The sequence below is a fragment of the Zosterops lateralis genome (genome assembly GCF_965231275.1).
Source record: "Zosterops lateralis genome assembly, chromosome: 5".
In the NCBI taxonomy this organism is placed as follows: domain Eukaryota; kingdom Metazoa; phylum Chordata; class Aves; order Passeriformes; family Zosteropidae; genus Zosterops; species Zosterops lateralis.
In genome coordinates this window covers 14,479,171-14,623,349 of record NC_139766.1, presented here as the reverse complement: position 1 = coordinate 14,623,349, position 144,179 = coordinate 14,479,171, and the positions used below count along the sequence as shown (strand labels likewise).

Genomic DNA, 144,179 nt, shown 5'->3' with positions numbered 1-144,179 from the left:
TGCAAGGCACTTTTCACCTTCCCTTTACTGCCCCTTGGCCAGTGCCTTTCTCCATGCCAGTGTCGAGTTGTACAGTCACACACTGATGGATCAGAGAGCTTGAAATTACCTCTACAAAATAAAACTGCAGATTAGTTTTTAATGTGATCATTTTATTAAACCAGCTGCTGATGAAACTGGGCAAATACTGCTGCCTGCACAAAAAAAGATGTCCATGTGGCAGAGAGGGGCTGTGAAATCACCTTCCCATTGTACCATGGATTTGAGTGCCCCTATGTTCATCATCCAGGTGCACCATTAGCTCTCCCATGCATTTATGGTACCTCTCTATCAATAATAATTGGTGTATAAGTGAACAGTGAGGTAATGGTGGGGTTTATCCTTTCTAGTGACAAAACAGAGGCTTCTTGAAAGAAGGATGGATTATGCAGCACCAAGGGTGAGGTTTTATTTTTTATTTTGTGTATTTGTTTAGGGTTGACAACAAATTATACTGGCAATTGAAATGCATGCATCTCTAACCTTACCATCAACATCTCGTATCAGCAAGCTCAGGTCCCCTGAAATATAGGAAAGCTGTTTCAGAGCCTTGGTCCCTGATGTCACCAAATATGCTGAAAATAACTATGCTCTCCACTGGAGAAATATAAACCTTTCTGTCAGTTCAGTTTGGAGATCGAGTGCCTGCTGCAGTCCTGGTGAGCTCCATTTGGGGCTTTTCCTTGCGGAAGGACAATGCTTACTTGTGGCTCCAGCTAAGCCATACACAAAGTGCAGCTCTTATCCAGCTTAACTAGCTGGTGGGAATATAGCTAAAGTAGAAAAAGCTCTACAACATATTTCAGAATTATTTGGACCCTTGCAAACCACAGGAATAGACCAAAATTGAGCCATATTTTTTAACACAGCTGCTTTGCTAATCACACAGCCAGACAGCACAGGCGCTGGCTGTACCTCTGTACATGTATTGAGGATGTAACTGGGAATGAATAACAGAGGAGTATCAAAGCTATCAGTCCTACTGTCAACTGGAGAACTCAGCCCTCCAATGATGTCTTTTTCTTTTCTAGATTTCATTGTAACATGTCACACATGCTGTGCAATGATTTATATGAGTCAACATACATTAAAATGAATTCATAAAGAGGAATACATGAAAGAAAAATGCTCTGTGATCATATCCATGATATTCCAGCATCAGTTCCAGTATATAAACTTGAAAATGTTAAAATTAAATAGTCATTCTCGCTTTGGTGCCCAAAGCAAGCAGAGATTTGGAATGTGAGTTTCCTTTCAGACAATGATAGGTTCACTCTGCTCCTTTTATATCAACAAGAACTAAGAATTGCTCAGTAATATAGTGCTTATTTAACTCTATTTATTCAGGATTTTTCAGGCTAAGTAAATAGGCAATATAAGGCCACTTTAAAAAAAAAATAAAACTTATGATAAAGCGTCTTTCAACTAATTTTGAACTTAGAACTCTACGTGGCCCTCAACGATCAGAAATATCCTCTTGGGGAAGCTCTAATCAAAGTTAAATGGTAGTCATTCACTCCCAGTAAGGTTCCACCCCCTTTTCTGGATCGGAGGAGGGCCTGGGGACAGAGACTGGCATAAAAGTGGAAAAGAGGAGCCAGCAGATATAACCATGAAGGGCCACTGAGCCCAGGGAGGCCCTGGAGGTTGTGCCCTTTCCACACCTTGCTGCCGACAGTGCTGGGTGGGATGGGACCACCAGAGAGGGGGCTGGAGGCTGTGAGAACTTGGTCCATTTCTTTATGAAGTTTTGGCACCAACAGCTCTGGAGTCAGCCACAGGATAGCCCCTCTCATGGGGGGAGGAAAAGACTGGCTAATCCACTGGCAAGTTGCTCCAGGTTGTTCCAAGTATGTGATGTCTAACCAGATCCCACAGACACCCAGTGATGGTAGAACACAGACCACCCCCATGTCACTCAGCCCTTGTTGCTGACTAGATTTAAAGAATTTATTTTTAACCTGAAATTCTCTGTTGCAATTTCTGCCTATTATTCCCTGTATGACCATATCTCTTTACAGCAGGGTCTCACCCCCTTAAGACCTGCAATTTGCTTGATCCAGTTTTGTTACTTTTCTGTTTTCAAAAATCAAAGATGTATTTGTTCTCAGCTATCAGTGGCTCATATATTTTCCTTCCCTCTTTTCCACTGGAAAAAAAAGAAAAACAAAAGGCAGAACAGCATGAAACCCTCAATATAGACAGAAGCATAAAGCAAAGGTTTCTTGTGTTTTGAAATAAACATATAAAAAAGGGACAAAATTCTGCATTAAAAAAAAATAGAAGGTTGGGAGGTTTTTTTCATTATAAAACATTTATGGTGGAGGGGCTTCATACAACAGCTTCAGATTTTTGCCCTGCAGTCATGCTTTGCAGACATACATTGGTTTGCCTTAGCCTGGAGCTAGAAGACAGAAGGATCCTCTTCACGTGCATCCCAGAAAGAAGAAAAGCAGCTGTGCCGTTTAACACATGCACAAAGCTTTACTGTTACAGACGTATTGTGAGCTTCATTCTTCTTGCACAAACAAAATACTGCCCAGTTGCCACCGTCACCTCGTGATGGATGTTCATACAGTTCTGTTGTATCTCCAGAATTGGGGAAGTTTTCCTTCCGAAAACAACAATAGGGTCAGTGTATAAGTGATAAGTACTCAAATTACAATTGGTTATTGTTTGCTATTATGATTATACACCACAGTGGCAACAACCCAAAACTGAATAATCCATCACAAGTGAACGCAAAGACAAGTAGATGCTTCCACAGTAAAGCATGTGGGGATGGTCTGTATTGAGGCACTCTATGAGACAGAGGAAAATTCTTCCATTCCTTCATAGTGGTCTCCCTTTCAAGAAGGAAGTATAATGGGCAAGGGAGGTAGGTGGTCTACTTTTCCAAGTAAGTTGTCCTGATTCTTTTCTTAAGATTTTTCCACTTGATCTCTTGAGGTAATAGGATTTTTCAAAGACATCGGTGATTAGAGGGCATGCTTCACAGATCTCATTTCTTCACTCCTCTCCTTTTCTCACCTTTCTCAAATTTTCTCAGCTTTTATTAGCTCTTTTCTTCAGGGAAAAAAAAAAAAAAAAAAAAAAAAAAAAAAAAAAAAAAAAAAAAAAAAGACAGATACTAGCAGCTCTAAAAGGAAAAGGAGTCCAATTACTTTTGTTTTCACTCAAGGGCATCAGATGTCCATCTGCACCATGTCTTCAGTTCTCAGGGACCAGGGGAGAGGAATGGTCTGGAGTCAGTGCAACATACCCATTGGACCAATCTTTGCTCTGTGCCTGCCCAACAGCTAGAGAGAGTATTTTGTCTTGGTTCAGCTGAGATCTAGCAAGGGTGAAAATACTAAAATATACTGACAAAAAACTTGCAGCCTATTCCAATACTCTGGCCAGAATCATCAAAAGTGACAGGTGAAGGTCCTGGCGCTGCTGTGCTCCCATTTGCCAGTAAGGGAGCCAGCCCAGCAGGGCTGAGGTCTCACTCAGCTGCTTTTGGGATTTTCCCAGCCTTCTCCTTCTGCAAAAGGCACACCTAGAAGGCAGCTCGATGACCTGTCTGATTGCAAAGTAAGGCCAAACTCTGGGTGCTACAGAAAGGGATGCCCACCCTCCACTCCAAGCATCAGACCCTGTGCTTCTGACCAAGTCACTCCGGAGTCTTTGGAGGCAAATCGTACAAATTTTTTCTAGAGATGCAGTTGCTGGGCTGCAACTTGGTTGAAAAAAAACCAAACCTGTTTTCCAGGCACAGAGAGTCCTATAACAGCCACTAGATGGCAACAGGTGCCTGCCAGGTAAGCGGCGGGCACGGTGCGCAAAGCAGGCACAGGCAGGATCCCGCTCTGGAGTGCCCAGAGCTTGGGGCAGGTGAGACAAGACCCATCAGTGCTCGAGAGAGGAGCTGGGCGTGGTCCTGGGGCCACCACTCCCGAGTATCCTGAGCCACCCATCCAGCAGCTCCTCCAGAGCTTCTGCTCTGCTCAGCACAGGCAGGATTCACCACTTTGAGCAGAAACACCTTTCTTCAACTCTGCAGCCATGAGAATGCTGTGTAGCATGCCATGCATACGTCCAGATCCACCAAGTATTTTGTTTCCAGATGCAATATTAAATTTCATATAACATGGGTTTATCTTTATAGGCACAACAGACTTCTTCAAGAACAGTGTTTTTAACATTTTTTTTCTCATTCAGATTGAGTTAGATTTGGTGGTTTAATAGAAGCCGTCCATTCCATTCTGTTTCCTTGCCTAGGTCCTGATTTCTCTCATTTTCCAGCCCCTTCTTCTGAGCACTTTTCTAGTCTAATTCCCACCATCCTGATTTCTCATTTGACCTGTCTTTCACTGCTCAATGTCCATTTGTTCCCATCTATGCACTTCAATTCTCTCATAGGATCCCTCTCAGACCACAGTTCTCCCTTACTTTCAGCTTTTCCTTTCCCTTTCCTTCATCAGGTTGTTGCACACCCTTGAATCGCATATAATGTGACTCCTCCCTTTGCCCTTGTGCTCCTTTTATTTATTAAAAAGTCCTTTCTTCAGTTCCATTCTTCCCCCTTCTCAGTCTTCTTGGCATGACCAAGAACTTTTGTGGATGAAAAAAGTACATGGATATACAGACATTGAAACAGGTTAGCCTTTACCTAGGGGGCCTTTACCTTATTTGTATTAGCTTCTACAAGTCAATACGATGAAAGAAGTTGTGCAAATATCAAGTAGAGCAGTCATAATCCCCCTTTCCCTAGCCATGCTTATTCCTCGTTCCTTTCAGTTAACTCTGATATGACTGGAATCACCTTTTGGGCTTCCAGGATGCAGAAAACAACAACTGGGACAGACTCAACATCAAAAAGCAGCTGAGCCAGAAGTTGGGAAAATAAAACCTGTTCTTCAAGGAAATTATTGAACACTCTCTGCCTCTTGGAGCAAATGCACAGGGCTGGGACACATGATAAATGATATGTACCTAAGTGAGCTGCAGCCAGTAACAACCTATCCATAAGTTGGTCTTATCGTGGGTGCCATATCAACACCTTCTGAAAAGCAGTTTATTAAATGCAAGAGTATGCACTGCAGTGCTCACAAGTACCACTACCACATACCATGTCCTTAAGGCTGGGGCTATTGGAACAAAGCAATGCACAGGCCCCTGCCATGACACTGATTTGTCTTTTCAGTTCCACAGCTGCTGGACTTGCCTCCTCCTCACTGAAGGGATCTCACTATTTCATTATCCAGGTGTTCTGACGCTTAAATATCTTCTGTAAAAGCAGCTGTTACCTTACACCAAAGCAGGTACCTGAGCTGCCCAGGCCTGCTTCTGAGGCCACCATGAAGAAAGCAGCCCCAGGAGCCGTAGTGGTGCACCTGGCTATATGCAGGCCAAGGAGAAAGGCATTTGGAGTTGGAAGGTGGAAGTTCTTCCATACCCTTCACAGACTGCAGGATGTTCCCTCTTCTCTCCAGCATGTTGCTGCTCTTCCAGACCCTGCCAACAGCTCATGGGGATTCAGGGTCAACATTCAGGTCTTATGCTTGCAGAGGTTTGTTACAGTCAAGTGTCAAGGAGACACTAAAATAGATAAACTAAACTCTGTGAAAGAAATATTACTGTACACGAAGGTCCTTTGCCTGCAGGAGATTTTTGTTCCCTGCATGACAACTATGGGTGAAGTCAGAGGTATGGATATCCATGACTGATCCATAGACATATATACCATCTGTGTTTGGAATGTTTAGTCAGCCAGACCAAATCATGACAACAGTACAAAGACCTTGGACTACAACAGCTTTGTTGCTTATTTTGCAGAAGACTATACTGCAAGCATCTTTTTGGAGCTATAAAGTACAACAATTCATTTTGCTGAGTTGCATTTTCTGATGAGGGAGCATATCTGGTGCAAAACAGTCTTTGAGAGAGAGATGTTGCACGAAGTGTACAGTGTGTGAAAGAAATATAGGCATATCTGAAGTCCTCCAGAGATATGAAAGGAGAGCTGATAGCAACATTTTTGACCAAAGCCTGTGTTTTAATGCTTCCTACAGGCAGCAGTTTACTATGGTCCTGTACAGGGTTGGAAACCTAACAGTACATGGATGAAAGCATGGGGTTGTTAATCAGCTCTCATAAAATACAGATGATGCTATAAAGCACCAGAAGGTCACACCACAGACTACCCTCCTTCCAAAGCAGGGAAAGCAGAAAGCTCTCATTCCAAAGCAGGGAAAGCAGAAAGCTCTCATTTGTCCTGCCAAAAATAACCTCATCCATAGTGCAGGATATCACAGTTTGCCATCTTGGAAATATTCCTTCCAGACAGGGCTCCTCTACTCTGTTTCACTTGCAGGCATATTTCTGCATGCTTTAGTTGTGAAAAATCTGGAGAAATAAAAGGATTTTCTTGGTTTTCCAAGGAATCCATAACTGATGTTTTGTCCACCTACATTTCTGTCCATCTCCCATCACAAGAATTTTCCACTGAGACACAGGAATCCTTTAGTACTGGATACTTTTCCAACCATCTCATTTACACTTGGTCATGTAATGGGCAGGATACAAACTGCTCTTATCATATTACACATTTTTATTTGTCATCTGTCATCTGCCTAAATATTTTTTTTTCTGTTAGGTCAATCCCAAAACATGTCTAGAATAAATTCTAGAAATTGCTACTTCTATGACAGGAAAATCCTGAGAATTTACCCAGGAGAAAACATAAAATTCAGAATATCTAAAATTAGGGAAGAAAAAAAAAAAAAAAAAAGAAAAAAAGAAAAAAAAAGCTAATGCAGAAAGAAATTCTGAGAAGACAGAATTTAGCATCATAAGGAAATAAGGAAAAGACAGGGTGGTTATTTGTAGCCATCCACAACCGACATGCTCAAAGTCTCTTTCCTTGAAGAAACACTGATAAAATATGAACAATGCCTGTATTGCCTGCAGACAATTTGTGTCATGTTTGATTTCTTGGTTCATAATTTTCAGGCAGCCAATTAAATCTGCAGGTGTACTGAACAAAACAGAGTCACTAATTTATTTGTGAAGTTTATGTAAGTATTCGTATTCTCACTGAGCAAGCCAAAAGAATTAGTGATTTAATGTAAAAGCTGTGTTCAGATGAAATGTACAGTCACTGTACATACAAAATCATTGCCAGTGGAAACAACTCACACAGTGAACCTGCTAATTGCCCTAACTTCATAAACTCAACCCTGGATCCAAGCTCTCCATGCTCAAACTGCTTGGCTTGGCTGTTCCACCCCAGGTTATTGGGCAAGGCCAACACTGTGAGCTTGCAAGGCAGCTGCAGGCATGGACCCCCATCCCCCAGCACACAGAGCTGGGGGCCTTCTCTCCACTAGAGGTGTCACAATGCTCTCAAAGAGGCAGGGGTCCCTTCAAAGAACAGAGTCTCATATGGAGCGAGACTTTTGGTCTAAACTGCTTGGCTTCCTTCTCTGCTGGGCAGCACAATGGGCACTCATGGGACCAGACCCATCACTCGATGCAGCTGCTGGTGCTCTTACACCTCTAATTGCCCTTCCAACACAGCAAGTCAATGACATAGGTCTGGGTACAAAATAGAACAGATATTCCACAATTCTCATCTCCACAACACACCATGTTTGAGACACTGGAGTCAGTACAGGAGCTCCTGAGCCAGGTCTGCTCCTCAAAGCAGCATCCCAACAGCCAGCACCGCATGCAGGACACTGCCCAAAACACACACAGAAATGCCACATCCTATCTCCACAGTTTAGGCTTCTTATTCAGTGGGAGGAGGATGTGAAACAAATGAGTCCTTTTATCTCAAATTCTGAAATTTTTGAGTAATCGATGATCAGTGTAAATTTATAACTGATAAGTCCCAAATGCTCCCAGATTTTCATCTTTGGTGGTTGTCTACTCCTGATATGAATAATAAAGACATGGAAACATTAATATAAAATGATTATTGACTTGCTATCAATAAAGAGGTGATTCTTAGACAAAGAGGTGAAATCACTTTTAGAAATGTGAGCAGTGCCAGTATCCTGAGAGGCTCACTTGATTTACCCAAGCAGCAGAAGCAATAAAAATATTTGAATGTTACTCCAATGCAGCCATTGATTTTGTTACCAAGTCAGTCCATCATATGTGAAAAGTAAGCTTAACTACTTCAAACAAAGAGTAGGAAAGGTTATTATTTCTATATAAGTGGCAGAGCTGTGGTAAAAGAAACCTGGACTTCATATGATGTTGTTCCAAATAAACATGAAATGATTAATCTGTGCTAGGAGTGTTCTTAAAAGCCTAGAGACTTGCACACAGCAAATGCATCTACTGTAATATGGTGAACAGTCATTAAAATGTTCTACTAAATAATAAGGAAAAGTTCAGAACAAGTAGATACACTGTATGGATGACTCACACATACATGATGTTTCTACTTCAATTTTTCTATCAGGGACTGCAAATAAAACAGATTAAAAGCTAAATATGGGGTCTACAAAAGTCTCCTAATGACTGTGAGAAGCACCTGGCCACTCGCATATGGTGATTTGCTTTTTGTTAGTAAAACAAGCTAATCTTATCCAGATTGTATTGCTATTCTACAGGTAACCACATCAGAAAATAAGAAATATATAACCATTTACTTCTTTAGTAGGAAACCCAGCATAGAAATAAGGAGACAGTCAAAGAGAAGATTTATTTCAAAAGCTGTTGGTGCCTGAAGGCAATTGTGGGACAGGACTCTCAGTGTGTACAGAACTTGTTGCCTCCTGGCACTAAGCATCAGACACAACCATGCAGCTTCACTCCTTCCTGAGAGCATGATGTGGTTAGACAGCCCCTACGTATTTTCCTTTCCAAGGTCTTGCACGGAGGAATAAGTCAGGAGAAACTTGCAGTGAAATGAAATGTTGGTAGGTTTATTTTCATGCTTGGTACTCTGCATGCCAAGCCTTTACTTGTTAGTGTAAAGATGAAGTAACAAGAGGGAGATTTGAGTTGGTTTTTCCAGAAACAGCATCTCTGAGCAATAAAACTGGGAGAAATTGTACCCCTGTATATATGCAATCAGCAAAATTCAAGCATTCCTTTCAGTTTGGTTGTAAACTCCTTAAGGAGTGTTTTTGTTTGAGCCTCCCAGCCCTAAAGGACATGGGTTTTTCCCCATATAAGGAATGAAGGGGACTGTAAAGAAGCTATTAAAACCTACTGAGCTAATTTGCTAAAATGTTGTCAGATTAGTGAGAATAAAGTTCTCATTGTCAGCATTATATTTGCACATAATCACTTGAATTCTAAAAATCAGTCAATTTTTTCTCTTAGTTGTAGAAAGTAAATCCTTCTCTCACTCAAATCCAGAAGCATCTTACAGCTGACATATCAGCAACAACACAAGATCCTGATGACAACTGCAAAAAGCAATTTGAAGACTGTGTTGCAGCAGTTACTTTTACAAGGTCCCACATGAGACACATGGAGAAATCTTGATAGTAATGTAGTTTAGAGATGTACAGCTGTCACCTACTGTGTAGTTACAGTTACATTTGTTGGAAATAAATTGTTATTTTTCAAGAAATAGAGTCAAAACCTGTTCAAAAGCCAATGACCTAAGACTTTTCTTCAAAACCAGAAAGTTGTACAGGATATGTTTGTGTGCCTTTGTTGCACAACCAGAGAGCAGCACAGCTGAAGAATCTTCCCCATTACTAACAAGGGATTCAAATTCCTTATGGAAGGAAGTACTGTTTGTACCACTGCCATCTTCCACCTAAGTCCCTGGAAGACCCAGCAGGAGACACAGAAAGGATTTGTATTGCTCTAAGTATATCGGGAGTTTGGGGAGACAGCTAGTGTCTAGGAAAAAAATCCCCTCTAATAAGGTATGGCAAAAGTAATACCCACCACCCTGCAGGCTCTGGGAGGTGCTGCCAAGAGGGCTACAGTGTGTGGTAGCCCCTGGCCATGGAACTCCTTGGCCTGCCTCAGAGCTGAGAAGAGCTTGGAAGGCAGAAGTGGTCTGTGCTAGCTTGGCTCTGCCCCAGAACCGGCACATGGAGATTACACCACTAATTATTTTCCCATACTGGGCAAATCCTACCCTGAAGGAAAAGTTATAACGTTTCCTTTTCCCAGTGCAATGCACTCCCACCCACGGGATCATCTGGGTCTTTTTATACAACGTTATATATTATGTAGAAACTCTGTGCTCTTTAAAAAAGGCTTTTTTAAGGTTTTGCAGCCACCTTTCCTTGTGCTTTCACATGTGATAAAAAGGCTTTCAGAAGTTGCCCATGAGCAGAACGAATCTTTCCCCATTTCATCACCCCACATGTCGCATGCAGCGCTTCTGGAGAGGGCTCCTCTCACCTGGCGAGCAGAGCGGCTCCGACGGCTTAGAGAAGCCTCCTCACCCCGCGGCCGGGCCAGCTCCCCGCCCGCCGTCCGGGGTTTGTCACCGAGCTCCGGGCAGCGGGGCTGTGCCTTGACACCCCTGTGTCCCCACGGCCCTGTCATCACCGCCGCGGCCCCGCCGCCACCCACCCCCCGCGGCCCCGACGGGCGGCCCGGCCCGGGCAGTGCGGGGAGCCGAGCCCAGCCCCAGGGCAGCCCCGGCCGGGCAGTGCGGGGAGCCGAGCCCAGCCCCAGGACAGCCCCGGCCGGGCAGTGCGGGGAGCCGAGCCCAGCCCTGAGGGCAGCCCCGGCCGGGCAGTGCGGCCGAGCCGCCTCTAGGTGGGGCAGCCCGGCCACCGGCAGCGCCGGGACATCGAGCCGGGCCCCGGGACAGGGAGCCGGGCCCTGGGACACCGAGCCGGGCCCTGGGACACCGAGCCGGGCCCCGGGACAGGGAGCCGGGCCCCGGGACAGGGAGCCGGGCCCTGGGACACCGAGCCGGGCCCCGGGACAGGGAGCCGGGCCCCGGGACAGGGAGCCGGGCCCTGGGACACCGAGCCGGGCCCCGGGACAGGGAGCCGGGCCCTGGGACACCGAGCCGGGCCCCGGGACAGGGAGCCGGGCCCTGGGACACCGAGCCGGGCCCCGGGACAGGGAGCCGGGCCCCGGGACAGGGAGCCGGGCCCTGGGACACCGAGCCGGGCCCCGGGACACCGAGCCGGGCCCCGGGACAGGGAGCCGGGCCCAGGACACAGAGCCAGGCCGGGGGTCTCCGGTGGCGCGGGGAGAGGCGGCCGTGCGGCGCGGCGGGTGCGGGCTTTCCCCCGCTGAAATGTAATGCACGTCTGTGAAACGGCGGATCCCTGTGTTATGGTGTATCACGGTGTATGTTAAGGCCTGTGGCCGCTTCCAGACGGCGCGGAATGGAAGGTGTGGAACCCTTGCCAAGGCTGGGGGCAAGGTGGGAGTCGTGCCCCCTCAGACATCCCCGTTTCGGGCGCTGCTCTGCCTCTCGACTGCGTCCATCAGATCCACTCCGAGCCTTTTTCGGAGAGGAAGGTTTGTGCCTGGTTTCCCCCTGGCTCGCTCGGAGGGCCCCGGTGCTCTCCGGTGCTGCCCCGGCGGAGTTCGGTGCACGGCCGGGCCGCCAGCCCTGCGCCAGGGCCGCCGCTCTCCCCCCGTCCCCCCGTCCCTCCCTCCCTCCCTCTGCCCGTCTCCTGGCGGGTTGGGGGCCGGGCGAGCCGGGACCACCCAGCTGGCCCCCGGGCCCGGCCCTGCCCGGCCTCCCTCCGCCGCCCCTCCGCGCCTTACCCCCGCTGCCGCCCGCTCGCCTCCCGGCCTCTTCCTCAGGCATTTCCTCCCCCAAACAGAGGTTTTCTGATCAGAAAAAGGGTGCAGAGATCGCCCGAGTAGACGGAAGAGAGAAAAAAAAATTAAGAAAGAAAAAGAGAAAAGGAGGGGTGGGGGGGGGGAAGAACTGAGTAAATTAGCAAAGAATTACAGCCACTGTAAACCTTATGCAGGTATGTTCAACAGCTTGGGCACGAAATTCGGTAAATCAGGGTTTTCCTGGGCTGGATCTCCCTGTGCCGGAGCCGGCGGGAGGCTGCCCCGGACAGGCTCGTCCTCCTCCCCGCCGCCCCGCACCGCCCGCCTCGCCTCGCTCCCGGCGCTCGGCCGCACCTGAGCACAGCCCGACAGAGGAGAGTCCCTGTCCGAGCTCCCCGTCCCCGCCGTGCCCCATCTCCCTGCCGGCCATCAGCCCAAAACACCACTCTCCCGACCCGCACCTCCAGCCTTTCCCCTTGGAAGAGCGGAGCCCTTCCTCCACTCCCGCTTCTGAGGCCACTCATCTCTTCCGACATCCCAAATTTTATCTCTTGGCCGTTAAAGAGCCTTTAAAACACTCGTAGAAGGCACCCGTCCTAGCCCCTACGTATCTTCTCGTAACCGGATTTCTCGCAGCTTCCCCACACGCTTCTTGTTTACCTGGAGCTCTTAAAAATTCCCCTTTGGATATTCTCGTAGTGTATCGTGGCACCGAAATCTATGGTGGCAAAGCGATGGCTTTCCTGGGGAAAACTTAGGTAAAAGGTGAGTCCAGGAAAAGTTACTGAAATAGTCTGAGTTTGTTCAGAAAGACAAAAGGAAAAGTTATTAAAATAGTCTGAGTTTGTTCAGAAGGATAAAGACAGTTCCCGCTTCGTCATGCAGAGCTGCTCTCCAGCTTCATGCAGCGTATGGAAGAGGGATTATTTATTTTATTGATTTATTTTGGGGGTAAAATTTATGATTGAAAACATTTAATTCGTGCCAGAGTCGTTGATAATCAATAATTGTCGCTTCGTATCTACAGCGAACAGAGGTTCATGTCTGTGGGATGGAGCAGGGAGGTGCTGGCGGTGGCCGCACGCCTGCCAGAAGCCCGGTGACACCCCGGGAATTCAGCTCATGGAGCAAAGCGGGTTTGCGGGTGTCTTTTTAAAATGCTTTATCTCCTTACGTTGCCGCATTCTCCCAGCACCGAACGCCCCCGTTCGTGAAGCACAGGCGTTTCATTTCTCGTGTACCTGCTTGATACCATTGCCCGGTATTTTTATTAGCTCCCAGAAAGCCAGTAATATTTGTAAAAGAGAAAAAAAGAGATGCTTGGGGGCATACCGTTGTTTTGGCAGGGAGTCGCATATATACAACTCACGTGCGTGTAAGTTTCCAGAGTCTTCCTGTGCAGGGCCGTTTTCTTTTAGGGAAAGCATCGTTTAGGGAAAAGAGTTCAATCTGCGAGAAATTGCTTTCCTAATACGGGCTTTATAAGCCCCATGAACAGAAGACCGTACGTAATATAAACCCGACCATGTTTTTAAACAAACGCAATGGTGAAAAACGCATTTTTCAAAACCGGCCGAGGCCGATTTGCGTTCACCCGACAGCGCGGGCGGCCGGGGGCTCGGGCGCTCACCCCGCCGCAGGTTCAGCCCGCACCGGCCCGGCCCTCGGCCCCCGGCAGCTCCAAACAGGCGGGTTCCGATGCTCTCCCCGGCGGCGCGGAGCCCTGCCCGCCACACCGCGGCGGTGGTCCCGGCCCCGCGACTTCTCCCGTCGGGACCGGACCTCTCCCCGGCGCCGGGCTGCAGCGCTCTGCTGAGAGAGAACACCCGAAACCCCACCGAACCGCGATCCCCCACTCTCCAGGTGGGAGCCGCCGCTTTCTGCCGCGGAGAGGGGCCGTCCCTTCGAGGGGCGCCCCGCGGGCCGCAAGGGGTTAAGAGGCGGCGCGCCCCGGCGCGCGCCCCGCGGAGCGGCATCGGCCCGCGGCGAGAGCCAATGGGCGGGCGGGGCGCGCGGGGGCCGCCCAATGGGAAGGCGCGGGGCCGGCGCTGTCAGGCGGCCGTGAGGGATGGCGGCGCCGCCGGCAGAAAAAGCGGAGGGCGGGCGGGGGCGGGACAGAGCGGGGCGGAGGCAGCGCCCGTGCCGCCAGGGACCCGCGGCGGCGCCCGGCGCAGCGCGGCGGCCCCGGTGGCCCCGGCCCTATGGGCGGGCGGGCCGGCTGTGGCGCAGAGAGGCTGCTCCCGCTGGCGCCCGCCCTCCCGGCGGCAGAGCAGGGCCCGGCACCGGCGCGGCGGCGGCCGGCGATGCGGTCGCCCAGCTGAAGGCGCGGCGCGGTCCGCTGCTCGTCCGCGGGGCTCGCCCGTCGCCGGGCCATGTCCGTCCGCGCCGGCAGCGCCCTGACGCCTTTTTCCATCCAAGCCATCCTCAACAAGAAGGAGGAGCGCGCCCGCCACGCGGCGGGGCGACCCCCGGCCCCGGGGGCAGCCGGCGGCTGGCGGCTCTGCGGCCCCGCCGAGGACCCGCCGCGCCCCGCGCCCGCCGCCCGCGCCCCGGCCCTGCGGCCGCCGGCGGGCTGGGACTCGGACTCGGCGCTCAGCGAGGACCCCGAGGGCGAGCGGCGCTCCGAGGAGGAGGGCCCCGGCGGCAGCGCCCGCCCCGCGGAGGGCACGGGCGGGGGGCGGCCGGCGGAGGAGGAGGCGCAGCCCGCGGAGGCGGCGGAGCGGGACACGGCCGCCCTCAGCGACAGCGAGATGTCCGCCGCCGTCTCAGGTAGGGGCGGCCCCGATGGGGCTCCTCCGCACGGCGCGGGCAGGGCGGGAGGGCCCGGCTGGGGACGGGAGGTGACCCTGGCTTTCCGCCCGCTCCCCTGGGTCGTGCCGAGGGAGAGAAAAAGCCCGAAACGCGTCCCGCGGGGCGAGGGAGGGCGGACCGGGGAGGGCCTTTGGCCAGGCTGAGCCCGCAGCCCGCCAGGGCGCCCGGCGCTTAAAGGAGAGCCAGAAGCCCCGGCTGGCGGCGGCGGCTGTCCCGGCGACGGGACGGGACGGGACGGGCAGCGGCTGGACGGGCTCTCCGCTCGTCCCGTCGCTGTGGACCGGCCGCGGGGAGCGCGCCTGGCTCCCTGTGCGCGGGTGCGGGCCCCGCCAGGAGCGGGGATGCGCTGTCCCGGTGCCTGCCGGCCCTGACCGCCGTGCTCTCGCCCTGCCCGCAGATCGCAGCCCTCCGGAGGAAGAGGATGGAGCGGGCAAGTGCGGGAATCTGCTGCCGGGGGAGGAGGAGGCGGCGGCGGCTCCGAAGCCGCGGAAGAAGCGCTCTCGCGCGGCCTTTTCCCACGCGCAGGTCTTCGAGCTGGAGCGGCGCTTCAACCACCAGCGCTACCTGTCGGGGCCCGAGCGGGCCGACCTGGCCGCCTCGCTGAAGCTCACCGAGACGCAGGTGAAGATCTGGTTTCAGAACCGGCGCTACAAGACCAAGCGGCGGCAGATGGCCGCAGACCTCCTGGCCGCCGCCCCCGCCGCCAAGAAGGTGGCCGTCAAGGTGCTGGTGCGCGACGACCAGAGACAGTACCACCCCGGCGAGGTGCTGCGGCCGCCCTCGCTGCTCTCCCTGCAGCCGTCCTACTACTACCCCTACTACTGCCTTCCCGGGTGGGCTCTGTCCACCTGCGCCGCAGCCGCCGGCACGCAGTGAGAGGCACACACACACACCCCCCCGGCCCCGGCACCCCCGCCGTACACACCGGCAGCCAGGAAAGCCATCTTCCCTCTGCCACCCCCTCATCCATCAATCCATCCGTTCAGCTTCTCAAGTCCAGAGCCCCAGCTGCAGCTCTCAGTGCCTCGGACAGTATTTATTATTATTTTATTGTTATTTTTATTAATAATATTTTTGGATGGCCCCTCACCCTCTCCTCTTTCAACGTAGGACTTCTTGGCCACCCCCACCCTGGTCCTCACCCCGTCCCCATCCCGCCAGCCGAGGACTCTCGATTCGGCACAACTCGTTCATGGTATCCATGTTGTCAGTGTATTGGGTGTAGACTTTTTGTTTGTTTGATTTATTTTGCTTCGGATTGCTAGAGACTCGATCTGGGTGTGGAGAAAAAGAGAGAAAACAAAGGACAGGGAAAAAAAGTACAACCCGCGAAACCGAATGCAGCTCAAAAGAGGAGATCAAGGACTCCCTCAGTGGATTGTAAGGAAGATTATTTTTGTCGTCTGAGTCCTTGGTCTTCCAACTTGTTGCAAACCGAGTGTGCCTTGTATGGTGCTGAATGTATGGAAGCCTCTTTCAGGTCCCCCTGCTCTTGTAGCCCATGTTCTTCCTGTACTCCATGATCCCTGGCAAAGGATAAATATGTCACAAAAGGGTGAGACTTATATCGAAACTCCTGACTTCTTGTTTTCCTTTTTTCCTGAGATCTTTCCGTGTTCGGGGAGGGAGGAGTTATGGATTTTTCGCACTTTCCAGATGTATTAAAGTTGTTGTTGTTATTTTTATATTCAATGTGAATATTTCTAGTCAGGCTTTTTAAGAAATCGATGTAACAGGAAACTTTAATACCATCAGTGCCTTTTACAATTCTTCTGCAGAGTTCTCCTCCAGGGGTGGGGATTTCTGATCTGCTCAGCAATGTAATTACAGTCTCTTTCTTCCAAGGTAACTCGTTGCTTCTTTTCCCCTTCTTTCCCCCCCCCCCTCCATTTCTCTTTTATGGCACTGTGCACTCAACTAGATTATTTACTACAAATGAATTGTGAATGTTTGTAAGCTACCCGCTGTACTTGTTTTGTTGTTATTTTTTTTAATTTATAAACTTTAGTTTAACACTTAGCTGTGCTGCTTGTGTCGTTCCTGAGAGCGGACACAGATTTCCCCAGTGATATTTTTTCCCCTGCAGACCTCAGGGGTAGCTCAGACCACATCTCTCCTTTTCCCCCCTGCACGGTGAGGAGGTTCTGGGCTGCCTGGCCCGGCTGCACCGCTCAGCGCTGAGGCCCGTTCCCTCCATGGGAGGCGGAGGGGACCCGGGAGCTCTGGCCGGGCGCCTTAATCACTTGTTTGGTAACGCCTGTCCCGGATGGAGCGATCCCCGTCTGCCGGAGGGCCGGGATCACCGGCTGAATTTACGGGTGCTGGGAGCGGTGAGGACGCGGTGCAGTCGGAGGAGCCACAGGGACTTTTTTCCTGCTTTTCCCCGTCGAAGGCGGCCCCATCGTGCAGGCTGCGGCCCCTCTGCCGCGGGCCGTGCCCGTTAAAACCTTGGCGGATCCTGGGGCAGTGCGTGGGTCGGTGGATTGTTTTCTCTGCTGGAGCCTGGCAGAGAGGCCGGGGGCGCGGGCTCAGGATTGGGCTGCAAGAGGCGATCTCGACGAAACCGCCCAGGCCGTCTGTATCCCGACACGGCCGCAACAGCCACTTGGGGCAGCCTCCCGCCTTGGACTGAATCTCCTCCACGCCTCTGCTGCGAGCCCGGGCCCTCAGCGCGGTGCTGGCGGCCCTTCCCCGCCGTCGGCTGCTCTCCTCGGGCGTCTCTGCCGAGGCCAGAGGGGAGGGCAGGCTGGCTCGGGGTGGGCGGCTCCCCTCGGGGGGCCGGGACCGGGCAGTGGCGCTCGGAGGGACCGGAGCCGTGGCGGCTGCAGTTGTTTCACGGTGCCAATGGAGCCCTGCCCGGACCGCGCTCACAGGGCGCCGCTTGCCCGGGCGCGCTGATCTTTCATCGCCGCCGGCTTCTTTCCCGCTGGTTCGCACGGGCTTTGGCTTCGGCTCCCGGACACGGAGTGGCTGACAGGGAGCCCCTCTGCCCCATCGCTTCCCGGACCCTGTGCTTGTAAGCCTCCCCAAGGTGCGGCCGGGCTGTTTCCCTGTCAGCCCCTCGCTCCGGCCCTCCCCTGCTGTCATTTCGCTTTCCCCAGGCTCGGGCACCCCGCGGGTTAGATGTCCCCGGGCTGGCACCTCCAGCAGCACTCGGCGGCAGCGGGGGCCCAGCACGGGCTGGGGACGAGCTCTCTGTCCCCAAAGCCGACAGCTGTCGTGACACCAGGGAAATGCTTTGGGTTTGGTTCTGCACTGCCGAGCGTGTCGGCAGTCCTGCAGATACGGGAGGACTGACATTTATTTGGCCCGATCCCGAAGCTTCTGTCTCTTTTCCTTTTTTTTTTTTTTTTTTTTTTTTTGGTAACTATTTCCTTCCGACATTTCCAACACTTTCCTTCCTGGAAAAATAAAACTTTTGGACGGCAAAATCTGGAGTCCCGTGCACTTAGGGGGGTAAAGAGGCGCCGCTGCTGCCCCGCAGTTTGCATTTTCCTGGGGCCATTTCTCTGCCTGCAGCCCTGTACAAGCGAGGCGCTGACTCCCATCTCAGGTACCATCGACGGTGCAGTTCACACCAGCACAGGTTTTGTCCCCGGCGGGAGCGGCTGTCGGCAAAGCCACCTGTGGCTGCTATCGGGCCCCCTCCCCTGTTCGAGGGAACCGACTATTTCTGAGCCAAATATTTTTTCCCTTTAGGTCGCCGTGTTGTATGATTTTGATTTGTACCTGCTAGCGGGTGTAGTGCTCGAGGGAACCTCCTGATATAAAAGGGAAGCGATGGTTATTAGAGATTTCTTTGGCTTCTAACACTGGATAAAAGACTAAGAATAACGTGTCAAACTATTTTCCTAGGAACTAGGTAAAACTAATGTGCATTTTACTCGAGATAGAAGTTGCTGGAAAAGCTGATCCGAGTAAAGTTGCCCGGAATTTTAGTATTGGTGTTTAATATCGAACATTTAAGAATCAACAGCGTCTTCTTTTGACATTGACAAAATCCAATATTTGAGAAACGTCAGTATTTGATATTGGAAAAAATTAATCGATAATTTAATGGATTTTTTTCTGGAACCTGAGGCGTTTCTATTCCTGTTCTTTATAATTTTGATTTTTGAAATATAAAGCAAACTCTATTCGTCCTTTATCTTTTCTTAATGGCAAAAGCCCCCGTAACACGCGTGTAACTCTGCCGAGGCCAAAGGGATTACTCTGTATTTTCGACGTTTAAGTCATCAGCAAAACCTGGGCTCTAACATTCTGTCTTCACACACGCTCAAACACACATTCAGCTCATCAGCACATACACGGCTGCTCCGTAAAAATAATCTCCCTAACGAGGTGTCCCAGTATCGTCCTCTCTCACAAACCCCCAGTCGCACAGGGGCCGTGGGAATCATTTTCCATCTGACCATGGGCAAGCTCTAGTCTTAAAAAAAGTCTTGCAAAGACAAGGGGGAGAGGGGGGGAAATACCGCAGCTCCAAGAAATTCGATTGTTGAAATGTAATGTAAATTGTGTATATCTTTGCATATGTCTCCACTGGCGCTTGTGTTTGTGTATTAAACAGTCGCAGAGGCGCAGCGTCCAGCTCTGCAGCCGGGAGGTTGCCTATATTTAGCTGCCTCCCGCTCGCTCGCGGGGCTATAAAACAGGAAAGCACGTTGATTTGCCCCCCGTCCGCACACGAACACACTCAGGTAGAAATCAGCGACACTTTCCCGGGAGGAGGAGGAGGAGAAGCGGCAGAAGATGCGGGGCTCGGGCAGCCCCCCCGGCAGTGCAGCACCTGCCCGGCCTCCCAGGGGCTCCCGGGAGCAGGGGCCAAAGGTGGCCCGGGGTTAAGGGCCTCTCCCCGGCAGGCCTTGGCAGGCTTTTTTCCGCTCCGCTTCCCCTGTCAGTGGGACGGCGAGGGCGGGCCGGGCCCGCGGGGAATCCCGGCCCCTTCCCCGCGGCTCTCCCGGGTCTGCGGCACCGAACCGCGGGGCGGCCGCTCCTCTGGGACGGCTCCCAGGACAAGGACGGGGTGCTCCTCCGGGCGGCCGAAAAGCCAGACCCCGCGGCCTCTGGAGATCGAGGGCTCTACCAGTAGCTCCCGAGGTGATGGGAAAAAGAAAGGGCAGGTCTTTTTGTCCCGGCCACATAATCGGGGACGTTACCTCCTTCAGCCTTTCCGAAAATGGCCAAGAAAGTGGACTGTTCCTTCGCGTTCCCCTCTGCTGCGGGGATTAACCGGGGGACAAGGTGAATCCCGGGAGCAAATGGCTCGTTTCCCAAGCGGGTGTCAGGGCGGTCAGTGCCGGGACACCGCACCCCGGGACAGGCAGCGCTCCCTCCCGCGGGAGCGAGCACAGAGGCCGGTGGGCCGGCAGGTTCTGCCCGGGAGCTCCGGCCCCGCTGCGGGATCCCCGCACCGCTCTGCGCCCGGGCAGCCGCCCCGACCCGCCCCGGGACAGGCAGCGCACCGCCGCCGGCCGGGCCTGCCCAGGGACCGCGGGACAGGGCGAACTCACCCGCAGGGGGGGCTTGCCATTTTCCTAGAACGTTAGAACGTGTTTAATATTTGTGATGTGGGTTTGGTTTTTTTTTTTTTTTTTTTTTTGTTGTTTTTTTTTTTTTGTTTTTTTTTTTGTTTTGTTTTGTTTTGTTTTGTTTTGTTTTGTTGTGTTTTGTTTTGTTTTTTTTAAGGTAGGGATGGAGCGGCGAGAGAGGGCGAGTTCACGGCCGGCCCGGCCCGGGAGGGGGTGTCGCGGTGACTGGGGCAGGCCACGGACGAGGGCTGCCCTCCTCCACCCACAGCCGCAGACACATCCCCGGCTCCCTCCTGGACAGATCCTACGGCCCACAGAGGAAAACCATGGCACAGCATGAGGGGTTTGGCTCCTCGGTCCGAGGCCCTTGGAGTGGCTGAAGGATCATCCCCGGCTCTTTCTCCGGTGTTTCCCCAGGCCTGTAGCCCCGTTCCGGAGCCGCTAGAAGTGTCTGGCCTCCCAAGTGATGCTGGCGATAGTCAGGGTGATCCTCGAAAAAAAATTAGAGTGGGGAGTGGCGGCTGCAGAGCTGCGGGTTCAGCCGTTTGGTGGTTCTCAGGTGCGCCTGTGGCTTCTTGCATAAAATCTGACTCGGTGGTAAAGAGGCCACGGCTTGGGCTCCCGAAGGTCACGGATGGCAGCCAGCAGCACATCCTCGGCTGGAACAAGCCAGCCAGGGGAGTCTCTCCCGCAGCAGTGGTTGGACGCTGGGAGAGACCGAAAGGGGCGCAGAAGGAGATCCGCAGAGACTCCCTGATGTCTACAGAGGGGGGCGAGTGGCCACCAGAGATGGTGAACGATGTCCTTCCCACCAGAACAGGGACACAGATAGTAATAATAATAATAATAATAATAACACTGATTAAAATGCTCGAAGGTAATTTAAACATTTTTTCTTTATTAAAAAAAAAAAAAAAAAAAAAAAAAAAAAGGAAAAAAGAAAAGCAGCATGGGAGCTGGGAAGGCCACACGCAGCCTTTTCATGCACGGCCGATTGACAAGTAAAACAGCGCGTCCACACCGAACAAGGATGGTAGAAAACCATAAAAGTGGTGGAAAGGAACGGCTCTGATTTCCGGCTTTCCGGGTCTGGAGGGTATCAGGCGCTGGCAGGGCCGCCGGGCGGAGGGGCGGAGGGGTGGCCGGGCCGGGCCAGAGCCGGGGCGAACACACGGGACAGGAGCCGCTGCTCGGGGCGGGGGCGCGGGTTACGGCGATGTTTCCTAAATCGCTCTGTGCGGAAAGCAAATCCTGCAAGCGGTGACGGCTCTGAAGAAGTCGGGCTGCTTCAGAGCCCGGCTCTGCCTGTCGGCTCCGGTGGTCTGAGTGCCCCGCTCGGCACCGCTGATCCGCTCTCCGTTAAAACCGCCCGGCGGAGAAACCCCGCTGCTCGTCCCCCGGCTCCGGGCAAATCCCTCTGCCCACGGCTCTGCGCCGCGCTTAAACCGGCCCGAGAAACGCTTTGTGTCGCAAAGGACTCGAGTGATAATTAGGGATGAAATGCGCGTGGAGAGGACTAATATTATTCTTGGCTTGTGCGGGAATAATACAGATTTGCAAACGGTACGAATAAAGCTGTGTGGCTGGAAGGGAAGGGAGGGAGGGCGGTTCTGTCGGCAGGGCTGGGGCTCTGCTGGCGGGGTTTGTGCCGGGCTCCTCCGCTCGGGGGGCGAAAGCGAGAGGCGGGTCGTGTTCGGGACGGCGGGGGGAGGGCGGGGTGAGCAGCACTGAAGGCGCCCCCGGGATACCACGGGGACATTTTTCTCCGTGTCGTGTGCGGATTTACCGAGGTGGTGGCATTGCCACTCTGTTCTGCATGGTGCCACAGTACTCCAAAATGACCACGTAAGACAAATAGTCTTTACTTGGTCTATTAATAATAATAATAATAGAAATGATAGCAATAGAAGATTCGCGGTTCTCTTTATTCAGTTAAGAATAAAAAATGGTGGTAAAGGGGGAACTTCTATGGACGTACTACACTTTCCCAGCGACCGAACAAGGAAAGAACACATGTGCTCATTCCCTGGTTATAAACCCCACTCTGCAGGGATGCCGACTATGATCTTCTGTGAAGGTTCTTTAATTTGTCTGAAATTTTACTAACTTCCCGGAAAAAAAAAAAAAAAAAAAAAAAAAAAAAAAAAAAAGTCTGTAAGAAGCAGACGGGTTTCCTCGGTCTTCGAGAAGAGATTTTGCGTTTTGCTGCGTGGATTCGCGGCCGCTGGGAAGTTGTGTTTAGATGTTCATGTCAGGGCAGGGCTCGTGGGAACACAATAACATAATTTTACTGACATACTACGAAAGATACTGAAATATCAACTTTGTTTTTGCGAACAAATTAGTTCACTAAAAAGGAACGGAAACGAGGGTGCAAAATAATAATAATAATAATAATAATCATAATCATCTATCTCAAGCCCTCTGTGTGGGGCGAACTTTAAAAGGAAAACCCCGACATTTTTATCTTGGAAAATAATATATGCAAGGTTTGCAACATGGAAACTACTTGTAAACCGACCTCGCCTGGAGAAGAATTCTGTTTTCAGCGGGGTGGCAAAGGCTCCGGTCAGGCGGGGGTGGGGGGAGTGGGCGGGGGGCGCTGAGGGCTGGAGGGCCCGGGGCAGCTGAACCCGCGCGGGACAGGGAGAGCGGGCCCGGACATCCCCCGCACCAAGGACAGGAGCAGCTGCAAGGGATGCAGCCTGTGCCTGGCAGAAGACATATTCCAGAAGCTCTCCCGTCTTTTCTCTCCTGCACCCCGGGAGGTGCCTGCTGCTGCTGGGGACAACCTCCCACCGCATCCCGCATCCCGCATCCCGCATCCCGCATCCCGCATCCCGCCCGGCTCTCTGCTTCTTGCCTCCCACTCCCCGCAAAACCCTCTCTAGCTGGTCGAGCGCCTGTCCCCCGTCCCCCCGCCATGAGCAGGGCCGTGCGGGCTCCCGGCAGAGCTCTCGCCGTGGGCAGTGGCGGACAGCGGGCGGGAGCTCCCGGCGGCCCGGCCCGGCACCGCAGCGGCCCCAGCGCCTCTGCCGGCCCTGCCCGCGCCCCGCGGGGCGGCTGCTCCCGGCCTCCCGCGGCCCGGCGGGGAGGCTCTTCTCAATGCCAGGCCTGTGTATTTGTAGTTTGATTTCGCACGTCAAGGATAATTTCTTCATACAACTTAATGGACACGGCTTGACATCCATAATGATCGCTAATCATTCAAATTATTTTTGCTAGCGCCCAGACATGTTCCAGTTGTTGTGATAGATCGCGTTTCACCCATAATGACGGACAATTACCATTTCTAATTCGCCGGCTTTTGACACCTAAATCCACCCACCATATGTGGCTGAAACGCGCCGGGCTCGGCGGCGAGGTCCTGATGACATTTGCAGGGAGCCCCTCTCCTCTGAGCGGGGCACCTGGGATGCCACCCACCCCCCGGGACCCCCGGGCCTCCCCAGGCCGCCGGGCCCGGCCTCTCGCCATCCGCGGCCGTGGTGTCCCTGAGGCGGCCGGGGGGACCGGGGCGGGTCCCGCATGGAGCAGCCGAGCCCTCCTCTCCTCTCCTCGCCCTTCGAGGCAGCCGGGCTGTGCTCGCCCCCGAGGGGCTTTACACACCTCAGGGGAGATGGAAAGCGGCTTGATCCGGGAGCCAGGGCCGTCCCTGCGGGCTGTTCCCTTCCCGCCGCTCTTATCACCATCGCGGCCAGGGAAACCCGCGTGTCTTTGTGCCTCGATCCTCCCCGACCCACGGCCGTGAGCTGTCCTCTGTGGGAGAGACAGCAGAGCCTCACGGGGGGGGGTTAGCTGCAAGGAGGGCGCGCAGTGCCTTTCCATTGCTTCCACCTCGTTTCCTGGGGTATTAACTCCGCAGTTCCCCTAGAGCACGATGTGAGGTTTCTCTGCGGGACCCGGTGCAGCCGATGGAGGCAGAATCGGCAGCTCCACGCCTCAGCCCCAGCCCCAGCGCCAGGAGCCCGGCACGGCCCGGCCGTCGGGGCACCCACACAGATCCACCTCTGTACTGGGCCCCGTTTGGCAAAAAGGAGGTGCGAGGATTCACCCTGCGTGATTTCTCTGAGGTTGTTTCGTTTTATTTGTTGCTTGTTTGTTGCGTTTGGTTTTGGTTTTGGTTTTGTTACTGTGAATAAACGAATGAAGCCGCCGTCGTTTGACTTTAATCCCCGCACGACGGAAGCGGCACCGCGATGTCGATGGCACAACGTTCCTGCCCAGGTGCTGCAAGGCAGAAACCCCACGTTTCTATAGAGCGGCAGGCATCGTCTGCTTCTTAAACCCTGGCTATTTCTGCTGCATTAACGTCTGAAGAGTGACATGAAACAATTCCTTCGTTAGGAATAACTGACTATGGACATCCCAGTCACAGCTGCAAGGACGGGCAGAGGGGGAGCAAGGGGGATGCTGAGGCTGTGTCACTGTGCCCCGCATTGCAGCGCTGCCTGCCGCAGCCCCGTGAGCAGTCAGAGGGACAGAGGAGCCCGGGCAGGGCCAGGCAGGCACCGTGTTTCCCGTGGGACAGGCAGGGGCTGGTGATTACCGGGGTGAGGATCACACATCGGAGCACGGCGGGGCATTACCCGGGCCTACCCCGGTGAGACGAGTCTCCAGGCTGTTCCTCCCGAGTGGTTCTACAAAACGCACTCACGAACTCGTTTCCCCGCTGGGCGCAGCGACTGCCGGCCGCGGCGGGCGGGACCGGGGCTCGGGCTGGGTGCGGGAGAGGGAAGGGTTCGGGCTGGGTGCGGGAGAGGGAAGGGTTCGGGCTGGGTGCGGGAGAGGGAAGGGCTCGGGCTGGGTGCGGGAGAGGGAAGGGCTCGGGCTGGGTGCGGGAGAGGGAACTGTCATCGTCCGGAGAGTGCTGAACCCGGCCCGGCCCCGCCGCACCTTCCACGGCCCCGCGAAGGGCAAACACACCCGCCCCGCTCTGGACGGCTGAGCTGCAGGAAATGGGCTCTCGCAGCCTTTTTCAACCGAGCAAGTGCGAGGATTTAGCCGTCCGTACACTTCAAAATAAAGACTAGAGGGATTGCCTGTCTGAGGTTTCTCGGCTGCCGAGGAGGTATTTTGATGAGGAGGTTTATTTCTAGTTAAACGTCCAAGGTATGTCTGAGGTGTTATTGCACTTTCCCCAAGAATTAAACGAAATACTTTCTCAGCACTCGAATTTGAGGCAAAGATGATGGAGAAAATAAATCACCAGCTCAATACCTACTAAAAACCAGAGTAAGTGCGTGTCAGCAGGTCCCGCCCGACTGCCGGGAGCGGGGCTTCTCTCCCGGGCTGGGCTGGGCCGGCCCTTCCTCCCTCAGGGGGGACACACACACCGCCCGGGACCCCGCAGTTCCGAGCCCGGGGGTCCCAGCTGTGTCACCCAAATGAACGGACCCGCGTCCCGCAGTGGGAGCGGGACAGGGGCTCAGGGGCTCGGTAGGACTAAGGAACTCATGAAGGGCACCCCAGTAAGAATCCATCAAATTCAGCAGGACAGTAATTGCTAATGACCTTCCCTCGCTTTGGACATACAGGTTTAATTAAAGGGTCTTTGAAAATACTTTCCCCTGAAGTTTCTGCCGGCGTCTGGACTCAGCTCCATTTCGGGCAGGTTCTGTCTAAGGCTTTTGCCGCTGTTTGGATCGCGTTTGCACCTTCTCCACTCTGACCTTCACACGCACACCCTCAGTGATTATAGTGAACTTCATAAAATCAGGAAAATCACCACGGCATTCAAGAACTAGTAAATAATTTTTTCCTATATGTTTTCGATATAGATTATCCTCTTATTATATGTATCAATCTAGAGACTGGTGATCTATAAATTTAGGGTGGAGGATGGGGAGGAAAAAGAGAGAAAAGAGAACCGATATATTCATTCTCTGCTAGGATAAGGAAAGAAAAGCAATGTTCCAGAGACAGAAGGTCCCTTTTCCTTGATAACCTTGTAAGATACACATTACTTTATGTCTTAACACACCACCTTAGACCTGGAGATCTCAGTGAATTGTGTGGAGCAAAACCTATTCTGCAGAGTGTACTGTATCTTTATTCCTTCTGCATAGTATTTTCTACGTATTGTTGGAACAGAAAGGTCTCGTCTCTTCCTACCGATTGTTCCACAGTGGTATCAAAAGACAGGACGAGGAGCTCAGCGCTGCTTGCTTGTCTCCTCTCTCAGGAGATGCCGCTGGACCGTCGCACAGTCCCCTGCTGGTAGTGGCGTCTGACACTGCCATCTTGTGTTCTACATTCCAGCCTTTATTTACGAAGCCAGTTTCAACGAAAACGTGTAGATGTGAACGTAAAAGGTGTAGCTGAGACAGTTAAACACATGGTCTTAAAGGGAGGTGCCAAGCGCCCGTTTTATTTAAAAGGCTAAATCTCAACATTTTAGCTTCTAGCTAAAGAGCAAAGTTTAAACATATTTGAGCCTGTGAGATCTTCATGAAGACGAGCAGGTTTCTGTCTCTGTCATGGTACAGCTCTCAAGTACTCTCAGGTCTCTCCAGTGTGACTTTTCTTCTAGTTACATTTACCATTCTCTAGGATGAAATTAGTACAATTTATTTATCTTGTGCAGACACAAACATGAAGGTCATGTCAACACTTCACTGCATGTTTCTACCTTTGCTACCAATGCTGTAACCTAAGACAAATCTCTGCAGACTCACCATGCAGCTTTGGTTTCATTAGCTAAAATTGTATGAAAGAGAAAAAGCTAAGGAAAATCATTCAAATGAGGCAAGACAAAGACATTTTACCCTGTCTTAATTTTTTAAACTGATAGACACAGACATCAGTCCAGAGAGGACAGATGCAGGGGAAGTGAAGTTGATATACAGGTTTTATACCCAGCAAGAAATGTCAAAACGTTTTGAGCAGATGAAAAGAAAAGAGTGAGATGGCAACAAAATGGGCATCTCTGGAAATACAGAAGTGCTGTCAAATTGTACCTTTATTTGTTGTTGGTTGTTTTTTGTTTGGTGTTGTGGTGTTTTTTTTTTTTTTGTTTTTTTTTTTTTTTTTTTTTTCCTACAGAGAAGGCCTAATGGCATGCCAAAGTTTATTTTATGTTTCCTGATTTTTTAATGTTATGACCTTGATTACTTAAACATTGTTTTCTTTCTTCTTTAAAATAAGTATAGATTGCAAATCACTGTAACCCTTCAAAAGTATTGAAATTATGTAAGAATGGTGTTATTAGAGTAAGTGATGAAAACTTTCTGGTCAGGACTTCAAGACATGTCAAATTAATAATGAGCAACTTAAGTAAGGTGCTGCAAATAATGTTAATTAAAAATGTCCATGCACAGTCCCTTTGAGGGCATGTGAATAAATATCTAAGAGTTTCTATTGGGGTCTCAGTTTATACTGAAAATGAGGAAGTCTTTATAATTCATAACTATTACAGAGTCTTTATGAATGCTCTCATATTTCCCACTGGAAACCATTAGATAATCTGTTTTTATTATATAGAGCCAAACATTTGACTTAATATTTTTGTTTTAGAACAGACCACAGAATCATGGGGATATATTAGCCATCCCATAATTTTAGGGGTGCCTTAAAGTCATGTACATTTATTCCTGTCTTTTTAAGAGAGTCTCTTTAAATTACAATCTTTGATCCTTGTTCTTCTAAAAATGTTACCCAAGATACATATAAAGCAGAAGTTTCCTACTCTGTGTTTTTTCATTAACCTTCCCACCCACTAACGCTGTGAATTTAAGAGTCCACATAATTGAGTCTGTAAATTAACAAAAAAAAAAAAATCCAGACAGCCAGAGCAACCAAGCTGTTGATGGCACATTGGCCTTAATGTTCTTATATTAGCACATTAAGCAAGCAGAAAGGGAGCTTTTCATTATGCCTAGGTTTGTTGGGTTTTATTTTTATTTATTTTTTTAATGGCAGCAAGATGCATTTTTTCTCTGACTTTCCTTCAAAGTCAAGATATTTTTGGAGCCAAAAATGAATTAAGAGAGATAGGAAACTGTGTGATGGATAGATTATTCTAAGTATCTGAGAAAGATTGTGAATAGGAAGCAATGGACTGCAAGAATAATGCAAACTCATTTTTAGTGTTCTAAACTAGGACTTATTCAGCATTTCAAACTGACAACTTGTAAACGTAAATTTCATTAAATGCAGAGCAATAAAATTTTGCAAGTTTCTGTCATTTTGAATTTTTGTGGTTCAAATTGAAGCCTCCAGACTTTTAAATCACAACTTGTAGGAGCACAGCTTTAAAGCATCCATTACTCTTAAATGTCTGCTTTTCAAAACCTCTAGTGCCCTTTGCTCACAAAATATCCTTTTCAGGATCCAGGTCTGCATGTCGTGTGTTAATGATAGGCTGACAGGCTCATGCCCTCTGTTATGTTTATAGTGTATATTGTATAAAGTTTTCTGCTCTTCATTCTCACTAGGGAGAAAATAAAACAGGATTAGCAGTGATATCACCCTTCAGACCAGCCAGATTTCTCCTTTGATCTCAAAAAAATTTCTTAGCATGTGCAGTGCAAGAGTCTGGCTCAAGGATCCTTGTTTTGCTCTTGAGACAGACATTGCCTGATCCAGTAAAATGAAAACATACTAACGCCTACCAGTTAGAGCTGAAACCTAGCAGGCAATATCTTGGAAAAGTTCTTGTATGACAGAGTGAGATCAGTGGAGAACTTTCATAATATTTTACTGGATAACAAAGCTTGAGTACAAGACACTTTTGCATAGGCAAAGGATTGCAGGAACTCAGCCAAACAGCTCAGAAATTTATGAGACGAATTTTTTTTCAGAAGATTACAACTGCCATTGAAGAACCAAAGTGAAGTGACAGAATTGCACAGCATCCAACAAGTTTGTGTTTGCCAGCAGGGATCTAAAATCCAGCCACTTCACTTGATGTGCTCCAGCAGTCACAGATACATACTGTCTGTGTCTGCACATTTGGCCATTTAAACGGAACACCAGCAACTCAAATATCACATTTCCTTTAAAAAACATGTATTCTAGTTACAAGTAAGAATAGAAAATCACTCCAAACACTTCAAGTTTTGTGGAATGATGAGAAGGATTAAAATGATACCACACCTAATTTAAAGTCTGAATCTCAATTCTCATAGCAGTTTAAATATTTTTATAGTATTTCATTAAATCTATGCAATAAGCTGAGTAAGCTCTCAATTCATTGAGTATATTGTCAAACTGAATATGAATTTGAGTGTGCTATTAACTGGCAAGAATTTTACCTAAGTAAAATTAGGTAAAAACAACAGAAACAGATCCATTAAAACCTGTTAAAATTATATATGGTAGAATTCTCAGGAAAGAGAAAATAATACCTAATCTTTCACTAGTAATAACTGAATGTTCTCAAAACCTTAATTGCAATGTTTCCTCTTGATCTACTTGAGTAGAATACTAGATATGCAAATTCTGTCACAGTTTCCTTTCAGTTGTTCCTGGTAGGCTTCTCCTAACTCTCGCTTCTTTAGTATTTTCTTTATTTATCACGTTGCTAATACATCTCTCTGGTTTGGCTCAATGTACATCTGAGATAATCATGCCATAAAGCACTTCATCTCCATCAGAAACACCTACAGTTTTGGCAGCAATAACAGAATTCCCCTCAAGATGTAAAGTTTCCTGGGAAGAAATTAGTTTGGAAGCACATAAGCTAACATTTAGGAAAAACACTTTGAGTGAGTCACGACTTTTGATAGCACATCAAAAGAAAATCAATACAATGTAGGGATTTGAAAACCAGTTATCCCAGAGATGCAATTCTGCTGGTCATGGTCTCTCATAGAAAATTGGAAGATAGTTCTGATCTAAGTTTGTCACGTGAAACAAGAAAGACAAATAGAAAAACTGCCAGAAATATTAGTTCTTTGTCATTCCAGCTGAGACACCTTAACACTGAGCTGTGAACTTTACTGTGCTAAAAGATGTAAATAGTGTCTAAAAAAGCATGTTTATTAGAGCTATGACAGGGCAGCTACCTGTTGTAGTTGAGATGAACACTGCACCCAAACTGCTTCTTTAAAAACCTCAGGGGGCTTCAAGTATCAGCACCACATTATGTAGAAGTCTTTCATACATTTTCCATATAGCAATCCTACGGGCAGCTCCCCACACCTCTGGCTCTTTCTCTCCTTCTTCTCTCTTCCTTCTGCAGCCCCAGCTCACTGCTTCCTGTCCCCAGCATGGCCACCTAATCCTGTCTGTCCCTCATACAGTGGCTTACGTTATCTGTCCCTTGCCTGACCTCCTATCCCTTCCTCCTCACAGCACTCCTCTAGCAAACCCCAACCAACTCTCTACTAACTCACTTTTTTATCACACCCAGCTGTGAGAGCAAGGCTGTTCCCACTCTTTGGTAATTAACACAGCTGCAATATATTGGAAGCAGGATTGCCTTTAGCACTATCTCTGTCTGTCTTCCTACAGGTACCCAGCTCCCAGCCAGGATGTCAACTCTCCAGTTTACTGGATGTCACAGCAGCTGGAGGGACTTGTGCCCAGCCTGATTGCTCACGTCATGGTTTAGGTTGCTGATGAAGATAAGCTTAGGTGAGGTTGTGGTGGGGGTGGGGTGCATGTTTATTGCTGCCAGTGGTGTTAGCAAACTATGGAGAGGGTGTGGGTGGTGACATCCTGAACTGCTGCATCTGTTGGCTCCTGAACACAGCACCCATTGCCACAGCAGACATGCCTATTGCCACAGATATGCCTTTTGGGCACAGAAGACATTTCAGAGTTGATCAGGATATTACATCACGCTATTCAGATGAGGATCATTTTCTGGCAAAGCATACTGGGGTAGTTGGTGCTTTGCCTTCATTTGTTGATGTGGCAATGAAGTGGCACAGCTGATGGTTGGCTGGATGGTTCATGGAGGAAACACTAGGCTTCATCCTCTGGAGTACTGTATCCTATATAGACTTTAACAACAGGAGTTGGAGGATACTAAATGACACTTCACAGATATTTCCAATTTTGGACTGGAATAGTTGTCTGCTCCAGAAAATCAATCTTGGGTGTCTGCAATCAGTGCAAACCTACCTTTCCCATGAAAGTTTCACAGGAAAGTGTGCATCCAATAACTCCAGATTGAGCTATACAAGTGACTGCATTGCTTGATCTTCACAGCAGCTAAAATCTGTAGTCAGGCATGAGGATCTCAGTTCACTAGGTGATGTTCACAGGTATAGCCAACAGATCATACTTGTTCCTTAAGAACTGCAAATCACAACATAGGGAAAAAAGGAAAAAAAAAAAAAAAGCCACAGTCATGGGAGATAATCAAAGAACAATTAGATGATTTTATACAATATGACAGACAACTGTACTGGATCATCAGTACTTTCCAGCTGCCAAGTACTTATAGATGAGGTTGCACAGTGAAGGAGCAGAGGAGTAGAGGCTCTACAGTGACCAGTATAATAAAATCTAGGAGTCTGGGGAACTAATTAGTTTTGAGCACTCTGAAAACATGGTTAGCATGTGCTACAGTGAACACAGAATGACACTGCAATGATTAAGACATCTGCAGTTTAATGGTGGAGATAAATGTGTATTTGGAGAGGTCAAAGTAGGAAATCCTGAGCTCTTTTCTTGCCTGTGAGGCTGACAACATATATGACTGAGCAGGTTGTCTAGACTTGGCAGAAAGGAGATTGTAAAGGGTTTCCAATGTCAAGATTCCCTCAACTCACGTGAGTGAGGTTCCTTGGATGATGATCAATAGTGAATAATTATTGTTGTGAAAGCTAATCATAAAAGTGCTGAAAGGGATATATTCACTATCATATTGATATCAAATGATATTAAAAATAATTGCAGTTAATAATTTATTCAGAAATTTTAGTTTGTCTTCTGAATTGTTCACACTGCATTCACAGAATGATAGATTATATAAAGGCTTTAATTGACATATTTCTAAGGGATTTCTTTTGGAATATAGTTCAGAGTGAAAAAGAATGCTAACAAGGACCTCTTGTAAGGCAAATGAAAAATAGGATACATTGCAACACAGGTTTACTTCAGATGTCATATTAATGTGACAGTTGATTTGCAGAAAGTTTTTTTTTAGATATGGGAAATTTAGACATGACAGTGTATTGGGTTTGTGTGTCCAGGTTTTGGTAGTGGGGGTTGAGGGTGGACATACAGGGATGGCTTCTGTGAGGAGCTGCCAGAAGCTTCTCTCATGTCAGACAGAGCCAATACCAGCTGGCTCCAAGATGGACCTGCCACTGGCCAAGGTCAAGCCAACAGCAACAGCAGCAGTGCCTCTGGGAGTTAAGGAGAGGGATTTTTCTTTCCTGTACAAGTGCATCTGAAGAGAGAAGTGAGAATATGTGAGAAGAATGACACCAAGGTCAGTGAAGAAGGAGGTGCTTCAGGCACCAGAGCAGAGATTTATCTCCCTGCAGCCTGTAGTGCAGACCTTGGAGAGGCAGGTGCTCTGTTGAGCTCCATGGTGGAGCAGAGATCCACCAGCAACCCCTAGAAGACCCCATGCTGGAACAAGCAGATGCCTGAAGGAGGCTGTGACCCTTGGGAAACCCATAATGAAGAAGAAAAAAGTGTGAGGAGTCTTCCCCCACAGAGTAGAAACAATGTGTGATGAAATTACCACAGTCCCCATTCCTTATCCTCCAGCACCCCTCAGGGCAAGGAGCTAGAGAATTTGGGAGTGAAGATGAGCCTGGGAAAAAGGTAGGGGTGACAGAAAAGTGTTTTAAGTTTTGGGTTTGTTTCTCTTTTTTCTACTATGATTTGATTGGTAACAAATAAAACTGATTTTCCCAAGTCAAGCTGGTTTTGCCCATGATGGTATTTGGCAAGAAATCTCTCCCTGCCCTTATTTCAACCCATGAATCTTACATAGTATTTTCTCTCCTCTGTGCAGCTGAGGAAGGGAATGAGAGAGTGGCTTTTGTGATCACCTGGTGCTCAGCCAAGGTCAATCCACCTCAGGAAGGTATCATCTGTGTGGATTTTCACAGAGAATAGCTCCACATTAAGGCAGAAAAATGGAAACCGGTATATAAGGTGAAGATGGAAGAACCAGATAAAGAGAAAATTATGATGGATGCTACTGAAAGAAGTATCAGGTTGCAGGGGATGGGCTACCTGAGCAAAAAGTTTCAGGTGCAACATTGTGTAATGCATTTCTTAAAGAGCTGCCCACAAAAAGCAGGATCAGGCTGATTAATTGGTAAGAGAATTTTGGGAAGCTACAGCAGAGGGTCAAGATACTGGGCCAAGCGAACAGGATAATTGTGGCCCAAACCCCTTTATTTGGTGTGAGATTCAACCATATACAGTACAAAGTCATACACTTGGAAACTAGTAGCTGAATCTTCAGAGGATGAGATTTAACAGCTAACATATTAAGAGAAGAATAAGATGGCTATTAGATCTTCTGGAAATGTGATTTCTGTGTGAAAAAAGCAAAAGTGATTGTTGTGCTCAGTAAAAAAACTGGGGGAAAAGAGAAGGAAAGTGGTCATTTGAGATTACTGCACTTGTTTTCCCAAGTAGGCATGTTGAGGCTCTGCCTTCCAGGAAGCATCTAAACATCTTCCTGCTGATGGAAAGTAGAGAATTAATTCCCTTAAAAAAAATCAATTTGCTTGTATGTGTAGCTTTGTTTCACTTATCAAACTGTCATTATCTTAAGCTTTGTCTCTTGCTTTTGTCCTTCTGATTCCAATTCTCTCTCTGCTCCTGCTGAGGGAGAGTGAGCAAGTGACTTAGTAGAAGCTTTTCTGTCAGGTGCGGTGTTGTAGTTTCACCTCAGCTGACAACCAAGTCCCATGCAGCTGTTTGCACACTCCACCAGCAGCAGGACTGGGGAGAGAACTGGAAGGGTAAACCCATAACATTAAACAACCAGCCCTAGAAAAAACTTCCTGGAAGAGTGGTGAGGGCAAATAGCTTTCCTGCTTTTCTGAAGGAACTTGGTGGTTTTCTTAAGGAATTCAACAACAGGACACCAGTGATTCAGGTCCTTCCAAAGCTGCAGTACAGGCTAGAAAATAATTCTAGGTTTTCCATGTTGTTATGAAAGGAAAAAAAAAGGCTTTTTTTTTTTTTTTTTTTTTTTTAAACTAGTAACATGTCAAGACTGTAAGAAAGACAATTTTCTTCATCATTCCAACAAGCATTGTGGTTTGGAGACAAGAAACAGGAGTTCCCAGTGATCTTCTGTGTTCATGTGAGAAATTCCAAATTTGCATGACTGTCTCAGAAGTTAGAGGTATTTCCTTTATAAATTAGTTCTTATTCTGAAGGTTTTTTTACCTCTTCTCTTTCTGTAAATGTTATTGTTGTTAGCCTGGCTGTTGCTGGACTTTATGCTCTGAGTTAGATAGTGTGCTTTAGTGAGAAAAAGTGTTTACCACACTGAAAAGGTGGTGTGGTTTTATTAGTAAATTCAGCTAGAGGAAAGACAAGAGAACTTGTTTGTCCATTCACAAAACTGGAGAGCGGGTTTCCAATGTGGGTTTTTCATGTTAGCTGTGGCTAGAACTGCTCCTCATGTCTTAAATACTAGCCAGGTGTCAGTGAGCTATTTCTCTTTCCACAATACAGGGAAAAAGGTAGTGCCTTACATAAACGAAAAAGTTACTGCTGACATTTCTCTCCCCTCCCCAGCACAGACAATGTAGGAGGAGATAGTTTCAGTGGGACCACATACCATGGGCACTTCTGCCAGAGGGAGGATGTGGTCAGCTTTCTCTTAAACATTTAGCTTGGCCTCCACAGTCTTATGCTTGGTGAACCTCACTGGTCCTGTTTTACTGGGTAGTTTGCTGGGAACAGCTGGCTGGTGGTTCTTCCCTGTTTTATTAGGCGATGTAGTTCATAAAAGTTGCGGCCTTCAACTTAACCATATTTCTGTGTGGAAAGTCTTGTTCACTGCAGTGTCTGGGCCAGAGACGTTTACATCACTGTAATCAACAGCATTAAAAACAGTTACTCCTTAAGTGACCTTAGGTTAGCAGGAAGCAAGATGGAAGAATGCCCTTCCAAAAGCAAGGATTTCCAACTTGAGTAGGAACTGTTTTTTACGTGTATAAAAACAAGTCACTATTTACCATTTCCACTCAGTTGTCTGTCTAGTCAGGCACATTAATCACTGAGTTCCACTCAAGGCACAGTCATCAAGCAGTGCAGAAGAAAACACTGTCTGGTAAAGACATTAGAGATGATACTGTGGTCTAGAAACAATTTGGGTTTTATTTGCAAATCTGTAGCACAGTTAAAACCAACAGCTGCTCTCTACTCTGTTCCAGAGATGAATGGCAAACCCAACATTATAATGGAAGTAAATATATTTTCTTTTTATATGCAGACTCCACTTTCATGGCAACAATTTTGCCTTTCTGTTCAAGGACACTTTCCTTGTTCAAACAAATGTAATGTCAATTTCCAACTTGAATAAGACGAGCATCTCCTGGTCTCAGCTTTAGAGACTTGAAATAGAAAACTTGGTATGAATATAACTCAAAAGAGAACGAGTATTGTTGTGTAAGCACGGGCAGAAAAAGTAGAACAAAAGTTAAAAGAATGTCTTGTATTGGTAGCAGAGGACACAGTTCATGTAAGTCGTTCTGAGAAATGTGTTGTTTCCATCAAGGGCTGTAAGGACAGCACAGATGACTTGGTAGCTAATTACCCTGCATTCCTGAAGAGGATGGCAAAAAGGTTGAAGGCTCTCACACATGCTATTCCTTTTTCTCTCATTCCACCTCATTCAGCTTGATCCACACCTTTTCTCAGAGCCTGGGAGAAGCATACATCTATTTCCTATGTAGGCAATGATTTTTGGTGATTCTGTAGATACTTGCATAAGGGAATGCAACCTTACACTATATTCTAAAAAAACTCCTCCCACATTCAGAGGTCTAGTTTGCATTTGTACAGTTTGCATTTGCAAACATAATTGACTGTGTATGCCACAATTGCTTAGGGTAATTTAAGAACAAGGGGGTAAAGGAACCAAAACTGGAACTGTATTATTTCTTCAAATTGAAACTGATTACCAAAAATGGTTTTCTACTTAAACTGCAAAAATGACAGGAGAGAAAAAAGAGAGTATTGCTGTATGCCAGCTCAAAACATGAGCAGAAATTAAAATCAATGGCTTGCACTAACAAATATAACTGGGGTTTGTTGGCGAAAATGTGAAGAAGGGAATGAGTGGCATCGAAGAGCAGCACAAAAATCCACAGGGGCCAGGAAGGAAAGTTCCTTTAGACCAGATGAGGTGAGCTGGGTACCTGGCTCTGTCTCTTGAGATGGACGAAGATGTTACATAAAAGTTGTGGACTGTGAAGAGTGAATACTAAAAACTCCCACTCTTGTCACTGACCCTCAGAAATTCCTACAGATTTCCCCTTCCAGCCCTCCTTCCTCACCTACATAAAACTCTGACTCCTCCACCGCTGCCTGTCTCCTCTCCTAAATATCTCTGGCACCTCCTGTCACACTATTTCCTCTGTCTCCCAAAAACTCATTCAGCAGTTGCAGTGATTCTGCTTGGGGAGAGTCACCAAGACTCTAAATAGTTGAGCCTTTGCAACCAAGACTGAACTGAAACATCTTCAGTGATACTCTGAAGAATTCAAGTTCTTTCACTCAGGTGGAAACATTCATTAAATTCAGTGCCCAGCTGATATAGGTGGAAGATCTAGTAATAGCACTGAGCAGCAGCAACAATTGACCTTACAGACTCCTCAAGTGAAAGTGAATGATTGTGTAGGTTAAACCTAAGTCTTCTGGGTTTACTTTTCTCAGTAACCTTCCATGGACTCCTGAGAGATGTTTTCAAACACTCACAGCTTCACTGATCAAGAGTTATTGAAATGAAGGGAATTGAAATGAAGTCACATAGCTCTTCCCTAGAGTTTTTTGAAGTACAGATATAGAAAACTATCTATACCATTTGTTTCACATATTAAAAAGTCAATTTAACTCAGTAGAAAACGGTCAAGTAAAGTAATAGGCAAAAACTTTACAGAGAAGGAGGGTGCAAGGAAGAAGGAGTTGTTTTTAGCCTTAACAAAATAGGAATGTCAAATTTTTAATTTTAGAATTTTAGAATTTTAAAACTGTTGTCATCTCAGTTATTATTCACAATATTCTCAATTACCAGTGGATTAGCAGTGAATTTTCATCATAAAGAAATAACATAAATTATATAGAAAGTATGATAAAAAGCCAAAAGAGCAAATATCAAAATGACACAGGATGTCAAATAATATACATTTATTTAACAACATAAATTTATTTAAAAAAATATATTTATTTTCTGTGTCACTGGGTAACCCAGGCATTTTCCACTAAAAACTCCATTCAAAGTAACTGCTCAAGGATTTTTTTAGTATTTTAAAAATGCATAAGAGTTTAAAATTATTTTTATACTGCCATCAATGATTTTTTTTACTGCACTGTTCTGTTTGTTAATTCCAGTGCTTTTCAACACACCTCATATATTTCCTTTAACTGTGAAGTATCAAACACTTTGAGACTAGCTTCCTTTCATCTATAATGTGCTAGTAAAGATGGCAATGACAATAATAGTTCAATTTGAAAGCCTCCCAAATGAGATGTGTTGGTAGCAAGAATTTGTACCACTCTGTTAAAGTTACCACACCACGCTGCTAAAGTGCTTGTTGAATGTTAATGTGCTTGCCATCACAGGCAAGATGTGTAAAGACTAATAGTAAACCACACTCTTTGGTAGTATTATTGTTAAAGCATTAACTTCACAAGGCAGTTTTTTTCTTGTACACTGATCTTTTATACAGTAAAAAATTATTTTAGTACATCCCTGTCATTCATAGCCTTAACCAAGGAGGTTTTTGGGAGCTGAGTTGTCCAACTGTATTACTATGGCATCTCCTGGGGTAGTTTTCATTCATTTTTCTTAGTAGTCAATAAAAAGCATGCATGTTTATCCACACCCATTATTCACTGTATTTCCAAAATTATGCTTTAATATATAACTCCTTATCTAAACAGGTCAGATACACAGGCTCAAGACAAATTTAAGCCTGTGAATACCACATTGAAGATGAATGAGAAGAAGTAAATTAAATTTTGGGATGTTTATTAGGACACATTACTTTGTGTTATTTGAAATGAAAATATGTGTAGTCTGGACACCTGGAGCACCTTGCTCTCTCATCATCCTGCTTTTGCACACACAGCTTCTCATCTTGTGGGTTAAATAGAACCTGCTTCTCCTCAGAAGTATCAGAAAGCTTTAAATTATTTTTTAATATTTTTCTTAATGTGACTGAGGGAAAATTTCAGAAATATGAGCAGTTCCACCAACAGTGGTTTCTCAATCACATTTTTGTCCTAGACTGAGATGTGGCACTTTTAAATTGTACAACTTTTAAGTTGTACAATTGTACAACTATTCACTATGTCAGAAATCATAAAGGAAAATTCCACATTTGTCCCTATTGCTCTTCCTTCCAAGAAATGCTGTTCAGCTGAGACCTGATGCTGATCTTGCTGAAGTGCCAAGTTAACAGAAGTTGTAGTACAGTTAGGCTAAAAGATGATCTGAAGTGGAAAATAATGAACAACACATTTAATTTGGTTAAAAGTATGGAGTGACAAATGTGTGTGTCTTGTTTTCAATTAGAATTTAATGTACTTTATGGTGTATCTGCCTCCCCTTTATTTTTTTTCCCAGAATGTCATTGGAAAAGTATTTAGCCTCAATTGTGCAAACACACGAATACATGATCGATAAGGAACCTTCTTAATCCTGCTGAGGATGGAGTAAAACAGTGTATTTGTAACATTGTAAATTTCAGACATACATTTTATAAGGAAAACGTGAAAGAGACTGAAACAGGTATGATTGCTATTCAGCCATTACACAAAATTGTTTTAAAAATTCTTAGCTTGTTATTGAATGCATTAAAATACATCTATACTTTGAAGAGTTCCAGATGCCTCTGCTCAAATTCTCATATAAAAAATGCCCCAAGAATTGTCACATACTGGAAAAATATGTCAAATAGAGGCTTGAGGAGATTTCGTACTATTGGATATCATTATTAATGACTTTTGAATAGAAAGTATGGTTCTTAGACTTCCAGATATAAGCAAGTTGAGATGGCTGGCATTTCAGAGGACAACATTATAAATAAAATTATATTGACAAATGTTGCAAGTAGCCTGAAACACAGGATTAAATTCAATGGAGAAAAGCAGAAAGCACTACAGTTAAACAGAAATAAAGCTTCAACGTGTGAAATGCCAATAACAGGAGAGCATCCAGAGGCTTTTTTGGTAAATCAGGATTGGTATGAGTCAGCAATGTCATACTGTCAAGAAAACAAATATCATGCTGAGATATATAAACAGAAGTCTCGTATGCAAGACACATGAAGTAATACTTCCACTCCACTCAGTATGCCCAGGGCCTCAACAGAAGTACTGTATCCAGTTTTTGGCACAGTATTGCAAGAAAGTGGAGAGGAGCCAAAGGAAAGCAACAAGAATAATCAGAAGTCTGAAAAAGACAACCGAGGGAAAGACTGACTGAAGAGGAGTTGTTTAGTCTATGGGAAAGATGACAGGCTGAAGAGACACTGGCAGTTTTCAAACTCAGGGAAGGCTGATGCAAAAGAGGAGGTTTTAGCCTCTTCTCCCTGGCCATGGTATGTGACAAAATAATGGTCTAAAATTCAGCTAGGGCTACCTTGACAAGTTTTCTTACTGATTGCCTATGTGGATGGAAAATTCTGAGATTCTGTAAGAAAGTGGTGGAGTTCCTAGAACTGGGATTGTTCAGTCTGCAGATAAGAGGGCTCCAGAGCGACCTTACTGTACAGGCCTTTACGTACTCTGCTAAAGGGGCACTAGAGCCAGAAAGGGCCTTCATACAAGTACATATACAGATAGAACAAGGGGGGGGGAATGGCTTTAAACTGAAAGAGTGCAGGGCTAGATTAGATATCAAGAAGAAACTCTTCACTGTGAGGCCGGTGGGACCCTGGCACAGGTTGTCCAGAGAAGCTGTGGCCGCTCCATCCCAGGCACTATTCAAGGCCAGGCTGGACCGGGCTTTGAGCAACCCGGTCTAGTGGAAGATGACCCTGCCCATGGCAGGGGTGTTGGAATGAGATGATGTTTAAGGTCCTTTCCAACCCAAACCATTCAGTGAGTCTGTGATTTGCCATAACTATGTATTTAACTGCCACACGCAGCCCCCGCAGCAAACCTCCGCCACCTCCGCCGCCTCCGCCGCCCCCGCCGCCCCCGCCACACGGGCCGGGCCCTGGCCCCGCCCCCGTTGCTCGGTTACCGCGCGGGGCGTCACTGCGGGCCCGAGCGTGCGGCCGGCAGCCGGGCCGAACCATCTCCCGACCCCGCGGGGGCACAAGTGGGTGTGTCCCGAAGCAGCGACTCCACTTGTTGCTGTAGCTCCCGCCCGCAATTTACCACTTCCCCCCCTTCCCTCAGCGCCGTCGTTGGTTTCGCCCCGCGCGGACCATAGCGACGGAGGGCGCGCCGAAGGAAGATGGCGGTGCCCGTTCCTCCGTTGCTGCCGGCTTCGTGAGCGCGGCGCTCGCTCTTCCCCCCTGCCCGTCCTCGTTCCTGCACCCGACTCCTCCCGGCTCTCAGCCTCTTCTTTCCCGCCGGGGCTGTAGAGATCATGTCGGACTCGGAGGAGGAGGAGAGTCCGGACCGCCAGCTCAAGCTGGTGGTGCTGGGGGACGGCACCACTGGCAAGGTCAGTGCCGGCCCCTCCGACAGCTCCTCTCCCCCGCCGCGGTGCCCCGAGCTCTCTCCCGGCTTTTCCCCTCACGCCGTCCGTAGCTGTGCTGCAGAGGAGGGAGCAGCCCGGTGTGTCGCGATAATACCTGGCCGGGTGCTCCCCCGGGCTCCAGGCCCCGCACGGGACACGCGGGCTCGTCCCCGGTGTCCGCGCCCTGCCCGGCGGTCAGACCCTCTGACGGGGCTTCCGCACCCGGGGAGGCATCGTCAACAAACAGACGTACACGCCTGTAGTCCAGTTTTCTTGAGCCGTTAGCAAAGGAGCGGCGAAAAAGTGGTGCTGACGGAGTTTCCCGCTGATCCCCGTGCGCTGCCGAGGGCGCGCTGGAGGCTGGAGGGGCTCGGCCGGAGTCGCTGGAACAGCCCAGAGTCGTTCTCGGTGGCTGCAGTGCCCCGGGCCTGGAGGGCTGGGCTCGGGGCCGAGCACCTGGGGGCCCGGCTCCCCCAAAGGGACGGGCAGGGAAGGTGGCTCAGCTGGGTCTGCAGGCGCCCTTCGGGTACAGAGCTGGTAACCTCCCGAGCTGGATAGAACAGTTTGCATCTAGTGGAGTTACTGTTCCAGAGTTTGGAAAGGCACTGCTGGTCCTTTTGCTTTTTCGTTTGGGTTTTTACCCTTATCTGTAATCATCATAATGAAATCCTGATTATAAAACTTTATCTATCAACAATAATCAAACAATAATCAAAACAAGCAAACAATAGTCCAACAAATTTCTCTTTGTAAAAGAGAAATTTTGACAGGGAGAAACCAAAGAAGGCAAAAGAGAGGCTGCATTCTTAGCTGTTTAAAATAGTCACTGATCTTAACTATACACTTGAACATATCTATTGTCATATGTAGCCTGAATAATTTTGTGAGATACACCTGAAAATATTGAAATTACTGTATGCTTGAAGTATACAGTATTTTCCTCCCTCTGTCGTTAACTTTTGAAACTATGGGGAGAAGAAATTCTGCTTGCTTCACAGTTCATATGAAAAGTGGAAATGTTTTTAGAACTGGTTTAAATGAACTGCCTTACATATGCTCTTAGTGAGAATACCTGTGGTTTTGCTCACTTACTTATTCAGAGCTCTACAAAGAAACAAAACATTTTTTTGTCTCCAGCGATTGTAAACCTGGTCTGAAGTGGTATTGTGTTCATCTGAGAGAGGAGATGGGCAACTCCAACCAGCTGTGTGCTGAGAGCACAACAAGTGCACAGCATTGCCAGCTGAAGTGCTGCTTCACGGGGAGCATTTCCCAGGAGTTTGCCATTCAAACTGAAGAATCCTTTCAGTACTTGCTGTTGAGCAGCTTGTGGCAAGACCTCTCACCAAACATGAATTTTCAAGCATTCTTAAGTTTTGATGTGTATTTCTGTTGATTCCTACCTCTCACAGGAGCTGCCACACGCTGTATCTCCTGCTGACTCCAGGAATCTCACGCTTCCATGGCAGGTTGTTGGGCATGAGCAGCAGCAATACTCTGGTGGGCTGCTTTTCCTCCTGTCCCCCCTAGATGATGCTGTAATAGAGGCTCTTTCCCACCATCCCAATGGCCTGGCAGCACACACAGATTTATTGTAAGGTCTTGTAGAAATAAAGAAGCAATTGGGTCATGGAATGTAAAGGATAAATGTAAGTGGTATTTCAAGCACCTCAGAAGACTAAATTGTTGAGGTTCCTCTCTTTTGTTGTCTACTCGTTCCGCTTACTTGTTGAAATCTGTGTATGTCTATGTGTTTTAAACTCTAAATTGCCTGGCTCTCACATCTGGTTCACAGCTGGTCTTTACACACATGCATACTTAACTCTCTTTTACTGTGCAAGGTGTTGGTTTTTCTCTTCCTCTGTCACTCTGGGATCATGAGACAGGAAGTATGTAGAAGATGATGGGATATATCAGAAATGCTCTATCTTGTGTTTAGTGTGAGGTGTTCATCTTTGGCTTCTTTTGCCCCCTCTTTAAAAAAAATGTTGTGGGTCAGGTGGAAACTTGCTGTTTTCCTCATCCATCGTTTATAAGCAATGTGACTCAGGTTCTGTGCACGGACTGGTAGCAGCCTAAAAACAAATCAGTGTAAGTTCAAGCTAAAGGTGCACTAGCTAGGAATTGCTTTATCCTTGAGGGAAGGCAGGGATGCTGTGCTTCTGTTAGTTTGAGGTTGTTGGGTGGCTAATTGGATACTTAGAATTTTAAGGGTAGCAATAAGCACTGCTGGAGCAAACTCAAATACAGAAGAGTAAAAGTGGCAGAAAGCTTAAGAGAGTGAGACAGAGTAGAGTCTGTAAAACTCTTAGGGTAAAAAAGAGATGGTAAGGTAATGGTGAACTGTGGAAAAGCAAAATTGAGGGAAGCAAGACTGGTTAGTCAGAAGATAATAGAGAAGTATTTTAATGAACTAGACAAACTAGGAAAACAATCTAAAAAGCAATCAGAAATGGGGACAATCTGAGATTAAAACCCAGCAAACTGTAATAGCAGTTTGCTCTTTGATTTTGAGCATAGGAAAGACATATATACAGACAGCAGCCTTACGTGTGTGGGTTTTAAATCAATCCACTCTTCCTGAGCCAAAATAATTTTCCATTAAAACAAGCCATCATTACTAGTATGGATTGAAAAAAAAAAAAAAAAAAAAAAAAAAAAAAAAAAAAAGATGTTATGATCCAGATATTTCTATTCCTTTTGTGCATAGATTGGCTTAGTATTGAAGTGCACAAGGATGCTGACTTGAGATAGAATACCATGATTTACTACTATTGAAAAAGGTTTTTGGCCTCTGGAAGGAATTCTCAGAAGTGTTAGTGGGAAGGGAGGTGGTGAAAAAGAGGTATGCTGAGGTTCTGTTTATTTGCTATCCCTCTCTGTTGTAGCAGGGACTAAAGTGAAGTAGCAGAAACATCCTGTCTTTTCCTTCTGTGACAATGGATGATGAAAATGAAAGAATAAATGCTCAGGCTGGTATGGGAGTTTGCAGGAGCTAAAACATAGGCTGGCATAAAGAGTAGTGTCCTGCTTACTTTAGGATTTTTCAGGATACTGGATTTTTAAGCATTGTGCCAATTCTGAATTGTGTCGTTACACTTGGGCTCAAAAACTTAATCAGTAGTAACAAAAATATTGTTGTCACTATCGAGTCTTGCAAATGGAAAATTGAATGAAGTGTGCTGTGCAGGTTGGCCCAGCTGCATCAAATACATCTGTGTCAAATGTCAAGAAGTTATGATAATTTTCTCTTTTTCAGTGAACAAAGTTGCATTAGTAGTTAGGAGTGAGATGGAAGGATATCAGTGTGGACAGTTATGTGTTTTTATGGTCAAGCATTTCATTATTTAGCCTTGTGTTTGTTTTAATTTTGTTTGTCTTAAAATTCTTGCTGATAGGATAGGACATGACTGAGAGATGAGTGTAGCTGTGCTTGGATAATGGCATTGATGTTCTAGAAGGGAGTGAGGGAAGAGATACGTGTGGTTCTTGGAAAGTATTTTGGAATATTTCAATAAATATTTCTTGAAAGATTTTCAATTAGTGGCTAAAGTCTGTATGTCTATGGAAATTCACGGCTTCAGAACTATGTGCTTGCATATAGTTGAAATTTGGGTTTAGTTTTATTTCTTAAAACTACAATACGACACTTTGGCACTGATTTCTCAAAACTTAGTTCTATAGGATTTTACTCAAAGATTTGTCATTTGGTGGGGTTTTCCCTACAAGTTTCTGGTTTCCCTGGTAAGTAGCCACCTCCAGAGCTGGCTAATGTAGCTTCTTCTGTTTGACTTTCAATTTATTGACCTTCTAGTTTATTTCATAGATATTTTTTGCCTTTTTTTCCTATTTACTCATTATGTCAGTCTTTAGGAACAGCATGTCAGCAGTTTATACTGAATTGTTGACATTGAAAAATAGAAGCAAGAAACTGTCATGCCTTTCATTCATGCAAGGTTAAATTCCATCATTGCTTCTTTCAGGAAAAACCCTTCTCAATTATTCTATTGTATTTTGAACTTAGAATAATGTAGTTTTTCTTTTTTTAAAATTTACTGCTATTTTGGTTGCTGTACTTTAGAGCCCAAAGACATTTTTGTGTTTTTAACAGGGGTTTTTTAACATCAACCTACAAAAGAGTATTGATATTCAGAATAGGATGTTGACATTCACTTGGAAGTATTTAAGGCAAGTGTGTGAACCTTCCAAACTGATGGAATTTTTGCTGGAAATTCCGCCCTGCAAGCTGATGGCCTGGTTGTCTTTGTAGAGGGGCAAAGAAACAAGGCCTTCGTGCTACTGTACTGTTCTCTGACCCTGACATTAAGGAGTAGAATTGTATGGAGTGCAAACTTTCTAAAAAATGGCCACTGGTTACTTATTTATTTTTACAACTATGGTTCTACTGAACCATTATTTAACTCCCATTAATTCTTATAGAGATTGTATTCAGCATATCCTCAGGTAAAACTCATGAGTGAAATCTTTTCTGGCAAGCATGGCAATGAACACTTCTGGGATTTGAAGGGAGTATTTCCACTATAGAGGTACTTGAATATGCATTGACATAACTTCTTTGTTTATTGTTATAAAGAAGTTTGAACTGTTGCTCTTAGCATTTTGTGGATAAATGCTTTTTTTGTGAATAAATAGAAGACCCTAGACGGGTAATCCAACACCTTCCTTGAGCTCTAATGTTTATTAGGAAAAAATTTAAGGAGGAGTTAGTCCATGATTTTCTGCTATAAATTCCTTTGCATTCAAGAGCACAGTGGAGAAAAACTGTTTAAGAGGACTTTGCCATGCTGTTGATTACTTGCTGCTCTTATAGGTTGGCTGTTAATTGAATGTGTGTAGTTTATTTTTACTAACACCCCTAGGAGTCCTCAGGGAATATTGACTGTCACAGAAATGATAAACTAGCATTTACTGAGCATTTAAAGTAAGAAGGGAGTGGTTACTTATTTAGTGAGAATCTAAATAAGTATGTTGGAGAATATAGAATACTGCAATATAATCTGATGATACTTCAATTTGTACTCTAGGCACTTGTTGCTTTTCCAAAAAGGAAAATTTCAAGAAGACTGAATGGTGTATACCTGCAGTTGTCTTATTCTCATCTATATCTTTAAGGTCATGACAGATTAATGTCATTGTAATCTTGACATGCTGACTGTTGGGGTTAAAAGCATCAGTTCTGCTGACTCTTTCAATACTGTAGTCTGAACCTGTGTTGAATTTTATTTTGTGTGTGTTGTTAGTATTTCTGTCACATAGCTGAAGGCAGAAGAATCTTCCCACAATTCATCCTCTGGGATCTTTCCCCTTTCCACAGGGATATAAATATATCTCATGCTATTTCTAGTTTACTTGCTTTTTTCCTCCATTTGTTTTTTTACTTTTAATCCTTCTGGGGCTTGAGTTCAGTGAAGTAAATGAAAATGTTGCCATGGGCTATCACTGACTTATTGGATTGTGTCCTAAACATATCTTCTAATATCAAAATATCATTCATTATATATATGAGAGTCATAGGAATATAAGTATGATATAGAAACATGAAAACAGTAAATCTTGTTTTATTTACTAAATAGGAAATCTAATAGTTGAATAAATGTTTGCTTGTTCATACTAGAGTGTTAATGCTGGAGCTCTGGTGATCATGTTTTAATGTAAAAAAAAAAATTATTTTTCTGTGTACCTTTGACATTAGCCTAATTTAGATCTTTGTTGTAACCTTCTATTCATGGACCTTGCCTTTCTCATATTTCAAAACTATTGGCATTATTTTGCTCTTGCATTTTTTACTAAATGTGCTCTTAACAGCATCTAATAACAAACAGTTGGTGTGACTCATCTCTTCAGGTCTTGATGAATGGAAATTTGGCAAGAAAAAACCCTTCTGTCCTGTTTTGAGTTTTCTCAGACAGTGTAAGGGTTTTGTGAGCCTCCTAGTAGTTTTCTTTCTTTCTTTATATAGGTAAATAAATATTTAGATGATTTTTTGATCTAGTTAATTTGTATTTTCATTTACAAATGTCATGTCAACAGGAGATTTTTAAGTGTACACTAAGTTGATGTTGGTTGTGTTTTGTAATTTTTAATATTTGGTATTTATTTTCACAATACAAACTTTTAAATTATTTATGATTATACTGCTGTTTTCTGGTTTGCTTTTTTGTGAGCTTTCTTTCTTTCTCTTTCTACCCCCACCTTTTTTTTTTTTTTTTTTTTTTTTTTTTTTTTTTTTTTTTTTTTTTTTTTTTTTGTCTTGAGAGGAGACCTTAAATTGCTACTAGGTTGCTACTGACAGAATATAAATGCCTTGCTTCCCTAGTTTGCCTAGGTTAGTTTTGTATCCTTTTGGCCATACATAGTAAAAGCTTATTATTAGATCAACAGTGTATTGATTTGCTTTCATAAATCCACAGAATACCAATTAAAGAAATAAATTTTCGAAGTTCTGCTGAAAGGAATGATTCTGTAAATGCGCATTCTTTATATGAGTTTAACTCTTTTTTTCTGTGTGCAAGAAAGTTCTCTTCCCATCTTCGAGTTCCTGTAATCCCTGATCCTGAAACTGATGAACAGTGGCAGAAATCTTGCCACACTTAGGAGCCCCCTGTGGGATTGTGTGCTGTGCAGATCTCTGTTCTCTCCCAGGAAGTTGGTCTGGGATCATGGTGTTCTTCACCAGGGTTGGACCCTTGTTTTGGAGATGAATGCTTTTTAAAAATACTAAGATCTTCAGGTACAGATAATGTCACCTAGATTTGTGTCAGTTTAAGCATACTAATGATACCTCCTTCAAATCTGTGTACTATTTTGGAATAGGACTATTGCAGCATTTTTGAAATCAAAGCAAATATGCACCTTGCTTCTTTTTGCATAAATTAGTAGCCTTTGCCACCTCCTGTTATTATCTTGAAACTGACTGGAGTGCTTGTCAGTCCAAATCCATGAACAGTGTTAGCATTCACTGATTTAAAAAGTGCTTAACTGTATTTCATACTACTGGATTAACATAAAGTTTGTGGCTGTTAAAAATGACAACTTAATTTGATACTGTTCTGTTTTAGACATCCTTAGCTACACGTTTTGCTCAAGAAACGTTTGGAAAACAGTACAAACAAACCATAGGACTGGACTTCTTCTTGAAAAGAATATTACTGCCAGGTAAGAGAATAAAAACTAACATTGAAAGTTGGGTGGCAGCAAGACTTGCAGAAACATATTCTTCAGAGTAATGTGTACTAAATTATCTTATTGCAGTGATTTTTATGGCAAAGTAAATTAGGTTTTTCGGAGAATATTTTGTTCATACATTATTGCCAGGTGTCAAAAAGTTATGCATTTGCAACTTACATCTCTAAGTAAAACACTGAATTCAAATAAAAAGAATGTTATCTGTATTGATGAATTTTATTATCCCTGCTTGAGTGAACTCACTTTCCATGTGGATAGTGTAACACACAACGAAGAAATGGAACTTTAAACATATTAATTGAAAAAGTATATGTTTTTTGATAGAAATATTTATATTTTTTAATGAAATACACAACTCATATTTGAGCTGTGTGAGAGGAGCATAATGCAGCTTTGGACTTGCAGTGCTCTAATATGTGAATGCTGTTTTATGCAGGGCAGCATGAAATTGCTGGCATTTAATAGACCACTAAAATTTAGGGTCCCTCGGCACTCATAAAAATACAGTTTGAGCATTCAAGATGTTTCACTTCACGATGGCAAAGAAGCTATTTAGATGCCAGTTGCAGCACACTGCATGGAAAATGTGAAGAAATAATTAAAAAAGAATAATTGCTGGTTAAGTTTATCTCTGAACAATTGGAGTTTAAAATATGTCTTTTCGCTGATTTGTGTGTGCTCATATTCTAAGTCTGCAAGTATTTAATTAAAAACATTTACTTCTGGATTCATAAATCAGAAGTAAGAAAAAGTATGTGTAATTATTAAAAGGTATAGTGAGATCTGCTAAGGTTGATGCAAGTTCTGTAGTTCTGTCTTCTCCTTGTGAAGGGTGGGGAGGGAAGCAAACCCAGAAATTAAGCATTTTATCTGTGACCTGAAGTTATAAGAAAATATATGCAGTTCTTAAACTTCTTTTTTTAAAAATTACAAATAATTTCTTGATTATGTTTATATATTTTCTTAAGTGAAACAGAATAATCTTTTCATGCTATTCCTGTGTTCACTATTTTGGTTTGGCCATTTTGATGTACTTCTTTAGTATTTAGTATGTACTTTTTTTAGTAGAGTGATAAAATACAAAACTCCAGTACTTATTTCACCATAAAATCAACAGAATAATTTTTTTATTGTCCTGCTCCTGCCTCTAAAAATACCAGTGTGTATAATACTTAACAGCAGTACTTGCGAGTGGAATGTGTACACAAATCATGCAGTGTGCATGCTGAGAACTTGTATTTTGCAAGTTTTTTTCCAGCTGTTAAGCATACAGATGCTATTAGTATATTACTGGGATTATAAATATTCTTGTTGAGTAGAAAATTTGGAAAATTATCAACTATTGCTTCATTCATTTTTGTTCATAGTTTATTTTGTGTGTGAATTTCATTCATTCATGGTTTATTTTGTAATAAAATCAGAAGGCAGGTAAAAATAGCACCAAAAAGTCTGTACATCTGTTTTCCTCAAAACAGTAGCATTTGTATTCATATGCAGGAAGAAACATTTTTCTGTGGGTTGTCATTTTGGTTTTGCCTATGCCTATATATGTTAAAGTATATATGGCTCTCTATTTTATAGGTAAACTGGGCTAGTCATGGGGAGTGAGAGGGAGGGAAGTAACATTTCTAAATACTGGAATGGGAAGCATTACTTTAGTAACTGGGTTTTTCTAATTTCTTTATTGGTTCTGGGTTTGCAGAGCTGCTGTGTTTACTTGGAAGGTTAATTCATACCACTACACAGAAATTATGTGTGTATCAGTAGGAAAAAATACTTGATTTCTCTTATTCAGTAGGACAATTGCTGAACAACTGTAGTTCAGTTGTTGATTTTTTTTTTCTTCTTCAATGTAAGCAAAGATTCCAGAAGTTAAAATTATGGATTTCTAGAATTACACGGAAGTTTATATTAGGCCACATCATAATGCATTACAACTTCTAAAATAAACTGCTGTTTTTCCTGTTAGGTTTTTTTTTTTTTGTTGTTGTTGTTGCATTTGTCTTCAGTTGTTTTAGTAAGTAATGCAGTTTTGCAGTGAAAATAGTAAATATTTTGCATGGTAAAAAATATCATTTAATACAAATCAGAAATCCTTTTAAAAACTTTGAACAATGTGTTCAACATTGTTCAACATGTATCTAGTGTTGAACATGACAAATTCACTTCATGCAATTTGTTCAAAATAACTCTCTTTTTTAAAAGTGCAAATCAGTTTCATGATATTTATTGATGGAGAATCTTGCATAGTCTGGATGCACCCATGGTGTAGATTTTATTGCTTAAATAGTATATCTGCTCGTCAGAGGTCTGCTGATAGAGACTCTTCAAGAGCCATAGTTGTATATTTTTTGGGAGGTGTGGGTGCAGTTCAGTAAACAGGGTTCTTCTGTTAAAAGGATTTTTTTAAAGTCGTTGGTGTAAAAAGTGGTCAGAGTTGTGTTTTCAGTTCCATCTGCACTGTGCAGCACTTGGGGTAAGGTTAACTAGTCCAAGTGTCCTCCTGCAGGGTCACTGCTGCAGCAGCCCCGGGGCTGCCGTTCATTCCAGGAGCAATCTACACACCTGCACTGTGCTGCCTCACGGATTTCAGCTTTGCACTTGTGTGCATTTTCTCTGGAGTAAAGAAGTGCTGGGGTTTCTTTGTTCCTTATTAGTGCATTACATGTTATTTTGATGGGATTCTTCAGTTTGTGTTAAGACTGTTTCTAAGACCTGTCTTACTATGCATGGTTTCTTTTTGTTTTATTGTAAGTCTCTGGTTTTTATGTTCCTGTTAAATTGAAAAAATAAAGGATTTCAAACTTTTTGCAGAAAACTTCGTGTGCTGCTATCCCAGTTGTTAATGAAATACTTGCTAGGTAAATTGCCTAGGAAAGGCAAAACAAAAGTTTTTCCTTTTGTCAGAATAATCCTAACATCTTTCTTTCTCCCGCAGATTTAACCTGAACACAAAGCAAATATTACAGAACCTAATTTAAAAATAGGGAAAATGAAGCATTTTTCACAGTAGATGATCAGCATAAATTTCATAATTAGTGAGGTCCTAATTAAGGAGGAGTTCACCTTAAATGAACATACCAATCTTTTTTTCCCTGTTTCTTTTTTCTGTTGTTAATGAAGCAGAGTAAATAATTTGTAATAGGAGATTTTTCAGTTGGGCAGTTACAGTTAGACTAGTTAATGTAACTTAGTGCACTAAAATTTCTCAGGTCATTCCATGCAGTTATCCCTATACTAAGGCCAGTATGCTGTGCATAATTATTTCTCTAGAAGGAAAAATCAAGTTGAAACTTTTTAGAGCACTTAAATACAAAATTGGGCATCTGAAAATTACTGAGTTTGAAAGTGATAATATTTATAAATATTTTTTTCTTTTTATTCTCAAAATAGCTGGCATGAATGACAAGGTGACTTTCCAGTAGAATGCATAGGGGTAGAATACTCTAGCATGATGAGCCTTTGAGGCTGCGTAGTTTGTTTGCCCACTGAGGATGTATAGTCTTTTCAGACTGTGGATGCACTAGTTTATCCATGACAGATCCTTTATGGAAGACTTTCCTGCATTGCTTGCGATCATTTATGTTCTAAGCTTTCAAATTAATTAATTAATTAATACATAATATATGAACTATCAAAACAAGTAAGCTTTTTGTTGATTATAAAAGGTTGCCTTTATTGAACTGGGGTGTTTATGATGTGTTTTCTAAGCTGCATGTAGAAGTTCTCTTGGTGTTACATAAAAGTCAGTGTAGCTTAATAGTACTATTTCACATTCATCACTGTATTTCTGAGACCAAGGTAGTAGTTTTGGGAATCTGCTCTTTTAACCAGATTAAAGCAAGGTGCATTATAAAAATAGAATGTAATATATGTAATATCACGAGTAACATATATTCAGCTATATAGTTATAATTTGCTGGTTATTTTCACCTGGGGCTGTGATACATTTCCATGGAGCACATTCCCTTGTGTAACCAATGCAAGTTACAAATTTACAGCTGAATGCATCATGTGGTGTAAAATCAAATTGTCAACTACATAAAATAGTTGAATTAAGACTATATCTTTCTTAGCAAGCCAAAATAATGTGTTTGTTTTCACTCGATTTGCAATTGTTGTGATGTGAAATTTGTTGCATTTTTTTAAATCCAGGAGTAAAAATTAACTTGTAGTTGTGATTATCAGTGAGTACATAGAATTTGTATTAACATGTAAATGTCATGTGAGTTGTATGTGGATTAGAAAAAAATTTGTCAGTCCTTACTCTGTTCAGAGTTTGGTGCTCCCAGGTAATCAGTACAGTTCTGAAAATAGATCTTACCATGCAAAATGTGAGAAATTATACTTTTGTTTGTATGTACATGGTAGCATACCTTTCTCTGTGTATTTCTGCTCTGTGAGTTTCTGAGTTCTCTTGCAGAATATGTATGATTTGTAGGATATTAACTATTCTGTATTTGCACTCATTTTTTGTTAGCTTTGTTTTTAAAAACCTGTTAACAATTTCAACGTAGCTTAAAAATGGTTTAGAGTAGAAAGGAAGGTCTGTTCTTGGTGTAGATTCTTTGAAGATGAAATTATGTAAATCATGTCCAACTTAGCTTCATGCCTTAAGGTGGTGAGTGGAGGAAGTAATCATAGCGTGGATCCTCAACTTAGGTGTGTGTCAGTATTTCCACTTTTTACTCTGTTAGCAATATAATTCTGTAACTGTATACTACTATCAGCATCACTACCAAAATGAAGTTATGAAGATTTTCCTTGCTTCTTGATCTGTAAGGAAGATTAGGAGAGAGGTGAGGAAGGGACACACAGAATGAAATAATGAGTTGGCATTAGTTGTGTTACCTTTCAGTTCCAAGTACCACGCTATCGGACATTTTTTGTGAAGCTTTACATGTTTTTTCAGTGGAATATGTTATATAATTTCTACTCAGGACTATTATACTTGGTGCAGTTCCAATTATTTTCTGTTAATATTAGGTATGTGGGTAACTAGCTATAGTTTTACCATATTTTAGTGACTTAGCTAGACTCAAATAACTTTTTTCCCAGATGACCCAGTAATTTTTATTTTGAAATTTAATTATTCTTGTATACTTGTTAAAAGCTATTGTTGCTGAATGTATTTGTATCTAAGTTTTCCGTGTTACACAATATAATATAATATAATTTTTTTTCCAGGAAATTTGAATGTTACTCTTCAAGTGTGGGATGTAGGGGGACAAACGATAGGAGGCAAAATGCTGGATAAATATATTTATGGAGCTCAGGTACAGTATAAATGCTGACAATTGTATCTATAGCAATGATATAAAATTAATTGAAACTTTGTTCTTAAAATTATACATACATACATTATATATAGCTTTTAGTTGATTGTTTCATAAATCTCAATAATGTTGAATGTCTGTTCAATCTAAACTTAACCGATATTAATGCGCTGCTTTAATTTTGGTGTGTAGCTAATTTTTTAGAGCTGACATAAAAAGCAAAGCAAGTGTGTTCATTTATAGAACTGAATAACTCCCAAGAACAGATGGTTGTTTCCAGGCTTTGTGTCTTGAGTTAAGAAAAGCAATCACAGTAAATAGTAAAGGCTGTTTGGATATCCACATGGTAGATAGAGTGGCTGCTTTCAGAACAGCTGCCTGCTGGGGGGACAAGGTAGAAGGAGGAAATTAAGAGCAATTCTACACCATTAAACTCATACATGCAACTGGGGTTATAAGAGGGCAAACAAAAGGAGATAACCAGGTAGCTAAATATTTTTGCAGAACTTCTGTCCAATGAAAATTAAGTTTATCTTCAGGTTAACTAAGCAACTTAAAGTGGATGGTAGGATTAAGAGCTAAGTATTATAATGTATTTTGAGTCAGGAGATGATTTAGAAGGATGTATTATAAATGCCAAACTTCTTAGCAGGAGTGATCCTAAAATGTACTCTGTTCCTTATTTTGGAGTTTGTAATGAGAACAATAGGCATAACATGCTATTAGATAATGTTATACAACACAGGAATGGCTAATGAAAGAGATTGGGATTTATTAGTTAATTGGATAAAGAGAAACTTGTTGATGTAACATTTTGTCACTTTCAAAAAAAGTCAATGTTTTTAGCTGTTGCATCTGTTTCATGACATATTCTTTTTCTTTAATAAAAACCAATTTACTGACCTGTTACAGATCTACCAAGCAATAGGAGAAAGTGGCTTCCATGACAGAGGGAATTTGATTAATCACAAATTGTTGCCATATGTTCAAAGTAAATTTAATGAAGGAAATAAAAGGCTATTAGCTTTGTCTGTATTGAATTTGGTGATAAACTTGGGAGTTTCTTACCAAAAATAGCAGGTCAAAAACTTAATGCCGGTGTCCAAAAGTGCATAAACAGTTGATATCAATAAGACTAAAGTTTGATTTTTTTTTTTTTTAGTCATTCAGCACACATTAATGAAAACCCCCTATGTCCAATTTCTTTGTCTTTAATCTTCCTCCAGTCCTCATTTTAACCCTAATTTTTGTAATGGACTAGTGATTTTTCTTTCCCAGTGTTGGTATGTGTTTCCAGTGCATGTAAGAGGCTTCTTATCATCAAAGTTGAGTTCTAACACACTTTTCTATTGGCTTTGTAACAGTGCCTGTTAAAGATGCATAAAACTGTCTCTAATTTCGTCTATTCATGTAATGCCATGAGTAGTTTGGAAAGGCACTGCTTTCAGCTTATTTCTAAGTTTATTTCTCTAAGCTTATTTAATGTTGAACATCTTTAGCTTTTTATAAGAAAAAGAGGAAAGGCAAAGTAGAACAAGTAGGAATATTTATAAAGGAAAATCCTTTAAAATATGGATAATAATTCCTGTGAATAGATAACAAATCAGTAAAAAAGTAATTAGGAAGAGGTAGCATGGAGTTTGTGAGGGTAACATTTGCACAGCCAACTTGATTGCTGTCTGTGGTTTGATGGTTCTGTGGAGAGGAGAGCAGTGGATGTAATTTATCTTCACTTCAGCAGGGCCTTTGACATAATCTCCCATAATAATATTACAATATGTAGAGATGGTGGTGGAATGGGTGGACAATAAATTTACTGAAAATCTGAATGGACAGCTGGATTTAAAGGTCTATAGCTCAATGTCTTCCTGGTGCCTGATTATAAGTTTTATTTCTTAAGGGTTGGTACTGGGGTTGTGTCTTTTAGTAATTCTTTTAACAATGGAACAAAACATTGTTTGTAAGTTTATGAATAGCACCAAATTGGGGAGGAATGGTCACTGTGCTGTGGGGTGGGGCTGCTGCTGAGAGAGACCATGACCAGCTAAAGGAGTGGACCAGCAGAAGCCTTGTGAGGACCTTTTGGCTGATGGCAGATGCCAAGTCCTGCACCTGATACAGAATAATCTTATGCAGCTGGGAATCAACTGGAGAATGTGCAGTGAAGGGCTACAAAGGTGATTAATGGTCTGGAGCATCTCTCTTATGAGGAAAGGCTGAGAGAGCTGTGACTGTTCAGCCTGGAGAGTAGAAGGCTAATCAATATATATACATCCATGAAGGAAAGATGCACGGAAGAGAACCAGGCATTTTTCTGTAGTGTCTGTTGACAGGACCAGAGCAATGGGCACAAGCTGAAACACAGGGGTTCCTTCTGAACACCAGGAAACATGTTTCCTACTGTGAGGATGACTGGGAACTGGCACAAGGTGACCAGAGAGGTTGTAGAGTCTCCATCCTCAGAGGCAATCAAAAGCCATCTGGACGTGGTCCTGGGCAGCTGGCTTTGAGTGACACTGCTTGAACAGGAGCATTGAACCAAATGAGTTCTAGAGGTCCCTTCCAAGCTCAGTCATCTGTGAAATGGCTTTGGAGGAAAAAGCTCTTGGATGGATGTCTTATTGAGGTAAAAACCAGTTGAATAAGAGTTTGCAATGCACTCTTGCAACAGTAAAAGCAAATTGAGTACTGAGCTGTGTTAGTAAGAATGAAGTAGTTAAATCAAGGAAAGTGAGTATCATGCTGTCAGACATTTTTGAGGTGACATTTAGAGTACTGTGTTCGGTTTGGGGTTCCCCAGTGCAAGAAAGCCTTTAAATTACTGAAGTAACTTGAGTGAAGGTTGCTACAAAAAACTCATATGTGCCAATGATTTGTTGCACTTGGTCAGTGTATGTGGTGCAGCTGGGATTTCAAGCATCTTTTTTATGAAGTACACAAGCTGTACAGATGGAGATAAAGCAGATGATTTGGATCTGTTGCAGAAATTGTGTTCATCTCTGTATTTTTCAAATCTAAATAATTCAGATCTAAAGTATATAGCCTACCTACAGTAGGTGTTATGCATTTATCCAGTATTTGCAGATGCCCACAGCCTAATTTCCATCTATTTGATTATTGAGAGATTCAGAAATTATGTGGCTGAATTCTTATTTTTGTGCTCAGAGACCTCTATGTATGGTAGGCTGACTTCTAAAATCCTATGGCCAGATGGAGATAGAAGTTTAGAGAATCTACAGCAACTGAAAAGATTATGGCCTACAATTCATCTGATGTTGGTTGAAATTTGATCAGGCTATCAAAAAGAGTAAGTGGAGCATCCATCTATACTTCACTGCAAAAACTTGCCACTGGAGGTTTCCTTTTCTCTAATGAGAGCTCTATCAATTCTCTAGGATAGATATTTTGGTTAGTTACTGTTAAGATGCCATATTTTGATTGAGATCCCCTATTTCTTGTGCCATTTTTTAGAATAAGAATGGCAGATTTAAGCATGAGAACTTGGATAATTTGCTTGCATGGTTGCAGTTGGAGAAATTGCAATTCACTTGCCATCTTGAAGCAGTTGCTTTCCTCCTGCCTATTTTTCTCTGATGTTGTTTATTTAGAACAATGTAGTGGCTGCATCCCATCTTGATAACTGAATTTCAGTGGTGAGGCAGAACAACTCTGCAAGCTGTGGGGAAAAAAGAGCTCTTCGTTCTCTATAAATAAAAGGTATTAATAATCAACACCAACTGAAAGCTGTTTAAAACTATCACATTTATCTCAGAATTGAGGGATGCTGAAAGTGATTGTGTAGTCAGTTGCCACAGCTCTACTGATAGAGAGTAAATCATTCAATTATGGCAACTTAATCACTTAATCACAGATACCTGAATGCTCACATCCTCAGTATCAGCAGTGACAGCAGTGGTTAAGTGTGTGTGGACTGTAAGCTGCTTTCCTTTGCAAAAACCTCTGTTTTCATCTGCACATTTCTGCAACAATTAAGTTGCTCTTTACTAAGTTAATATTCTGTGACTAGAAAAAATAATATATAGAACCTTGGTCTGACTTATTAAATAACTATTAATATTAATAATAATAATAATGATGAAAATTTGAACGTTAATTTAGTTCCTTGGTGTAAAAGTCAGTCATAGGATGAGAGTAGCTGCAGATAAATGAAGAAGAAAACATATGTTTTTAATTACTGTTTTCTCTAGCTTCCTTTTATCGTGACAAATCTTGACATAAACTTAGCGCCTCTTAAATTTTGATTATCAGTACAAATATATTACCTGGTTACAACGTTTCCATACTAGCAGTTCAATTTTGAAATAACATTGCTGCTGTTTGCAGCAAGGTAAATCTTTTAGAACCACTCCCATATCTTACTTGTAATTACTGTGCCTACCCACATATCTAGTTTTAATTATCTTTAAGATTTGGCATATTCTACATCATAAATTGGCTTGTTAATAGGAGTACTGCAGACCCTACCTTCTCCAGGGAACAGCAAATAATTTCTGCAATATTCTCAGTTTCCAGTGACCTATTTTTGAAAATGCTCTATAATTCCAAAACAAAAAGCACTCACATATGCACTAGTGTAGGCAAAATATCTCTCTTACTAGAGTGCAATTATGCAAGCAGGGACTATTTGCCACATTGCTGGAGACTAGAGAATAAATGTGCTTTTCTTGGCATGTCGTCTACCATGTGTTTCAAACTTTTTTCATGGCAGCGAAATATTTGTGTAAAAATGCCAGTGTTAATTTTCCTCCTCAATTCTTTACACATAAGAGGGAAACAACAGCTTTTATGCTGTCTACTTGGTCTCTACTCCATATACTGTAAGTTTGTGTGAAATATGATGTATTTTTCTTGAAAGCAATTATTGGATTTCTCTGTTAAAAAGGTGAAATAAATTTAGCCATGGAGTTATGACTAGTCCTTCATTAATTATCTATATCATACCAAATTGCTTGCAGAGTGCTGTCATGGTAAAAATCTAAGCAGAAAGTATTCTTTATGACCTGGATGGCATGCTGCCTTTTTTTTGCATCTCTGTGATGCAAAAATATATACCTTCCATCTTTGTTTCTTAAATGTGGCAAATATTGACAAGAAAATATGTTTAAGAAAAGAATGTGCTTTAGTTAGATCATAGAGAAAAGGATGTTAGGTCAGCTCTAGTTGCAAACTTCGTTAAATGATTTTTTTCATGGTAAATCCTTTCATCCAAAGGGGTAGGTAGGCTACAGTTGTCTGGAGGATGTGATGCAGAGTAGATTTTTTTATGAAGAATTGATTAGAAAGATTTGGCTAACCTTAAATGCTCACACATACTTATTTTTTCTTCATCTAACTGATTAGTGCTGAAGTTGGTTTAGATAATCTGCTCTTCTGCAAGCTAGTGAGAGAACTTCACAGCTGGAGAATGAGAACACGGCAGTGCTTCTTTCTCATTTACAACTTTCAGCTTTATGGCTGGCATTTTTTTTTAACCTTTACCATACCTGTGCTTTAGATTGAATTTATTTTCCACTGAGCATTTAGTAACTCAAGTATGTCCTTCCTAATGCAAAACTTAGATTGTGAGACAATTACATACATGCCCAGGCATTTGGGTAGTTATAAAAATAGTCAGGAGAAATTAACTGAGATTAACTTAGAGATGCAAGATATTAAGGAATAAATTGCACAAAATATTTAATATTAGATTTGATTGATAAAGAAGGAAAGATAGCAAGGGGAAAGTTGGGTGTCATAATTCTTAATTTCCTTGAAAGAGCTGATGAAAGCTGTTCCTTAGAAATTAACACAACTATATGAATATAAGGAACAAAAACTCAAGTTTGCCAAGGAGTTGATAACACTGGAGGAAATGAGATAGATTGATATTGCTGTCATCAGAAAGTAGGAGTTAGAGGAATCTCAGTAGGATCTGTTGCCCTCCTGCAAAGCTATCCATGTGTAATGACTTTTAGCAACCTTCAGTACTTTTTCAGTGTTGGTGACTGTTAGACTGTTATAGGTAGTATATTTCAGAGCTTTGCTATTCTTAGTCTCCATAGTTGTGGTTTTTTTTGTTTGTTTGTTTGTTTGTTTGTTTGTTTTCAGCATGTACCCTTGCTATAATATTGGTGTGAGTTAAACCTATTGCTTCAGGAGGTCAGTAGTAAAACACTCTCTTAAGTAGGGTCAACTGAGAGGTGGAACTAGGCTGCTCAAGATTTGTTGAGTTCCTGCCTGTACATTTCCAAGGAGGGAGACTGGGCAACCTTTGGTCAACCTGCTTTATTTTCCTCATGATGAAAAACCTTTTCATCAGATATGGTTTGAATTTCTCTTTTTTCAGCTTATGCCCACTGAGTTTTATCCTGCCATGCACTACTGTGAAGACCCTGGCTCATCTCCTTTATTGCTTCCTTATAGGTATGGGAAGGCTGCTTTTAAGTCTTCCCAGGACCACTTCCTCTCCATTCTGAAGAATTTGGGTTTCTTCATCTCTTCCTCATAAAAAAAGTCCTCCAGCCTCTGATTATCCTGCTGACCCTCTGATGAAGTTACTCCATTTTTCTCATGTCTTGAGGGCCTAAGGATGTATTCTTTTAGATATGATCCAACAAGTGCTGAGTAGAGAAGTTCCCTGGTCTGGTGGCTGCTGCTAATGCTGCCTAGGATCAGGTTGGCCATCCTTGCTGCTATGGAACATTGCTGGCTTGGATTTGGCCTGCTGGCTGACAGGACCTGCAGGTCATATTCAGTTGCCCCCCAGCCAGTCATGTATTACTCCCCTCAGCCTGTATTTTTATTCCTTCCCAGCTGCAGGACTTTGCACTTATCCTTGTTGAATGTTGAAAGGTTCCTGTTCACCCATTCCTTGAGCATGTCTGCATACCCCTTTGTGGTAACCCTGCCCTCGGGCACATTGGCTGGTCTTCCCAATTTAGTGGCTTCTGCAAACTATGTATAAAAGCATATACAAAGAAATCTCCTGTTATCTTTTCTTAAAACCTGTACCAGCATCATCCTGCCTGCCATAAGTCATGCATTTGTTGAAGCAGTCAGATTTTTTTTCCCACTTTTTTCATATCAGTCATGATTTCTAAACTTATGATACTGTTGCTGGTTTCTTCTAGTGTACCCTTTTTTTGACATTCAAGTGTCCAAAGATGGATGCATTATTTCACCTGGAATGTTTTATGCCAGTGTCATATTTGCAAAATAAGCTTGACATATTCAGCTGTGAGCTGTAGCTCCTTGGTCCTATTATATGGAACTTGCAACAAGCCAAATGCTTCCTACTGTGCACTTGATTATTGCTTCCTTTGACCTTGTCATGATATTTATTGAATTGCATCCTATTAGTTTTCCACTGTTTGTCATCATAAAATCTAAAGTCTCCCCAAACAGTCTTGCAGTCTGTACTAATTTGTTGTCAAATGTGAAATTATTTGTGTAATAAATGGCGTACACTCTGTTTTGTTGTCTAAGACACTCCTTTTAGCTATCAGTTAAAACTGGGCTCAGACAAATTCATGAAAAAACTTGAAAAATCTTTTCCATTGACAGTAGGTCATGCTGTTTTTGTATGGATCATATTGTTTTTTCAGAATATTTGTGAAAATTTCATGTAAGAAACAGTGTGCAGATGTAGGGGTTTTTTTTACCAGGTATGAACTCCATGAGAACATGTGTGACTGAAGCCAATTCGGACTTTATTCCTCATTTACAAGATACTGACTTTATTAGGGTGTAGTGGAAAGCAGGGGCAGAAGACTCAATAAGATCTGAGAGCTGACCTTAGAATTGTGGAGGAAATGGGCTGTGCTTTATAATATTGGATATTTGTGCTGGGGAATTGTCTGCAGTGTCTGCTTTGAGTATTTGTCACCTGTAGCTTGGCCCAAAACCTCTGAAATACGTGGGACTCCTTTTTGAGTTCTAACGATGTCTTTAGGTTCTCTTTTGAAAGTTTGAAGCTCGCCAATACTTCTTACTTATCTTCTGCAACACTGAAGGAATGGAATCTGGCCTTTATCTCCAAAAGAGAGCAGAAACATGAAAGACAATTTACAGAAATATAAAAGTGAACTGCCTTTTTTTTTTTTTTAAGGGAACATGGAAACTGCAGTTAATATGAGTTAAAATAAAAGTCCTTCTCCAGTGTAATTTTTATCTTCCTATTAGTGTGAAATGCTATTTAGTGTTTATCATAAAGTATATGCAGTTTGTAATATTTCTGATATAACTAATTGTGCTCTTGACTGCGTTGCCATTTTTTTTCTGAAATGTGAATTTGAAACACATGAAATGCAGGAGAAATGCTGTAATAACATGTAGAGTATAGAAATTGATAATTCCTTTAACTGACCCTCAAAAAGATTTGATGCCATTATTTGGTAATGCTTTATTTTATGACAATAATAATTTAAAGTGATGCAAATATTACCATGTTAAATTCTTTTACAGTCTGTAACATTTTAAACATGTCTTTTTATATAGGGTATTCTCTTGGTTTATGATATTACCAATGGCCAGAGTTTTGAAAATTTGGAAGACTGGTATAACGTGGTAAAAAAAGTGAATGAAGAGTCAGAAACACAGCCATTTGTGGCCTTGGTTGGAAATAAAAGTAAGTTTCTCATATTTACATACTAATTGAAATACTCTGGATGTGGTTTGCTATTAAAGAAACAACATAAGGTATATGTATTTAACAAAATGCAGCTAAATACCATCTTGTGTGTTTTTGCTGCGTACAGATGACGTATTTGGGTATACTTCAGGATTATGGCTGTGGGCAGATGGGTTATACTGTGGGACTTGCTGCATCCTGCTTTGCCTGGCCTGCAGCCTCTCTCCCTGTGTCCTCTTTGCTGGGAGAGCAGCACACAGGAGTGCAGAGATCACTCACCTGTGTTTGAATCTGATAGGGCCCCAGGATACAGCCATGGCATGTGTCTGCAATGGAGAGCTGGGGAGCATTTCTGGATGTAGTAAAAGGTGTATTTCATGGTTCTGTGTGTTAAGAGACTGCTGGATTAACTAGTGGTATATGCTTAAAAAACTACACTATGTGTTAGGCATAATACCTAAGAGTTGCTTAGCAGACTTTATTTTAATGTTATCTGAAGTTGTGCACATCCAGTGACTTACTTTGTTTTGTTTTGGGATTTTTTTAACCTCTTTTTTGTGATCACATAAGTGTGATATAACGGTTTTCTTCAGACCACCAAAATACGTCAATTTATATAATCATCAGTTAGATAGTTTCCTAATTAGATGCATTCCAAATTTCCCCATTTCCAACTAAAAAAATCTTACACAAACATCCTTACTAGCATATCTGATGTCTTGATCCTGGCTTGCTAACCCTTTTTTCTCTTGAAGATAATCAAAGCAAGATATAAAAATTTTAGAAACAAAGTGGTAGAAGTAGATACATAATTTTTAGATGGTGTAAATACATTTATTTGAACAACAGAAAAATACTTGATTTTTTTTTCACTTTCCAAATAATTTGTTTCTGTTACAGTGACCATGTAATGAATAAACCTGAGAAATGGACCTTATCCAGGAAGCTAGAATTGTTTAAAATCATTTGAAAACAATATAAAGACAACACTTCCATTCAGAACCATTAATTGTAGTATTGCTACAGTGATGCTGTAACATTTTATGACATTAATTATGAAAGACTAATTTCTTGTGAAAGAAACAGAGGAGGTCTTAGAGTTACAATATATAAATAGCACTTCTGAAAGTATAACACTGACAGTGTTGTACTCTAGCAGACTAGAGTCGATAATACAGATTCTGTTGAGATTCAAATGAAAAATATTTTTCACTGGTTTCTATTTTGCCCTGAAATTGGACTTCCTAGCTGGAATCCTGCAAATTTTACGAACTTTTTGCAGTAAGATACGCCATAACATACCATAAAAAAATGTTCCTTTGCTAAACTGGCACCATAGATGTAGAAAATGATACATTGGTTTCTATTTGGAGGTGCTTTATTTCTAGTTTTTTTTTCACATATGCATGCCCACAAATTGTTAATATCCCAGTGTTTCCTTGGGAGCATCTGGAAATAGAATCTGGGTTCCTAGGTGAGTTTTCAGATAAAGACTGACACTGATTAGTAAAAGGGCTTTCATTTTATGAAAATAGCAGCTGAAAGAACTTGGCTTGTCCCTTGTTTTCCTTCAGAAGCTGTGTATAAAGAAAAGCAGCAAAAAATGTTAATTTCAAATTATGTTAAGGATGTTCATTGCTGTTGCACACATTGAACATGCAGGGGATACTGTCTACAGAAGGGTTTTTTTTTGCTTTATTTTTATTTTAGCATGATAAAAATTAGACTTTGAAAGTATATTGCTTTTCTGAATTCTGTATTAGGATAAAAATATCTAGGAGGGCATCCACCTCAATACTAAAAAATTAGTAGTCTGTGAGAGGAAAGTGTAGTCAGGTTCCTGTTGTTACATATGTAGAAAACAAGGTGTTTACATAGAAGCATGGTGTTGACTCTCACATATTATGAAGAGATAAAACTACTGGTGCTAACAAATTGTTTAGGAGGAATCGCTGTGTTCAACTTCTTTACTTAGTAAGTGATAAAACACTCCTATGCAATGCAAGAGCAGTAATAGGTTAAGAGCCAGGAAAAGCCATTTGATGAATTGATGAACTTACTTGACCTCATGCATCGTTCAGGAGAAATATTCCAGTGAGTGGTTTCTGTCTCAGGATTGTACTTGGCTTTTTTGACTGTGCACGTCTTTTAGGAAAATATCCAGGTAAGCTCACTGAAAGACTAGAAATGTCAATATCCACAGGCAAGTTATTCTAACACTTAAGTTTCTTTCTGATAAGCTTTAAAATTTGCCAAGAATGCAGTTATTTTCATTCATAGCAACTGGAAAGCTTTGGGCCGGTCTTTACATACCTTGATAAGAATTTGGAAGCTCAGCCTCTGTTTTGAAATTTTGGCTTAAAGTTAATTATGTAACTTGGACTGTCCTTTGTCTGTTTTCTCTTCCTAATACTGTCTGAAGTAAATGTGTGTTTTTTCCATTTTGGGGAAGATATACTTGGATTCTCATTAGGAATAAAGCTATAGCTTGGAAGAAAACAAAAATATTTTTCTACACAATACAATACAGAAATCTCTACAGTTGAATTCTATTAAATGAAAATAATTTCCCTGGATAATTTTGTCATCGAAAGCAAATTATTTGATACATAGCAGTATATGGTGCATAATTGTTTACTACTGTTAAGTCATGTGGTTTTATAATTAATTTATTAGTGGTTTCTAGTATCAATTTGTAGTCATTCTGTTAAATGTTAAGTTTGCAGGGATTTCTCTGGTATTCCATAGAACTTGAAGAAATTGTTAAGTGCTGATTTAAATTAAACAGTGCTTGTTTTCACTGGTTTATTGTGCATTGCAACAGATTAGCAGCATGAACACAGTAAGCTGCTGCTTCTGTTTAAAGCAAGATAATTAACTTCAGAATGGTGTCAAGCTATTAAAATGTCCTGTTGTGATTGTAAGAAGTTAAGATTTACTCAGGAAACATTGGAAAGGTAATTTCTCCTTAAAAAGCTCCAATCAGTTCAATCAGTTGCTGTTATGTCATCCATCAGTGATTTATTTGAAAATAGTAGAGCAGTATGAACTGACACCTAAGTTCTGGAATTCTGGACCTTACCACATCTCTCCACCTTTCTTTTTATTTTCCTTTTTTTTTTTATTTTTATTTTTTCCTTTTTTTGTTAATCAGTAGTAGCTAAAATGAAGGACTATCATTGCCCACTAATTTATTAAAAACAATTGGGAGATCAAGAGGCTCAGAGATCCAGATCTCTGTTGTAAAACCAGTACTTTATTTAAGCTGTCTCTGTTCCTTCTGGGTGGTTAGTTTCAGTTTTAATTCTTTTTTCCTTCCTGTACCTTTTTTCTTTTTTTCCATAGCCTGTCCTACACATTTGGTCAGAGAATAGAAAACTGATTTAACTCAAGATCTTGCCCAGACCAGCTTTCCCCTCCTATGTTCAATTATCAATTGTCTTTCGATAGATTTTTGTCTGTGCATTTGGTGAACAACAGAAGGAATTGCAAAATTTAATGTAGAACTATTTATTATGAGTCATAAGATCTTAATAATCCTGAATTTTACAACTGCTATGAATCTTAAATTTTACTTTCCTTGTAACTTATGTTGTGTTATTTTATTCTTATTAAATACAAAGTATATTTGAAGTGTGCTATTTGCGTTGCTAATACTTGCTTTGCACTGCTAATTGGGGAGTAAACCTTACTGTTAATTTTAACTTATATTTTAGAGTTTTTATGCAATAACTCAAACCTTTTGTGTTTATGTTCCTGCAAATACTTTGATTTGTATGGTGTCTTTGTATGCTTTTCATGTAAATGAAAGTTATCAAGTGAATGAATTGTGTTTTGTGCACTTAGGATCTTTGCTTAAATTAGGTATTGATAAAGTTCAGTGATCACAATGGATGTTCTAGTCATTGAGTGTGAATTAGAGAGAGTTTACTATGTTTCATATGATTGATGTGTTTTCTTCCTTTCTACCTTGACTGCTTTATATATTTTCTTTTGTGCTAATCTATAAGCAGTCTCCTCAAGTGTCATACCAGCATTTTCAGTGGATATATTGTAAACAAAAATTAACCCAGGTTGCATGGGAGCTATACTCATTTTGATTTATAGCTACCAAGATGGTCTTAGGGCAGTGGTTATCTGTAGCTTATATAGAGGGTAGGAATTATCAGGTACCGCTGTATAGTGGCTAGATGAATGATTTCTGTTCTTAGAGATATTAACCAGATCCACTCCTCAATAAAGACTAATAACTCAGATTTTTAAACAATCTTCATGACAGATGAGGGCACAGAGGAGAATGCATCAACACTAATTAAGAATGTTGACCGTTTGTTCGTCTTAGCCATGATTAATTGATCTTGGAGTGCTATCTCTGAACAGGAAGTGGTATGCTGTTACATTGTGAAGTTTAAAGGTTACATTTTAGTGTACCCTTTAACTTGCCCTTACATACTACATAAAATGTTTTTACCTATCTTATCTGAGCACAGAAAGAAACATTTTCCAGCCCAGATACAAATTAACATTTGGTGTACTGTGTACTAATGTGAATCTGGCTGGTCGTGGGACTTGCCCAGTCTGCTTTTTGACTCTGTTGTTGCATTATATATTTAGTCTCCCTTGTTGTACTCAGAAGATTTCATCATTAATACTTTGAAAATACTTTTTATTTAAATTCAGAGCTATGCATTCATTCTCTTATCCGTGCCAACCTCCCTGTTTTCTGTTCTTGCTTCCCATGGGCTTGCTCTTTTCACGTCCTTCACCTGTAATTAAGACAAGTGTTGAGCAGCTGATGCAAAGACCCCCGTTCTTTAGAGTCTTCTGCCTGATTAAACTAAAGTTCCTGTATGCCTTACAGCAGGTCACCTGAGCCTTAGATGTGCTCTTGGGATTGGAGGGTAAACTACTTAAATGTAGAAACTCCCTTAAAAAGAAAACCTTGTCCTGTGCAACTCATTTGAATAAATGTAGAATGATACCCTGTTTTAAAAAATATGTATAGAATGTTTGTCTCAACCAGCTTGTAAGATTAACAGAAAATTGCAATCTTATGGATTTGTTTCAATGGTCAGGTAACTTTATTAAAAATTATTAAAAATTTATTAAGTTAATGGAAGGGAAAACCACAGATGAAAAAGATCTTTTATTTACCATAATATTGCATATCCAACCCCGTGTCTCAATGTGCTCTGTATTACTTTAGTAGGGGAAGCAACCCAGAAGCACACACATTTTTGAGTGAGAAAATCACCTTGCTTGTCTGAGAAAGCATCTGTCTTGCAAGATTTTGATCCTGAATCATGCTTAGCTTAACATTAATAGAGCTGGGTACCATCCATGCTGAAGAGATCTATTTAATTATGTCTTTTAAACTACCATGTGGACAAGTCTGCTAAATTGTGATTAGTAGACAGAGCTTGAGCCTCAAGTGCTGTTCTTTGGAAAGGATCTGAGCTCACTGACCTTAATACAGAACAAAAGAAGAAAGACTTATTGCTCTTGTGTAGTATTTACCTTGCCATATTGTGTTGTCTGTGAAGGGAAAACACCTGGCAGGAAAGATTACAAGGATCTGTGCATGTGTATTCCATGCTGGCTCTGGTCTTCATGTGACTTGCTGTGATAAGTGTATCTGTTGCAAATCAGCCCATGTTTTACTTTGAGCCGTCTATCAGAATCCTTCACAAAATGATCTCTTGGATGAGCAGGCAGTGGACACAGAAGCTGATAAGTCACCTGGTTAAAGGCAAATTTTTAAATTTCTGGACTTTCTTAGAGTGCTGCTGCTATTGTTGAAGGATGTATACAGTATAGAGTGAATCCTTTTTCTCATGCTGCTCAAAGGATAATTAATAATCATTACCAAATGCCTGTATTAAGTCCAGATAGTATTAGTTAGTAGTGAGCTTGCTTTTTCTTTTGTGTTCTGCTGCAGTCTGGGGTTCATTACAGGGTTGAAGCTGAACAATATACACAACTTGCACATGGAAGATATGTTAGCATTGTACCCTTGTCTGAGATTTGTACAGCTAGACAGAGCCCTGCTGTAAACAGCTGTAGTTCTATGAAAATCAATGTGTTTGCATTCATTTGAACCAGGGCAGTTTAGATCTGTGCAAACTATTTGCAGAAAAGAATGTTTTCTCATTTGGGTCATACAGTGCTTTAACAAGAAAGCGATAATAGCCATGAACTATTCCAACTAATGAACAGTTCTTATGCTACACTTTTTTTATTTTAGTGTCAATGAATAAACTGGTTTGTTCTTCCTACATGTAAAATCTTCAGGCTGCGCTTGAGGTTTTTGCTTTGTGCGCTTGAGTTTTGCCTGCTATGACTAACCAAGAGCCACAGCCTAGTTCAAGGACCTGGTAGACAGTTGTTAGTGTAGTTGGAACTCGAATACCAGTGCTCTAGAAGTGCCACTAAATAATAGTGCCACTCATACCTTAACAGTTATGCTTAAATTGAGAAAAATCTGTAGAGATGTCATTGAAAAATGCAAATAGAAGTAAACTGTTTAAATACAAAGGTTAGAACAGTATATGTATCATATTTTTATAATAATACACAAATGCGATGCTGAGAGATCTCTTTCTGTTTCCATGGATTTTGTCTGTGGTTTATTTAGCAATGTAGACATACGCCCAATAAAAAAGATGCTGCATAAACTATAGTTCAGGCTGAATGTGCTTCTGTTTTTGGTTTAGGTAGAAATGTTTTTTCTGGCTGCGTCCTTCATACTTAGGTCTTCTTACAACAAATGGAAAGCCCTTAATTGTACCTAAGGGAATAGTTAATCTACAGTGGACATATGGTGGACAAAAGCTGAGTCTAGTAAATGAAAAAAATTATAAACAGAAAATGTGTGAATGTCTGCACAGTCTGAGAGTCATGGGAGATATTGTGCTGGTGGATTGGAGCTTATTTTAGGTTAATTTGCTATTCTTTTCTATTAGTATATTGATAGAAGTCAGTGGAGTGTAATATACATAGTTTTAAACCCAGTCAAACTTGTGTCCGTTTTATTGGATTGAAAAAAACCCCTGTTTTTAAAACAGGTCAGAATTTCTTTTCTTTGATGATTGTCCTGCTCCTACTTTTGCCACATGACATAAATGCAATTTTGATTTCATTATTGGGGGGAAACTCTCTGAAATTTTTAAAAGTTATAACATTTGATTGGGGTAGTTAATCAGTGTTAACCCTGAGCAGCTCTTGGGCTTTATGGATTCAAGCATTATATGTGGTTGCACTGCTCCAGCAAAAGGTTAAGTATTAATGGAAAATGTTCACAGCTCTTTTACTCAAAGAAAACATGTTACTTGTAAGTTTTCTTTTGATTTTACTTTTACAGTTACATTGAATGTCTTCATTCATTTAGCCATCCATAAAGCAAATATTGTTGCACATGCAGTGGATAATAAGTCTTTTTAGGACTACTTGTGTGGTATGTCACAGATCATTAACTGCAAGTAACCACCTGACTTGAGGGAAGTCTGGAAGCATCATTACAGTGAGTAAGCTTTTATTTCTGTATCACTGCAGCACATTGATTTGTAGGAATGTCTCCATTAGCTACTGTGGAAATATATCCTCATATATTATTATTGAAGGAAGTTGATGAGAGAGGATAACCAAATTTTGAGTGTGAATAGGGCATTAGTATTAGGATTTTCGACAAAATAGAGGAAAAGACAAATGCTATTGTAGCATTATTTTCTACTTAAAAGCTAGATAAGTCAGTAAATCTTTTTTTAAAGCTTTAGAGTTTAAGAGTCAGACTGATAAATATAGTAACAGTTGTACAGTGTTTATGTGTACTCTGCGACTTCAACTGAAATACATGTAGTAGTCAAATATATTTAATACTCTGTATAGGCAGAAAGTGTGGAAGAGAAATTTATTCCTAATCAGCAGGGAAAACTTCAGATTTTCTACTAATTTCAATGAACCAAAAAAAAAAAAAAATTAAGACTTCTATTGGAAGTAAGCAGTTATTCCAGTTAAATTTAGAGAATGAGGGATAGCCTGTGTTAATATAAGGAATAATCATAGTGGATGACCTTCACTGTCTTTGTGGTATAGTATGAATGATGTGCATGCAGGTTTTAAGAACAAAGAAGAAAAATTACAGGGACTGCATTGTACATATATTTTTAAAATATGTAGATGTCAGGACATCATCATATTTATTGGGGTTTTGCAAGGGAGGTGGACATTAATGGTACCATTTTGAGTTTAGCACAGTTACAGCTCCATTCCTGAGACATTGTTGGTTTATGATACCCATTTCAGTACAGGAACATGTGTACTCTGCTAAATGTGTGGCTTTTTTGATAGAGCTTTAAGCATATTAAGCACTTATGCTTAATATAAATTCTTCATTTTTCCAGTACTTGAGAAGGTGTGTCTTGATGAGGGACCAATTGTGCTGCAGTTTCTTTCTGCTTTCTGCTTGGGTGTATTTTATAGATCATGATTTTTTGAGGGGAAAAATGGTATTTGAAAAAAAATAAAAAACCCCATGGCATTACTTATGTGTGTGTAATATGAGACTGTGAAGATGTTACCATGGGAGTAACTATTAGGGCAATATCAAACAGATATTTGAGATAAGCCTGTTAGTTAAATGTAGAGAGTATTGTTGTTATTTACACTCTGTGCTTCCAGCCATTGTGGTTCAGAGGATAACTTCAAAATATGCTCGTTTTCAAAGGAATGATCTAAGACTTACCATTAAATTCAATTAAAAATCAATTAAGATTTCCTGAAATCTTACTTACTTACCCTACTGAAAAAGGAGGGTGGAGTACAGCGATGATGAATGGTAAATTAGTAATCTAATTTATTTATTTAAAATAATGTTGTAAAAGAGGAGGCCTTTATGTACATTGCACATAGTTTCTATTTCAAAAATACTGAGTTGCCTGTGAAATTATCATGACATATTTTTGCTTTTTTAATGCTAGTTTTTTACAGAAGTAATGCTTGAGATAAAAATTTTTGTTGTTTACATGGGTGTAAATTTAGAGCACATTTAATGAGCTATTCCAGGTTTCCTCTGGTGTTTTCATGCTAATCCCTAGTTTTTTATATTCTTGTGGATTACTTTTTTTAATCTGTATGCTATTAAGGTTTTCTTTGGTTATAATAGATACTGTCCAATATGTTTACCTAATTATGTGTGATAACAGGAAAATATCATACTGGTATAATACTAGAATGTGACGGTAGAATTCATTAAGGTTTTGAAATTTGTATGCAGAAAGAGGAATAATATCAACTCTTTCTGACTTTGACTGGAGAACTCAGTCATACCTGAGTCATACCATTTAAAAACTGCCATCAGGACTATTGCCTTTTATTCCATATGCTAAACAAAAAATAATTCAAAAAAAGCTACAGCCTAAGTATTTGACTGGAACACACAGAACAGCCAAATGTCTTGGGAAAACCTGCTTTGGAAAAATCCAGGGATATAATCATGATGTGTATTTAGGACAACTTTAAATTGTTGGATTTTGCAACCAAGCTGCGTGCTTGGTTTTGGTTTTGTTTTGTGTGTGGTAGATAATTTAACAAGAAGGCTGGAAAAGCCTTGATTTGTACAGATGGCACACCTTTGATACTGTGGACAGAAAGAGAGACCCTCATTCCTAAAACCTTACTTTATACATTTACAGGAGACTTTGGAAAGTAATTTGGTGTAGGCATGCAGAAGAAAGCAGTGAATAGGTGTTGTTGGCCATGCTGTTAAGTTGAACTGTTTCAAAAATATTTTTTTGTTCTGCTCATAACATAGAAAATGGTGTTATTTTGGAGTCTACTTCATAATCTCCTTTCAAATGCATTATGGAAAAGCTTGACATATTTTGTTTTGGAGATGCTACTGTGATGTCTCATGGGATCTGCATTTCTATGCTTCTCTCTTCATTCTCCTACAGAATTTGCTCCTGATGCTATGGGTAGAAAGGCTGGTTTAGTTTTTGTTTTATTTTTCCCATTGTATCTTCCATGATGTAGGTCTGCCTTCCTCTTAGGTATGATAAGACTTTGTGAGAGTAATACACCATGGATACTGTCCAACTGGCAAATCTAAACTTGAGAGAAAATAACAGTGTAAGATGAGAAAAAAAATTCCTTTCACAAGGCAGCATACTGATCTTCCTGAACCAAACTATTTGGTTCTCTTGGTTGGAAATTTTTTTAGGGAGTCAGTTTTGTATGGAAAAATGAGTCTTTTTGAGAAGAAAATGTAATTTTCAGTGTAATAAAAGAGCCTTAGTAGTTCTGACTGATGGTTCTGAACTAGTTCAGCTAGATAATTTCCAGAGTTTTTGAGTTTAATTCATTAATTCTAGATATACTGTTGTGGTAATTTATTTTAATGACATTATCCTGTGTACTTGCAGATGCTGGAGAAAAGAAGCCTAGTCTGGTTGTATTGTAATTCTGAGATGTTGAAAATGGTTCAGTATGCAGAGTAGTGACAGTTCTTTCCCAGTAATATTCAGTACTACTTTAAAGAAAATTTTTAGAAAGCACTATATAAAGCAATTCTAAAATCTTTATTTCTTAAGTTGTCTCAAGCTGCACAGTAGAAAGAAAGAAAACAATATAAGAAAAGAATAAAGAGCAGTCATTGTAGAGATCTCTATTGCCAGCTAATGTACTGCCTAATTAATAATTTAGGAATTTTATTGGGCTGGCTTCTTAAAGTACATGTGTTAAGATGACCTGCTTTTACACTGTAAGTTTTGCAGTTTTATTTTGGGAATGCTGTATACAAAAGTTTATTAGAGAATGGTTACTGGTCTAGTTGCATGTTTCAGTGGTTGATCACTACAGCAATAATGCTGGTTTCTGAGCACAGCCAGCACTTTTTCCAGCTGCTTTATAGTGATATCTTGAAGCTTAAAATGTAATCTATATGGGTAAGCCACAAAAGCCACTATATATTAAAGCAGACTCTGACAGTAAATCAAAATTGAACAGCTGGCAACACTACTAAAGTCATAAACTTATTTATTAAAAAAACTAAACAGAAGAATTATATTAAAAAGAGAGGAATATATTCTACAGACCAGTGGATATAGCTTAAAACCTGGAAAGTGCTGCAGATTAAGGGCCCAATTTATGAACATCTGTTCTGGCAGTTTCTGTGAGATTCTCATGTTCTTTACAATAAAAGTGTGAAACATGTTTTTTCCCCCATACTAATCATGCTTTTCTGCAGTTCATAAAACTTGCATTGAGCCTTATGCAACTGGGCCTGTCTGCTTTACACACTTGCAGAGTAATTACTATTCATGAAAGAGTACTATAGCAACGTCACAGTCCCACCATATACACTTACCCTCACTTGTTCCAAGCAGTCTGATTGCTTTCAAAAGCACTGAAACAAGCCTTCAGTTTCCTTCATATTTTTAAGCTTAGAGCATGGCAATGAACTAATGGAAGGAGGACACTAGAGAGCAATATGGACAGAAAAATATCTTGTACATTGTTTCGCTAAAGTGGAAGCATACTTACAGATACACTGTTTTGGTCTTTCACAGTCATCAAAACAACTGTTAACTCCCCTTATGTCTCAATTTTGAAATAAATGGTCATAGAAAGGTTGCTTTACTTGTGATGTTCACAGGGAATAGTACCCTACTCTTTGTCATATTGACAGATACGTGAGGATAAGCTTTAAGATCTGATCTGCTTTGAGAGGGAACTTAAAAATCATAAGTTTAAAACCCAGTGTCTAGTTCCATTGTCAGTGGTACTGTTTGTCTGTTGACATCAGTGTGACCAAGATTTGTTTTAGAGATTTTAGGCACAGGCCTTTTTTCATGATCAGGCTTGGTCTGCACAGCACAGGTCATAATATTTTGCTCTCTACCTCTCACTTCATGTCCAGTAATTCAGACTGAACTAGAGCAGATCATTTTGAAAGGCCATCAGTTTTTCTCTAAAGCAGCAGAGACTGCTAACATCCTAAGCCCTGCTGCCATTAGTAAACAAAGTCCAGTTCTTGGCAAAGTCTGTGATAAGAAAACCAGTTTGTAGAAGGAATACTGAGCAATAAAACCATTTTCCTTGTCCTCAGCAGATTATATTGCTTTATTGATGGAAATGGTTACTTTTCATTTGAATGCTTTCTTTTAATTTGAATTTGATTACTTTCACTGTGTTATGCCTTATTTATTAGGTCGCAAAACCGCATGCTTTTGTACTTGTTTAATCTGAGGAGAACATTTCCAGCTAAGAATTCTCAGGACAGGAAAATTTCTTTTCTGTACCTTTTGGGAGCCACCTTCTCATACATTTAGGATCATACTAACTGACAGTAGGGAAAAGAAAGGATATCTGATATTCTTTGGACAATGAAATGTCTTGTAGTTGTAAGGCATTTTCTGTTTCTGTGCCATCCAGTTTAGAGCATTTTATAGCATGGGTGAATCTCTGTCATGTTGGTAGTATGCATCCATTTCAGAAGTTGCTTGGCCAATTTTTTCTCCAGCTCACTTGTGGAATATTAAGAAACTGTATATTTTGGCAAAATGTATGTTGGTCATTGACAGTTTCTTCTGTCTTTCCATTGAGTGATACTCTTATAATTAATTTATTTGTAGTGCTGAGGATGGTATTATTAGGAAATACAACAAAAAGTGACTTATATTAATTTCACAGTTCTGGAAATTAAATTTCTTTTCTTCTCTGTCTAATACAAAATGTGAATTGGTGCACTCGGAATTATTTTATTTGCAAGTGGTGTATAGTATATTAATGTCAGTTCTTAAAGCATGTGGGTTTTTTTTTAATAGAAGGGTCAGAAACATTAATGTGATATTTGCTATATCATTGTGTTTACCTGTGGTGAATTGTTATTTTCTGCTTTTGAATAGTTAAAGTGCACAAATGTAATTTATTTGTGCCTGCATTAAATGTTTCACCTGTGACTGGGGTTTCATTTGCTTTACTTGAATTGTGCCTGAACTAACCCAACAGAAATCAAGGCTTCGTATCATCAAAGACAATATCCCAGAGGATATCGTCCCAGGGAAACCCAGGAAGGGATCCAGGTTGCAATATTTTTTATTGGACCTGACTAGAATGTTCTGCATTTCTGGTTTTGATTAGCTCAGATTTTCATATTTATAGTAAGCTTATTGTATGTGGGGGACAAGGGAGGCAAAAAAATTACTACATCACTGTAATTTTCCATCTGCCTCTCTCTGTTAGGCTCTGCTATCCAGGCTGGATTACTTGTTTCTCCCACTTTTTCATCTTCTTCATACTCTTTGCACCTTGTCCCTTGTGCTTGGTGCAAAAGGAATGTTCTTAATGTTGTTGGTTTTCTTTTCATCTGTAGATGACCAGGAAGTGTTGCTTCATCAGCCCAATATACCAGGGTTCCTCTCCCCTCTCCTCTCTCCTCTCTCTAAACTTGATGGATGAACTACTAAATTCTTTTGGTTTAAGTAGTAGCTCTACTAGTGTACTGAAGAAGATTTTTTTGGAGCTGTTACAGTCTACAGGGTACATAATCCACATGAATTAATGTGGCATTTCCTTCATAACCCTATGAATTTTCTGCCTTAGAGCTACTTTTATGTTTTTTGTAAGAACTTTAGTGGAATAGATCTTTAAATATGTGTTGATATCCAGAATTGTTATATTGTCATTGTGTGCTTTTATACTTAACATGTACAAGTAGAAATAAACTGTGGCATTTTTATTCTTTCTGTGGGTTTTTTTGTTAGAATTTAGTATTTAGTGCTGTGTATTAAGTAATTAGGCCAAGAGGGCAGAATTTTTGTGAGTATGCTGGTGCTTAAAAATGTAGACTGCTGTCTGGTGGGGTTTTCAAATGGGTTTATACCATTGCCTAGTTGCCCAGTAGTTGCTTTGGTACTTTAAAAAGTGCCCCTAGGAATGCCTGCTTTCATCTTTCAGTCTCTCAGTACCATTGCAAATATGACTCTAAATGTTTAATGCTTCCAAGAAGACATCTAAATGCAGGGGAAATTCAATTCTGTTGATAACCAAACCAGTAAATATATGGTAGTATTAATGAGCTAGTTCTGACTTGAGTGTCTGAGTTTTCTGCGTTTCTAAATGAATTTGTGAATAACACTGGAACCTGTGAAACCACTTCATTCCGGAATTAATTTTAGGATTGGTCTGAGGGAAAAGCGTAGTAGACATCACAATTCTGTTGTATTTTCAAAATACAATTTATTTAATTTTGGAAAATGTTTCTGAAGAAACATAGAGTTAGCTTCTCGTTAGCTAATAAAATCACTTGGGCATGGCATGCACTTAGTGTAGGGAAACTTATTTTGTGTGTTTACTCTACCTCACTTCTTGTTCTGGAATTCTTTTCCCTAGCATCAGCACAGCTGCATCATCCATTTCCACGGTCCTTTTAACCTCCGCTTTTAATTAAAAAAAAATTAAATCAGATGCTGTTTAAAGCTTCCCGTTTAGTTTTGGGAAAATAAAAGTTCACATCTAGCTTAGACGTGTGTGAACAGCTGTTAAAAGCCACAAGCAAAACGATACTTATAAAAGTGGTGGGGGAAATTTTAAGAGCAAGCTGCCAGTTTGACTGTACTTTTCAATAGGTCTTCACTTTCAGCCAAATGGTTTTAACAATAATTTTCTTTGAAAAAAACCTTTTTTATAGAACCAGCAGCCCAAGCAGTTAGACCAGTGGTAATGGGAGGCAAGTTGCCATTTCTCTTTAACTTTTTATGAAATTTTTCTTTGAATCTGAGGAAATTGCTCATTAGAGAGGTTGGAGGGGCTGATGTCCACCCATGCCCACCCACATGTAAGTACATCTGTCCCCATTTGATTCTAATGAGGGATCTTGTTCATTGAAATTCCCAGGTTCCAAGATTAAACTTAATACTTCCCTTGTGCCATATTTTGCAGGCATTATAGTCCTGCTCATGATTTAAGTATTTTGAGGTAATCATAGGATTTCTCTTTTTTAGTCCAGGTTACTAAATCTGATTAAAATCAGTTGGACAGAAACAGAGAGTTTATCAGAGAGTTTATCAGATTTAAAAGAGTCATGATTTAGACTATTCTTTGTTCAGTCCGCCTTCTGAAAGAGAAAAAACAACAAGTAGTTCCTTCAAGAACATTTTGTCTTTACTGATATTGTGGGTGGTGGGGCTAGAGTGTAAAATTTTCTGTGACCTCATATCCATGTATACATATGTCTGGAATTTGTTTGAACAGTTTTTTTTATCCTGTTCTGGCTGGTCTATTCCATAACCGATACATGGTTGCTGCAAGGCCTTCCCAGATATCTGGTGGCACTTGGAGCAGATGTGACTTGTCCCACCAGGTTATTACCCTGTGCTATGGCCATACTGAGTTCACTTAGCTCATGCTTACAGTATCAGTGCTCATTCAGAGTATGCATCTGGATGTGGAATTGTCTTCAAACAGTTGGGAAGTATGTCAGGTAGATGACTGTAGTCATCAAAATGTTTTGTGTGGCAGCAGAGATGCTACTGAAGTTTCTTCAAAGCTGCAATTTTTTTTTTTTTTTTTTTTTTTTTTTTTTTTTTTTTTTTAGATTGAGGTTTTTGGGGTGTCTGTTGGCTTTTAATCTTAGCAGATTACAGCCTGTCATAACTGGTGCCATCACTGGTCTTGGTACTTGTTGCATTGTTGTATTGCGGTTTCTACACCTGTGGAAACATCTTCAGTATCACTTTTGCTCCCAACACTGTGGCCTGTGGTGTGCAGCTAAATATCTCATGTTCAAAGGTTTGGTGTGGCATTCATTTAACACATCTGTCCCTGCAATCTGCCCTTGTTTGCTTTGCATGGGCAGCTGGTGAAGACGAGTTGGGTTGCAATGTAAATTCTTTTAAAGTTACTTAATCATTTTCTCCTTATATGTCTGAGCATGTTGTGACATATTATTAAAAAGCAGGAACCCAAAAAGCTTGTTTATCGCTTCCAGTTTGTTGGTTGTCTAATTTTTATGTTCAGTTTGAATTCCCTACAATTTTCCTACTGTCTTTTCTGAAATGAAAAAAAGAAACAAGTAGGACAAGCAAAATGCAAAGTGCAAAATTTCCTTCTAACACAATGTGTATCCCTGGTGCCAAACTGCAAAGCTCTGATAAGACTGGGATTAAAATTTTGGGTATGAATCTCAGAATTACTCTTGAGAACTGAGGAAAATTTAGGTGATCTCAGTTTACACAGGAGAGCAATTATGACCAATTATGACCAGAGGAATGAAAAAGCTTTTCTATGAGGCAGGACAAAATATATTGAGTTTCCTAGAAGTCAGAAAAAGACAAACAGGTGTATAAAACCATGAAAAGAGGGTAGAGAACAATTACATGGAATCTTTTCAGTACAAACCTGTGGAAATCTCATGCCTTTTTATTAAGCAGCAAGCTTAAAATAAACAGGTTAAATTACTTTTTCACATAGTGAACAACTAAATTGTGGAAGTCCTATTCATTGTAGAAGCCAGAAGTGCACATGGCTTCAGAAAGGAGCCACAGAGACTTAGGAAGGGTTGGCCCACCAGTGGCTGTAAAACATTTCAGCTGTATTCCTGGCAGCCTGGAGATGGAGTGTCAGGCTGAAGAACTCAGGCTGCCTCAAAGTGGGTGTGTATCAAGGAGTGGTCACTGTAGTTGTACTGTTTCTTATTTTCCTGCCTCAGTACCTGTTGCTGAATGCTCTTTAAGGGAAGTTGCTGGCATGGACTCTGCCAGACCTTCAACTATCGGATTTACAAAAAACCCCAAGTTCACTCTCTTGAGCTGTTACAACTACTTCTCCCCAACTCCAAGCTCAAAAAACCCAAGGACAGTGAACAAAGCACCTCCACACATCCTTGCAATTTTGACCTCAGTGCCTTGGGTTATGTAGTTATATTTATGTGTATTACTTTGTAGCTGGTTGGTTGGAACAGTGCAGGTGAGAGAACGTGGTCTGGATTCTGGTGGTTGCTCCACAGTCTTATTTATTTTTCAATCCAGTTGTCTTTGGAGAAAGTAATTAAGAAGTCTGGGGGACAAAGAGAAGTACTGAATACTCAGTAGACCCTGGTGATTAATTTTAGGCTTTCTTTCTTTAAAGTATCTGCTCTTAACCAGTTCAACTGTGTGAATCTCACAGACTCTTCTGAAAACTCTGTTTCTTGCCTGGACTATGTTAAAGAAATTTGTGATACTGAAAAGTTCTAAGAATCTAATGTTTTGTTTGATATTATTAAAAAAAAATATTATTTATATGTTTTAAATGGAATTTTGATGTTGACATAAATTTGTCAAAGAGTGGTCAGTGATGGCCTAACCAAATGTTTAACCATTAACTAAAAAAGTTTCTTTACTATACTAATTTAGAACACTTCACCCAAGGAAATTGTGCCTGTGGAAACTCTTAATGTATGTTAGAAAAGGAGGATTATTCTAAGTCACAAAGAAATTAGGTCATCAGCAGGGCTGTGCTAAAATTTTAGTAGATAATATCTTGGGGTTATTTACAAGGGACTTGTTAACTTCTTGACGCAAATTCTCCTTTTCCAAACCTAGCAAAGGAAGTACTGCTGATCCTTGAGGACTCCAAACTATAAAAAGTAGATTGGGTTTGTTTCACTGTTTGAGGTCATGACTGACCAAATAGTCTGGGAAAATACACTTTCAGCAACTAAGTTCTGCTTTGAGTCAGATGTAGCTGATTTCTCTAAGTTAAACAAAAATGGAATGACGCAGAAACTCTTAAAATCACTTTTGGTTTTAGGAAGTTTTAGAAAATAAGAGTTAAAAAGTTTACAAAAAGAAGTTTCAGCTGAATCCTGACTTACTTGCTTAATATTTTCAAAACTAAATAAATCCTGACAAAAACTTATGAGAGTGCATACATGTGTTCAAATTTAACTGTTCTCAGTGATGTATTTCCCACAACACAGCCTGGTCTGAGGTGCATGGTTTCGTGATTGACTTCACCCACTTTTGCTTTTGTCATCTGCAGTCATGGTAGCACTGTATGGAGTGAGGTCTGTTCACTAATCCAGGTTCAAATGAACAGAACAAAGAGGAGACTTTGAATGAACCTGTGGGTTCTTTTACTTCTGTAGTGGTGCTATCACGCACAAGAAGCTTTGGAAGTTCTCAGCCAGTAGCCCAGGAAAAGTCAGGATCATCCCTTTGATTTGCAATGATGGTAGCTTAAACTACTAAAGAAACGACCATGTTTCTAACTGACTTCAGGCCTGGCTCTTCTGCAGAACCATCTTCTTTCTTTTTGCTATGAGGTTGGTTTGGTTATTTTTTTTTCCTGTTTATGTGAGAGAGAAACAAAAAGAGAGAATTGGATTGCTTTGCCTAGGCAGATGGTTGGGTTAGTTCTGAGAAGAATATGAGCCCTGATTTGTAACAAATTGTGTATAAAGTACTTTTCATATTCCCTTGGTTCCTTTATGCATTATATAGCTTTTAAAGTCTTGGATAAGGTTGTTAATGATTTTTGTTCAGTCCCTTATAGCTACCCTGATGACTTGGTTCCATCTGCTCATCTGAGACTGGTTAATACAGTAAAGATGCACTATTAGTATAATCCGTTTCAGTGTGTCCACTATTTGATGTTTTAAATTTGTTTGGGAAAAGGCTTTTGTAGCTTTTCCTCAATGTCTGAGTCAATAATAGCTTTCTGTTAAGCTAATGAAGTTCTGGACTGCATGTTCACATCATGATAGAAATTTATGTCAGGGAGAAATCCCCACACTCACTCTGCTTGGAGGCAAGGACAGTTCTTTAAGACAATGATGAACCAACTGCTGTATTGATTAAAATTCAGGTGGGGGTTTTTTTTGTTTTGTTTTATTTGGATGACTAGATTGTGATAATGAAGTATGTGAGTTGGCAAATGCATAAGAGGTTTGTATGTTCCATTTCCACTGTCTGCTCTGAAATCATCATATTGTTAAGAGTAAATAGGTTGAATTCAGTTCTTTGTAGTCTTTGAAATGCTGTGGCTCAGTTTAAGAATTAGCTGATAAATTTACTGTCATTGATCTGAATGTGCTCAGGTTTAATTTCTCCTTTTGTAGTTAATTGAAGTATATTATATTTATTTACTAAGCAGCCTCGCTTTTTTTCCTTGTAAAAAGTCATTGAATATAAAGTTCAGTTGCACTATTAATTTTTTAACTGCCACTTGAAATCAGTTTGGCTTTAGTAATAATTAGTTACAAAAGCTTCCAAATGGAAGAAAAACTGGGCTGCTGTTAAACAGGATTTGATACACATGGAACAGTTAAGCAGTAATAAATTGCCTAGTAACTGAGTAATTTCTCTCAGATATGTGCCAGTCTTGTCTCTGCATTGAAAAATTTTGGAAGAAGAACTGATGTTTGAAATCGCTTAATGCTGGAGGTTTATTGTAATAACAGTAATACTGACTTGGCCTGATCTTTGAACATTTAAGGCTTGCTTTTATATCCCAGTGAATGATTTCATGTTCATTTATAATTTTTGTTGTGGGAGAGTTCCCAGAGGGGTATGTAGGAGAAGCACTGTCTCCAACTCCCTATTACATCTGCTGGAACCACAAAGAAATCAGGCATGGAAGGGCCCTGGAGTTGACCTGGGTTTGCTCTGTTAGGGACAAGTAATTCAGAGTATTGGATAAAAGCATCACACTGGAGAGGAGAGCCAAACATAGCTGTTGGCCTGAAGTCAACAGGAAGCACACCTGTGGAAAGAGATTGTGTAGATGGATGCAGCAGTAGCCATCAAGAATGGGTCAAGCTGGCATGAGGAATTGTTATTTATTAGGTAAATGCTTTTTATAGAAGTAAGTTTCCATGGCTTCATGAAATATATTGCTCTGAGATACATTCCTATGCATTATTTGGAAAACACTGTTTTAGGAACTGCTAGGTAAGGATAAGACTTTTTGCTTGATGTTTTAATATGTCCAGATTTACTATTTTTTGGAAGAAAGTACTTGTCCAACTGTACTTAGTCTGGAAGGGCTGTATAATGTTTGAATTATAGGCAGAACTGGAAATCACTTCCAAGATTTTGTAGGCGTTTGGTGGGGAGAGGGCAGATGGAATTAGTTTTGATTTCTGTCTATAGCTACAGATTGCATCTTGTATCTTAGGAAAAAGCCTTTAATAATATGAAAAAAAACCAGTTTTACATATGCAGTAGTGAGACTGACTTTGTTAACTTGCCAGCCCTTTTCAGGGCTTGCAAGCTCAAGGAGGCTGCAGTTCCACAATTGGTTGGCCTTGTGGGGAAGCCCGTTTGCAGGTTGAAGTTACCACCGCTGCTTCATGGGAAATCAGATCTGAGACTTGATCTGGATTAAACAGAGCAGCCAAAAAGAAATGGCTATTTTTAACATGGATCAGCTCACTGAGCTGCCTAAGCTCTCAGGAGTTGCATGGCCTCCTAAGTAGGTGAGGAGAGAGTGGTTACACTGTGGCATGAAGGTGGGGATGAAGAGCCAGGAGTGGGACAGGTGAGACCTCCCAAACTTTGGTGCTGGCATCAGTAGGTCTTGAAACTGTGACTGCAGAAGGAGACAGATGTGAGTGACTGAAGACAGGATGTAAGAAATGTTGTGTAAGTTTTTGCAAAGATCCCAAGACCCTGAGTTTATGAAATTATAGTGAGCTTTATATTTTATGCCTGTCAATCCTGTAAATCTTCATGAATTTTAGAATGATATAATTTAGTCGTCCACTTAGTACTTAACCGATGATGACTATACCTTATCCTGGTATTGATAAATTCAGTGATGATGTAGTAGAAACATAAAAATTAGAGAAAATATTTGAAAGAGATGAAGAAAAGCTGATTTACCCATGGCTTGTGGATATATCGGACTAGCACCATCTTCTGAATGTTTAGTACATTGCAACTTCATGTCTTCAGTAAAGCACTAAAGAACAGTTAAAATGGTATTCATTCAACTTAGAATTTCAGAAATTGCATTACTATAATATCTTTTTTTACACTCTGTTGACCTTAACGAATTTTAAATTTAACCAAAACAATGATATATCTATTTGGATTAGTAGGAAAATAGGCTTTTTGGGTTTTTACCCCTTTTCAACCTCTGTCCTAAAACATACCTTTAATAATATAGGGAGGAAATTTATTTTTGAAAAAAGCCATTGGGCCCAGCAGTTTGTCACTAGTAGGTCAGCTAAATCAACCTAAGCATTTTTTTTTCTAACTTCCAGTAATCTTGATAAAAATAGTTTAATGTCAAATCAGAGAAGAGTTTCTTTTTTCTGTCAGAAAGTCTTTTTTTAAAGTGCTGGGGCAGTCATTGATGTTCATTACAGGGAACTTTGAAAACTACTATCAAACCTAGTAATGTCTAATCTAAAAGCAAATGTGGTTTCTGAAGTTAGGCACGTCCTTTGTCTGTAGGAGTGCATATGAACATTAAAAAATATATTGCAGCCATTGCAGTGTTAAAAATTCTCTTAAAAGATTATGAATCAAATATTTCTGTGTTTCTTATATGTTGCTTTATAAAGGGTAGTCTTACACTGGTGAGCAAAAATCTTCGTTTTAAGTAGTATAATGTTTTTCTTGTTGGTATTGCTAAAATGTTGGCAATTGGAAAATGATGTTTCTCTTGAAACTTGATTTTTTCTATGTGTATGCTTAATTTCTGTGTTTATGAAGGATGCTGGATCCAAAAAGTGAAATACCATATGTATTACTTAGAGAAAAATTTAAGAATGTGAGAAGAAATGCTGCAACTAGAGTTTCAGAGATACAAAAGAATTATTGCATATTTTCATGCTCTACTGTATTTGAGTTATGGTTCTTCATTAACAGAACTTCTGTTTCTCAGAGATGGTCACACTAATGCTCTTGCTGTATAATTTATAATTTCATTAAACACATTGTTGTCTAATGCTGGTGTTTTAGTGTGCCTGTGGGTACTGGAATTTATCTACATGGTGTTGGGCATTGGGGATTATGGTTTGTGTGAGCACAGCTTATTTTTCTTTGCTTTGCTTTCTCAGCATCATTCAATAAACATTTTCAACTGTATTCCTTTCCTGTGCTGGTCACCGTGCCTGTGCTGTGATTTTTATAATTGAACTAATATAGCAAGAAAAATTCAGCTGGGTTGTGTTCTCCTGTCCTAGGCTTTTTCTCATTTCTCTTTGTCTCTGGGAAATAGCTACTCATAAATATGTTTGAGTGATTATATGATTAACACCTTTAATTTAACTTAATAACTTAAGTTTCTCATTGGCACAAAGATTAGGAAGCCTGAATAAAAGTGTAAAAGAAGATGAAAGATTATGTAGTGCACAAAGCAGTAAGTTGATGGTTCAGTGAATTTTCCTGTGATCTTAGGAAGGCATTAATTTATCTTTTCATATGTGTTTCATTTTCCCTTTGTAAAAAAAAGAATGGTACTACTGGGAAGCAAATTAGTCAGCAAATGATCTATTACTAATTGTAAAGGGTTTGTAAATTGACACTAGGGCCACATATAAATCGGACAGACTGGATAAAAAGCATCAGTGAACAACTTGTCTTCTCTCCAGGAGGAGTTGTAATCTTAGGATATGTTTCTGTGTGGAAAGTAAAAACTAATTAACCAAAGGTGTGAAATTAGAGAACATTAAAGTCTTGTGAGATGACACTTTTGAGAGAGTGACATTAGTTTGCTGAAGCCAGGCTGTTGGTTCTTCATACCAGAATGCACAAAAGTGTTTCATGTTCTTTCATTCACAGCCCCACTTGGTTTTTTAAGCTTACCCTAAGGATGTTTTTGTTTAGGTCTGTATACTCAGTAATAAGAGATATGTCATAAAATCATCTGCACAGAGGTGTGTGCACCATGTCTAAATTCCTTGTGCCTCGATTAATGCTTTCTGAGTCCACTGTCAGCTGCCTTGGTAGATCTTCAGGGTACTTGAGTTGGAGGGTGGGGAGAAGACACTCAACAATGCTTTTCATCCACCTCTCTTACATTCTATGGTCTTATGAGACCCTTGCAAAAAGAAAAAGTGGAGGAGTTCCAGTTATGTTTTAATCCTAAAATAAGGTGACTCAAATTTGTATTAGTTTAATAATATAATCTTTTCTGGATACTTGTTTCCAAAAATGTTGGCATTATGGGTAGGGATAAGTTGTACAGGTACCTAACAGAAGGGATCAGATTCCAGCTGTCAGTGTAGTCTTAGTCTGTTCAGTGAAATGAGAAATGGTTGCAGGAATTTCTGCCAAGGATTTAATAAAAATGAAAATGGGAAATGTCTAGGTGGAAAAAAAAATAAATTCTTATTTTCTCTTTAGCTGTCTCTGCAGGCTGTGTAAGCTAGTCATCTGTCATCCTAGTTTTGAAAAGAAACTTGGGTGTATTGTTTCTTTCCTTTATAAGAAATTTTACTTTTGCATGAAAAAATGCCTGCTGTTTGTATTTGCAAAGGTTAACATCATCTTAAAAATGACCTGCCATCTAACCAGACATTAAACATGCTTATTATTAGGCAAGAATCCTGTCCTGTGTCCTCTTTAGTTAGCTACACTTAGTGTGCTGAGATGGAGGCATTTACTTCTGGCTGCTCTTCTTGTTTTCTGTTGAAACCTATTTTAAGTCTTGCAGGTGTTAACCTCATTAACCTAAGATGCTCAAGAACCACAGTGTTTTAGAGCTTTAGCAGAAGTGCTGTAATTGTTCATTGTTTAACAGGATTTGAAAGTCTCATTTAATATGGGATATTTTTTGTAAAAAGAAGTTAACGTAATAACTGCAGCTACTTTCATAAATCAGAAAATCTGCCCATCAGAGAACTTGTCATGGTAAACACATTCTTTTTATTATTTCCTGTGGTAGAACAAGCTTTCAGCCTCGTCAATTTGATTTTAATGTGAGAAATATTCCAAGAGGCTCAGATTTAGTGTCTTTGTATGATATTTTTTGCACAAGAAAGATAATTGCACATAAGCTTTGCACAAATAAGTGGAGGCCTATGTGAGAGGTGTGCATAAACCCAGGCAAACCTCATTCACAGGCATGATGTCTTCCTGTTTTTAACTAGAGGACCTAGGACCTTTCCTTTCCCATATTAGGCATACATTTTCATGTATTATATCTGTAGGAATTTGTCTTTTGGAAAGGACTCAGATCATAGATTTGTCATTTAGAAATCTGTATTTTTCTTTATTGTAATTGAGAAGTGTATTTGTTGATAGTTCTAATTTTTTTAGGAGAAGTGTTACAGTGTTTTGTGTAATTTACAAGAGTTTTTAAACTATCTTTTTTTTTTCTTTCTGAAACCAGTAATTTCCTGTTGTAGCTGGAAATGTTAAGAGCAGTTTTTAAAGTATTAAAGTGCAGCACCAGCTATTATTCTGCCTTAGCAAGTCTTCTAATACAACATTTGATTTGTTACTATGTCCTCATAGAAAGCATCAGCAATAGAGTGTACATGACAGTGAGAAAGTAAACACATGCTTGCAATCAAATTAATGTATTTCATCTGTCTTCAATTAATAACAATCTGTCATGCTATCTATCTGAGAAGTGGCATAAACAGTTTATTTTGTGTTTGGAATAACTTCCTGGAGGTAGTTAATGTGACATGTAGTTTGTCTGACATGAGTATAACCAGATCAACACTCTAGATGTTTTCTTGATAACCTAAAAAAATTACTGAGAAAATCTGTACTGGAACTATATTTATATTTCGTTTTGAGCTTCCTTAAATCTGAGTAGGGGCATAGTTTTCAGGACTTCCATGAAAGTTTTCTTTTCTTGGCAGTTATACAATTTTAGTGTGAGAAAAAGATTGAAAGTATTAACAGAAAATTAACTATGAAAAGCTGCAGTTTGCACTCTGACATTTGGGATTGAATATTCAAGAATGTGTGTTGTAGTAATTTAGAAGTACCAAATTAAAATAGATTTTCAAAAAGCTGGCTAATACACGAAGTCTGGTAGTGCAGCAGGCCTGGTACAATTCATTGACAAATTAAGTTATTGATATTTCTGTATAAATCTGGTTATATTGGATAATAATAAAATAATAATTAAATATTAGATTTTTTTTTAATTTACACAGAAAGAACCTTTGTGTCTAAATAGAAAATGAAAGTTCAGTTGCTTGAAGTTCCAAGTAACCTATTGAAATATTCTTTAAGATCTAAGACATAATGAAATAGCTCTATGTCTTAGCGAGAAAGCAGTAGGGTGCTGGTAAGCTGTGCAATAAAAAACGAGGTGGGGGGTTGTTGCCCTTTTTTTAATTTCAGTTTTTTCTTTGGGTTGATGGTAAAATTAGGATTACAAACAGGTAATATTGCTTATGACAAAAAAGACTTGAAAGGGGGTTCCTTCTGGCCAGAGGAGTGGGCCATGCTAAGCTGTTCTCCGTTGATATACTATGAGACAGAGGTCTGATAAACTGGAAAGTAAATCATGTTGCCTAGAATGTTGTTGTCAGTGTTCAGCTTGATTTCTGGTTTATGTTTTAAAATAGTCGGTATTTGGCACCTCTTGGAGAAATCCCTCTTTTAATTCCCTTTTTCGTACACATTTGCTTATGCATGGAGGAAGCAGAACTGTCATGTTCTGGAATTAAACTGACTGTACTTGTTGAGCAGCATGCACTGCATGAAGACAGTGCTGTATAACAATATTGTTGTCCTCAGTCTTCTAGGTTTTCAGGTGCCCAAGCTAGCTTTGTTCTTAAGAAATCAGTTAGAAATTATACCAAAAAAATAGGATGAAAAAGACATTGTCATATACAGACCCCTTTTTTAATGACCCTGGAGTATTTTTAGAAGAGAAAATGTGTACATAATTTTAAGCACATGTAAATCAAATTAATAAATTATTAAAGCATTTTACTTGTCATGTCTGTGTGGGCTAATCGTGATAGCTCATTATTTAAACATTATGTAATTGTATACCTTGTGTGCACAGCTGCAAATACTTTGCAGAAAGATTTATATTTCATTTTTCACAGCATACTATAAAAGAATATATTTTTGTGTGGTACCTCAAATTAATAAAGATGTTTACTCATAACTTTAAAACTACTTCTAGTTATATTGAAATACGAGATAGCTATGATATGTAAGATAACTAAAAAACCAGAGAGTTGTAATTTCATTTATGTGTTACTACCAGTTTTAATGGAAAGTACTTTTATCAGTTAAAAAAAAGTCCATGTTAAAGAGAACTTCCCCTTTGCAATGGAATCCCTTGCAGTTTTTACAATTCAAGGTCTGAAAACGAGACTCTCAGATTTGGGTGAAGAGGCATCCCAACTGAAACTCTAAAACTCACTCATATTTCATTCCATACATATGGTTTAGAAAGTGGATAGGTTATGTATAACCATTGAAAACAGCTTGCAGTTTGCAAGTGTAATCTCAAGATCCAGGGGAAGCACCAACAAACTGTTTAGCACTCAGATTGCTTCACATGCACTACACTCAGTTGTCCATACTGTTCTCAGCAGGTACTGTCACTAGTTTCTCAGCTGCTTGGAAGTACCAGTACAAGTTACCTTTTTGTGCTTCTTCCAGAATTACCTGAAAGGATGATTCATGCAAAGTGGATGTTTTCCTACTTAAAAACCCCTGTAATTTTACATGAAGCTCTTCTCTAGTGATATTATGAAAGAAAAGACTACTGGCAGTCCTGGGGGAAAGAGAGAGAAATGAAATGCGTAGCAGCCTTTACCTTCTGCACAAATAACACTCTGTTGTCTTTTTAGAGTATGTGCAGTTATTTGCTTATGTGGTTTTGAAAGATTATAAAACCAGAACATTCATCATTCTTCTGACTGACGATATGTATTTTAAAGTACTTCTGGCTTTGTCTTTGTATTGGGTGAATTGTTACATGTGTTTTATTATTGCCTTAAGTTTAAGACAATACAATTCTGGGATTTGATGTCACACTTTATTCCTCACACCAAACTCTGGTGAGCTTATTATATTGCTCCTAGCTCCTGGATTTTGGAGAAGCAGTTGAGTTAAAATAGTGTTTAAGCTGCTACACCAGATATAGTGCAGTGGAATGGAAATGATAGTCTGTACATGGTAGTGCGTGTGGCTCTTTGCAAGCCACTTTTTAACTTATGGAATGATGCAAACACTAAATAGTGGAAGAGAAAAAAATTTGACGTTAATTTATTTACCATTAGTGGTTTCAGAGTCAAAAGCAGCAGAACTACTCAATCAGGATGGAATTGCTGGTGAATGGCTGGATGAGGGTAAAGCACTAATTTGTAGTTTATCTAGTACTTTTTAAGGTTTTTCTGTTTCCTTGCCACAGCTCAATAAACTAAAATTTCAGTGATTTACTCTTCATTTCTCATGTAAATTCATATAGACATTTGACTTTGAGGAACAATTTATACTGTTTCAAATGTTTCCTCAGAATTTTTTAATCAGAGGATAGATATCTTGCCTTGCAGTATTTTAAAGTATGGTTTCCTTTTCCATTTTGATTTAGCACTGACCACGAGATTTTCACTGCAAATAATTGATGTATAATAACAATTTGAAGGGTAGTTACTGAAAATCCTTTTATAGATCACCTGAAGATGTAACCTAATCAAACTTCTCTGGTTATAACTTAAAATTACTATTTTGTCCTTGTCTTTTTTGAAATGTCACTTGCTCTCTACAGAGATGGCCACAGTAGTGTTTACATCTTTTCCCTTACCTAAATTCTTCAGTGTTGTTCTTACCTGGTTTTTTTTTTTTTTTTTTTTTTTTTTTTTTTTTTTTTTTTTTTTTTTTTCCCTGTGCTGGCTTTGGCTGGGATAGAGTTGATTTTCTTCCAAGAAGTCTTCAAGTCTTTAGGAATGCCTTAGAAGGAGTATCCTTGGGATTTCTGTGGGAGTTCAGTGCTTTTCTCCTAGATTCTCTTCTCTTTCCACCTCACTAGATCTCTGTTTAATCTCACCTATAAATCAAAATGGAACTCCCTGGAATTCATGAGAAGCAAGCATTTTAGTAAGTCTTACCTACTTTTGCTACAGCAGATGTTGATCTGTGCTCAGTCTTTAAGAGGAGATTTTCACTTGGATCTGTTTGCCTTGCTGAGAGCTGTGTCTGAATTCCCAAAATTTCTAATCTGATTTTGTTGTTCTGGTATCTTTATGGGATACTTGTACATACAGATGTGTATAGGCCTGTTATGGAACAGCAGTTTACCTTGCCACTGTAATTGAAATGACTCTTCATACTAGAAAAGCTTAAAGATTAATGTTTAGTCTTATTTTAGAGAATTAACAACATGGGCTCTTCAGAGGATAAGCAAGGCAATGGGGATAAATTTTGGAGAATATCTAGAAGCCATGTATTTTTTGTATTTGTCACTTGAGTCTTTTAGTGTGTATTTCAGGCATAAAAATAAGCAAAATTGCAACAGCCTGTATTGTGGATGCCTTTTCTTTGAAGGAGACTTTGAATATACTTTGGAGGCTGATGAGCCTCCTTTTTCTGTCCTCATCAGGCTGGTCAGGGGAACAATACTATGATCCGTATCTCTCTCTCTTTCCCCATTGCTCATGATGTCCCTCTGCTTATCCTGATACAAGTTTTCATGTAGTTTATTTAAGTATTCAATTTAATGCAAATATATTAAGTGGTTCCATTCCAGCCAGGGAATTAGCAATGTACTCCTTTGACATTTTAACTATTGCTTTGGTAATTTATACTTTTAACTGCCCTTTCTGCTGTTGGTCCCATTTTTAAGACGTTTAGAATTTTTGAAATGATAGATCAAAGAAATACTCTCACTGGATTCTCCAAAGTTTACACATCTTGGAGCTTGCCTTAGCTTTTCATGATCAGAAAAAATATTTTCATGCAGATAGGAGAGTATTCAAGCCTCTGACCAAAAATACTGGTTTGTAACATTTGTGTGTTGTAGAGAGCCACTGTTTGCAAATAGTTAAATCTCTTTTTACTTTTCAAACTTGTGTCTTGTGTCCTTTGGTCTCCTTTATACATCCCATTGTGAATCTCTAGCCATCAGTTTATATTCTCCTTGGTGAAAAATGAAGCTATTAATTTTGCCCTGCTGTTACCCTCTTTCTCATTCCCTAAAGATGAGGAAGATGATTGTACCATCTGGCACGTAAACTTCACTTTGAGCCTTTCTCTAAATGTTTGTGTTTGATGTGTGGCCAAATCTTGCAGATTCCTTCTCTGAGACCTTTGTTAGATATGGCCTAGCATAGCCATTACCAGAATTAAAATGTTCTCATTTTGTATCTAAATTTCAATAATTCCTTTTTCTTGGCCATTGGTATGTTATCTAGTCATTTAGAATATTCTGCAAGATCATTTTCCTGGTTTATAAAATCAAACAATATTTATGTATCTTACTCGCTTTCTTTCAGTCCAAAACTTATTTGTCTTTGCTGTTAAACTTTTCATGGCTTAAGTGCATTCTTGTATCATTCTTCATCCCAAGATACCTATTCCTGCTGTTAATTGGCTCATCATATGAGCCCACATTGGCCAGCTGTTAGTTTTCTTTCTATGAAGTCCTTGCATTCCTTATAAACATCTTTTCTAGAAAATCATTTTTCTCCTCCAAAGCTCTCCTTAAAATCTTTTTGCTGTGATGTCTAAATAAAAGCTGGACCAGACTTATCTCCCGGTGTGCTAACAATTCTGCCTGTTGAGCTGACCAATGTCAGACGTTAAAAGAAAAAGGGCTGGAGGGAAACTGTTCTCTGTCTTTAGCTGATCTTCAGTAACTCTGTGATTATGCCCTTGGTCTGTGGGCAATGCAAAGGAATTGGACTTAGGATCTTTGCCCTTCATTGACTTCAAACTGCAGTTTTGGGTAGTTAAAGATTTATTAACACTTGAAACTCTTCTTGTACTAAAAATGTGCCCTTTTTCGCCAAGAGCTAATGTATCATGGATCACCTGGCATTTTCTGTAGGCTCTGAATGCACACATGGACAGGCACCTGGCAGTTCCCTGGCATGACAGTGCCTGTACAGTCTAGAGCAGACAGCCCAAAATTCAGGAAGCAGAAAGTGAAATACCTGTGACTGGGGAGGACTGAGAAGTATACAAAGTTTGAAAATAGAATTACACTTGATTTTTCACTTTCGATCTGTTTGTTTCTGTGATCGTGTGTGCTTTAATTTCTCATCTGTAGTAGAGTATATACTCCACTGACCATGTATTATTGATGTTTCTTCATAGAAAATAAGAGATATTTGAGGATATAATTCCCAATATCCCTGTGGCATTTTCTTCCTGGAAATTCACCAGCCTTTTAGCCTTTTGTTTTCTTAGTACACTCTCTATTCTTTCCTTCCTGGGAAAGAGAGTTCGAGAGAGATTGTAACTAGTGAACTTGCTTTTATGTATTTATATAAAGAAGTTGTGGTACTTTAAAGAAATATAATGTAAATGCACTCTATCTATCTATTTATTTAGTTGTATGTAATTGTGTGTAGAGTTTTGGAGTTCAGGTATAATCAGAGAAATACAATGAGTGAAATCTGGAGATGGGGTTAAAGTTCCTTTAAAAGTTCATGAAATGAAAGTAAAGAAAATACATTTTTATTTTTCCCAAAAGAGTAATCTCACTGTTGTTTTTTTCCAAGCTGCACTTAAAACTAATATGTGAAGCATAAAAATAATGGTCAATAATGAAATATTTCAGGCAGTACGCTGTATTTTATTCTTAAGGCATTTCAAAAGAGTTTATCTTTTATCTTGGTAGTTATTTTTCAGAGAAAAAAATTAAATGCATGAGATTTTAATAAAATTGTTATTGACTTCAGGCTTTATTTTGGTAGATGTATTTGCTCTTCCCTTTTTAAATGGAACTTTATTATATAGTGGATGTTTAGTATTATGGAAAAACTATACTAGAAACATTAGTGTTAATAGCTTATTATTTTAGTCCTTCACAAATTAATGCCTGTGGTAACTGGATGATTTTAGGCCTGTTCTTACAAACAAGGCCTTACTGATGTGCAAGGAACAGTAATACGTGTCAAAAACTCCACATTAACCAAGGTAAGCAGTATAAATGGGGTGTAGGAAGCCCCTGTTAGGCTAAAAATCTCCAAGAGAAAATCTCCAGAGCCTACAAATTAAAGACCTCCAATATCATTTAAAAATAAAGCCTTTTATGTAGTAGGAGAGCATTTTTTCAGCTGATAATCAAATAACACTATTATACAGGCTTACTAGATTTGCAAATTTACAAGTTTTTACAAGTCAGTTGGGTCTCTTCCTCAGGAAATCAGTTGAAGTTTTTTTTTCCTGTATTAACTCAAAGAGCCTGCTTGTCCTTAAATCCTTCTGAATATATTTGCCTTATAATTTGACTACATTGAGTCAACACCCTTATAGGAACCGTAATGTAATAAAAAAAGAGAAACTCCTATATAGTTCAATATAGTTTCCAATTACCTTAGGATCAGATTGGAGAACCTGGAATGTACACAATAAAACCTGCACAAGACTTGAGTTATGTGAGATTTTGGAAGCAACCAGTGCCTTTCAGCATAAAATACCATTTGAAAGCTTTACTCCACTTCCAGTGGTTGTAAAGTGATAAAAATGAAAATATGTGTGTTTCTTGAAATGTGCATTTTACTTTTTAAAATTTTCTGAACCACACTTCTGTGGAATTGAAAGCCTCATATGTAAGTAACTAAGCATCACTGCTTTTACTCAGTCAGTTTTTTTATTATAGTGAATGTTTCTGCTTTGCTATGTTCTGCAATAAAATTCTTTATAATTTATTTACATTTTTACTTTGGAAAAATATGTGGATTCAGATGTCTTTGGTGAATTTATTTTTTAAACTCTTCAGATTACACTGGAATCCCCAATATGCATATTGCTTGCAAACAGAATATGGAATATAAGTTCTGTCTTATTTTAGTATATAGCTACCAGTAGAGTTATAACAAAGTATTTGAGTGTATCCAGAAATAAATTTGAACTTTGAGATACGAATTTGTTGCATTTGGCCATAAAATTTTAATTGTAGTTTCATTTTAGTTTTGCAAATGAAATCAGTTTGATGTAATTCATAGTTTTTATTTTAGGAAATGATTATAGAGAGAAAGAAACTTGCATTTGCATACACCTGTAAAGGAAAGTATTATATCTAATGTGCTTCCAATGAATAATTTCTAAGGTGGGTAACTAAGTGGACTGCAGTGTAATAATTTTTCATTTCTTCATCCTATTTTTAGTTGACTTGGAGCATATTCGCACAGTGAAAGCTGACAAGCACCAGCGATTTTGTCAAGAAAACAATTTCAGTAGCCATTTTGTATCAGCCAAGACAGGAGATTCTGTAAGTAAGAAAAAACCTCCAAACTTGTCCATGTCTGTTGTTTATTTTTCAAGATGCAGCAGTTTTGTTATACTTCACATAACAAACTATTGAGAACTCAGGGTGTTGCAGGCCCTTTGTTGCCTCCCTTACTTGCACCAAAAGTAGATCTTTGTATGAGTTCATATTATTCTTATTAAATTACAGTGGTTTCTCATCTGATTTTCAGTTCGAGGTACTGATTTTAATGAAAATGATCTGGCTTATACATCAGTGTGAGAACTGAGACCAGCTAAATCTCTGTTTGCTGTCAGCCTGTAGTTAAATATATTTCTCCATTCCAGGTGGAGTTTCATCCATAGACCATCAATATAGCAATTTTCAACAATTGGTAAATAATGTGATGAGACTGTGTTGTGATAAAAGATTTTATTTTAATATGAGTCCTGAGCCATGAGAGACATTCCCTTTGCAGGTCCATTGAAATTTGAACATTCTGGCATTTGTACCAGATGCTTTGCAGAGTACATTTTTGAACAATCTTCTGACTCTGAGCTAACTGGGTTATTTGTTTTAGTTGGAAGTGTATGAAAGAAAAGATTCTTTTTCAGTTGACACTATCAGTCAAATTAAATAATATTGTATTGTTTTGCTTGATTTCTGTCTCATGCCTAATGAGTTTGTTATTCCCATAAAACAGTTTTGTATCTGTCTCCTTAATATTACTGTTGACAAGAAAGTTTACTTTATTTTTATGTTATTGAATTGTAATACCATGTTCAAGTACATGGAAGTATAGTCCACAAATGGAATCACTTGTTAAGGTCTTTGATGATGATGAATCTTGTGCAGTGAACTGCCTAATCCTTGGCTTTTTTTTTTTTTTTTTTTTTTTTTTTTTTTTTTTTTTTTTTTTTTTTTGTTTGTTTGTTTGTTTGTTTTTGTTTTGTTTTGTTTTGTTTGGTTGGTTTGTTGGTTTGTTTGTTTGTTTAAAGTGTGATAATACAGGGGTTTTATGCTAGAAACAGAAAACCCTCACACTACTACACTTAGTAAAGTGTGTGTCTGATAAAATTATTCTTTTCTCAAGGAGACCACTGAAATCAGTTGGTTTTATAATTGATATATTTATCATTGCTAATTATGACAGAATCTTTATTGCAGTTAAGTCATTAATTGCATCAGCGTTCCACTATATGTACTGATTGTACTTTTTCATAGTTTACTGTTTAAAACCAAAAGTACATCTGAATATGCCTAGAAATCATTAACAAGAAGTCTATGCCTAAATATCTACTAACAAAAGAAGTAGTTTCAACAGTTCATTTTTAGTTTCAATATAAATTTGGAGTAGCCCTTGCTGCAAACTGATCATTCAGAAGATAATGTGTTTATCCTAAGCAGTGATTTAAGAAGAGGCCATTCCTTGCCACTGTGAATATAGACTAGAGGAGTCTTACTCAGTTAAATTATTTATTTTGTTTACGTCAGATCTTTTCAACAGACTTGTTTGCAAAAGATGATTTTGAAAATAGAAAATTCTGAAAGTCATCTCAGGAGCAAAAAAAATTAATGAAAGATTTAGTAGAACTAACTGTTTTACTGTCCATCAAATCACATGGCTGAAGCATTGCACTTGTGCTTGATGTTTTTTGCACAGAGTGTCCCCAGGGCAGGTGATGTAGCTCAGAGCACCTGAGAGCTTGGTGTGGGTTAAACTAGGTCTGTGAGCTTCAGAATCTCTGTTCAGCATGCCCTTTCTTGTTGTGTAGATGTTGGTGAAACAGAACCAGTACTACCCCAAGGAATTGAGAGAAAGAGCAATTGTTTTGGAAGCTACCACACTTCATTAGTTGTGCCGCTATGGTTTCCATGTTGGGTTTTAGAAGAGATTGTGTAAATAGTATTTTTCTTAATTTTCACTGAAAATGACTGGGAGCATGTATATAGATCTTTTTTTTTTTGTGGGTGGCAGCTGCATGATGCAAACCAGTGTTTGTTAGGAATTTAGATGGTGCGCTCAGACGAACAGCCCTGCAGATAAAATATAACATGTAGCTTGGCAATACAGTGTTCAGCAGCAGTGCACACTTTAGCTGCTCCTCTTGAACATGACATATTCTTTAATCACATTTAAAATGCAGTTTTACCTAAACAGTAAGATAGATGGACTGTCTTGAGATGAATTAAAGGAATTATTTAAGACAGCAATCCTACCCAGTATTATGTGTTAAACCATGTCCAAAGTCTGACTCTGCCAGGCTGCTGCTGCAGGCTGTACAACATCCTGCTTGTTCCTAGATACTTCTGTTCAGTGTATGTTTTGTAAAATTCTTCAGAACTCCTTCATACTGCTATTTTTTGGACATACATAGTAGAGATTTTAGTGATGTCGATGCACAGTTCTGCTATTCTCAGTTTCAGAAACCTACACTACTTATTTCACAATACACTGGTAATGCATTTTTGTGCTAAACATTAGTGAATACCCTTATTCATATTTTATAGCACCGAGACTAGTATTTGAGAGGTGGGTTGTGTAAAAGCTTGTTTAAACTTAGGTCTCTGGAGGCAGAGTAGAAGTGTTGCTTAACAATCCAGCATACTGTTCATTCCTTGTACCATTGTTGAATTATTTTCTCAAATTTTTAAACAAAATTGAAAGTACCAGATGAGGTTATTTTCAGATCTGTTTTGCACAGGTCATAATTTTGTGTATCATTGTTTACTGTTCAAGAATGATTTGATATTTGAAAGAACCTCAAGGATGTCTGCTTTTAATCATTTAAATGCAATTTTTTTCCCATAGGTCTTCCTGTGTTTTCAGAGAATTGCTGCTGACATACTCGGCATCAAATTAAACAAAGCAGAATTGGAACAATCACAGGTGATTTTCCAAAAATACATGGATATTTTTAGTATTTTATTTAGTATTATAAGTGACCTCATTGTGGATTTATAACTGTTCTTTAAATCAATCTTCATTAGTTGTTCTGAAGATAATTATTCAATTATTCAACAGCTTTTTTAAAATATGATAATTTCTTATTTATCCTTCATGATCAACTCTCTGAATCAAGAAAAAACATGTTCAAAAAGGAAGAAAAAACTTCTGAGGAAGTTTGTTTAAAAATAGTGCTTAAGATTAGTTTAAAAATTAAATATGTATGCATATACAGAGAGCATGGAAGATATTTGTGATATTATATGCATGGGTTTAAACTGAAAAGTTTTTCTCAAACCTCAAAAAGAAAGACTATACTGAGGCAACCCTGTGTAATGACATTTGAGATTACAATTATTTAAATTTACTTAGTGAACCCAAATGCTGCTGTTTTAGTGGTGTAATATCCTGGAACTGCTTTTCAATACCAGTGTTGAAGTACCACAAAATAAGTCAATAAGTTTATTTAAAATAAATGGCAAAGCATTTCTTATGTACTGCTTGGTCCTCTTCTTTTTGAAATATACAATAAATATGTAATTTCTGAAAATGCTTTGCCACAGCAGTGTTTGCAATCTGTGTTGAAGTGGTTAGCTAGAAAACTGTATTGCAAACAACTGAATTGTGAAATATACTTACAGAGTGTACTTAACAAGCAAATTAGTTTTAAAAAGCTGTAATTTGTAGGCAGAGAAATACTGAGTGTCTTTTAAGTGTTCTTTTACTATTAAGGTACAATCCATCTATTATTTTGAGCTCTGTGATTACTTGCCTATAAATAATTGAGCATATAGAGTTCTTCAATTTTTCTTTGGTTGTTTAGCTAGCACTGGAATACCAGTCCTAGGCCTCTCTGTGCTGTGAGTGGTGTAATTCAGGTGTAAGATTGTAGAAAGGTGTGCAAAAACCTTAAATTTAAAGGAGACTGGTAATAGGGTTATACAGAAAATTGTATCATTCTAAAGAAAGGATCTGTTTTTAGGTTGTTTTTAAAATAAGAAGCTCCATATAGCCCCAATTCAAGAGTACATACCTTTCTGTGTGAAATTGGTATCAGATTTAAGTAGGCTTCCTTCTACTTTAGTATTGTAATTAGCTTTTGATTTTGTTGAGTAGATCAATGGAAAAGGCAATATATGGGTCAGACAAGGTTGATATTATACAAGTTGCACTAGCAATAGCCTATAAATAGTTAATTTGCATGAATTAAATACTGTGGCACATATTACTGTTGATGTGAATCCATGCTCTGATTATTTAAAAAAAAAAAAAAAGGTAAAAATATCTCTGAAAAACCACCATCACTGACAAAAAAATCAACAAAAGAAGAAACAAAACCAGTAAATGAATTTGGACAGAAAAGAAACTTTACTGTTGCCTTTCAGGCACAGTGAAAGTCATTACATGGTGTAACACTGTGCATGTAGCTAAAGAGTGTGAGCTGCTTAATTTGCAAAGTTCTGTTGATGGAGCATAATTTCAATCTACTCCAAACAAGCAACAGCTCTTTGTTATAAGTAAAACCTTTGCTTCTTTTGAGAGTGTTATTTTGAAGAGGCTGTAAGAGTTTCCCCAATATAAGTCAAAAACCAATGAGAATTGTATTGGAATGTCTGTTAGCTGTATCTTAAGACTCATTGTTGTATGGAACCAAATACCCCCATCACTTCGTAAGAATAGAAAATGGAAAGTCTCTACATAATCTGGAGAGTGAAAACTTGAACCTTCATATCCTCAGGAAGATAAATTCTCTTGAGAGAAATTCGTCTGCTGTAGAAAAGCCTAATTGAGGTGATGTGAAGATGCTGTTTCCCAAAAGCATGGAGCTGCTCTCTTGGCTGGAAGGAGGCAGTGTCAGGGGACAATGCCATTATGAGGTTTCTGTTTTACCACAAACTCTTGTATGACAGGTGCAGGTCCCTTTAGTGTGGTAGTGGTGGGAGTGTTTCCCTCTTCCATCTCTAAAATGGGCACACGTCTTCCTTAATTTGTGGGACAATTTTATGATGTGTGTTCCTTAAAATTTTTAGGCATTGAATACTCTAGCTACTGGGCTATAAAATTAGATCAGTGGATAGATGGATGCTGGATAAATGCTATAAAGAATCCAATAAATACAATGCAATAGTAAATGTGACCCAGCCGTAAAGTATACAAGTGTTGACTTGGATTTAATCTTCAAATAAGGAGTAAAAGCCATTGTAGTTTTTACAACTATGCATTGTTTACACACATGATTATGTATTTGAGTTTTCCATATTTTGTGTAATGTGAGATTTCCTCATTTTGAAAAATGAGATTTCCTCATTTTGAAAACTGAGATGATACTTGCTTGAATCTGTTTGTCAGAGAATATCAGATATATTCATTCAATCTAGGCTGTAACAAAATATAGGACTAAATACTGAATTTGTATAAAATGCCAACAGTCAAATGCTATATGTGTATTTTTTATTGTCTAGTGTTGAGAACATGCTTTAAAATTATTTCTAGTACTTGATTTTGTGCCTGAACATCTTATTTCTTATGTTTAGAGTCAGTTACGATTGTCAGTCTAAGAAGATCTCAGATGTGACTCATAGGTGGATAGAGATAAGTAATAGGAATCCCAAACACCCTATTTTAACTTGTATGAATTTGTGGGGTTTGGCTCATGACTTTTGAGCTTTGATGACTGGCAGAACTGCAGACATCAAAAGTATGTGAGGTTATTGGTCGCCTTCAAATTATCAGCACAACTTCTGTTAATTAACTGCAAGAACAAGCCTTAGAGATTGAATTATATTTACTCTGCATTGTTTCAGAAAACAGCTGCAGCAGTTTAAGATATTAATGCAGCCCAAGCTATTTGCTACTGCCCTTTTGTTGGAATGTATTGCTCCCACATCAGAATCAGAAAATGGAAGGTGATCATATGCTTTGGCCACATCAGGGTGAAGCTGAGCAGTTTAGCTTAAACTGCTGCTGAAAGTTGTTTTAAAGAGAAGCTGCCAGACTTTGTGCTGAAGTGGATGAGGTGCAAGTACATGTTACATTCCACCAGCTCTCCTTTGGCAGCAATGATCTCCAGCAGAGGAATAGGACAGACATTTGGGGGTGGTAAGTTTTTAAACTATCTCAGCTAGAGCTACTAAACGTTGTCTGTTAACATGCTGAGATGACTGTTAATCAAACCTTTATTTGGGCAAGTCTTTGGTAAAACAAGGAACTAGATTACTCTTCGTGCGTGACTGGAAAGTAGAGCATGTTTTTTGAAATGGAACAGTTCCAAAGGAGAAAATTGCAGATTCTGACTTATTTTCAGTCCTCAAAATACTCTCTCTTTTAAATTGCAAGGTTCTGATGAAATTTGAGGAAATAGCTCCTTTATTAATCAAATGTTTTTCTTTCTGTATTTTTTACTTTCAACCATAGAGTAAAAACTGCATGGGGTACAGCTTTGTTCCTTGGCATTGGCAAGAGCTAGCATTTTTGTAAGTGATGTGTAGTTTTCTCTCTAACTAAATGCCAGTTCAGCAGACCAGTGTGTGTGTGCCAGCTTTGTACAATAAAATATTTGGCAGATAAGTCAAATCTGGAATACCTGGACCAAGAAAGGTTATTTCTCATTATTGACAGTGATTTGAACCATGGCAATGATATGCTTGATGTAGAATCTGACGCAAAGAGGCCCAAGTTTTTAATTACCATGAAGTTAATAAAATAAACATTGCAATGATATTTTTAAACTCTTATTTGGAGGAAATTCCATTAGGAAATCCAAGTCATTTATGATCATCAGTTTTTTGCTACAGTGTACCTAAGCATAAGTTACTAACTTGGCTGTGTTTACAGGATGGGATTTAGAACTGTGTTTGAGGAACAATTAATTGCCTACTGATTGCAGGACTTTTTTTTCTTTTTTTTTTTTTTTTTTGCCTCTCAGCTCTAGTCAAAAGATTGGTATGAAGAAACTAGGTCCTGTGAGGTCAGATAACACCGTTTAATGCTAAAACTCCTACTACTGCCCTACATAGGATTTGGCAACATTTCTCTTGATAACATCAGGCCAGGAGTCCAGTAAATCACGAGTGTTGTCCACTAGATAAGATAATATGAATGTGATCAATTAAGCTCAAGAAGAGTACTTCAGCAGCTAATAAATCCAAGTCCTTTACCAGCCTATTCAATTATTGTTCCTTGTTTGACATATAGGTTTTATTTACAGAGATAATCTTAAATGTATACTGTTTATATATTCCTAATCCAGTTTATATATTGTTTCCTTTAAAAAAATCAATTTAATTATCTATTAATTAATTTTAAACTTGAAAATGTATTTTAGGAAAGTTGAAGCATTTAAGAAAAAATATTAAACTGGTTTAAGGTATCTTTCATAGCAGACTTACCTCCTCTGCTGCTTCTTTGCTGAAATTGTTCCATGAATTTTAGTTCCCTTTGCATGAACCCTGTATTGAGCTTGTATTAATAATGAGAACCCTGCATCCATAACCTGTATTAATAATAAGAAAAAAGTTTTGTTTGTCTTTAAGGGGAAAAATGGGAACCTTTTTTTTAAACGAAGCAAAGAAAAATCAAAACTTACAGCATTTTGATACGAGATTGTTAATTTGGTCACTGTGTGATTGTTATGTAATGGAAAAGATGCATGTGTACAGCTAATGCACTTGTTACAAGCTGATAATGTAGTATTTAATATTTAAGTATCTTTGACTTAAAGGAGGAATAGGCCACTGTCATTTTTTCTTCCACTGAATTCTCTGCCTTTTTATTCTGTCCCTTCTCTAGCTTTAATACACTTTTGCTGATTGCATGATTGAGCCTTTCATTTAGTTGCTTTGAAAAGACATGTCCTGGAAAAAGCTTGAGAAGCAGCCCTGGTGCTGAGAGTGCTGCTTTCAGCCAGACATGTTGCTCTTATATCTGCCTAAGGCCTGAAAATGCACTTTCATTTTGCTTCTGCATAATCTTATGTTATCCATTCATTCTTTTCAACTACTGATTAATCTCTCCATTGTTTTCCTTCTCTTTTCTTTTTACATTCTTCTCCTTGCCCTCTATCCATCACGTTGATACATGGTTAACAGCATGTTGTCAGGGCAGAACTAGTGAAATATCCTGAAGAAGATAACCAACATCATACTTCCAACTGTCAGAGCAAAGTCTGCTCAATGCAGTAGTTCAGGTATTGATGGAAAACTTGGTTTGTTTCTTTTTTTGTAAGCTGCATTGCTTCTACATGAAGTAACAACTGTTAAAGTAAGTTGGAAGATTGTGTTTTGTATGTGAAAGTACTTGTAATACTCAATGTATTATTTTGGAACTCTGTGTACAATTAACTGCATTGTGTTTCTAATGATCAGATAATTTGTAGAAACTTTGAAATGCTTTGTGTTACTGTATTCAGTGCTGTACATTCAAAATATTACAGAGCTGTCTCAGATGGAAATGGTTGCAAAATTGTACATTTCTGTCTCCTTGTGTAGGAGAGAGCATCAGTCTTATCAAATGCTTTGTAAATAGAATGCGAATATCTGTTAGATCTGTATTAGAGAATAAATATAGTATGCAAAGCTTCTTTTTATGTTAATGTAATATTTAGCCAGTATGCCTATCAAAGCTTTTTTAAAATATGGCTATATTTAAAATTTGCTTTGAATTCTGTCCATATTTTCTGATGGAATACTTGGAGCAAAGACAAAAACACAAACTTAGGTGCAATTTCCAGTTACAATTTAGGCAGCTGTTACTAAAGAATGAATGGCACAACTTTTGCAAATAAATTCTATTTTATTACTCTCATACAGAATGATTTTTGTGGAAGTAAAACTGTATTCTCCTTAGCAAAAAAATTGTATTCCTTTTGTAGTGTTGTGATAATCTACCAAGGCACTTGCTTCTGCTTAGCATGAATAAACTTAGAGTTATAACAAGAATTAGCACCTGATAAGGCTTCCTGTAAGGTAGTGAAAAAAAAAAAAGAAAAAAAAAAAAAAGGTTTGTTTATTATTTTTCCCTAGGTATTGCTTAAAAATCGGTTGAATGCTTTGCCAGCACGAAGTTTGTATTTTCTGATTGTTACTGTGTTTTCTTTTATGACAGAGGGTGGTGAAGGCAGATATTGTCAACTACAGTCAGGAGCCTGTGACAAGAACCATTAACCCTCCCAGAAGCTCAATGTGTGCAGTTCAGTGACCACGCTGCTCTTCTCTGGTTTGGTATCTTTGCAGTCCCTCTGCCTTGACAGAGGCTCTGGGATTACCAGGAACTTTGTTTTAACAGGGACCAGTGCAACACTGCAATTAGAGGTTCCAGAAACATGTTGCACCCTTGTCCATTAATAAGCAGCAGGCAGGTTTTTGACTGTCTGAAATTCAAATGTGAGACCACACACTTGAAAATTTAAGGTCTATATTCTTTTAAGTTATATTTAAATGAAACTGTATAACTTGTGTTTATGTTTCCTCCTCTCTATTTGACTGATACCAGAATAAAAATGGATGAGGAAGCCCTGCATTCAAAATGCTTTCAAAGACATCACTGTGGAAGGGTATTTTGCCAAAGCGTTTTTAATTTTTTTTTCTCCAGTTATTTGAACTAACACTCAGCAAAATGTTACTTGGAAAAGCTGTTGTTGGGATAATTTTAAACCTATAATATATATTTTATCTAGGGATAATTTTGAAAGTGTTCCATTAATATATATATACACCTAGCACAAAATGTATAAATTGTATCCAGTGAGAAACAGTGCTTGAAATAAAGCTGTTGTTATAAAAATAGTTACTTTTCTGAAGTCTCAAATTCTGTCCATGGATGCTCTGAAAAATGCTAGTGTTTTTGTGTATTTTTATTACCACATCAGCATTACTTCTTACAGTAATAGATAGGCTTGTATGTCTTTATGAATATGGATGAATCTCAGTCAACAGTTTGGTCTGTAAATGATGAATGATATATTCAACGTGCATTAGAAACTGTTGATAGATCAATTAACATAAGTCACTTTAAATAACTAACACAATTACTTTTGGCCTGGTACTCTTTTCTTTTGAATTTAGAGTAAATGACAGATAAAAAGCTGTGTGCTCTGTGATCTTCACACTTCTCCCCTGTTGCTTTTCTAGCAATGCACAGAGTTCTCTGCTGGCACATCTGAACAGAAAGCTAAGGAGAGAAAAAAAAAAAAATCAGGCCATCTCAATTCCCAAACTAGAAATCTTTTCCTGTTTAAACTCTAGAATGTGCTTTCTAATAATTACAAGGAAACATTTGGAGATTGAGAAACTAATGAGGCTATGAAGCTTGTATATCACAAGTGAAAATTATGAGGTTCTTCAAGTGAATGTTACTATTAAGCTGTTCAAGCAAGTGCTTATTAGTTGGAACAATTAAACAATTAGTACTTTAACAAAATAGCTAAACTATTTTAACTTAAAAAAAGATTGCAGATGGCAAAAAATCCTATTTATTAGCTTAACACATAATTATATAACTCTGATATGACTTAGTGTGTATTGTTTAGCATTCAGATGTGGGAAATTCTAAGAAGCTGAGATACTGAGAAATTATGCTACAGTAAGGTAGGTGTGATTTGCAGTAAATTATTTATTCTAGCCTGTATTCTTGTTCCTTCCCATGGGATTCATCTCTCATTGCATTGCATTACTGTATAGTTAACTGCAGCTGTAAAGACAACACTCTTCCACTATCACCAGCTGAGAACTTCTCTTTGAAGAGTTTTTCTTAAATAATAATTCATTTCACAAGTTTGTGGCTTCCAAGGCAGGTGGAAAGTTTTTTTTTTTTAAATCCTGACATATCTTGGTGTATTTGTGGCCTCATCTCTTCTCAAATATTCAAATACTGACAAGTACTGTCCCCTCTGAGAAGCTGAGCACAACGTGGCTCAGGTAGGTGGCTGTGGTCTTTCTCCAGTCCATGTGTATCATCTTCGTGGTCCTGCTTCCCAAGTAATAAGTAGCATGGTCTTAAACACCCAAATTCTTTGGTTGTTTAAGTTTTTTCCTTTAAAAAAACTTCTGTAGTTTTACTTTTCAAAAGAAAATGCTTTTTCGTGACTTCATATGCAGGGTCCATTATTACCTTGAATAATAAAAAAATTTTGCTTTTATGTTTTGGGTATTCTGAAGTATGAAAGATGTTATACGTGTCCCAGTCCAAGCTGTTTTACAGATGGATTTTATGTCTTGGTCTCATCACATTTTTAAATTCTCAGTGCCTATTTTTTCTAGCTTTCTTTGACTTGTAATTCCTTTTGTATTTTGCTCCTCTTGATCTTTTCACCAACTACAATGTTAAAGGCCTACCTCCTCTGAAGATATTTTTGTTTATGTTTCCAGACTGCCCTCATTCTTCCTCCCTAACATACATGTATATTATTTACGCTAACTAGGAATCTCCTCTCTTCTGTGCCCTCAGCCCCTCCTTTTGCTGCCCCTCTTAACCTCCTCAGCTTTTTGTATTGTATACTGACTTCCACTCTCTCTGCTTTTCCCTCCCCTTCCTGCCCCATTGAGATCCATTACCTGTCCACCTTTTAATCCTTACAAATGAGCTTTGCTCTTTTTGTTCAGCCTTGGGGACCCCACCTTGAGCCTTCGAATTCCAGCTGCAGTCTAAATCCTTGGCTGTGGTAGCTGCCTTTGAAGTGTTGCAGCAGCTGTGGTTGAAGATTCAGCACTGCTGTTGCTGGTACTATGGCACAAGTTCCTCCAGGCAGAGCAGAAAGGTCAGAGATGATTCTGGAGGATTAAGCAGTATGGAGAGAGGGAATAGACAGTGTTCTGCAGGGAAGGCAAGGACTCTGGTGGCTGGAGGGGTAGACACAAATCTAGTTAGAGAAGGACTGCGTAAGGACTCTGGGTGTGGTTGCCTTCTGCAAGTAATCTCCCACTGCTACTGAGTCACGTGATTCATGTGTGGTAGAGTTGAATTGGGCCATATTAATGCACTTAAATTTTTTTAGTTTAAAGTTTTTTCCAAGGTGAGAGCTGGTGGAAGGCAATTCAGCAAACAGTTACAAAGTAAAAAAAATGCAATGCTCTCCAAAAGTGAGGCTACGTGTGCTTAATGTCCACTGACATGGGGAATGGGCTGGGACAAGTAACACGTTTTTTCCTGCAGCTGAGGCCAGATGGAGGGAAGAAACCTGCTCAGGCCCTGATCTTACACAGATGCACACTGGTGAAGTGATCTGCATGCTCAGAGCTGTTGTAACTAATCATTTCAGTAACAGCTCCATGGTTAAAGTTCAGCTCCTTGCTAAGGTCAGTCTCCCTGATGTGGTGAATACCAGTAGGCTCATGGTGTCTGCCTGCATGGTAGAGTATCAGTGCTTTTAAAACATACATCTGAAGCATTATTAGACTCAAGCAACTTCTTGTCTTTTGTGGTTCTAAAGTTTGGTGGAGTCAAATGGAATCATTTTCACAAAGAACAGCATGAAGTTATTTTCCCTTGCAACCAGATGCTGTGAGTGCCAGAACCTGTGATGAGTTTGTGATCTCTCTGAATACATTGTCTTTTGGCAGTTCATAAAGGTCATAAAAACATGTGAAGCTGCTTTTTAACCCATCTTTTTTTTTTTTTTTTTTAAGTTTTAGAAACATACAATGTCACTACAAAATTATGTGAAATGTGCTCATTTGCAGAATTTGATAATTGTCAGTCCTATCCATCTGCATCATTAGGCATTCGAAAAACCCCTTTTCTTTAAATCACTGCTTGATTTTCATTGGAAGAAAAGGGCTTTTGCATCAGGCAGCTTCTTTTAAATGCAGAGCTAATTTGCTTGTCAGCAGGTGCCTAATATCCAAAATTTTATAATAATTTTGTAAATAAAAATATGATAGTAATATTTGAAGTTGGTTATTCTGCCTTTTTTTTGAGGATAACAATTTAGATAAAGTTTTTACATTTATTTTATATCAGGAACATGGTTGCTTTTTCACAAAAAAAAAATCTTTGTTTTATGATGTTCTTGACATTTTTAGAGTCATAGTAGAGAGTACTGTTTAGTAGGTAAACATTGTATATCTAACTTGGACTGTACTGTGCTGCTAATGTTTTGACAGAAGATTAAGGTGCTGTTCTGTAACATAACTAGCAAGTTTATAATAATGAGAATTTTTCTCTAGGGGAATTTTTCCTATTTAGAATACTTACATGAATTTCTGATGTAGCTTAACCATTTGTATGAGGGGCCTGATAGATGTATTTAAAGCAGCATTGACTTTTATAGAAGTTACATTTACAAAGCTGACGTGATTAACTACTTTTCATTCTGGAATTTGCACATTATTTCCCAACCAAAGATGTTATTCTACAGTGCTGTATTCTTTTCTTTCTCAGTTCAAATACTACTGCTTAGCATATAATCTGATTTCTTTAGGCTGTCTTTATTTAAAACCAGCTCATAACCACTTAAAATGTCAAAATAGGTGAATGTTGCTGAAAAGAAAAAGCCAAAAGTTATCCATGTTTGCATAGGGGTAATGGCATGCGTATGAGATTAAAACTCCAGTCCAGATAATTATCTGTAGGAAGCAAATTTATACTCTGATTTCAGATGCTATGAATAGAATGTGATTAGAATTTAATGTGCTTCAGTTTTATTTGCAAAATACACAGGTCCTGTATAAAACCTCTTTTTATAAAGGACTCTCTAGAAGCCTTGGGGATCCCTGTTTAACTTGCAAATGCCGAAGTTTGATCTTCCCCAAATAGAAGATAGTGAAGCTCCTGAGTTCCATGAACTGATTTCTATTTTCAGCTTCCCATAGAGAGCTGACTGTTCAGCCAATTTAAACTCTTTTTTTTTTTCTCCTCTACTTCATCTTCATTCATTTTGGCACCATTTTGAACTGGAAGACTTCCAGTTAGCTAATTGGCCATTTGCCTTGTTTTATGTGGGGGTGATGTCAAGTGCTGAAATAACCGATTGACTGAAAGCAATCTTGTTTCAAAGGCTGGTCAGATCCAAACCTCAGAAGGTACAAATTTCAGGTTTGTTTTGTATTTAACTGCTACACAGCAGTCCTTATCCTAGTGGACGAACCTCAGAGAAGAATATAGATTTGAGGTCAAGAGCTTGTGTTTGCACAGATACCACATTTAGTGCACTGGATTCTGGAGGAAGTAGGAATCCAGATCTTTTTTTAATATCACTTTCAAGACTTCCTCTGCTTCTACTCTGTAATGTCATACTAGCAATCCATGCTTTTAAAAAAATATTAATTTAAGTCCTCATTTTAAAACAAAATGTGGTAAGTATACTTTGATTCAGTAAAGTTTTTCTTTTAAGGATGAGTGGAAAAACTGTTTGTTGTATGACGTATCACTGGCATAGTTGAAGATATTTAATACCCATTAATAATCATATTTGGTTGTTATGATCTATTAAACATCCTATATTCTCCTTTCTACTTTTTTTATTTAAAGTATTCTTTAAAATGATAATGATTATAAATACAAAACAAAATACCAAAGTGGTTTTAATTAATTCATGTCTCAGAAAAAGTCCTTCAAACTGCTTCAGGCAAACATTTTTTCTTTCCTAGCTAAACTCCATTTCTGTCCTTTCCTGGGCTGATCCGTACCAGGTAGCTTGGAGGATCATGACCTACTAATCCTTTTTGATTTCTGGTGAGCTTTTAAAAACAAAGTAGACCAAGAAACATCAAAGGAGGATTTAAAAGACACACACTGTGCCCTGAAAAGTAAATGTTGCTTTGGAAAGCATTCTCTCCTTTAAAAAAGAGGTGAATGCTGTGGTTCAGTACTATTCACCAAAAACACTTAAGCATATGCTCAAAATTAAGCGTGTATTTAAGTTCCCTTGAAGTCTATGCTGTTTAAGTACACACTTGAAGCTAAATACATTCTGTCATACTTTGCTGACACAGAAATTCTGGCTCCATTGGAATAAATGCCTTTGAGGCTGAAGTTCTTTCAGGAATTTCAATGTTGTTTCTTAAATTTTCTACCCATTGTGAAGGGTATAAACTAAAGCCACTCACAAGTTCAAAAGAAAATAAAAGAAAAATTATGTTTCCTATACAATCAGTTGTTTTTTCTGATATTCTCTCTAGCATGAATAATATGGAAATTGAAAAAATAGAAGTTGAAATGTGGTTCAGTTTTGTGAGCAGAACATTTACTTGACATTGGGCAAGTTGCTGTTTTTGGAACAAATATTTCTCAAATCCATAATGAATCAGAAACAAAAGAATCTGGAGGCACTTGACAAGTCTCATTGCAAATTGAATTCCAGCTGATAATGCAGGAAAACATATCAAGTTCCCATTTGTAGTGTCGGAATTGCAGATCTGACATGGAGGATAAACAAGACCTGGTACTTCTTACTCAGATTTGGGGAGGTATTTGATCACCATCTTGGAAAAAATGAAGTGTGATTTCTGGAAATATTCCAATATTTGTCAAAGAATGGTGAGGCAATGTTTAACTGCATAATGGAAACTGGAGAAAAATGTTGACATCCCACTCATCAATCCAATTGCTTTTTTATCTCTCCACTGTCTTGGAAAGAGAGCAAAGTGTAAACCAACGTTTGGCACAAATGGGCTGTCTGTGCCATTTAGGAGCAATTTGCATGTAATTGGTAACAATTATACAGACAACCCATTTATAACAGGGAGTGAGCTCACAACCTAGCATAAACTACAAGAAAACGAATCATATCCCCCAGGAATCACACACTGATGTAAGAAATAAAATGGAAGTTTTTCAGTTGAACCTCTTACTGTTTTTATCACCCAGAAATTAAGGGATGCAAATAAGCCTGTACTCAACAGGTTATACAGTCTCAAAAGTGCAGCTTGTGTTTGTGCCCATTAAGCTTGGATGTAATCAGGAGTCTTAAAGAGGGTGCTCTCTATCTTTTTTATTTTCAGTGTATTTCTGCTAATCTTCCTGACTAAATGAACAACCTTTGAAAGTTCAGAATTTAACTCTCTTTCCATATGGTCAGCTGCTCAACTGATGAGGTGCCTTCCCAGTCTCCTCTGTCAAGGGCTCCTGGTGCCATCCAGGTCCCCAACAGCAGAGACTGAGGTAGTGGTGACACTGAAGTGCAGCTGAGCAGGCTTGGAGAAACTTCATCCGGATACTGCAATTGGAGAAGTGTGAGTTAATTGACTGAGATAAAACTAGTTTGATTTGTACATGTCAGCAGCAGTTAAACGTCTTCCACTGTCTTTTGGATAAGACACTATTGATTTTTTCAGGTGGGTATAAGCTTACTGCAGTTGTTCTAGTTGTAACAATAGGTTGGATGTTTCTGCATCCTCTTACTGTGGGCAGTCTTTTCCTTTTTGGTTAAGCTTGTTGCAGTGCAGACTCACTAACCATACTGATTCAGGTCGGACATAGTTTTTGGTGCAGCTCTGAGAAAGTCTGAATCCAGATCCTTGTGCAGGCACTTCATTATGACTCTCTGAGGAGCATTCATTATGGTGCTGTACTATCCATTCAAAGGGGATGCTATAAGCAGCTCATGATAATTCTGGTCTTTGTTACTCTAGACTTAACCCCCTAGTGTGGTAGAAGTGCTAGGCAATGAAAATTTGTGGTTTTTTGCCTGTTTATAGGATCTTCATAGTCTAATTGGCACCTTTTCACTGAGAAATTCAGATGACAATGTCTTTAATTTATTTGGAACTGGATGTTGCAGACCAGCATTTTCAGTGGAAATTGGCAGAATCTGTGGCTCTGAGTTGGAGGAGCTGCAAATGCTCCCTGTGTGTGTTTGTACAGACCACTTAAGCTGTCTATGACTTGGAACTCTGCAGGCTGACCACAGTACTCCATCCAGCAGGGCTGCCGTGGACATTTGTGGGAATGTCCTGTGCTTGTGTACTGTGCTGGAGTGGTAGCTTTGACTGGTTCCTTGTTTAGACATGGGAGGCATCAAGCAATATTTTCTAGGATTCTTGTCAATGCTTCCATTGTGCAAGTGTGCAGTCTGATGGTATCCCTCATATAGCCAAATATTTGGGATGGACCTGGACAAGGTGTATTTCAGGTAACAAATAGACCTGAGTTTATAAAAGTTATCCCAGCAAGGTTAGTTGACTGTTTACATCATGCAAGCCATAAACATTAAATGATGTTGTCTATTTCTGCTCAGAAGACACAACTGGCAGCTGAAGGCTAATGCAAGTGATCTCTGAGGCATTCAGGCAAAGGTGAATGCTTTGCCTAAGTGTGCCTTAATCACTTTAGTCAGTCCTGGGATTCTTTTAAATTAGTGAAAAACAATTAGTCTTTTTTCTGGTCTGTTCCTTTCCTTCTTTTTTTTTTTTTTTTTTTTTTTTTTTTTTTTTTTTTTTTTTTTTAATAGAAAAACAAAAAGTTACCAAAACTACTTTTTTCAAATTTTTTTTTTTCTTTTACTATTCCACTTATTGGAGCAGTGCTTTCTGTTGTGCCCTTCACATCTGCAGCCATCTTCAGCAATCATTCTGAGCTGTTTCTTCTATCCCTTCATACTTTAGCAGGACACTGTGCTGCTCACACACATACATCTGTGTGTATATAAACATACATGAGCATCCATACACTTTAGCACGTAATGAATGTCTTGGTAGTTGGTGCGAGCAAGTTTTAGATGTTGGAGTCTCTCCTCACCTCTCTCTACTGTTTTAAGCCAAGTGTTTTAGTACTGCTAAAAGCACTTGTTAGACTATGTGGCTAAAACTTGGAGATACCTGCAATATTTAGTCGTAGATATTAAATATACCTGTCTCTAAGCTATGTTGACTACATTGAAACAGTAAATAAGGCAGGTCCAAAGAGCCTTGCAGAGCACTGGAATGTTACTGCTTGCTGTAGAGCAAAAATGGCATGACTGACCAGAACTCATCTCCTTCTTTTATTTACATGGTGCATTAAGAGCTGCAGTGGGAAGTAGGGCAATGGGAAGATGGTTGGAGAATAGGAATGCAAACCAACTCTCATTGTCATCTCACCAAAGCACTTGGATGTTCACAGCAGACTACAGTATTTCAAATCCCCCCTTCACTGTCATTAAGGCAGCACAATTATTTATGTTATAATCTAGACTGTAAAAATGATCCAGCTTAAGAAATGTGGAAAAGGAGTATTAGAAGACAGGATCAATGTGGCCTGGCATGCATTCATTAAGCATGACTGAGGTGACAGTGAGCTGGAGCACAGAAGCACCACTGGTCAGTGTTTAGGTGAAGACGATTCATGGAATTAGAGACCTGGGAAAATTTATACCTTTTGTGACCTGCAGTCCTCAGGCCATCCAGAAGTTGTAAGGACAAGTGACCTTTTTCTCATCCTGCTCACCACTGTGACCTCCTCTTGACATCAGTTCCACCTGCAGAAAGCCAGTCTGCAAACACATCCTTTCCTGGGCTACTAGATATTCAAACCGTCATTGTTCCCCCCTTTAGTGTTGCTGTTAATGGCATAAACACAACAGATACTGATTTTCAAGAATTCTTTTTTCCCAAATCAGCTTCCTCATCAAAGAATATCTGGCACCAAAAGACAGGTCTGACTGTGTTCCATACAAGAGATATTTCAGATGCCTACAATGAGATGAGTTTTTGAGCGTCTGATTGCAGGGCTAGGGTTATCCCAGGTTTTGAAAATTGATATCTTTAACTTCTTTCTATATAAAATAATCTGTGTTTTCTTTTTAAATATAAATTTCAATGGAAAAAGATGATTACCTTAAGCACAAAATGACCTACCTCTTTTCTGTAGTTCTTTAGTGGTTTCTTGAAACAGCAGAGAAGAAAGTGAGAGGAAATGCACAGAGTCCCCTTTCAGCCTATCTGAAGTCCATTGCAAAGAAACACTTTACATTCCTCCCTGGGTTTTCTAGCACTTTTTTCACAAAAGGAACAGTTGCAGTTTTCAGTGTACCTTTCTATTCTCTTCTTCCATCTGAATGTGAATAAGTGACTTGAGAAAGGGAGTGTAACTTTATGGCATATATGACTCCATACTGGTTAGAAGCTTTCTTATATAGTTTTGTTCCTGGATCAAGAACAACCATGTGGGAGAATCATGTGTTTAGCATATGTCTGTCACTGACTAATGTCATTATGCCCACATGCACCAAAGCTGAAGTTGCCCACTTGTATGGAAACTACAGTCCTTTAAAATAGCCTGTTAATTTGTATTTGGCGTGTGAGTATGTCATGTATGTAAATGTTTATGCTACATAAGTGAAGATGTCATGTAAACAATACACATTTGGTCAAATCAAATCTAGACATTCCTTTTTGTGATTTGGAGGTTTTTGTTTCTTTGCTAGGGGAAACAGAAAAAATATCTATTTGTTATCTTTATCAAAAAATGCTGAAACACCAATGTTGTTCTGGAATTAGCAAAACTTGATGTTGTTCAAATGCAGAAACAAATTACGGCCTTGTCACAAAGAGTTCTCGTTGTAAGTAGGACTCGGGAGCCAAGCATGGATGCAGAAAGATAAGGGTGAAGAAAGGTTTGGATGCACCATTAGAGGTGGAAATGACAAGCTCTGTAGGTTAGATTTTGACAAAGGCAGCCCACTCTTCTGTGATCTGTGATGAACATTGAATTTGTTCATTAAAATTACTTATTCAGATGGTAAAGGCTGAGTAGCCCTTCTGTTTCCAGTTCTCAAGGTGGAGGCCAAACAAGACCTCCTGGATTCCCAGGGAAAGCAAAGGGAGTCTGTTCATAAATTCCTACTGTTCAAAATGGTACACTCATGTGCAGTGTGAATAGTAATGCCCACAATAGATATTCAACATGAAGAAGTTACATGGTGGCATTGCAACAGTGTCTGAGTAGGAGGCAAGAGCTAGGAACATGACTGTCCTGTTTGGTGACATTGCCTGAGCCATCACTGCTAGGATTAGAGGACGCCTTGACTGTACATGAACTTCTGTGTTATTGGATAAAAAATCCCTACTTCAGTGCTAAATGGTGACACCGAGGCAGATCCCCATCAGAAAGAAATTCTGTTTAAATGCTGTTCATCAGGCACTTAAGAGAGCCATGGACAGAGGTCTTGGATCAGGGCTGGAAGTCTGGACTCCTCCCTGATTCTGTTATAGACATGCAGCAACAGCTCAGGAAATCCATATCTGTTGTGTAGTGAGACTACAAGTTTTCCATTCCTTCAGATCAATGCATCACAACCCAAGGGAATGGCTGGCACCACCCTAAGGAGAGTTTATATCCCTCACCTGCAGAGTGCCTCTTTTAGAAAGGGTTAAAACTACAAGCAATTATAAAGTAATTACGGACAAGAAGCAGAGGCTCCTTGATTCAAGGTTGTTTCTATACTAGGGTGATGTGGCCTTCAAAACATTTATTAAATTTTAGTAAATAATAGATGCGCAAAGGACTAAGAGTTTATCCATGGAACTACAAAGTAGTTAATCTCCTACTTAATAGAGTCAGGAGATGGATTTCAAAATAGTTGGACTGCTGCCTTTGATTTCTAATTGGTTACCATTTGCACTCACAGAGTCATTGACCTTTCAATTTGTAATTTATGAAAGAATCTTACATCTGATAATACTTCAAAATATTTAAGATATTACTTTTTATCCAGAACAGCTGAATAAATGTTCCAGAAATTTACTGGGATTTGATAAAACTGAAATAAGCCCCAGTCCATTTTTTTTTCCAGCATGCTGCTATTTTTTTATTTTTTTACTTGACAAATTGTACTTGCTCTTAAAGCTGCAACTAGAAAATATTTATCTGCCTTGTTCTATGATGTTTGGAGGTAGAGAGGTTTCCTGTAGAGTGTGAATGCTCCTGTTTGCTGCAAGTCCTCTGGAAACTGACATTGCAGGTACAATTCTTGTATGAAGTGTTTGATAAAAGAAAAGATTGGTTTTGTTCATACCTTTAACAGAGGTTTGATACCAGAGTTGAAACTGCACAGTGAAAGGCCAGTATGTCTGTGCTGCCGTGGCATTTTTTAGTCTACATAAAGGAGGATGTTTTGGTGTTGGCTGTGGGAGCACACACGAGGAGCTCACCTGCAGTGCTGTCCTCAGGGAGCTCCAGGGGACAGCGATGACCAGTGGGGTGCAGACAAACCTCCAGCCTCAAGCTCTTGGATCAAAGGCCACCAGTCTTGGCCCTGAGCATCTGCATTCAGACTGCGAACTCTGAGATGCAGAGACAGTGCCAGGGTCTGAGGGTTGGAGAGGCATCTGTTCAGAGGCTGACGTAGGACAGACCATTAGGTTTTAGGATAGTAAAGTTTTGAATTAACGTCATATTCCCCATGCAGCTCTATGGTCTCCTCTTAGGAGGTGGTGCTCAGAGGTCGTAGATCATAGAATCATTAAGGTTGGAAAAGACCTTCAAGATCATTTTGTTCAACCTTGGAATAGTGCAGAAAAGAAATATTTGGTCCCAGGTGTGCACCTACATCTGGTTTGCTTGCATTATCCAGATCACATCCTGTAACACAGCTTTGTTTGTCAGTTCCAGGAGAACCTGCAGGCAGGGATGCAGAGGAACACAACCTTAGTAATGAGAATCTGGATTTGTGTCTGTGAGTGACCAGCTCATCAACAGAGGTTTTTCCTCAACATGTACCAGTGTGTTGATTTAACAGCCAAAATGTCTCTTAATGGGAGAAAGTTTCCAAGAATATTATTTCCAGTTACTGTAGAGACAAGAAGTTTTAACATGGTGTTTAAGCATAATTCCTGTCCCCCAACAAATCCAGTAATGAAGTGTAATTTCATATTAATGTTATTTTAAAAAAATACCTCAAATCTGAAAAGACAGCAAGTGTCAATTCAGAATATGTAATATATTTTGCATTTTGGACTAGAAAATACATATAAACAACACTTCTCACTACGACTGTTAATGTTGTCTGCTGTCTATAAAATTACCTTTCTCTCCTTGGCATGTTTTACCGTGAACTGGCCCTTAAAATGGTGCAGAGTAAAGTATACCTTACCTTGAAAGTGGTCTTTGTGAGTGCTTCCCTCTACTCCACGGGGTGTTTTAACCCTATGTGTTCCTTTATTTTTTTCTTCAGTTCAAATTCATTTTTCCTAGAAACTGATGTCTTGTATAGAAATTATTGGCAGAGTTGTTGCAACTTCTTCTGTAATGATTCACCACATTAAGTTATCCCTTCCAATTCTCTGCACAAGGTTTTTAAAAATTTTGGTAAATTTTGGCTGTTGGGTTGTTTCTCCTTTCAAGTGGGTCTGCAAGAGTTGGAGAAGAACTCATCAGAAGGAATTGAAGAAGTCAGGGTTAGACACCACGTTTTCTAAATTTTGTTTTTGCTGGAGTTATGACTTAGATGGAAACCTCATTCTCTAGGTGTGGCTGAGACCAAGATTGCATGAGGAACTGGGTGACTGGGGCATGAAACTGTGGAAGGCAACTGGCTGCCAAAGGGATTGGGACCAAGCAGAGTGATGGAGGATGGGGACAGGGGTGTTGTGAAAACACACATGTGATCGAAGCAGTCAGTTACTATGGGGATGTGCAACACCACATCCTCCACTGAGGAAATGAATCCTGCTCTCCCAGCAAGGCTTTCAGGCAGTAAATAACAGAATGTGCCACACCTTTCTGGGTGAGAGAGGGAGAAAATATCTCATTCAATATCCGGGTGAGAGTTTCTGTAGGGGAAAGAGTAAGTGGTTGTGTAATGAGAGATGGTGTCAAAATGTATATGCATGAGCAAGACAGCACGACAGTGGAACAAGCAACTTTGCCTTTTTTGCTAATTTTCCTGTTTCTGGTTTTGGAGCCTTAATGTTTTTCCACATGGCTTTCTTGATTATTATATAATATAATAATAATAAATATAGTATAATATAATATATATGTTGGATACATGCATAAATAAATAAGTTATGGTGAAGCCAAGGCTGCCAAGCAAAGTTTAGTAGACTTTAAAGCAAATTATATTACATTTTTGTTCGGTTTTCCATTAGATTGAACTAGCAACATTGTAAAAAGGGACCTTTTCATCTTCTTAAAATATATCCCTCAAGATTATTCCAAGTTACCACAAACAGGTTGTGTTGGGAACGAGTTCATGTTCTTAAAGTTCCATCAGTAATCCGTGCAAATTAATTTTAGTCTGTGGGGTTTTTTCTTACGCTGGTTACTGCAAGTTTTTCATGCTATAGGATCATTTGCTGGTTTTGCACTTTATTCTTTTTGTTTCCTTATGGAAAGCATAAGACTGAAAAATGTGCTATCTTGTTCTCTGTTTCCAAGTTGAATTTGTAATAGCTATTTCTACACTGTGAAGTAATAGTTTTGGTTTTTTGGGTTTTTTTCCCCTCTAAATGCAAAGTTTGACCACATGTATTCGTGGTTTGCATGAGCTAGCTTTTGATTCATGCACAATCCCACTGTCTGGCTCCATGTGAACAGCAAGTCCTGTCCACAAGCTCCAGCAGGATCCAGGGCCTAAGTAAAGAAGCAGGTTGCAAATACCAGTGCCATGAAGAAGCAGAAGACATAATCAACAAGGGAATAGTATTTGCAAATAATTTTTTATGAATTTGCCTAGCACTATTAAATAAAAAAATCTGGAAAAATTAACTGCTGTGATTATCTGACAAGTGAGCAAAATTGCCAATAGTCACTACCAGTTAAGCTTGGAATTAGTTAGTCATAGCAGACTGAAGGGTAAAGAAATTAAAGTACCTCTATGAAATGCCAAAAATAACTGCAGATAAAATAGAAAGTTAATTTTTTTTTTCACTTCTTCTGGCCTTCTTGCCCCTCCCCATCTGGTATTAATTTTGATTTGATTTGAAATAATCTTTAAGACATCAAGGGCATTAGGGCTTTGTAGCTTTAGTGGACTAGGTCTGCTTTTCACATTGAAGTGAAAAGAGTATACCTTTGAAGTCCACTCATGGTTCAGAAAGGAATACCCCCACCCTCTCTTTTAGAGTGAGTGAACCTCAGATGGTTTTAAATTTTGACTCGATAGGTTAAATTCAAAAATGTTTTGGAGCAGTTTCGTTTCCTCTTGAGCTTTATGTCAGCCTTGAGGGGGATGCTGCTGACTCAGAGACAGATGGAAAGATGTATTTAACAAGTGCAAGATTTAAATGAAATTCTTGCTCCCACCCAATTCTACACTACACTGTCTGGATTGCTCTGCATGTTGCCAGTTCCTTAATTGCTGTCAAAGCTCCTGTTACTTCTCAGAGAGCAGAATGCTGAAGGTCATAACTAAGAGACCATATTTTTATGCCAGAAAAACTTTCTTCCTATGGCTTCTCACTTGTACTTAAAAGAGTAAGAAGTATTGCCACTCCAAGGTACCAGTCTTGAGGCATACTGTGACAGCAACATGTTAGCATGCTCTGTGCTGAACAAGGCTTCATTTTGACGGTTGCCAAAATAATGAATGAATTTGGCATTCCTCTTAGCTGTGGTGCTCACTCATAGCAGGAGAGAGTTGCAAATTTAATTCTGCCCTTTGTTTGAAGCTGCATGAGCTGGTCTGTAGGAAGATGCCAGTGTCCAGCTGACCAGCAACAACCGTGTACAAGGCACAGCAGTTCTGATCATCTTCAGGGCCTGCAGGCACTCAGCTGCAAGAAGACCCCCTTCCTTGAGGAGATCTGCTGTGTGTCTGGTGTGTCACTCCTTGGGGGCATGGCAGGAGCTCCTGTGGGTGCTGAGGCTTCAAGTGCCTCTGTCAGCATGGCCAGGTGGGTGTGTGGGGGCACAGAGAGTGACAGAGAGGGTGGTGACACGGTGACCTGCTGCAGACCAGGGCTCTTCAGCAGCTGTGTGTTTTGGTTAGTGGGGGGGAAGCTGTGAGTTTACTTTTCCTTCTGAGGGCAGCTTGGGAGGTCTAGACTGGTCTAAACTGAGAGGCTTTCAGCCTTTTCAGCCCAGAACAGCTCTCACACTGCAGGTGTGCTGAGACCCAGTGGTGCCCGTGTTCCAGCAGAAACTCCCTGGGATGGGGACAGACAGTACTGTGGTGACATTTGTGACAGGGAAAGTCAGCAGGGACATAGGCCTCTCTCCTATACAGCACAAATCATCTTTTAGAGCTTTTCCTAGAATATTTCCACCTCCCCTATCATATTTTTTTGCATTTTTTAAAATGCAATGAGAAATATGAACAGAGCAGTGTCTCTGCTTTGACAGAGTGCTGTGAGATTAGATGGTAACTGTGAGATCTGCATTTTGGGGAGTTTTACTGTTTGTTCATCAGTGTTACTGTGGATCAATTTGCTGTAGTGCAAAGCTCTGAAGTTCTTTATATTAATAAAAGAAAATTATTAAACAAGAATAACATATATTAAACCTATCCTTTCTTTGTCATAGTTAAGAAAGTTGTATCAGTAATATTCTCTGTGTAGTAGATAGTTTTATGAGGAAGGAAACTATTGTAAGATTAACAATACCTTTGTCTAACTTTGTGAAGCAATATTAATTTCTTTGCCTGAAAGAAAACATATCACTGTTGATTTATAGCCTTTGGTCAAATACTTGCGTAAAGTTTGATCCATCTGTTAGATTATATAATTTTTTGAAAGATTAATTGAAGCATGTTGAGGTTTCTCCTTGTCTATGTGTCTGTCAGATAGATAATTACACTGATTAAATTTGTCAGAGAAAAGGAATTCCAGCCAGATGTGTGAATAAATGTTTTGTGCTATTATAGCAATTAAATTTTTCAGTTGAGGCTACAACTTTAGGAAGCATTGAATTTATTAGACTTAATAAAAAGGGGATATTTCCATGAAACCACCCGTGAGATTTTACAGCAATGAAAATATTTAAGATATTTGTTATGTTTCCTTATGATAGTTTCATTTTTTTTCCTCGATGTTTCTTTCAGCACATGTGGAAACACAGTGCTTTGAAGGAAGAATTGTTCACCTGTTTTTGGTAATCACATGTTCAGATGGGTAATGTCAGGCCTGTCGTACCAAATATGTTGTACAGTGGTAAGTTTATGGATTGAATTGCTGTATTTATTTAGGAAGCAATAAAGTCCTTAACTAATAGCAGAATATGAAACTAGAAGAATCTCATGGGTTCTCATACTCTGTGGAAAGCAGATGGGCCTCATAGCTTCTTTGCATAAAGTTTTTCCATAAAGGCTGATTTAAATTTCTCAGAAAATGTTCGATACATCCTGAACTTTCTACCATGACCTAATTTGCATATCAGACAAATATTAGGGCATTCTAAGTGAGGCCAGAGTAAGTACTCTTAAGTAAGAAATAAAATGTTAAAGCTTAGGTGTGTAATTTTACCATTTACAGAGTTGTCCTAGGGAAATTCAGCATGGATGTGCATGTGAACACTGAGAAGAAGGAACTTAATATATGGACTCTGGGAGCCAAATCCTTCATGAGCTATCACTGTGTGAATTTTACTTTTGTCTTCAGTGAGAGAAAATATCCCAGATGTGCTCTCATATCTTAAGGAGGATGATGGCTGCCAGTTAGGATTTCTTTTGTTCAAACTTTGATTCTTTATGTAATCAAAAGTACATCTTTATATTTACTTACTATGGGCAAGAATATCTTGCCAAAAGGAGTTTTATTTTATGTATTAATGTAATTAAAAAGGGCAAAAGATGGCTTTGTCAGATAATAAGAAGATGACAAACTAAAACACACAGATAAACATACTTGTGGAATTGGCCTCAGCTGAATTTCAGAGAAAGATCTGAAACAAGTGTAAACACAACAGATTGTTAGATGTCTTCCATAGGATACATTCATAGGATAAATATCAACAAAAATAGGTTTAAAAATAGATTATTCACTTGGTAATTGTCATTTACAAATAGTTTGTTTATGTTTGTGTCTGTGCAAACTAGCAGAATTTTAGATCACTGATCCAAACACTGGAACTCCTGAATCCTTATAGAATACATGATCCTGCTGTTTGAATGTTCAGAAAACTGAGGAAAATATATATTACATTTACTGTAATTCAGCACTGAGAATGGAATATTTGGTTTAGTCTTACAACTGTTTTTCATCAAAATGACTTAAAATCCTGTAGCTCTATACTTTTAAGGGAAATGCTCTTCTGGGGTCTTGTTTTGCAAGAGTTTCTTTCAGCAATATGGTAAATCCACCTTTAATAGTTTAATTGTTTGTTGTAATCTATTAATCTTTATTGAAGCTCAATACGTATCAGGGATATGTATCACTCAATATTTATCTTGTGATTGAGTATGCATAATGATAATAATTCCTAGCTATTATTTCATTATTATATAGAATTCAGAGGTTGAATATATATAGAATATATAGAATTCAAGTCCATTTTCTTGTAATTCATGCCATGGTGATATTTAGTCTTCCTGAATGAGCTCTCTCTGAACTGCTCAATGATATTTCTGCATAGAAAGACAAAAGAATTGTGGTCGATTGGGTTTTGCAATTAACTTGAGAAACATTCAACTTCTGACAGAAGAGTAACTATAACTAAATTATTTCAAAGTACATAACAGTGCATTTAAGACAAATGGGTTATTTTTAGTTCTGTCTATCATAAGGAATTTTACATGACAGCTGGCTGACGAGGCATAAATTGGCATTCTTCAGTGTAACTGAGACGACCCACCCTTGCTTCCAGTCTTTGCAGTCCCTCTGTTAATCTGACAGCTCAACAAAGGTGACTGGTGTCTTTGGCTTTAAAATGAGTTCAGGTGATCTAAGCCCAACAGCTGTGTGTTTTCGGCCATGGACATCTGGCACTCACTGTGGTATGTATTGTTGTGTGCTTTGTTTTACAAGTGCCAATATTGCCTTTAAACTACTAGAAGACCAAAGTTTATTTTGGCTGAGTAGTCAACTATTTAGGATACACAATAAAATCAGATTGCTCGTTTCTCACCAAACTCCTACAGCTGTGAGCTATAGAGCAAGGAGGAAAACCTAGACATGACTGTAACCAGAAGATGGATACTTTGGTGCATCTGCAGCGGGCTCGCAGCTTGGGTGGTTGTAGGTCATATATATAGAGGAAAAGAGATTGTTTCAAACTGGTATCCATCATTAGTAGTAACTTAGGACAAATATTAATATTAGTGAAATCAAAGCTCCTTGAAATTTGGATGGGCTAGTTACATGTAATAAACTACTTAACACATGATGAATAGCTTTAAAATGGTACCCTCTTCAGCAAAAAATGTCCATTAAATCAATTTCTGGGTCTTTTTAACCACCAGAATCAGTTATTTAAAATTCGATATATGAAGATGAAGCCACTGATGGCAATAAGAGCAACTGCTTAAAATGTGGAATGTTTTCATGAGCAATGCACATGTGACAGAAAGATGATTCAGAGGTATTCTTTCATTATAATGACTTCTAAATAATTTGTGACTGCAATAGCTTCTCTAATAGGGCAAGAAAAGATATATTTTTACAATAAGTGAGAATCCTCATCAAGATCATAAATTTATGCAGCTTCAATGACCTAGTTAAACCTTAATCTAACTATGATTCCTGAAAGAAAAAAGCCAAATTACAGGAGGTCTGTTAGTGAGTCATGAAGAAGAAATGACTTCTGGAAGTCAATATTTAAGGTCTAGGTACAAATTTAGTCAGTGGTCTGCAGTGGAAACTTCAGGTAATATGTTCCCTTGTTCACTTTCACATATTCATCAGAAATTACAGAACCACTCAGTTCTGTGTGAGATACGAAACAGAACCAGTCCCCTGCTCATTCAGTTTGGTGCTTAAAGGTGGAAAGAGAATATGCACTGGGAATCACACTGAAAGGATTAATTTTCAAATTACATATTTGGGAAGAAGGAGATGGAATTAATTCATAAGTGAAGGTGGCATTATATTTATCATAAACTTCAGCTTTGTTTCCGCCTTACAACATGTGTCAAGCTGCTCATTGAACAGTTCAGTCCTAGGCCCTACAGGACTTGCTGTCTTTGGGCATCATCTGAGACAAAAAAAGGTAATTTAGCACCGTACAGAAACTGCTCTCTATTAAATGTAGCAAGGAGAAACTGGTTTGCAACAGAAATATTTTTAAGCAGATTCTGCTGTGTCTTGATGGAAGTTCAGCTAAACTTATGATAGTGTGGAAAGAAGCCACAGTCAGAAATGGGGCAGTGAGAAGATATTGCTCTCTGGGCAAAGGAATGCAGTGGTTGTCAAGTGGTGCCTTGAAGGTAAAGGGAAGCTCTGTTTTTGGTGGAAATATTTAACATAAATGTGTTAGGAGAAAACAGTAGTGGGTGTTTGTGTTAAATGGATTGCAAGGGAGAGACATGGGAAAGTTGTGTGTGTTTTAAGTGACTCTACATTGTACTTACACTTACAGAGCTGCTATCCTGCCTTTTGGGTAAAGAATGTTTAGAAAATATTTATAACATATACAGTCAACTTGGTGTTTAGGTCTTTCAGAGCCTATTTAAAAAAAGGGAAGTAGCAGTAGTGTTAACATAGTTCAACCCTTGTGTATTTAAATTGTAAACTCATGGAGGAAGAATTGTACAGGGATATGTTTGCACAGTGCTTGACACAGTGGGTTCCTGGCTTCTGTATCTTATTATACTACAAAGAGCAAACAAGAAGCATAACTTCATTACAGTCACTATATTTTAGAATTATAGTTCAGACAGTAGTGATCAAACCAGTGCTAAAATGGGTTTTCAGTCTGGTTTTGCACATGTATTATTTGAAATTAAATCTTCAAACAACCCAGGAGAACTATAGCTGTAGGGGGAGCAGATGATCAGAGTTCAGAGGCCAGATAGTTATTGGAAGGAAAAGTGGGCTCTGAGGTTTCCTTTGTTTCACCCATATGTATATATATATGCAAGCCATACAGATGCAAAATTGCCTTAGTTTGACCAACCAGTGACTCTCTCTTCTCTCCGCTCTCTTGACACATGGCTTCTTTCTACTTATACAAACTACAGCTGCACAGCAAGTATCATACAACACGAATGCCTTGTCATCTCTGTATTTACTCTCTTCAGTACCTGCATGTTGCCTTCATCACTGGAAGTGAAGGCTTTGTTAAATGCTTTTGGGTGCTGTTCTTAACCCCTCCCTGAGCTGTTACTCTCCAGTATGTGTTAATATACAGGGCAGTATCTTTTCTTATCCAGCAGAAGTGTGGTGTGTTTGTTTGTTAATGATACAATGAGAAGATAAAATCTTAGTGAGGTAGGGAAATGAAGCCACAAATTTGTTACAATCTTCCTGTTCTTCCATGTATGTAACATGAATGGGTACCTGCATTCTTGATGCTGGAGGGAGCTGAATGTGTCAATAATAATAATTAGTAATAATAATACTAATAATAATATCCCTTCTGGTCTATCTGGGCAGCCTTGTTAATATAAAACTCATTTCCCTGAGGAATCAAGAGGCCTTGTCTGTGCTTTCTGCCTGCTCTGCTCAAGTGGGAATCCCACTAACTGCCCAGAGAAGGAGAGCAAAAACCTGTAGAGATGAAACCCAGTGTGCATGTGGAAGGGGAGAATTTTGCTTAAGGCATCTGAAGTATCAAGGGAGGCTTAAGATAAAAGTTCTTTTTGTGTTTGGAGTGCAGCTGTGGAGTATCTGACCTCAGGCTCAATGGCTACCAGGGACTTTTAGGTTCATCATTTGATGGTATAAAGTTTCAAGAACCTTGATTCTGCACTGCTGAAATGAGCTGCAATGGATGCTACCTCTAGCTCTTTAGCCGAGTTAGCTGGAGGGCATAAACTCAAGAATATTTCTTGTTTTATTTGGTAGGAGAGACTGACACTGGCTTTACATGCAGATGAATTTTAAGTATTGCTTCTTAAAATTTGGTTTTCCCAAGAAGCCTACAAAAAGGAGTATTAGCACCTGACAGCTGAGACTGCTGGCCTTCACAATGACTTGTTCAGTTTTCTTTAGGCTTTCCCTGTGTATCTGCAGCTCCTGCACCTTCTCATCTGACACTGGAATTGCAATGTCAGGCTACACCTAACACACTGATGTCCATAAACAGCACTTTTTTCCTGTGCAGCGAAGTCAAATACAGAGAAAAATGTGTTTAACAACACTTGAGGAACTGCAGTCAGCATCTCTTACTCAGCAGATGCCAATGATTGCCTAAAAAATGGCTATATTCTCTGAGTCCCATGTAAAATATGAACTCTGTATGAGTGCTCTCAACACTGGACCCCTCTGTGTGGTAGGCTACAAAATCCTTCTGCAATGACTCAGTATCCCAAATACTGCACAGAACTCTTGCAAAAACATTCTGTGCTGTTTGAAAACATCAGTCAGTTCCCACATCTCTCTAAACAGGATGATACCTTTTCCTAAGCAACTGAATGAAGTATTTATTTTGTCTAATTTGAAACCCGTTCAGATATCATCACTTCCAAGGTTCAGCTCAATCTTGAACATTACTAGGTTCATGTTTCATTTCAAGAGTATGGTAAAAGGGCAGGGAAAAAGTCAGTGAAAACATAAAGCAAAAACAGATACTGGAGTGCTTCTCTGTTAAAAAAAAAAATTATGAAGGTTGAGAGTGATAAAGAAATAGGAGTAGGAAAGGCAGAAATTCTATGAAAATGTCTGCACTCTCTATTATATGGGCACTCACCATGCTGGGTCCAAACCGGTTTCCTTATCCATGGAGGACAAATATCCATTTAATGGCACAGCTAAACTAAATTGCCCTTAACACAGTAGTAGGAAAGGGAAGAAATAAAATTTTTTAAGACTTTGATCCCTCTTACTACCAATGTTCACCAGGAAGATTTTTCACAAACATTTCAGCTTGGAAAAGCTTTTCCATCTCTTACCATAAATTTTCTTCTTCAGTGTTCCAACTGAACAGCTGCTGCATGTCCAAGTCTGGTTGACTAAGGTGGGGTAGTACGAGCTCTCAGCACTTTAGAATCTATATTTTGCCCATTTCTCACCTCTCTTTGGTGTATATTGTGATATATGGTGACTCTAGTGCTAATTATTAAATTTCATTGGTTGAAAAAACAAAAATGGAAAAGATGTTTGTCTTGTTTTATTGCAATATGTTGCTTGTATTCCTTGCAAAAAATATGGTATGATTTGTTGCTTAAGCTTTCTACAGTGTAGCTAAATCCAAAGGACTGGCTGGGAACAGCAGAAAGATGAAAAATTTGTTCTGCTTTCAACTGAGCATTTCTCTGAACTTCACTTTGCACTGTGGGATTCTTTTTCTGTTCAGGTGCACAGACAGGGAAATGTGGAGTGTGGAGGCTCTTGCAAAGAAGATTGGAGAATCCAGGGACTGGTGCTTAAATTAATGCACTCGGTTCCTCTCTCAAAAAGTATTATAATTCCTGCACCTTAATAATTTCTCCATTTTGTAGATCCAACTAACTAAGCAGAATCATCACTTTATGTCTGCATCTACTGCTTCTCTACCTGTGTCAGCCTGTCAGGACTGATTGACAGTAACCATGCTTTTTGACTCTCAGTGTTAAAATCTTGTAAGGTTCATTAATCTTTTCATCCTGAATCCACAGGTTTTACTTTCCTGATGTATTTTAACTGGCTTGTGATATAACAGCACCCTCTCTCTGTATGGATCCTGATACTATAATCCTCTAACGGTATTTAGGGGCAATGGTGTTCTGATTAGCTTCCAGTGGTGATTAATCCTTTTTTCCCCCAAATGACAGCTGTTTATATCATTGGTAGTGCTCTCAGTTCTAGGCAGCCTTTTCTTATCAGTCAAGTCTTTTTCAACACCTGGACCTGGCAATGGATTTCATGCCTCAGTGCCTAAGAGCTATTTTAGAGCCATTAACCACACTGGTGCTTACAAAATAAATGTTACATTCTCCAAGCAGTATCCTGCTTCCCAGTCCCTGTTCTTCTTCCTTCCTATCCTCTCCCTGTCCTTATCTTCTCAAATTATTTTAAAGTAAACCTGTGATTCAGACTAGCCTAGGATATTTAGGAGTCAGTCCTGCCTTTACAGTTTCCAATCATAATTTACCTCCAATAGGAAAAAAAAAAAAACCCTAAAAGGAAAGAAAAATAGTTTTTACTGTACTGGGTCTGGCTTAAACATCTGCCTTCCCTTGGCACTATCACAGCCTGGGAATCTGGGAATTTAACAATGCTGTACGTGGAATTGGCCAGTAGGTGTCAAAATAACCTGTCATTTGTACAACTGCACCGTGACACCGATGGGTCAGTGATCATCTTTTCTCTTGTGTAGTGTTTATCAGGAGTGGGCTCAGAGAAGGTGTTGTGTCCTTACCCAAGATTGGAGCTGATGTGGCAGTTTATCAAGAGTGTGCAATGCTGTAAGTGATTGTATTACAGATGCTGTGTCAAATCTAGTGCAACCAGCATATACTGGGTGTTTACTCAGGCTAGTAATGCTGCAGAAAGCCATGCACTCCTCTGACTGACCTTCCCTCTCCCTCAGTAAAACTTAGCAAGCTGGATATATGTTTTCTAGTAGTCTGCATATAGTGCTGCCATAAATTGAGATGAAAGCTTCATTTTGCTGGCGTATTGGCTTTGTTTTCTGTCCTTTTGTCCCCCTACATTTGACCTTAAACCTGATTTTTCTGCGTGTCTTGACCTGAGAGCAGACCTGATGAATTTTGCCCTCAGGGGTGCTTGGTGGCTTCTGCTGACATTAGCACTCAACGAAGCTCTGTCAAGTGAAATTGTTCAGTCCCTGCACTTGGTGTGTCACTGAAAAATTAAGAAACCCCTGCACATACTCAGGGCATTTGGATTATAAACAATTCTCATGTTCTTTGAGCATTTTACTTTCAAAGACAGAAAAATAATTGATGTTTTTGTAGAGTTTTTAAAATCAACATCTTGTGTAACATTCACATTTGTATTTACTCTTTTCAGCCTGAAATTTTCCTGCTTGTTAGTTCATATAGGAGCATTCTGTTGTCTCAATTTATCAAGATGAATGTAGACACAGGATTGCTGCCCTAAAACTCCACATGCTTCTACAATTCTAATTTAGTATTGAATTATACACTTACATATAAGCCTTATACACTTGCCTGAGTGTGTAGTTGGAGATTTAATAAATCAATTTTTTGTGTTTCAGTTTACTGATGAAACAGTAAAAGTAAAAACATAAGCAATGAACAGATTTAACCCATCTCACTTGCAAATGGAGTCTTTTCTGATTTTCTAGTTTCCTCAAAATGCTGTATGTGTTCCCTCTCTGCTCCTAGAAAGGAGCCCGAATTTCTGACACAGGATTGCCTGGTGCTTGGTGCCACTCAGATGGGCAATTAGTTGAGCAATTAAATTAGATTAGCAGCCACTTAGATGAGCCATTGGTTGAAATCTGTTGGTTCCTCTGCCTGTAAGAGTGTGGCACACTGGCAGAAATGTGACACTGAAACACCTCACCCAGCAGTGGGCAATTTGTCAGGAATAGGGCTGGTTATTGTTGGTTTGACCTGGGCCAACCCTTCAGCTTCCATGTGCATATCTCATCACACTGTGGCTTCCTCCTTTCTGCTTACGTTTATGGGTGATTGTGGGGGAAAATCTGTGTTCAGTTAGTATGAGATCAAAACCAATAGAAAATATGAAGGTATGGGGGGAAGATCAACTCTAAATGAGTCCAGAAAGTGCCTTGGATAGGAAGCGAGCTGACAGAAAAAGGCCAGTCAAAGTGAGACTCTTCAACTGAGCAGAATAATCAGGCAGGATTTGGTTTGAAACAGAAGGGTCTTATTGAGGACACCTCAGAAGCCATCACACATCTGGGAGATCTGTTTGTACCTTAACCTTTTGGGAAAATGTAATTTATTTTAGTAAGATTTTAAAATGTAATACAATGTAAATTGACTCCTGCCCTTTCAGCTTTCACTTATTTCAGATGAGTTTCTGATCCTTAATGCCATACTATAGTAATAAAAAAAAGTTTTTTAATACTTTATAGTTGCTGCCAGTAATAACACTGGTCTATAATGAAGCCAACAAATACTGAAATTTGAACAATTTGTAAAGTCAGTAGAAAATGTGTAACCACATACTCAGGCAAATAGACTTTTCTTACATAATAATCTTATAAAAAGCAGATGCAATTTCAAAGCAATAGAAAATATGTGTTGTATACTAGAATAAGCTTGTTTCAAAAATCATCTCTTACAAAGCCCATGGCTGCATGTTTGTCTCTGCCTCCTCCTCTTTCTCAGCAAGATTGTTTTCTGGCTTGCCCCCATCGAAGGTGCACACCACCCACCACGATCATGCTCCATTAAGCTCTTGTGCTAAACAAAAAAGTTCTATGGAGCTTTCATTTATCAACTTTTCCCCAAAGTGCTTTTTGCATTTCATCAGGGATTTGCAAAACTATTCACAGCTTCAGAAACACAGCTCTGAAGCACTGTGATCGATGGGAGAGGAATTCAATAACCACCCAATGCTGTTGAGCAGTCCTGGGTAGTTGATTGGGACAGGAAGTGAACGAGCAAGAGACAATGGGCCAAGGTAGTTGATTAGGTCCTCACTGAAAATAGGTTGGGGCTTTTAAGTACCCTTGGCAGTTGGAGCCTCACTTTCAAGCCTCATTTAAAAAAAGTTATTTTTAAGAAATTTAACATGCTGATGGGTATTGATTTAGGCCCATCCCAAGTATGTAGTTGGGGTGCAAAAATATTTCATTAATATATCTCATTATTTATATACATTGACTTTATAATACCAATTTTTTCCATGGATGGGAAATTTTAAATGTGCATGTAAAATCATGGACAAGATAGATAGTACTGCTTCAAGAGAGAATGGTGCCCTGATATCACAATTCTTTGTTATCTGAATTTATTTTAGTGCTCTCTGTCTGAATACAATCGCAGTTTTGCATTGTTTGTCTTTGCTGTCCTATAAGTTAAAATAGAAATGCCTTCACAGGCAACACTGCCCCTTCTCTCCTTTAGAGCTATGGCTGGTGTAGCGTGGTGTGATTTTTCAGTCCTGGAACAAGAGAGTTTGCTTTTGCAAACAGCGTTGCAGTGTGTCAGTCTGAGCTCCTTTATTCTACACTGTAGATGTCTGGAAAATTGCTGTGTCTCCTCAGCTGGGTATTCTCATTGCTGAGCACATTCCCTGCAGCCCCTGATAAAAACATTTCTGTGGGAACAGGAGAATGTCCAAAGCACACGATGTTCTGGCAGATCCCAGCTGGCAGGCAGCCCTCTGGGGTCACAGCTAGTCAGGTGTGGTGTGGGTTGCTTTAAATCAGACCATGGGCAAGCTCCAAGGACCAAGAAATTTTTGCTTCATCCACTTACCCCCAGCAGATACTGGGGCAGCTGAGGTTAGAGGCCAATGCAGAGCTTCTTAGCAATTGCCAGGTGGAACATTGATCACTGATTTCCATGAAGAATTAAATGGTACATTCAGTTTATTGACAGAAGAGGGTATATAAAAACATACTGTCTTGTACATGAGAGGGAAAATAATGCTTAAAGCATTCATTTATTCTACAATTTCTATCGCAAAAACAAGGAGCTGACAGCAATATTGTTTACAGACCTACTTAACTAGAGTTAAATGGGACTGTTCTTCTGGCTGGCCACAAGTAATGATGAAGTCACTGAATTTATGTATTTAGAAGCTGAATTGTTTCTGAATCTCACAACCAGGATGGAAGTCCCGTTGTGCTAGGTTATTGATAAACATGGAGTAAAAAATTCAATTTCTGAGCATTTCTTGGTAAAAAAGGACAAGACATGACATGGAGAAATAATCCAACAAAAAGAGGAATAACTAAGTGAATGTAATCACATGAATGAAAGAGATGATCCTCACAGCCCTATATCAATATACTTTTTCACTCATAGCTGAAATTGCAATCCCATTGAGCAATTTTTTTTAAAATTATTGTATGCTGTATTTAGAAAAATTCCTGTTGGAATGAAGACTGCAGAATTTCATTAATTTTTTCTTCATTACACTTTGTTAATTCTTATGCAGACTATACTTTTCTTATGTTATAAAGTTATTTGCATTTATTATTTAATTAAGACTGCCATGATTTTTAATGTCTCTTAACTTTCTTTGACTTGTTTAGTTTAGTTGTGTTTTAATCACAACCCCAGTCAAGTGGTGCAGAATAAATAGTAGATAACAGTGATGAATGAAGCTGAGTATCACAAAAAACAGGTGTCTGATCAAGCTTCTGCTGAAATCCAGGAATAGATTCCTATTGACCTTTGTAAAAACAAAAAGAGAAATGATCTTTCAATTCAAGTTGCAAGCTTTATGAAGAATTAGCCAGCACAGTTAAACATACTGAAACCCCCAGCCACAAGGCACATTAGTACTATAATTTTTACACTGAAAGGGGATATAAATCTAAGTTTTATTCTTCTGAGAATAGAAGAGTTGTCCTTTTATGTTATTGATTGTGGATAACTTAGAAAATTCTGAGTGGTCTTCTGAAGGGCAAAAAAAATTAGGGCAGAGTATGTATAGATGAGGTATAACTGTATAACTATAACATAACAGTGCCACATGACAGTGAATTATATATTGCTTTGATACTTATTGCTTAAAAATACCATAGCAGTTCTCAGACAATAATTTTATATGACAGAAAGAGATTAAGAAGAAAAAGACGGTCTTCTCTTTCTCTGCAGTGCAGGAACATTTTGTTTACAGAATGACAGAATTCAGTACTAATTATTTTGAATGTAATCAATTTGACTCTAATACATAGCTCATAAAATTATTCTCAAAAAAATTGTGTGGGTCGCAATTTTAAGGTGGTGTGGATGGTATGGAAACTGAAAGGGAAAGAGCATAAGCAGAAGATGGAGTGTTTGGATTCTTAGTTGAAAGTTGTAAAAAAAAGGAAGATTTGTTGAATGCCAAATCAAAACACAAATAGCAAAGCAAAGCTGGATGTAATGAGAAGCATGACAAAGAGATGAAAGTTGAAGGTGGAATAAGAACATCTGGATTCAGGTAGGAGATGTGCTTCACTATACCTGGAAGATGAAATTTCAAGGGAGAAGTCAGACTGGACTGAGTAAAGAATGAGGTCAGTGGGGAAGAATTCAGAATGACTGTTCATGGCAACTGTTGAAAAGGCAGGATGAAAGGATGGAAGCCAGAATGGGTTTTGTGCATTTCTTCTTCAAACAGTGAAGAAGGGTAAGGCACGACTCTGTCAGAAGTGTGAGGAAACTAATGAGAGGAAGAGGTTAAGGAAAGCCAGGGAGAGTAACAGGGCAGCAGGAAGAATGTACTGGATTCCTGTCTGATGGTGGGAGTTAGGGGGGCAGTAACAATTCCCAGAGTTACTGGGGTAGAATAAAGTAGGAATAAATTTAATATCAATAGCCTTTCTTTCAAATGTGGTCTTATTTCTCTAGTGGCTTTGCTTTATAATACTGCTGATGGCCTTGTGCCTCCCTGATATCACAGACAAATGCACAGGCCATAGACTCCTCTCCTGTTATTCACACAGTGTAGAGTGTGTTCCAGTGCTGTGTCCAACAGTGATGTTAAAGAAAGGTTCTGCTTTTTATTTTCAAGGACTTGGGCTTTCAAGATATTGGACTAAGTGCCAAAAACAATTCATCAGGAACGCTTTACAACTCAGCAATACAAAACCTGTTAGGAGACAGACACCCACAAGACAGAGTTTGGGGAGGAAATATGTAAAGCACTGGTTGACCTCAGCATGATTAATGGTTTTTAGCACATTGAACTCTGTTGCTTACAATGTGAGTTTTACCCTGGCTCACCCATAGTTGTTTATTTTTATTTTTTTGAAGGAGGTGGAACCTCTGTTTGTGAAACTTTCATTCATATAGAAGTTAATGACATTCCACATATAATAGCAAAATATTTATATAGGAACACAATTGTCCCAGCTGATTCTACTTCTCAGCAGTTTGTTCCCTTTAAAAGCAGCCTTTAAAAATTACAGACCTGGCAGGGTTTGTGTCAATCATCTCTGTCACAAAAGGATCATGTGAAGCTTATTTACTGGACTAGAGCACTGAATAAGATCTCTTCCATAACCGTGAAGTCATCCCAGACCCAGCTCCTTGGATAAGTAATATTCTGAGTTTGAAGGGACCCCTTAGGATTAGTGAGTCCAAATCCAGTCTTCACACAGAGCAAACTTAAAATATTTGTCTAAGAACATCACCCAACCTGTTCATGGACACTGACAGCAGCAAGTGCTCCGAGGTGGAGACTCATCATCTCACCTAATCCAAGCATTCTGTACTCAGTGTTGCTGAGTTGTGACACATGGGGCATCATTTCCAGTTACAGACAGGGCCTTTTGCTACAGCAATCAGAGGCACTTGGCCACCTGCACACAGAGATTTGTGACAATGTGCTGTAGCTGAAATGAACAGGGTGAGGCTGTTCCGGCTGACCATGGCTGGGATCCTGCTTTTCTTACATCCTGGGGAGAGGCTGTGCAGCAGCTGACAGAGCAAGAGCTTCCAGCCTGCGAGCCCACCAGTCTGAGGCTGTCCTGGACCACGGGCCAGCCACGTGTTCTGGTGTCTCAGGGCAGGCACACCAGTCCTGGATAAACTGCACAGCACATGGAGCACCACTGCTTACGCCTTCTGAGCTGATTTGTTCTGCTTGTGATAGGACTCACAAATCCTCAAAGTCAAATGACTCCTTGCCTTGTCCTAGTTTCAAGAAGGCCAAAGAGACCATAATTCTTTCAGGGCTTAGCTGGACAGGAAATATGCTGCCTTTTTTTTTTTTTTTCCCCCCCAGTATTTTTTCAGCAATATTGAGAGAGGACAATAAAACAGGGTACTGTTATTACCTATGAGTCAAGTATGGCGTAAATAAGTAAAAACCTGGAGGGCTGGTTCTCTCCTAAAGTTTTCTGCATCAGGTTCAAGAATTAGAGCTCACTACGGTGTCATAGCAGTGAAAACCAGCAGCAGATGAAACTCCACTGTGCTAGAAATGTTCTGGGACCAAGGGAAAAGGAGGAAGGTGGCACCTGTTTCATAAATATGTACCTTTAACCTGGAGCTACAGCTTTTGTCTGGTTGATCCATTATATAAGCAAAAAGTCCAGACCTGTTTCTGTAAGTTTTTACTGTGCATTCATCTCTCAATAAGACAGTTTCCATATTTCACCCTGGCTCTGACTAGTGTTACTTGTTAATCCTGAGCTAAGTTTAAAATAATGAACATATTCCACAGGGCTTGAACTTCGTTCCAGTGTTAGACTCCAACACTTTACATTTCTTCATATTTGCTTTATGATATTTTTCGTAATTTCTTAAGTGCAAGTTCAAAAGATATATGTTTAAGCTTTTTAACCACAAAGGTGTTTTTAGAAACATCACCTAATATTTTGGAAGGTTTACTGCCTTTTTCTTATGAAGTTCATATAGTTGAAATCTAAAAAGTGCTTATCCACAGGACTATACACTTGATGTTTGAAGTGGTAAGTCATTCTCACACATCATTGAAAAATATTAAAATTATTGTAGAAAAATTAGCTGATAGTTTTCCATGCAGTTAATAGTGCCATCATCATTGTAGCATTTCTTACCTGTTTTCTACACAAACCATCCGAACCATACATTTTAAATATTAAGCATAAGCTAGACAGAAATGGTACTATACAGAAATATTTACACGTGCCTTGCTGGTCAAAGCCAAAGAATAATACAGTGCCTCTTCAGACCTATGGCAAATTCCCTTCCACAGCAGTAAGACAAAGAATGCAAAAGACCCCAGATTCCTGAGTTTTGTCATCTGCCTTTCTTTCTGAAGGAGGTTTCTCTTAATTGTATGTTTATGAGGAAACATGAAGTTAATGTCTAAAAAAAAAGTGGTACATGCCCATGGAGCAAAAGGGAATTGGTGAGAAATGGAAACTTCAGCAAGCAAAGAAGATAATGGAGGTGCTGAAATGGAAGGTCATGTTTCAGATGAGGTGATTTCCTGGTGACATCATTGTGCAGCGGGATGGTTTTGGGGAGGGTAGAGGAGAGGGTGGGACAGTAGCACAGGGCTGATGTCTGAGGCTCATTTCAGGAGATAGAAGTTGGTTGAGTCACTGCTTGTTTGACTTCAGACACCAATAAAATATCTAAATTCTTCCCTTGTCAGTTCTGGAAATAATAATTACATCTCTTTAGATATATTCTGCTTATCCATTTATTGATGGAAAGTAACAGCATATAATAGAAAATGAATGAACTTATCTAAAGAATAAGATTACTTTGAGTAATGCAATTTTAAAGAAATACACTTTTTTTTTTCTTGTTTAACCATTTTGAAGATAAAATATTGGGTCTTTTTTTTTTTGTTGCTGTTTTGCCCCATCTTTCCAATAGAAAGTAAGTTTATTTTGAAACTTAAGTAGAGTTCTGAGGTGAAAAAAATCTTATATTTACAAAGTCAAACAGCAAACTGCTGTTTTGCAATTTCTGCTTTCTGAAGAAAGGCAAATAAAAAAGTTAAACTTTTTCTTCAAGTTACCTATGGTGAATGGGATAAAGATGTGATAGGCGTTATAGAGAAGGGACATTTTGAATTATGGAACCTCCTTTGTTTTTTATTACAACCATCAGAATACATAAGACCAAGTTTGGTGTCCATTTTTAAATGGAGGGTGGATGCAGTGACATATAAAGATGACATATTCTTTGGAGTTTCCAGAATGCCATGGAGACTTGGTACAAATCCTGCCTACTTCTGATTCAAATGTGACACTGAAGCAAGAGTAAAAGCAATGCTGTGTGTCTGTTCCTCTGCTCCTTCCACGTTTCATGGCCTGCAGTTATCCAAACTCAGGGGCTGGGTGCTGCTGAGCTCTCACAACAGGGGTAGGTTGCTGCTTGATGCCAGACTCATATATGTTAAGCAAAAAGTGTTTCTCCCAAAAGTCTGATTGTGCACCATGAAAACTCATGGAAGTAGATTTCAGCTGTAGTTTACAGCTGTGATTTTTCCAAAATACTGAGCTTGCTTTCCTTGTAAGTCTTCCATCTTAAGGTTGGCTACTTTGACTATTAATTCAAAATGAACCTCTGGGCCAGTATGTCTGCTTCTGAAAAAGGGAAAGAAAAAGGAAAATAGCTGAAACCTCAAATAAAGGATTCACTTCCATTACTGAATTTTATAAGGTGATATGTGGCATATAAAAGCCTGTATTGGTAGCTTGGGATCACATGCTTGTGTTTCTGCTCTCTCTCATTTGGAGTGAGCATGGACTATTTGTGTTATGGTTTGGACTGGAGATGATTTTTCCCTTTCACTTAAATTGGTGACTACAGGATGTGGCAGTTCTAATCATACTGAAAATTGCTGTAATTGTTATCAGGCAATAAACATTCAATATATTTTTGTAAGAAGTAGAGCTTAGTGGAAGTTTTCCAGTATTTGAGAAAATAGCTGGAAGCAAAATGGTAAGGATACAAATTGAATTTGGACTTTAAATACTGAGAAAGTTGGCCTAGCTTATTCTCTTAAGAAACAGGATTACTGTAACACTCAGAGCAATGCAAGACATGTTCTCAACTAAGGATGAATATGAATGTCTTTTTCATATAAAAACACATTGTAAGTACTGCAGGAATGCATGCCTGTCATAAGCATAACTGTTGTACAGAAAACAGAACAGGAATGTGAATTAAATGTTCTTACAAAGGACATAATTTTCCTCTTTGGTTCTCTCAGCAGCCATATATGGGCAACTTCTACCAAATGAGCCTGCAATAAAACTCTGTATTGTGCATTCACCTTAGAGCAATCAAAAAATAATGTCCGTATAATTTAGGTGAGAGGTCTTATTTATTACTCTGTAGTTATAGTACTTTTTAAAGTACTCCATATGTGTAGATGGGAGTGAAGATTCTTAAGTTGTTAACATTTGATCTCCTGTTATAATTAATCAGATCCAGAATGTAGCTTAAATAATGTGTTTATATAGTGTTGTCTAAGAGTTTTACTTACAGTACTCCTTTGAAACTGTCTGTATTGAATGGGACTAAATATAGGCACAGCCTTTTTCCTTTTGATAAAACACATTTCCACCGGATATTCCGCTTACTTTATTTAAAGAATTGATGATTTTAGAGAAGGTAAAACTAATTCTGAAATCCTGTAAGTATTTTATCGGCCTAGTAATGCCTATAACTCATTTGCTGGAAACATTGGAGGATGGGAATTAGGTTCTTGGATTATAAAGCCCCCTTTTAAAATAAACAGGAGGAAACATAGGGGAGAGACAGAAGAGTGTAACTTGTTTAACATTTAACAAGCCTCTTGATCCATTTTCTGGACTAGTTGCCATGCTTTTGAAGTTAAAGCAATTACATTAGATATAGGGGTGGTTTTCATGCTCTGGGGGTTGAGAGAATTTTGGGTTTTTACAGAAGCAGGAATGTGAATACTTGACTCAGTCTCAAGGCTGATTTTAAAAACATTTTTCTGAGTCCATCCAGAAGAAATCCAGATCTTGCTGAAATCAGTGAGAATTTGCTCATGGCCTTTAACAGAGCCAGGATTTTGTCTATGAATGTTCAGGTTTTCAGTCACTGGCCAGCTCTAGTGGAGCTACATTTCAACTTTTTTACTGCTGCAAGTTGCCTCATCCCTGGCCCTCAACTGCAAAATGACTCCCAGGAAATTTTCTTTCTGGAAAGTACAATGTTGATGATCATAGCATGGACTCCAGTTAGCTGAAGCACAGCAATATTGTGATGAAAGACTGGGGACCCACTAATAAAGTCTGTACATTTGCTAGGCAGTGGATTATGTTAGACGAGTCGGGTCAAAGCCCACCCTTTTACATTTTGGCCAATGAGTGGGAAGCTCTTGCATGTGATCCTGATGTGAGACAAAGAGCCTTGGTCAGTATTGGGATATCTGACAATGTAACCAGCAGAGATAACGGATCATGCAGGAAAAGAGATCTGAAATCTCTGAATCTCTAACAGAATGAGGGTTTGCTTTATGCTGCTCTGCAGAGAGACAGACACAGCTGATAGAAATTCATTCAGCTTGGTCCTCTGACACGTGCCTGTCTCCAAAATGGCTTGAAGGAAACAATTTACAAAAGTCAACTCAGAGATAAGGAACTTAACATGCTTTTTAAAGTCTCAGTGGTGGTTAGACCTAACTTTATTGCAGACCAGTGAATCTTGATGTTCTTAATGCCTAATTTATGTCTGAAGAAATGGAGACCAAAATCATCTATCTACTGATAAGCAAATGTAAAGAGATGATTCAGTGTCCCTGTACATTGTCTGTGCCTGACTTCTGGACTCTTTGGAAGAGAAATTTTCAAATTCAAGGTGGGGGCCAGAAGCCACCCCAGACATTGAATAAAGGTGCCAAACAATGGGTTTGAAAAAAGACTGAGAGATTAATTTGTCCATTTGCCTACCAGGCTGCAATTTGGTTCCTGCCTGAGAGCTAGATGTGGGATTCTAAGTTTGGCAGTCTCTAATGAGGTTATGGATGGGAGGCTGGTATTAGAGGTACTCATGAGGCTCCCAACATTTCTCCTAGTAGGTCCTCTGTTCAGTTTGCACTGCCACTGCTTTCCATTGGGCTGCAGTCTTTTCAGGGCAGACCTGGAGTTTGTGTGTTCCTCTGTATTGCTTTAAGAAAAACTGGGGCTGAATGAAAAGTGAATTAATATATAATCCTGAATAATCTATAAATCCTTCCCCAGCCATGTATCTTCAGTGGAAAACTGTCTTCTAAGACAATTCAAATACCATCATCCCTTACAGTGGTTATTTTCAGATTTTAAGTTACTATCTTATATTTAAGTTATAAGTGTTTTGTCATCTGGTGGTTGCATATTAGAGCAGTTTCCCAGAAGTTTCCACTACTCACAGTATGCTCCATAATTTTGGGAGGCTATGTCAAATTGTGAGTTTGGTTGCTGTCCTTGGTTGTAGTGTAGGATGTACACAAAGTATTTATTCTATCACCATCTTCATGAACTGTTAAAGCAAGTGGGGCAGTGTCTTCCCAGGCCTCTTCCTTTGGGCTCTTCTGCTAATGGCCCATCAATGCCTTGCCCATGACTCACAGGTAACTCCCTCCAGGGGTTATCTCTGTTTAATGGGCCATCAAGGACCCACTTCACAACTCATCATCCCATTGTGAGATGCTCTGCCCAGGGGGAGGAGCCAAACATTCTCACCTGGATATAATCTGGGATTTGGGACAGTACAAGCAGCCCTTACCTACTGGATTCCCAGAGGACCAGAGCTTTCTACAGGATCACTGCTTCTGGAAGACCACCTCACCTCGACTGCTTCCATCACCCTGCTCAGGTTGTATTCTGACTCTGTCAGTGTTTTTTTTGTGTTATTGCATTTATTTTATTTTATTTTTACCTTTCTTATTAAATTGCATTTCTGACTTGGAGCCTCTCACTCATTTTGCTTTCAAACCACGACAGTTGCAATCCCATTTTGTTAGTTACTGCAAGCATAAAGAAATAGATGGTAGTATGCAATCTTTCTGAAAAAAATGAGTGAGTTGAAAAGGTAATTTTAAGTTGTACCGAGTGCTGGAGAACGTAAAATAAGTTGGAGGATTTATTTATTTATTTATTTATTAAAGACAAGAGCTCTAGCATGGGCACCATGCTAGACCTGTGGATTTCAAAGCAAATATGTAGAGTTCTGAATATTCCGTGTGCATGAAATTGTATATTTAAAAGGAAAGCCACTCACAAGATGCATATTTTGCTTCTCTTAGTTTCCTCTCAAAATTGGTAAAATGTTTTGGATTAAGCATGTTCAAACAATTTGTCTGCAGAAACTACAGCAGATGCACTGTGTGTTCCAGTTTGCCATGCTGCCATTCAAATCTCAAATCTGTAAATAGAAGTGGTGTTTTTGCTTTCCTTAGTCCCTGTGCAGCTTCCCTGCTGTGTGTTAGCCACATCACTAACTCTGTTGCAGGTCAAAAGGAAAGCTGGCAACTTTACAGCTACGACACCTTTCTGCAAACAGTGTAGCCTATTCTCATCTCTTTCCTGGATGGTACTGGAATTTCCTGCTCCTTGTGACTCCTGAGGCTATTTTCCTTCTTGGTTCCTCTGTTCCTTTACCTGTGTGAAGCAACTGGCGACAGGTCTGCAAGGGAAGGCAAAATGCTTCTTGCAATGGACAGTTTGTTTCAGATAAGAGAGCAAAGGATGTGAGGTGGCTCAATATATTACTCCAGGAGGGGTTTGCTGGAGCCAGGAAAATCCAGCTCCTGCAGACTGGCTCCACTTTCCTTTCACCCCCTCCTGTGAGCAATGTGAGTTGTTTATTTCTTCATAGCCGCCCTTGCAGAGAACAACTAGGCGTTCATTTCTCTTCCCACCTCCTCCTCGCTTCGGCCTCTCTTTTTTCCTTGAAGAAGTGGGAAAACCTGCAAGGGAAAACTTCACTCCTATTCCTTGCTGGATCACAGGGGCAGAACCCGATGAACTGCCTGAGCATGGAGAAGAGGAGGACACTGTGATATGTAGGGTAGATGTGCCTCTGGCTAGGGCTTGCAGCCCACCCCAGGACTCAACTTCTCCTAGATCCTGAGCAAAGGATTAGATTCTTTTGCTGCTGCCTGAGTGTTTCTGTACAATATCCTGCATCAGATTGCAGCAAGGACCAATTTTAAAGGGAATTAGAACCTTAACCACCTCTTCCTTTAACAGTTCTCTCTAGTAATTTCATCCTTCTGTTTTTAAATTTCTAAATAATGACTGAAATAGATGTTTATTTGATAATTTACAGTTTAAAGAGGATTTTGAAAATAAATTAATCTCTTTGCATGGTAAGACACTGTAATCTTTTAAGACATTCCAAGTTTCCTCAATATTTTACAGTCTTTTTGCTATTTATTTTGTATCTCTTTTCTTGAAAGTGTTTATTTTGGGAAGGTCAAAACAAAATTCTCCCTATGTCTCTCATCATCTAAGATGAATGCACACAGTTGGAACAAGTTCCATTGAAGCTCTCGTGCAGAATAAACAAAGTCCTGACCAAAGGCTTGACTCATGATAGATCTTTAATGACTATTGTCATGAAAAAGTATTTAACATATTCTCCACCAAAAGAAGGGTGTAGCTTTGCTGCAGAGTCAGCAACACATCGAAAAAGAGGCAGGGAAAGGTTCAAAGGGCAAGGCTGATGTGAAACTGGTGGGCATTGGGAAGAAGCTGGGCAGCTCTGTGCTCAGTAAGGAGGGCAATGTAAGTGTGCTGGCGAGGTCAGGTGTGTCACAGGGAGTTTCTGGTGTTACTGGTCAGGGTCTTCAGATGCAATCAGCCTACAGAAATGAGTGTCACCCATGGGTGCTGCAAGGGCATAGTGACCACTTCACCTCCTGTAGCCTGTGTCATACCAACCTGTGATAAAGCAATTTTGCCTCAAATGTTCACACAGTCTGTGGGGAATCTTGGGGATTGTTTAGGGAAGAGAGGTTTGGTATTTGGATAGATGAAGCTGGAGATGCCTACAAAGTCACTGCACATCCTTAAACAAAGCAGATCTTGTTTCCACTGCCTTTTCTACTTGTATGACAGTGAGTGTAACACTTGGCAGTCAACAAACGCTGCATGCTGCTCTTGTCATCATGTGGTGGGGCAGGAAAACTGCTGACATGGAAAAGTGCAGACAAAATCAAGCAAAGTGATTCACGGCTTGGAAGGCTCTGTGTCCTGGGGAAAGATTAATCAAAACGGGCCCAGAGAGCTCAGGGACAGTAATATGCATGCATGTTATAGTTACTGGGTGATAGAAAAATATCTTTGGGTGAGTTGGGCCAGATTCACAGATGTTATTTTAAGAGGTACATTTATTATTTTTGCTATTAAGAAAGGTCTCTCTTGTAAAAGCCTAATCTCTCTGTGGGTGAGGGGCTAGGAAACCTGCACTGTATAGATTACAGACCCAGGGTATTCAGAGCAGTCATAAGGAGGACTGGGTAGAAAGTCCAAGAAAATTACACTTTTAGACCATTGCTTAGTGAAGAAAAGATGCTATGAGAGCTGTGGGACAGGCTTATCAAAAGGAAATAAAACACTTTGGTCCTTGAAGAGTTCAGGTATCTGAGAGTGGTTCAGACTGTAATCTCATTCCCTGCAGCAGTAAAAAATTAAAATTCTCATTTCAATTTTAGTACTACATGTTACTTATAAATTTTGGAAGGTGTGCAGTTATCTTTCTGTAGGCCTAATTATCTTTGAGGTGAAGAAGACAGTGATTGGAGGAGTCTTAAAGATTTGATGCTATTTAGAAGATTAAGAGATAAAATGTCCTCTTAACCAATGCAAAAATATACATGGATGATGTGAGAGGAAGGAACAGTTTCAACTAAATTTCTAAAGGAACATATCTAATAAAACCCTTCACTGAGTATGATTAGATATTTTTATTCTAAAAACATTTTTGTTTGCCATTTTCACTGAATCTAAGCGCCAATGTTTTCTCAAAATTGTAAAGTTCCTCTTTATTATGAGAAAACTGGAGCTAGGAGAGACATTTGTACACGGATGGAGGGAAAATTCCCAGCAGACATATCCTGATCAAGCCACTGGCATGCACAGTGTTCAGAAACAAGCACAGTGCCTCTTGCTTGACCTGAGGCTGATGGATACAGGAGGGGTGGAGGAGAGCAGTGTGGATCACAGAGTGGGGAATTTATCAAAGGAGTATGGAAAAGGGGCTTGGACTGTAGCATTACAGAGCAGGGAATGATGCAAGCCACAAATCTCTAGGAAACCAGGCTTTATTAGTTCCACTGCTTTTGGAACAACTTGTTTAAACTTCCCTTGTAGGTAATTAACTCTCTAATGGCACTGTGAGATAGGCCACCTGCAGAACCCTTGGGCAGGGGGATTCACAAGCATGTGTAGTTCAAAATAAGGCCTCATGGAAAACTAGGCAAAAGTGTGTTAGAATAATATTTACATTCAGTAGCATTAAGTACATCTGTTTGTTATTAGTGGGAGGCTGAACTGGCTCAAAAATCTTCTGCAAGAGTGACCCAGCAGCAGAAGGCCAGGTACCTCTGACAGCTTTTCTACAGCTACCAACAGAGCTATTTTCAAAAACATGACAAGATTTCCCTCAAATGTTAATTTGAATACAAAGAAGACCAAATTTAGATTACTGTAATATATAGATGTTTCAGTTTTGTCCTTTTAGGTGTCTTGCTTTGTCCTTATTATCTCTGTTACCCCTGTGTTTACATGGATGTGAAGTTTTCATACAGACTAAGGGAGTGCAGCTCTGTTTGAAATCAGTGCAAGCCAAAGATAAAAAACCAAGGGTGATAGGTGGCAGTGTCTAAGCTAATAATTTAAAAATTCCTATGAGTGCTATTTAATACAAAAGGCATCTTATTATGTCAAACATGGACACAGAACATGAATTTTATTTTTTTTTAGTTCAGCTTAGTATGCTTACTGTAAATTTGATATTTGAAGATTGTGCACAAAATTGCTAACAAGGATTAATTATTTTAATGTAGTTATGATTATTTAAGCTATCTGGAACTAATACTTAGTGTCAGGTGGAAAAGCTTTGGAATAGCTAAGAACAGAGTCCTGATATTTAAATCCTATGTCTTAGACATATGTGTGTGTGCTTATGCACAAACAAATATTAGGGAGAGGGATATGGGTTATTCTAGTTTAGGGCTTAGGAATTCTATTGACCACGTACTCAGGCTTTTTGGTTCAGTTTTGTGTTCTACTATAAGTTATTCAATGAAAAACTAACTTGTAACAGATATTTGTTTGTTATGCATATCTCTGTCTCTTGGGATTTTTAAGAACCTGAATGGAAAGGAAGAAAAGGCATTCTGTATATGTGTGTTTACACATAATACATAGAACATAAAACTGTGGA

General features: G+C 39.9%; 2 protein-coding genes across 2 annotated transcripts; both read left to right on the top strand.

The window, feature by feature from the left end:
• Positions 1 to 14,135: 14,135 nt before the first annotated feature.
• On the top strand, positions 14,136 to 15,450 carry NKX3-2 (NK3 homeobox 2; the record flags this gene model as incomplete). The annotated part of the gene is made up of 2 exons (XM_083862515.1): positions 14,136 to 14,532; positions 14,972 to 15,450. 2 exons carry the CDS (start codon positions 14,136 to 14,138, stop codon positions 15,448 to 15,450), a joined length of 876 nt encoding a protein of 291 aa, XP_083718641.1.
• A 25,199-nt stretch (positions 15,451 to 40,649) lies between these two features.
• On the top strand, positions 40,650 to 104,070 carry RAB28 (RAB28, member RAS oncogene family). Its single transcript, XM_083860939.1, has 7 exons — positions 40,650 to 40,887; positions 47,982 to 48,078; positions 53,296 to 53,384; positions 61,881 to 62,010; positions 94,262 to 94,365; positions 97,154 to 97,231; positions 103,391 to 104,070. Exons 1-7 carry the CDS (start codon positions 40,810 to 40,812, stop codon positions 103,481 to 103,483), a joined length of 669 nt encoding a protein of 222 aa, XP_083717065.1. The 5' UTR covers positions 40,650 to 40,809; the 3' UTR covers positions 103,484 to 104,070.
• The last annotated feature ends 40,109 nt before the right edge of the window (positions 104,071 to 144,179 follow it).

Coding starts and splice junctions, on each gene's coding strand:
- RAB28 (XM_083860939.1), top strand. CDS start 40,810: ATGTCGGACTCGGAGGAGGAGGAGAGTCCGGACCGCCAGCTCAAGCTG. Junction 62,011..94,261: donor GGCCTTGGTTGGAAATAAAA/GTAAGTTTCTCA, acceptor TCCTATTTTTAG/TTGACTTGGAGCATATTCGC. Junction 97,232..103,390: donor CAGAATTGGAACAATCACAG/GTGATTTTCCAA, acceptor CTTTTATGACAG/AGGGTGGTGAAGGCAGATAT.